The sequence below is a fragment of the Notolabrus celidotus genome, chromosome 21, assembly GCF_009762535.1.
Source record: "Notolabrus celidotus isolate fNotCel1 chromosome 21, fNotCel1.pri, whole genome shotgun sequence".
Classification (NCBI taxonomy): domain Eukaryota; kingdom Metazoa; phylum Chordata; class Actinopteri; order Labriformes; family Labridae; genus Notolabrus; species Notolabrus celidotus.
The window spans coordinates 9,167,714-9,311,892 of NC_048292.1; the positions used below are offsets into that span (position 1 = coordinate 9,167,714).

At 39.1% G+C, this 144,179-nt stretch overlaps 7 protein-coding genes across 12 annotated transcripts; 4 read left to right on the top strand and 3 right to left on the bottom strand.

Moving 5' to 3' along the window:
* Positions 1–1,928: 1,928 nt before the first annotated feature.
* On the bottom strand, positions 1,929–15,980 carry pnpla8 (patatin-like phospholipase domain containing 8). Its single transcript, XM_034673833.1, has 10 exons — positions 15,861–15,980; positions 12,015–13,154; positions 11,785–11,934; positions 11,519–11,670; positions 10,320–10,414; positions 10,047–10,218; positions 9,877–9,934; positions 8,891–9,085; positions 4,952–5,147; positions 1,929–3,101 (listed from the first exon to the last, which is right to left on the bottom strand). Exons 2-10 carry the CDS (start codon positions 12,969–12,971, stop codon positions 2,827–2,829), a joined length of 2,250 nt encoding a protein of 749 aa, XP_034529724.1. The 5' UTR covers positions 12,972–13,154; positions 15,861–15,980; the 3' UTR covers positions 1,929–2,826.
* A 5,458-nt stretch (positions 15,981–21,438) lies between these two features.
* avpr2l (arginine vasopressin receptor 2, like) lies at positions 21,439–22,903 on the top strand. Of its 2 annotated transcripts, none has more exons than XM_034673834.1 (2): positions 21,439–22,565; positions 22,729–22,903. In XM_034673834.1, the coding sequence occupies exons 1-2, from the start codon at positions 21,743–21,745 to the stop codon at positions 22,806–22,808; spliced, it is 903 nt and encodes a 300-aa protein (XP_034529725.1). In that variant the 5' UTR covers positions 21,439–21,742; the 3' UTR covers positions 22,809–22,903. The 2 variants fall into 2 exon arrangements, with proteins under 2 accessions (XP_034529725.1, XP_034529726.1); XM_034673835.1 differs by having other exon boundaries at positions 21,439–22,360.
* A 6,931-nt stretch (positions 22,904–29,834) lies between these two features.
* Positions 29,835–34,461, bottom strand: LOC117804656 (THAP domain-containing protein 5-like). The gene is made up of 3 exons (XM_034672942.1): positions 34,251–34,461; positions 32,809–32,995; positions 29,835–31,905 (listed from the first exon to the last, which is right to left on the bottom strand). Exons 1-3 carry the CDS (start codon positions 34,334–34,336, stop codon positions 31,156–31,158), a joined length of 1,023 nt encoding a protein of 340 aa, XP_034528833.1. The 5' UTR covers positions 34,337–34,461; the 3' UTR covers positions 29,835–31,155.
* A 1,380-nt stretch (positions 34,462–35,841) lies between these two features.
* LOC117805259 (dnaJ homolog subfamily B member 9-like) lies at positions 35,842–38,358 on the top strand. Its single transcript, XM_034673936.1, has 3 exons — positions 35,842–36,041; positions 36,390–36,631; positions 36,899–38,358. Exons 1-3 carry the CDS (start codon positions 35,857–35,859, stop codon positions 37,393–37,395), a joined length of 924 nt encoding a protein of 307 aa, XP_034529827.1. The 5' UTR covers positions 35,842–35,856; the 3' UTR covers positions 37,396–38,358.
* Positions 38,359–41,394: 3,036 nt separating this feature from the next.
* Positions 41,395–47,579, top strand: LOC117805065 (aldo-keto reductase family 1 member B1-like). The gene is made up of 10 exons (XM_034673644.1): positions 41,395–41,523; positions 41,950–42,117; positions 42,914–43,030; positions 43,259–43,336; positions 45,064–45,186; positions 45,266–45,372; positions 45,461–45,542; positions 45,794–45,877; positions 46,608–46,690; positions 46,835–47,579. The coding sequence occupies exons 1-10, from the start codon at positions 41,401–41,403 to the stop codon at positions 46,875–46,877; spliced, it is 1,008 nt and encodes a 335-aa protein (XP_034529535.1). The 5' UTR covers positions 41,395–41,400; the 3' UTR covers positions 46,878–47,579.
* Positions 47,580–49,296: 1,717 nt separating this feature from the next.
* On the bottom strand, positions 49,297–55,839 carry akr1b1.2 (aldo-keto reductase family 1, member B1 (aldose reductase), tandem duplicate 2). Its single transcript, XM_034673286.1, has 10 exons — positions 55,667–55,839; positions 53,543–53,710; positions 53,298–53,414; positions 53,043–53,120; positions 52,685–52,807; positions 51,415–51,521; positions 50,855–50,936; positions 50,539–50,622; positions 50,342–50,424; positions 49,297–50,214 (listed from the first exon to the last, which is right to left on the bottom strand). Exons 1-10 carry the CDS (start codon positions 55,730–55,732, stop codon positions 50,172–50,174), a joined length of 951 nt encoding a protein of 316 aa, XP_034529177.1. The 5' UTR covers positions 55,733–55,839; the 3' UTR covers positions 49,297–50,171.
* Positions 55,840–63,921: 8,082 nt separating this feature from the next.
* Positions 63,922–119,888, top strand: tfec (transcription factor EC). Of its 5 annotated transcripts, XM_034673281.1 has the most exons (9): positions 63,922–64,034; positions 73,495–73,733; positions 111,301–111,543; positions 112,204–112,305; positions 114,237–114,282; positions 115,347–115,403; positions 116,430–116,505; positions 117,462–117,609; positions 118,663–119,888. In XM_034673281.1, exons 2-9 carry the CDS (start codon positions 73,512–73,514, stop codon positions 119,152–119,154), a joined length of 1,386 nt encoding a protein of 461 aa, XP_034529172.1. In that variant the 5' UTR covers positions 63,922–64,034; positions 73,495–73,511; the 3' UTR covers positions 119,155–119,888. The 5 variants fall into 5 exon arrangements, with proteins under 5 accessions (XP_034529172.1, XP_034529174.1, XP_034529176.1 ...); XM_034673283.1 differs by lacking the exons at positions 63,922–64,034; positions 73,495–73,733 and adding an exon at positions 106,003–106,129 and having other exon boundaries at positions 114,237–114,357; XM_034673285.1 differs by lacking the exons at positions 63,922–64,034; positions 73,495–73,733 and adding an exon at positions 106,712–106,786 and having other exon boundaries at positions 114,237–114,357.
* The last annotated feature ends 24,291 nt before the right edge of the window (positions 119,889–144,179 follow it).

Genomic DNA, 144,179 nt, shown 5'->3' on the forward strand with positions numbered 1-144,179 from the left:
ATTGTTTTTGGAAAGTCACAATGCCACAACAGGAACAGATAGTTTAGGATTTGGGGATTTCCTGCCATCAGACTGAAGTGCAGCAGCCATATCCACAACACCACAGAGCTGCCTGGCAGTGATTGCCTTTTTCGGTCTTTTCATTCCACCAATTTGTTTAAGTTGTTTAAAAGTGCAGCTTTGAGGTTAAATTCCACTAAGGGTCTCCAATGTGAGACGAAAATGAAAAAGTGTCCTCACCATGTGTTTGAGCTTTGCTTTTTAACAGCTACAACAGATTGCTGGATAAAAGGACCTAAAAAAGCAGTTACCAAAAAGGCAATCACTGCCAGGCAGCTCTGTGGTGTCGATATGGCTGCTGGCTTACAGTCTGATGGTTCGGGGTTCAAATCCTGCTAAGTTACATTTTGGGGCATTTTCTCCTTTATTGATAGGACAGCTGAAGAGACAGGAAATGTGGGGAGTGAAGAGTGGGGGAAGACATGCAGCAAAAGGTCAAGGTGTTTTTTTTCTTACACTGTCAAATTTCTGTAAATTATAATTCTCAAAATAAAAATAAATTACATTTGAAACTTAATTTTTGTGCATGCAAGGGGACACTTGTGTGTGCATATGTGTTGCAAATAAAAGTCGATTTATAATACATATTTTTATTTATACATTTATTTATATTTTGGACAGTGTGTTACTGGTTATGGGTGACATTTTTTGGAGTTGTACATTTTTTTCTTTTCTTCTGGTGTGTTTTTTTAGTTCATATACCCAATAGGAAAAAAAAAAGTTTTACATGCCTGTGTCTTCTTCAGCCCTCAAACAATGTAGTGGAAGTAGATAGATAGCGCAGGGGTAGAGAGAGTAGAGACCTAACTGCCAGGCAGGTCTGTAGTGAGGTGGTTGGTACTGCAGTCTTTCAGTGATATAGTTCAGGGTTCATTTCCTGGACAGAGGAGTGTGGGTAAGGTGGACAAGATATGTTTTCATCATAATGCAGATAGAGCTGGGCTTTTGAAGTATAAATAAATGATACATAAAACAAAAATGAATAGATAAATATAAAAAGAAATAAAAAGACCTAAAGAGGCAATCACTGCCAAGCTGGCCTGTGGTGTTGTGGTTTGGACTGCTGCCTTTCAATGCAAGGATCCTTTGTTCAAATCCCAGACATGGACTGTCCATGGGAGATGGAAATACAACACTTTCCTCACACTGTAGTACGAGCTGTACTTTTGAAGTACAATATAAAAATGGTGGAATGAAAAGACAGACAAAAGAGAGCAATTGCAGGTTCGAATACCATCCTCGACCATTTGCTGCATGTCACCCCCAACTGCATGTCTCTCTTCGGCTGTCCAATCCATTAAAGGCAAAAATGAAGAAAAAAAAAACCAACCACCTGAGAGGGCAGAGAGGATAACAAATTCATTTCACAGCAAACCCTTACTGAGTAAAGCCATGTGTAGGCAACACTGACTTAAACAGAACGTGGTGTTGTGTAAATGTTAGGCTTTCAATGAAAAATAGAAGGACATCAATCTATCAAGGTAGTGAAGTGAATTTCTTGACATATGATTCTATGTCTTTCTGACATGTGTCATAGCTGTGGAGCTTTGTGGGTTTACCTCCTCGTGGAGCATTGTTCATGTTGATTGGGGGAACGACAGTGTGACTGGGAGGAATGACGCTGAGGAATTTCAGTGACTCTTCAATGGAGATCAAAACAATAAAGCAGAAAATCAACGTGTGCAGCTGGAATAAAAAAGCAATTCATCACAGGGAGACACTTTGAATTCCTTTGTGACATCTCTATTGTGGGGCTTCTTGTGGTGTGTGTTTGTGCTAGGTATCACATACATTCCTGTGGAGTAGATTCCCAACATATTCACACATTTAGAAGAAATAATAAAGATATATAAAGAGAGAGAACTTTATCAAGGTTTTAAAAACCAGGTTTTATTTTTTCAAGACACAATTTTCTCTTTCGCATTCCACTAAGCATCAAAATAGAACTACAAAGATGCTCACAGTAAAAAAAAAAAAAAAGTTTCCAGACTGAGGAATTCATCAGGCTTGATCAAGGTTAAAGGCAAAAGCTCTATAAGCTTGATAATATGGCCACAATGGAGAGCATGCTTTGTGCAAAGAGGAAAACAATAATCACATTCTGATACTTGATCAGAAGAGATTTCGGAGCGGTTACACGGTTTGTGTCGACTCGACACAAGAACATGAAATGAATGATTAGTAGTACTTATTTTGTCTCATTATTTAATTACAGCTGAAGCATTCAAATAAGTTACAATTACTTCAAATATTATGTATAGTTCTTTAAGAATCCTACTTTACAAAGTGCATGAGGTCTGTCTTCTGTACAGTGTTAAAAATAGGCAGTCATTGTGCAATATTGTATTCAAGTTACTGAAATGTAAAGGAAGTCCTTAACCAGTAGTTCCTGACTAAATTCTTATGTATTGAAACCACAATATTGTCTTTGTGCATTCCAAAACATTTTAAAATTCACACTTTAATGAACTTCTTCTTTCTCCCTTCATAGTGTCAAACCTGCTGAATTATTTTATAACATTCTGTATCCATCATTCACTCACCCTGTTCTTTATATAATATTAATGTCCTTTTTTAAAAAATAATTACATTTTCTTAAAAGTCCTCAGGTAGATGATAATGAAACCACACAAGATGCAGAAAACAGTGTCCATTTGTTCTCCTTCCAACACTTCCTCTATCAGGTCTTTGAAGTTTTTTCACTACATGTCGTCTTACCTTAAAAAAAAAAAAATCTTGTGTTCACTCGTGTTGCCAAACCAACACCTACAGCTTGGAGACAAAGGGAAGCCCCTCGTACATGTCAGCTTTGAGCTTGGCCCACTCGGCCACTCTCTGGATGGTGCTCTTCTCCTGGCACAGCACGCTGGCGGCCTTCTTCAGCTTGGCCTCGTTGCGCTCCAGGTAGCGCTCCCCCTCGTCTTTGAGGAAGTTTAGCTTATCTGTGCGGTTCTCGTTCAACGGGATGTCCTCGGTCATGTAGGGGTTGAAGCGGAAGTAGGTGTCAGGGGGCAGGAGGGCGTCTAGCATGGTGTGTACCTCTGAAAATTAGGATGTAGGGAGATTATTTTGGATATGAAAGTCAAGAGCTACACTGCAAAAAGCCAGCCTTCAAAAACAAGAAAAAATATACAAAAATTGGGGGTATATTACTTAAACTACACAAAATTATCTGCCAAAATAACAAGAAAATTTGGCTTGTGAAGACTTTCCAAATCAAGTAAAAATATCTAACCTCAATGAACCCAGAAATACCTTAAAATTTGTGTATTTTCCTTTAAAACAATTGCATTTTTCTTGATAGAAATAAAAAATATCAGACTTCTTTTCTCAATATGTTGAAAATTATTCTTAAATTAAGTATATTCTAATGCCATTTTCTTACTTATCTATTTATTTATTGGGATTTACCACCTTCTATTTGTAGAGGAGAGGACAGTGGATAGTGCAGGAAAGTGGGAGGGAGTGGGGGAATGACATGCGTGAAAGAGGCCACAGACTTGATTCGACCCCAGGCCAACTGCTTCATGAGCACGCAACTTAACCATTAGGCTAAGTCCGCGCCATCGTGGCATTACCTTGACATAATGACAGGCATTACATTTCTTGAAACCAGCAAAGTTATACTAAAAACTAATTTACCTTTCTTGATTGAAAGACAAAAGTTAAGAATATATCTCTCATTATGTAGGATCATTTTTTGCCTTATCTGAATGAAATTATTTCTGTTTGAAACCGTTTGAAATGTTAAATGTTGAAATATTAAGTGTCAGTTTACAATACTGTGCCAACTGTGCTAATATATAGTAGTACATATTTTCTATTATTTCATTGAAAATAAAACAGTGGATTACATTTGGCTTTCATTTATTTTAATTGTGTGAAGAGATAAAATTGTGTAATAATTAAGTAATAATTTCTTACTTTATGCTTGAAATAAGAAATTATTACTTTGAAAAAGCAGTTTTATACTTGTGAGTGTTGATCAGACAGCATTGTAACAGTTGATATTCTAGTTTCAAGCATGTACTACTCAATTTAGGTCATAAAATCTCAGTAACAAGCTGTAATATCTTACTGAGATCATTTAAGACCAAAACACTCAAAACAAGTGAAACATAAAAACTGCTTAGTGATTAAACTATCTTATCAGGCAAAAAAATCTTACTAGATTTCAGTTTTTGCAGTGTAGTTGTAAGCAGGTTGAGGGCATGTGTCCACTAATGATGTTTTTGGCACTCTTTAATTGTCACCTGTTTTTTTTCTGCGCTCTCAGCACTCTCAGTTGAAAATAGTTTAACTATTAGAACACCGCTGTGCTCGTCAATGTCACTTCTAGCTTGACCAATCAAAACGAAGAGTGGCAGGACTTTGTGTACCAACTTTTTCAACAACAACAATAATGGAGAAGAAACCATCTACATTAGTTTTCTTTCATTGTACATTTTCAGGTCTAGAAGTGCTACTCATGGCGGGACAAAATACATTTTCATTGTTTTTACATTTTCTTGTAATACATCCTTGAATAAAAGCAAATGTGAAGCATACAGAGCATTTTATCCATACTTAATAGTCACTAACAAGGGAAGTGGAAGAGCACACTGTTTGGGGCGCCAGCACATAAAATGGTGTTAATGGACACAGGCCCACATATTTCAAGAAAGCAACACTTCCCTGTGACAACTCATCTTAAATTGATGGTTTATTCATCTCCATTGACAGATGCACATAAAAATGTACAATCTATAGGCTGGGCTCTGGGTTTGGTATGAGAAGAGTAACACTAACCAATCAGGTATCAGTGGATGACCAGCTGGTCTTAAGATTAGTGGTTAATATTTACTGTAACTATTTGGGTCTTAAAAACATACAACCATGTCTGTTTTCTTACCTTCTGTGTCTGTGGCACTGCTGATAACGTTGGTGAGCTTTGCCTTGAGACTGGTGTAAGCTGTGCTGTTCTTGCCTGCGGTCTCGTACCGCCCGGTGCCTAAAGACAGCACGCACTGTAGAGGTGTGTTGGGCCACAGACACTTACACTCATGGATGGCCAACGCTGTGGGGTTGTTGATTAGAAGTCCTCCATCCTGGGAGAAGACATAGAGCCAATTAAAAAAAAGAAGCAACTTTCTCCAAAGAGCCCTAACCAGTAAAATCTGCTGGTTCTACACAAGCGGCAACCTCAGGTCTCAAAGTATGAAGCCTATGCGGAAGTGTTATAAACTGCAGTTCATTGAGAATCTGCTTGAGGCTGGCTGCAGAAACAGAGGAAACACCAATTTAAACCTCTAAACCTCTTTAGTAGATGCATCTCTGAGCTGCAAAGTCACCTTTAGCATTTCATTAGTCAGATATGCGAACAAACCAAGGTTACGCACAAAAGGAGGGACACTTGAAATGAAAAACATGCCTCTGTGTTTAATATATTTATCGTGACATTCTGTAGGGGTCAAATGAGGTGAAGTGAGCGAGCAGTCCAGCAGCTACACAGCTTCAGTCCGGAGGAAATGAAGCTCCCTGGCCAGAGCTGTGCTGTGCTGGCAAAAAGCCTTGTTTATTCAGGAGAAAACAAGTCGGTGAGGTTGTGATTTTAGCCACTACAGACCGCTTCAATAAGACAGTTTTAAGTTATTTGGTCTAGACGTAAGCTATTTAAAGGACCTAACGCTGAATTAATCATCATCTTTTATTCCAGTTTCCTAATCTTGCTTGAACCAGAGGCTATTCAGAAATTATGTGCTTGCTTTGTTTCTTTTTATAATGTAACTGGGTTCTTTAGGAGAGCTGCTGATTTGAATACTGCCTACAAATGACTGAAAGTGAAGCTGAATGGATGTCGGGGCAGATTTAGTGCAAATCACACTCTCTCTCAGTCTTTCCCGGAGTCCAGTTTTGGACCATATCCAGGTTTTGTAGTGCCTTCGGCTTGGTTAATAGTGCTGGAAAGCATGGCCCACACGAGGTCTGATCCTACCCAGCAGAGCAAGGGCAAAGGTCATCTCCAAGCCTCCAGTGGGTGGGAGTAGAGAATGGGTGGGGGTTTTATCAGTCCATGCTCCTGCCTTCCTGTCATTACAGGACAGACACCTCTGTCTAAAACACTCAGAGCCTAATTATAAAGCTGTTTTACCCTCAGGTGTAAACTATTCAAACATCAGAACACAGTTTACACTCTGGAGATTGCAGGTTAATTACACAGCTGCTCCTCAGCTCTGACCCTCAACCTCTCACCCTGAGGTGTCATAGAAATGAATGGCACCCAGCTTGCATCCAATCACAGCACAAAAACAAAATGCAGCCTGCTCACAGACACAAGCTTGCTTCAACAAAGAACAGCCCAGGTGGAAAATCCAAAATCCGTCCCTCCATTGAGGCTGTGAACGCATCTTGTCCCACTTTGTTTATATCTGTGTATATATATATATATGTATTCCTGATGCCCTGCAACTGTAGAATTTTCCTGAGAAATACCGCTGCTAGTGCTGAAAACTAGAGTAGGAGTGAGAGCAGTGGGTGGAAACGGTAGCTCAAACTGTTGATGAAACACTATGCAGCTTTAAGAGGAATGTAGAGGACAACACACACAACTCATTCACTCTCCATCTTTTTATCCACGCTGTCGTCCTAGAGTCTATGAGACCAACTCAGAACAGTCCTGCTGAAATAAATGAAATAAAAACATATTCAAGGTATCATATCTTGCTCCAATTGATCAAGCGTTTAGGCTAAAAGGTTTCCAAGGTGAGAGAGGTTGCAGACACAATTTATTTTCCCAAACACAGGTTTTTTTTTTTTCGCCCACTAAGAGCTAATAAGCCATTCGTTTTAGTTCTAAATGCCTCCAAGAATAAAGGCTTAGGTCACTAAATGTGCAGAGTGGGACCGGAGATTAACATTTGTTATTGTCTCAAACACTGTACAGGGACTCTTACATTAGGAAGTAGCAGAGGAGTGAAAAGAGGCAGGGACAAAGCTAATTTTGCAAAAGTAGGTTATCAAAATTGAACCGAGCCTGGAGTGTAATTGCTGCCCATAAAGACCATCTAAAGATATCTGACCTAATAATCAAACTTGATAAAAAAAAATAACACTTTGCAGGCGCTTTGAGATGTGGGCCTAAGTGATTTGGTTCTTAACATTACATTCATGCATGCTACTTACATAGATGGCAGTCTTTCATCAGAAGCCTTAACAGCCTGATTATCATTCAATAAGACCTAATCTACCATTTCTTGTCTTGTCTACCTTCTTTGACTGAAGAAAGAATCAGCAATACTTTCAGTCATTGTCAGGAGAGAAAATTAGAAAGCAAAGGAGTGAAAACACGGCCAGCATCAGTATTTTTTTCTTCATTTTTAAACCAACTGAAACGAGCCTTCAGACACGTGGAGCTCTGTTAGATTTTGCTTTCATTGGAAATCAAATCAGAAGCTTCTCATTTCTCTGCAGGAAGGAGAGCTGGGTCAAAAGAGGACAAGGCCTTTGATGTTTCGAAAAGGGAATAAGACATGGTCCAAGGTCTTTCTTTTTCTGTCTTTATCACAGTCTCATTGTCTTCATTTTCTCTCTCCGTCTGTCAGGTTCTTGACAACCAGAGGAGTGGACGAACCCGGAAAATTAACTGCAAGGCTACTTGTCTAGAATAATGCAACAAATCTTACAGGGCTGTGCAATTGATTACAGTTTCATCTATAATGTGATGTGAGCTCTTTCAATAACCTCATCTCAAAAATCCACATTCCTTCTTTTACTGACTTTTAAAGCACAACATGGACTTGCCCCTCTCTATATCTCTAAGCTTTTATCTCCCTACAAACCTGGACGCAGTCTGAGATCCTCTGACAGTGCTCTGTTAGCTGTTCCATGGACCCGACTGAAAACCAAAGGGGACAGGGTTTTTTCAGTCAGGGCTCCTAAACTCTGGAACAGCCTGCCAGAGGAGATCAGACCTGCATAGTCAGTCCCTTGTTTTATGTCAATTCTCAAGACACATTTTTACAGAAGAGCTTTTATTGTGTGATCTTGTTTGATTTTAACTCTGTTTTTAAGGGTCTGTTTTATAAGCTTGCATGCTTTTTAGTTTTTATCTCGCTCCATTTTGCTTTGCACTTCTTCTTGTTTTTATTGCCCACTGTGAATCTTTTTTTTTACCTGTATTGAAAAGTGCAATATAAATAGTATGTAAAAGTATTATTATTATTATTATCATTATTATTATTATTAATATTATTATTATTATTAATATTATTATTATAGCAGTAAATAAGAAAAAGATGGTGTAAAAAATCAAGTCTTCTCTATCAGTAAATGTGCATTTAACCTGTTGGATAAAGGTCTGTGTATAATTAACCCTGTTTTCACACTGTTTTGATGCAGTCAAAACAGTGTGAAAACAGGTGTTTATGCGCCTGCAATAAAATGCTGAGTTGTGAAAGTGCATCAAATGGCTCGATTTTACACTAAATTAAGGCTCATGAAACATGTGACTCCAGAGATTCCTTGATTTATGTTACAGAAAATGACATGTGAAAACACCTGATTCAGATGTTTCAAGCCTAACAACTAGGGAGATACAGTCATCTTTTAAATCTGGGTTTATGAAGGGCCAAATGTTGATTTTGAATTTACTTAAAATGATGATCTGAATTTTTTTCAAACAACTCCATTAGAGTAATTTTAATTTCCTTGAGTAGCTTTCACTGGTCATTTTTGTCCCTTTGACTAACTTGCCTTCCACCCGTATAACTATATTCGTGTATTTAAACTGCGCTGACCTGAACTGAACTGAACTTAGCTAAGACAGTTGAGTTCTCTCACTTCCATGTCGTACCTGGTGGAGATCTTTTCCCAGCACAAATTCCTGGAAGTATCCAGGAGCAGCAGACGAGGCTCTGATGGCCTGCCACATTTTGTGTTTGCAGTCTCCAAGGTAGTGGGATCTCACTCCTGGCATGAGTCTGTAGTTCCTAAACACATAGGCCTTCAGAGGTAAACCCCTGTTCACAATGGCGCTCACTGCTGACACCTAGTGGACACAAGAAATTTGCATTTAAGAAATGGGTAAATAGAAATGTATTGAGTAAGTAAGAACAAAAAGAAGGAAAGTTCACAAAAGAAAATGAGGAGAGGACGATAAAGGAAAGGGAAGATATAAAGTACGAGAAGAGGAAAGACAGAAAGCTAAGTGACAGAAATGTAACAAAGGATGATGAAGGTATAGGGGGGAAATTAATAGATATGAAGATTCAAGAAATATATTAGAAATAAAGACAAGAAGATAGAAAGAAAGCTGAGGGGAAAAACAGATAACAGGAGGGAGCTTGAAAAATACAGGGTACAAGGAATGAGAGAAACAAACATGTTGATAGAAACAGCAGGAAAGAAGGTAAGCAAGGAATAAAAACAGAAAGAAGGGGAATAAAAGAAATCTGAGGAAAGAAAAAGTCAAGTAAGAAATGGAGGATGGAGGATGAAAAAAGGAGACATAAAGAAAGATGAGGAAAGATGGGAGCAGGAGAAGACTGAGGTAGTTTGAAATAGAGATGCAGAGGACAGGAAGCATGAAAGGATACAAAGAGAGAGATACAAAGTAGCAGAGAACAATGGCTATGTAGTTTACAGTATTTTGAGCACTGTGTAAACAAACAGGTGTGTGGACTTCACTGCACTGTGGTTAAAGATAAGATCATATTGTGTTGTCTTGTTTATTTTCTGGAATTTGTAAAAATAAGAATTTGTATTCCTGAAGTCAAACCTATATTTACACAAATGTTGCAAGTGTTGATCCTCAAAGTGTGGAGCTGATATCTGACTTACTTTAGGACATTTTGGGTCCCTGGCACTCTCAATCATAATCCCATCGCCCATCCTTTCCCTGAAGAAAACAAACAAACAAAAAACTTTAGTTATGAAGAAATAAGGGAAGAACTAACAGTCTGTTACCAACCATGACAAAGAGATAACATAAAAGGATCCTTCTGACTTACTTGAGGATGTTTTCCCATATTTCGCTGTCATAGAAAGCATGGCTCCAGCCCATTTTAACCGTTCCAACTATGACGTTCTGTTTGAACACATCAGCGCCGAGCTTCCTGTACATCTCCTCACACTCCTCTAAAGGGATCTGAAAAATCCCCAGCATGAAAGCCAATATGGCCCCTAAAGCCGCGAGAAAAGAGTGCACAAGTTATTTGTAAGTATCAGAAGTGTAATTAAATGTACATGTGGGGGTAATCTTAATAACAGCATTGACAGCTTACCTGTGCTGACTCCACAGATGTAGTCGAAGAGTTGGTGGACTGGTTTGCCGGTCAAGTTCTGCAGTTTTTGGAGAGTCTGTAGAGCCAGAAGTCCCCTGTAACAAATTCAAATGGTTTATAAACCTAGGCTGACAAAAATGTTGCTACTACATGTGGTCCTCCTGCTACAAATACACGGATGTGCCCATGTAAAGTTGGCCTGCAATGAACAGTGTCATGCTGTAGTATCCTTTAGAGCAGGGGTTCCCAAACTTTTCAGCCCACGACCCCCAAAATACTGGTGCCAAAGACTCGCGACCCCCACTGTCCCTCAAAGTGATTTAATGTGGCTTCATTTAGCTGGTCTGCAGAAAATTAGCTGAACTATATGAGCATGTGGCTGTGTTTCATGTGCTGTTATGAATTAACCTACTGCAACTGATGCTTTTGATAATTAACTGTTCACTAACTCTAAACTTAGGAGTCATCTGGCAAAAAGAAAGGCAGAAAACTCATTATACATTCTATTTTTGAGGTTTTATTTCTAGTTTAGCTACTAGTTTTGTTGATATTTTTTACTATAATGGGTAAAATGTACTATTTTTAGATAACTTTTTTTTCTTTGTGCATTTTTTTCAGTATTTCTTTGTTCACCACAAGTTAACAAATTATATAGAAGTAATACAAAACCAACAAAGAGAAGAAAAAATAAATAAATACAAAATAATAATAATAATAATGATAATAATAATAATAATAATGATAATAATAATAATAATAATAATAATTAACAGTTCAAACAAAAAAGAAGATAAACATAAGAAAACAAGGTAAATAAACAAAAATAAATAATAATAATAAAATAATTTTAGATAACTTAAAAAAATATATATTCTGGAAGACATCTCCCGACCCCCCATTTGTGTCTGGGGGTCCCAACCCACACTTTAGGAACCCCTGCTTTAGAGTAAAAGAACCCATCAGTTCCCATTATTTGTCACTTATCAGTCACAGAGTGGAGTAAGGGTTGTAACTCTTTGGATTTTCTGTTGCTATAATAACAATCATGTAGTTGGCATGTATTTCTGCAGCTTCAGTGATGCTTATGAGAAAAACTAATAAAGGTATAATATTTATTTGGAAGTGTTGTGAGTTTTTTTCCCAAGGACCCTCACAGGTATTCCATATAGTTTTTTTTACTCCTCCTTGAATGTGTTTACCTTGTTCCACCTCCATCTATTGCCAACACCCGAATCCCTCTGCCTTTGACTGGATCGCTGTAGCCACCCAGGGCCAGCGCCTCCCTCACAGCTGCCTGAAGAGAAAGATCCCTGGCTTGGCGCAAACGCAGCAGGGAGGGCAACAGGCTCTCCTGAAAGGTCACAATAAAACACACACACAGTAATTACAGCAGAACTGTCACACTCACAATCCACCTGACATTAACTTAGCTGCAGGGTGATTAAAAAGTGGCATCCACACAAACCTTGACAGCGACACCGCGTGTCTCAGGGAACTCCAGGAGGTGGTTGCTGAGCTCCTCCACTCGACTGGTGAGAAGTTTGACATCAGTGACTCTCTGCAGGCCTTTCACCAGAGCTCTGGTTCTGCCATCTACACTCACTCTGGCTATTATCTGTGAAAGAAATGCACCATGTACAAATCTAAAATGTTTTTAAAAAAAGGTTTTCGTTAGAGCCGCACAAAGGAACTTACCTTTTCTCTTTGCATCAACAGCTGTTGCTTCACTTTCTTTTCTTCATCCTCCTCACTCTCTGTCTTCTCTTTTTCCTTCACCAAAGCGGACTCCTCCACAGCGACCGCTTGTGGTTTTTCTTTTTCAGCTGCAATGCTTTTTGAATCCCCTCTGAATTTGGGCACCAGCGGTGCAATGTAGCTGCCGACAAATGCCTGGACGCTGGGTCGGGGATAGGAAAGATAGTGGGTGAAGCCTTTTCTAGGAGAGGTAGTGGGCGCAGGGACGGGCTGAGGTGCACTTTCGGGTACAGGGGTGTCAGGAGAAAGTGTGTCTACTGGAGAACATGGCTTCTCTGAAGGAGGAGGAGATGTTGTGGGTGCTTCAGTGCGTTTAGCCTCTGCCACTGGAGACAAAATAGGAATGTGGTCCTTAGATTTTTGAGGAATTGAGCTGAGAAAGGGCTCAGACACATGCTCATCTTCTACTTTGTGTCCCTGCATTGTCTTACTGTCTCCTCCTTCCACTTGTGTGCTAGTGCCAAAGTAGTCATTGATGTGCTGAGCCAGAGTTCTGTAAGTCTCATCCATGTTGGTGGACAGAGCAGCTGGGTGAAACAGCTGCATAGTTTGTTTAGCCACAGTTGAGGAAGAGCTTGCTGCAGACAAAGTTGCTGCTGAAGCTAAACTCGACGGGGACTTCTTTGTGGAGACAAACGGTTCTTCTGTGATTTGCTCTTCCTCTGCTTTATTCCTCTCACAGTTGTTGTCTTCTTCTTCTTCCTTCATGGTGGTTTCAGGTGGTGGAGCAGCAGCTGTGTTGTTGGCGGTTAAGATCTCAGCTTTGACAAGAGCTTTCTCCGCATTTGTGCTGTCAACTGAGGCACTGCCGGGCTTGAGGCGGGAGAACTTGGAGATGAGGTCCGTGCTGCCTACTGCCTTGGTGACACTGTCAAGGGTGGTCCTGATTCGCGACATGCGTTTGCTGGCTCACTTGGAACAGCAGTGGAGAATTTGTAGTTTTTCAGGGGAATGATTGAGGCCTAAAATGATGTAGCATTCTGGTTGGATGCTTGCCATCTGCTAAAATTTCTGAGGTGGAAATTCCATTTTGAAGGGAAATGTAGAAAGTCTGATTTCTGCTGCTTGATCCAGTGCTTCCTGGGAAAAGAAGGAAAAAAAGATAGCTTAAGTATGGAAGCCCTTAGAAAACATACACCCATACAATTTTATTATAACTCAGTTTTCTAATGTTAAAAAGGAATTTCCAGTTGCATCCTCGAGATCCCAAACCATTTATCTCATTATATTATAGACGAGGTCACTGAGATAAGCCAGACCATGTCATATCAAGCAGCCATCTCCAACAGTAATGTAATTAAGATAAGCCTATGTTTGTTTTGAGCAGCTCTGGAGATATGAGTCGTGATCATCTGATGGTAAATCAAGATATTGAGAGGGCAAATAAGATTAAATCAGTATCATGGGAACAGAGATGTTATCACATGAGTGAATGTACTACACTGAAACAGAAAGGAGCCAAAAGCAGGGGTGGATAGCAACAAAGTAAATTTACTTGAGTACTGTACTTAAGTACATTTTTGGGGGGGACATATTACTTTTACTCCACTACATTCAGAAGACAATTATTGTAATATTGACTCCACTAAATTTCTATCAGTGCTCTAGTTACTCACTACTTTTGCTGTGAAGTCAGCTCATGAATTTCCTTCTCTTTTCTGAAATCTGACCCCTAAGACAGTAAACTGTGTTTGTGTAGTTCTGCTTGTCTCAGTGGTTTAGTCGTACCTGTATATTGTGTGTCTCCCTGGTTGAACGTGGAGCAAACACAGAGCAAATTTCACTCAGATCAGGCAGTTCATTTAGAGGTGGTAATGACAGCTATAATTCTCCACATGAGCACCCATGGCCATATCTTCAGCCCGTGTTAGAAGTTTTTGAAATGAAGAATGATATGTATAATTTTAAATGTTCTCCCTGTTTCCCACTCTGCCCAAACATACAAACATTCACACTCCAACCTGAGAAAGCGTGTTGAGCTATAGAACATTAGTTTCATTCCAGATGAACATTTCAAAACTAAGCTGTCTGTGCTTGGAGTAACTTAGTGTCTGTTTTTATTCCATGTTATAGTTTTTAGAGATTTCAAGTAATGGTTTCTAGATAAACATAATGTAACAGAATGTACTCCTATGTATTCTTGACTGCATTTATGTATTTTGAAAATACAATGTTTTGAGATTTTTTAAGAGGTACTTTGAATACTTAAGTATTTTCAAAAGCAAGAACTTCAGTACTTTAACTCAAGTAATAATATAACAGAGCAACTTTCACTTGTATTGGAGTAATATTTGACCTGGAGGATCTTTACTTTGACTTAATGAAGCTGTGTGCTTTGTCCATCACTGGCCCAAAGAGAGCTCCATCTGACACCCTATCGCCCCTGGTAGCCATAGAAACAGCTAACAACAACAACAACTGATGAGGACAACAGCTTTCGCTGCACAAAAACCTGCAGTTTCCAGACGCTGTCCCCCTTTTTAAAAAGACATGACGGAGGACGACAGTCAAGCTTTAAATGTGGAGATCTCAGCAGAGTCGGCTCAACTTGTGAGAACTCTGTTAGAGAAACACCGACGAGTTGAAGTCCTGGACCAGGACCAGGTGGAAGACTCCCCGCACACTGACATCAGGGACATTAACTGGACCGCATGCAAAGATTTCACAACCGATGTAGGGATAACACAAATTGGGGAGTTCATCCAAACCTGGGGGTTACTGCCCTGCTGGCTCTACAGTCTGGATTTCCTATTATCGACCGAGGAAGACCACCACACCTTATATCACTACCGAGCCCGCTTTAGCACCCCGACCCCGCAGAAGCCCATTCAGGGGACAGCTAGCGTCTACTTCGTGGTTGGCATTTCTAAAGTGAAGCCACCGACTCTGCCCGTGGAGGTGCTGTTTATCGTGGAGTCAAACAGGCTGGTTTATACACCCGGGGGGACCAGGTTCAGAGAGAAGTGGCTCCTGGACGTTATTGAGAGCAAGGCTTTGCTGCAGAGAGCTGTAGACCTTTGAACCGACAGATAAGACTTCTGTATCGTTTCAATAAAGATTGAGTCTACGTACAGCTTTACAACTAAACTCAACTTTATTTATTTATTTATATAGCACCTTTCATTCATAAAAACATGCAGCCCAAAGTGCTTCACAGAATAACAGAGACAGAAAATAACAGCAATGGTAATTTTTTTTTTATAAAAGGCAGGATTATACATAATATACTTAAAAATGAAATGAAATAAATACAATATAATTAATAAAATAAGTAAGAGTGGAAAGAAAAGTTAAAAATAAGATACAGATGAATACAATAAATAAATAGATAAATACATCATAAATAAGATAAATAAATGTTAAAGCAATGATTCAAATAATAATAAAAATAGTAAAAAAATAAATAATGTAATAGTAATAATAATAGTGTACATGACTCCACTTGTAAATATAATAAAAAGTTCAAATATTTTTCATTTAACTAGAATAACCGACCCCGGCTAAAGCTAACTGTTAGCTAACTACATATCCGTCGTGTTTTGTAGTCTTCTGTGAACCTTACAGTGACTATAACGTTACCTAATATGTGTACTAGGTTTAACCATACGTAAAGGGGGACATCTTTTAAAAAGAATAGCTCTATAAAACACAATTTGATAGCTAGCTTGCTATAGCATACCCTGATTAATACACACTGGTTAGCCTCTGATACGTTAGCTAGAGACTAGAGCAGCTTGAGCACTGTACTGTCACAGTTACAAAATAAACAGAGTGATTTATTCTTACCATACGACAGGAACCGCTGGCGAAATGTTGGCAAGACGATTGATTCACTGTGGTTTTGGTACAGTCAATGAATGGGTACTGGGCTCGTTAGATGACATAAACAGGAAGATAAACGGAAGTGACGTAGTCCGCTAGGTTGTTTAAGCTGTGAGCAGTGCAATGTTTCATTTCGACCACTAAGTGTCGACAAAGTATCTTTGCTATCAAGAGAAAAAACATTCAAAATAATTTTAAATACTGTCAGATATCCAGATATCCCCAAAACAACATGCAGTATAACAAACTTTATGTGCAATCATGTTTGGTATGTAAGCTTTTCTCAATGTCATTGTGCACTGATGTGGTTTGAGTTCACCACATCAGCTGTTCTCCCAGTTCCTCATAATGTATTTCAGCACCATGGAAAGCGACTGTTAAAGCTGCTGTTGGTAGTCACAGGCCCAATCTCAATGGCTGTTCCCGAACCCGCCTACTATACTGGCAGTACGTACTGATTTGGCCAAAATTCAGTATGTAGTAAGTAGTATGTGAACAAGAGCAAAATCTGCAGTATGCCAAAACTCCCCGGATGTCTACTGATTTGGGAAAATGTCACAGTATGCATCGGACCAGTCTGCCTCGCGTACTGTTTCCCACAATGCACAGCGCTCGTTCCGCTTTTTCTTTTTCCTTCTTTTCTGACGGGAGGAAATCCGTTTTTGGGTGCTGTGAAAGTTATTGAATTCCATATAAACCACTTCTTAACTTTTTAAATCATAAGTGGATGCTGAAGAAGCAGTTTCTCTATCGGCTTGGCCGTTGTTTACTTCCGCTTTCCGAAACCGGAAATCCAGTGACGTCTGGCCCAGCATACTGCAACACAGATCGAACAGAACAGCCATACTACATACTAAATTCAAACGCAGTATGTAGTAGGCAATACCTACTGCCTACTACATTAGTAAGTAGTATGTAGCAGGCCGTTTCGGAAACAGCCTCTGTTTCTCTATCGGCTTCGCCATTGTGTACTTCCGCTTTCCGAAACTGGAAATCCAGTGACGTCTGACCCAGCGTACTGCAACACAGATTGAACAGAACAGCCATACTACATACTAAATTCAAAAGCAGTATGAAGTAGGCAATACCTACTGCCTACTACATTAGTAAGTAGTATGTAGCAGGCCGTTTCGGAAACAGCCAATATCCTCCCTAAGCCCTGAGACCTTCTTGACTTAATTGACGTCAGCTGGAAAGTGATTGAGGGCCGGAGGCTGTAAGGGCTCAAAACCGTAGAACTGGAATGGGACAGCATTTTGAGACGTCTCACGTAACCTGCATGACGTCACCAGCTCACCTTAAAGATATTAGGATTTTTTATAGCACAATCTTTACTTTCCTCAAATTCAAGGGACGACTGACTGCCATGTGATGCAGGCTCTTACCGTACAGACTGCTTAACCACAACATTTAAAATATATTAATAGGCTACATAACTATAAATATATTAATAGGCTATATAACTATTCTATATGAAATCATACTGTATATGTGGGAAGATAAATAGGTTAATGCTGTTTTCTGTATTATACTTACATGCAGACTTGCATGCAGATGTTACGGCCCTGGGAATCCCATGTTTCATGTCACAATGCTATGAACTATGGGTAATTCCCTTATGCTAAGTCTGCAAAAATGCCCACTTATGGAAAGGGGGCATAAAGGGCTCAAAAAGTCAGTGAGAGATCCCTCACACACTTGATGATTTGACAGAGGGACAGCCCCAAGCCCTCACTGACTTAGCGGGAACGTGCCTCAAAGTCAGACAGTGCTTGAGGGTGGACATTGAGATTGGGCCTTAGAGTAAACATCTGTTCAGAGAGAGGGACTTTGAATGTCAACACTATCCCTCACAATCAGATTTCCTCTTAGCCCCCCAACACAGATCGGCGTGTGCAGTCATGATAGTGCCGGACTCATAACCAATCGGAGGACGTAGTAGGGGCCGCCCCTTAACCAACCAGGACAGAAGATTGGAGATTAACTATGATTGGTCTGTCATAATGGGGAATAATAACATTGCTTGATACAAAGGCATTGGAAAACACAGAGATTTCTAAATAGTCTCAAATGACTCCACTTACCGATGAGTACCGATGGGCATTATGACCTTTTCTCCAAACCCAGCAGGAAAAAAGTAACCTTTTCTACACCATTCCTACCAAAAGCAGCTTTAATCCGTATGTCAAAGTGAAGTGAGATTTGCGGCGACATCAGTGTAATTATACAGTGTACAGTGTTAAAATCAGTCCTTGTCCACTTTTGTCTCGAAAAGATGACAGGATTCGAATCCATCTAATTACATGTTTGGGCCTCCAGTTGCTCAGGCACAGTTGTCCTCAGCATGAAGCAATTAATGATTAAACAGAGTGAGACTTCAAACCGGGAGAAGCCAATTGTCAAGTGGTTTGTGGCATGTTATCTCATGGTGAGAAAGCCTCTTTGAAGGGAAATATATTGGAGTTAATGAAATCGATGACAGCCAAGATGAAACACAATATATTGTAGCTTGTTTGGCCTGATTTCCATGGCATTTCAATGCTGTTAGAGCCACATGTAGATTGTATAGACGTGCCTGATGGAAATGATAGTGATGCATCTTTCATGTGAAAGATCCAGGCAGGCAGTTGGCTGCCCTGGAAAAGGTTAATACATGTGGAGTCTCCTTTTGAAAAGGGTTACACAGTGAGAAATGACACAGCTGACTGTGTTCAAAAATCCCTTCTTTTGAAAAGAAAAGTGAGGGCGGCATATTCTGATACTGTATTTCTGAAAAGGTCATTGGTGCATTATCACGTAAAGGTAGTAATCACTGCTAATGGAATGTGATTAGTCTGAGAACATTCATACTCAGGTCAGCGAGAGGTGGGGAGAAAGAAAGTTTCACTGCTCTTGAGAAAACAATCCAACTAATTATAATTGTAGCATAATATTATACCCATTTATATTTTGTCACAAAGTAAATCCATTCTTGAAAGTAAAAAAAACGTTTCACCCCCATGCGACTCAATGCAAGTTCAATTACTGCACATAAGCTTTTTCTCAGCATGTCCACTTTACCTTTTGTTGGGTTTTAAAAAAGCCTGCTCCGATCAAGAAAGCATGTATTATCTCAATTTATGGGTGACTCCATGGCAGCTCTGTAGTTTATCATAACATAGTAAGTGAAAATTCGCTATATTATGCTGCACTGCAATGCATAATTAATTGAGAGAAAAGGAGTAACGCTGCCCTTTGACAAACAGTGGGCTTCTTTTGTTTTTGGTGAAGTTGGTGTCCTATAAAGGAACAGTGCACGTAATTCATCATATTGATAGTGGGTTCAAAATGAGATGCACTGACTTAAAGAAATACAAATATAAAAAACCTCTCATGTCACAGAAGAAAAAAAATAAACCATCAAGAGAGCTGTTTTGTTCAGCGAGCAGCTGCCACCTGTCACTCAAAGCAACATGCCCTTTATTTAACACAGGTTTTACAGTTCATGAACAGTAATTCAAACTTGAGTAATAACACAAATCAACCTTGTACAGTTATCAAGAATAGAGAAACGAGGTGAAGAAATCCAAATCATCCCAAACTGTCAAAATATGTGGCCTGTGTCCACTATTTTTATCTATTTTATTTTTGTGCAGGCAGGTGATATTTCCAAGACAAAACCAATGCAGTTCAGTATTAACAGCACTCAATAAGTGCAACCATGCCCTAGGCTGCTGTTTTTGTTGCTGTGCTCTCAGCCCTCTTAGTTGTACAAAAAAGTCAACCAACCAACCTACTCATAATGATTCAGTTTTGGGAGTCAAACTTTGGAATAGCCTTGGTAATGAGTTGAAATCAAGTAGTTCTCTGTGGAGTATCTTAAAAGCCAAACTAATGTAAACTAATTAATGATTATAACACACAATGGCCAAGAATGAAAGAACCGTACAGTACAGTAAATCTGCTTTTGTTATTTTCTTTGTTGTAGTGTTGAAGGGTTATATAAAGGACCTCATAGGACAGGCAAAAATAAGCTTTGGGCTCCAGCCAATTCCTTTTTTGGCCATTCATTGTATGAGTGTTATTTTGTGAATTGGACCAGTGTATATAATGGTGTTATTTTTAAACTTGTAAGATGAATATTTGCACAAATTGTAGACTTATGTTCTTCTTAAATGAATGATGATATAAGAAAAAATATGTCACTATGCCATCACAACCAATCAATATGAAAAGGGGGCAGGACTTCTGATATATACTTTGTTGACAACAATAGCAGAGGTCAGAAATCAACCACGCTTGATTTCTCAAAGATACAATTTTGCAAAAACATGCTGTTAAGAGTCACAGTCATTTCTGCTTCTAAGTGGGGCATTTATACATCTGAACTGATTGGAATTGACTCCCTCTTGGAGCCAGCCTCAAGGGGTCACTCGAGGAACTGCAGGTTTCAGAACTTCAACTCTGGTTTGTTTCCTTAAGCCTGGAAGTTGCTGTTTAGATTATGCCCATTCAAGTGTACATTTACAACCCAGCCTGTAAACTGTTTTCAAAAGAATTACCCTGAGCACATCACCCTTGACGCAAAACCAGGGTTATAATCTGCCTATAGAGTTTGAAAGATGGTGTGTTGTCCAGATCCCTTTGGTATCACAAGAAGCAACTGAGTTCATCTGCAAATATCAATTCAATTTATTTGTTCAAATCAGCTGTCAGGTTTGGATGACTGACTGTCAAACAAGAACAAGATATTAGACCATTAAGACAGTTAACCCTTGTTTGATACATTTTATGACACACACTCACTCAAGACCCCTGAGTTCAGTTACTTACCTTTTCTGCCTCTGTAATTTAAATGTCAGAGCTTTTTATGTCAGCACCCTATGATGCAATTATAGTTGAGTGCTGCTATGTTGTTGATGCACTTATCATGGCACAGTTGCCAGTCAGAAATTTATCAAGACTAATAAGAAGCTAAATTAACTATATTCAGATGAAATTGGAAACAACTGCAAAGGCAAGATGCTGCTAATTTCCACAATTCCATAGGATGGAAAGATAAAAATGTAAGCAGCACGCTTACCTGCTTACCACCAAGGGTTTATGTCATGCCAGTATAATTATTGCGGTTGTAATGTGGACTAAGAATAGATCCTAGGGGAACACCTTGGATAGAGAGCAATACCAAAGCAGATGTGTTTGTTTAACAAGTAAGCAAACAACAGTAAGAGCATATAAGTATCCAGATTTTTAATTTTTTAAATTTTTTTAATTATTTAAAAGGACCATGCATATTAATTAACACTTCTGTAAATATGCCAGAGTTCGCCAAAATACTAGTTTACATCCATAGTCCCTTGCCAGATGTTAAAAAGACTCCCTAAAAAGATCAAGATTAAACAAAGATAAAATTGAGTAAAATAAAATCAAAGTAAGAAGGTAGAGGAGAAACCAAAGCACAAACAAACAAACAAACAAACAAAAAAGAGAAGAAAGGAAGAGTAAAAATAGCACCATACGATTAAAAATGACAAAAAGCTACACAAGGACATAATGTGACAGTATGATTAAAAATCAGTGAGTACTTTTATAGTACATACTTACAACTACAAATTGTATTCTTAAACTTTGTTATTATTTTTATAAGTTCTAAATTTAAAATGGAAACCCAGTTATCACTGAGCACACTGACAGAGTCCACCGACGTCCCTCCTCAAAGACATCACAGTCACTTGCAACACGCGCGCAAAGGAGGAAAATGTAGACACATCTCTGCGCCCACACTCCAATATTCCACCTAGGATATGGATGGAAATTGAACACTGGAGTTGCTGGACATAAAGGGAACAAAGGGTATCCTTACTTAAATGGATTCCAACAGCAACAGCTCCGAAAAGGACTCACGCGGGGATGGAGAAGTGTACGGAAGCTTTGCGCTCATCAGAGCAGGGATTCTGGGTTTGGTTTTCTTGCTCGCAACGTGTGGGAATTTTTTCTTCTTGGCAACACTTTGGAAGAAGAGGAAAAGAAACACCAGGACGCAGCTATTTCTTCTACACTTGTGCTTGGCGGATCTGGTGGTGGCGTTTTTCCAAGTCCTACCGCAGTTTCTTATTGAAATTACGCACAGATTCCGCGGTACGGACTTCTTGTGCCGGTCCGTGAAGTATCTACAGGTTGTTGGGATGTTCGCCTCCACGTACATGATAGTAGCCATGACTATAGACAGGTACCACGCTGTGTGTAAGCCGATGGTTTCCTTCTTCAAGGGCTCATTTAGGAGGTACCTGTCCATAGGCGCAGCGTGGCTCATCTCCCTCGCCTTCAGTGCTCCTCAGCTTTTCATCTTCTCTCTCCGGGAGGTTGAGGAGAACCAGTACGACTGCTGGGCGACATTTATCGAACCGTGGGGGAGCCGGATTTACATCAGCTGGATCACCCTGTCCGTGTTTGCCCTGCCTGCCGTCATTCTGCTCCACTGCCAGGTGAGGATATGCACCACCATCTACTTTAACATGAAGAGGAAGGCGCTGCAGGCAGGGCGCGCGGGTACAAAGGGGGTGTCCAACGCCATGCTGAAAACTGTGAAAATGACATTTGTGATTATACTGGCATACACAGTATGCTGGAGCCCTTTTTTTGTTGTTCAACTATGGTCTGCATGGAGCCCAAAGAGTGCACCTACTCAAGGTTTGTCCAAATTCCGCAGCTCCACTTCCCTTAAGGATCAAATATGCTCCATATTTTGCCCCTGTGTTGCATGCCTAAGTGCAATATATTGGATAAATGACACTTATCAGTCAATGTATTTCAGTCTGTTTTCACATTTCTTTGTCTTGTTTTTCTCCTGCAGGTCCAGTGTTTGCCATCATCATGTTGCTGGCTAGTCTCAACAGCTGCACCAACCCCTGGATCTATGTCTACTACAGCTAAGAGCATGCGTGCACTAAAACTGATGTACATTTTTAGTTGGAAGGGATGAAACTCTTTTGATGCAATTCTTGTGAAGTCCACATCTGAACACCTATGTGGGGGGGGGGGGGGGGGGGGGGGGGGGGAATCCATCATGGATCCTGTTTAAGTTAATGTACATGATGCTTTGTTGTAGAAAACTATTTTCTGAGCACTACAGAGCTTGTAAATTTGTAAATTTGACCAAAGGGGGACTGGCTCTTCTTGTATGAAGTATTAGTGTTGGCACTGTTTTACATATAAAACTGAGTTTCTGTTGGTATCTTGATTTAGTTTAGTTTATCTGCTTCCTTTTTCAATCTTCTGTCCATATTTGAGAGTTTTAAAAGAACAGTGTGGTGCTTTTAAACAAGAAGCGTAATGCAATATTGAAATATGCCAGAATAAGTCGATTTTCCCTGAGGGATATCAGGGACACACAGGAACATTTATTTCAATTAGTGCTGGAAGAAACACAATGAAAGCATTCTTTAATATCAATCCTGTTAAAAAAACATATTTATATTTATGCTTAATTTGAATGTAGTGGAAATGTTGTTGTAACATAATCAGGACACGTGAGCTATGCCTGCTTATTTTCCTCCTCCCTCCTCCCATTGATTAGATTTTCTGTAAATGTGGAATAATAATAATGGAAAAATGCTTTTTCTTTTACTGAATCTTCTGAATAAAAGATGCTATTTAAAATCCTGACATCAGCCTCTTCTGTTTGCTTCATATGGATGTGAAGCACCTGCTCCAATTTGCCACTGCATTCACCTAACATCTTTATAGAAGTCTGAAATAGACATCTATATGTGCATTTTTATTATCCTGTTCTAATGCTGATGTAATTTCATTTATTTCCTCCAGTTACAAATAACATATAGAGGGAATTAACCCCAGAGGGCAGTTAACATGGATATTTCTTTGAGATCCATGCATGGGTTTTGAATTCTCAGCTGTGCATGGACAGACTGGTAATGACTGTAACTGTTGGCTCTCTGAATGAAGGGACTATCTCTCCACGTCAAGGCTGCTCAGATACCCACTCCACTTACTGTTAATTTGTGAGTATGCTCATTAAATACCCATACATCAGCCACTCGACGAAGTGTCTTAAAGATATATCCATGTCAACTGCCTCTTGGAGGTCAGTCTCATACATACATACATACATATACCATGCATTCAAAAGTGCTTAAATGATGTGTGCTCTGTCCTCGATCTTCAGATCAACCTTGTTAAGAGCGTTCCATACATAGCTGCTGCCTGGAGAAGAGAGGATCAAGTAAACAGGAGGGAAATCTGAGGAGTGATAAGCGTAGATAAATGAGAGCAGTCTTCGTGGAAGTGTTTTAACTAACATACACATCCTTGTATTGAATACCCCTCACTGATTGGACACTGCAGCAAATCACACTTCACTTTACCACATCACCAGAGTTTAATATCCCAGACAAGACAGACCTTAAAACAGACTCTAAGGGGTGCCTTGAAACAGATGAGAAACATGTTTGTAAAGAGTTGGTATGCGATGAGCCAGAGATAAAAAAGTGTTTGACATTTGTATTAAGAAGAAGAGATTGGTGCGCTGAATTAGCTCAGTTAGTAGAGCAGGCTGCCCATGTACAGAGGCTAAAGTCTTTGTCACATTGGTTATAGGATCGATTCCCAGACCTCACCTTATTCAGTGCATGTCATCCCCCTCTCTCTCTCCTCATATATCCCAAATGTCCTATGCAAAAAAGGCTAAAGCCTTAAAAATAATAAAATAACAAAAAACTTTTATATTAAGCCTAACTTAAATCAATATAATAGTGCATCATTACCAAGTTTCTTACATTTTTTATTTTCTAATTCACCATAATGCACACTTGGGTATTAAATACTCACACTTGAACCATGTAGTGATGTATCTCAAAGAAATATCAGTGATACCTGCCCTGTGGGGGTCAGTCCCTGTACATATGAAAAATGTGACTGGGTGGAGAGGTGGTCTCTTCATTCAGAGACCCAAAGTTACAATTGTAACCGACTAATCTCAAAAGAACAACTGGTACTGACTAGTTAGATAACAAGATAAGTCAAGATCCCCAGAAAACAAACAGAAGTGTTTCATTATCACGGAAAAATCAGAGTAGATCAAATGTGTGGAAGCTTGTCTGCTTCAAGCTTCTGTACATTTCTGCTGGATTTTGACATAATAATAAATAGACTTAAATCATTTAAGTTGCAATTTCTTTTGTTTATTGTCATGTGACATTTACCATCTATTTTATATTAACTTTACTAAAGTTACTTTATTCGTCTAATTTTCTGAAATTGATCATTTCCCTGACTGTAATTACTTTGTTATGGAGTTATTATTGCACATTCCCAAACTGAGATGATATTTTTTCTCTTGCAACAAGACCTCGCATCACATTACACCTCTGATCCACTGAGGTGATGTTTTGTTCTACAGTGAAGACACAAAACAACAGTATTACAACAACACCTTCATTCAGTATTTCAATGTTGTCAAACTCTACTACTGAAGAGTCACACAGTCATTCCTCACCACGGTAATGTGTCATCTTGTAATAGTTCGTGTCATTCAACACCCTGGAGTCATTTGAAATTGCACTTCACAAATCCTTTCAGATGTGCAATCAATCTGTAATTAATTTGAAAACTAATATAGCCTTTTGCCTGTTCTCTCTCTCTCTCTCTCTCTCTCTCTCTCTCTCTCTCTCTCTCTCTCTCTCTCTCTCTCTCTCTCTCTAAATTTTCAATTTAAGTTGCTTTATTGGCATGAGAAAAGAAATGTTGTGGCCAAAGAACATAAAATTCATACACATACATTACATATATATGCATTACATATTATATATATTACATATTTTATACGCATTAATGAACTATGGTGTCACCCATACAGCATATCTCAATGTCCTCACCCGATGCGGCGCGCTCACAAAACCTCCACCCAAAATCAAACACCATGGGATGGTGCGTCCCTCAGGCTGTGACAGGCAGACACATATTTAGCAGCCAGAGGAGCTGCTGACCCTTCCCCCAGGAGAACTGACAGTTTCTCTTCTGGGGTTAATGTTGATTAAGTTTGGTACTATTTTAGTAATATCCCTGTTGTGGGAAAGAGAACTTGCTGCAGTGGAGGAGGAAGTGCATCTCTGTCTCTATGTCCCCTGTAGAGCAGTGAGCACATAGACGCTCCTCTCTGGGCAGCCATGTCTGTCTGTGTCTCCCTGTCTCTATAGCTAGCTGGTGGTCACTCAGCCTGTATTTGGTCAGGACACGTCTATGTTTTGTATCTCTGACACTGTACAGATATTCAGATAATTTATAATCATGGTTTAGGGTCAAATAACAATTCATTCTACTTTGGGTCTTTGTTTGGTTTCTCCAGTGCTCTAAATACAGATCTTTGGAGTGCTTCATGATGAGTTTCATTTGGTTGTGTTTGGATCAGTGCTGATTGGAGTCTGGCTGATTAGCGTCCTCACCAGCTGACTAAGGGGGCAGTTTTCAGGGTTCAGCTCTTGGGTTTTTAGTGCTTTATATTGAAGTGAGTCTTTTGGGCTTACATTTCTCTCTCTCTCTCTCTCTCTCTCTCTCTCTCTCTCTCTCTCTCTCTCTCTCTCTCTCTCTCTCTCTCTCTCTCTCACACACACACACACACACACACACACACACACACACACACACACACACACACACAGAAGGAATGGAAAACCTTAAAAGGATGCCAAATTAAAAGCCATGCATATGCCCCCACAAGCAGGAAGTTCCCTATACCAACATCATAAATGTATACAGCCTTCTGGTCTAATTGGCCTTTACGTAACACAGTGACATAATGCAGCGCTCCGTCTAGAGAAACAGGTGTTTCCTTCACTTTTCTCAAGCTAGTTTTAACATTCATTATGCTGATGACACATTCCTATTCTGAACAAATCTGAGGGTTAAAAATACAACATTTTAACAAGGTAACAATCAAATCTAGATTGTGTGACTAGGCCTGCTACAGTGCAGAGACAGCCGATGGCACATTTCATTCTGTAGAGCTGTTTCAAATGGGATTATGTGTCTCATTTAGCCAAAATACTCTGATGACTAATACAGGGCCCAAGGGTGGAAAAGTGGGAGATAAATCCTGCTGCTGGTTCATGTTCATGTCGTTGTGGGGGTTTAAAACAATCAACAGAGACACAGAGGACACAGACGCTTCAAGAAATGCATTTACAGTGCACTTCAAAATAAAAGACAATTTTCCTGCGAAGCTGAATACTTTAAAGAAATGGTGGCACTTGCAATCAAGCAAAGAAATAAAAGAAGGCTCTATCTGCATGGGCATGATCGCTGCACTGATTCAAAGACACTGAAACCATTGCATGTATGGATGGTGTTGTTTGAGCTCAGTCTAAAGCATTGATTTGGTGTGCATTAACACAGATAGTGCGCTCATATCCCCGCTGTTTGCTTTGATCAGGAACCTCAGCTCGCCCTCATGCTTGATTCTCTCTCCCTAGTGCACTCTCACTCTAATATCTCTCTCACTCTTTGTGTTTGCTTTCTCCTATCTGTCTCCACAGCTGAGGGGAAGTCATGTGGCTCTGGTCTGTTTGGAGACACCTGAAGTTGATAAACAGCCCCTGTGAAGCCTTTCTTTTGCAATCTATTTTGTCCAGATTGTCATTTTACCATGTTGACATAGTCTGTTCACATTTAACAGACATTAAGCTGTCTTGGTTTATTCTATTTTTCTATCAGTATGTCTTTTTTTGTTGGGATTCCTTGTTTTTCTTGTCTGAATTGAGGTTAAATATCTTCAGTACAGATTGTGCAGCCTGTTAATGTATGATTGAAGACAAGAGAAACAGAACTGTCTGACCTTTAAAGCTCCTGTGTGGAACTTTCACTTTGTATCTTTCTTGGCAGTCGTACTGCTTTGTTGACATCTCCTTACTTGTTTTCTTGTACATCTGTAAAAAGTGTCGAACTTGAAGTCTCGTTCTGTTCGATTTATCTATTTTTTAAACTGTCAAATCTATGACTCATTGGAAATCTGTGAAAAATGTTTTTAAAAAGCTTTTTCAGCAGCAGTTAATAGCACCCACTCCCCACATGTGGATTCAGACATTAGTAATAATCATATAGGCGTAGTCATTCTTGTTGCTAACCACCGTTGCCTTTCCCTATATGCAGAAAAAGCACACTAGGTGTATGGATTCATCACCTATAGAATGCATCATATTTGTGCAATTGGTTGCAAGGAGCAGCTCAGGCTGTTCTCTGCAAAATAATAAATAGTACTAAGGTAACAGATATCCAGGGTTTGCCACATATAAACTTTAGCTGGGCATCACACCCAGGTATATTAATGGTCTTCTGACCAATGTCACATTCAGGCTGTTTCAGGGATAGAGGCGAAAGAATAAAAAGGACATTGAGATATGCTGTATGGGTAATCGTTCATTAATGCATATAAAATATGTAATATATAATCATATGTAATATATATAATATGTAATGAATATATATTTAATGAATATAATATGTAATTAGTATATGTAATGAATATAATATGTAATGAATATAATATGTAATTAATATATATGTAATGTATGTGTATGAATTATGTGCTTTGGCAATAAGATGTCTTTGTTCATGCCAATAAAGCAAAATTGAATTGAAAGAAAAAAAAAGGACACCTGGTGCGTACCATGGTGCAGCAGCACACAGAAAGTTAAGATCAATGAAGATCTGCCTCAAGCAGCAGAATAAAGGTTGTCAAGGATAAAGGTGTTTAAGTTTTAATTGCATGTCTGTAGCATTTGCTGTTTTTGTATTTCATGTATAATTTGTATGTTATGTTTGTTTTCTGTGGACCCCAGGAAGAGTAGCTGCTGCATTAGTGGCTTGAGGAACTTTGTCGCACTTGCTAAGGTTTTTCCCTCCAGTGTAAATTCTTGCTTGTGTTGTATGTCGCTTTGGACAAAAGGGTCTGCTAAATGAAATTGTAGAATTGTAGAATTGTAGCTAACAGGGATCTGAATAAAGGAATAAAGGAATACCCACAGTGTAGTGTTTATTTAAACATTGTGTAGTTCTAAGAAGGTTGTATGGGGGTCTTACTTACTTTATAGGCTCTTGTTTGCTTTATATATATATTTTTGCACTGTATACTTGCTACTGTGACACTTGAATTTCCCTGTTGTGGGACGAGTAAAGGACTTTCTTATCTTCTCCCAAGAAATGTAGAGCCTCCAACACACTCAAATTATTGTGTTCAGGTGGATATTTACGCAGCAACTGTAATGGAAACGAATTGTGTAAAAGGAAAGCAAAATAGTTTTAATAAATAATAATTAAAAAAATAAACGCTACTCCATGTGTCAAGCTCATATTCTATTATTGGTCATATGGTCATTCAAAAAAACGAATAGTGTACCACAACTATGAGGACATGTTCACATTTTCAAATGAAACAGCATCCAGAGAGGGCATTTTATATCATGTTTTTACCTATTAAAAAGGCATCCAGGAAGGCACTTCTGCTGCTGCGTTTTTTACAGACATGAAGACACCGGGTAGGGGGGTTGCCCCCCCTGCTGAGTACACAACTGTGCCTGACTAAAAATAGGCAAGTCATCTCATCCTTAAACCATTTTTTCATTTTCAGATATATAAAAGCCCAGGATAAATCAATCAGTGCTCTCTCTCTCTCTCTCACACACACTCAAACACACTGCGCTGACATGCACTCTTATTATATCCCTCCTGTACACGCTCTGAATCTTTTTTTCCTGCTCCTGTTTAATGTAAATATGTCATTGTATGATAAGTCTATTTGTGCCTGATGTAAATTGGTAACGTTACTGTGTTGGTTTTGATTGTTTAGATATTTTATGTGATTTACATTTGAGGGAAACAAGGGTCTGGCTTCTACTAGAATTTTATTTTATTTCTGATTAAAGTTACATTTTTTTGAATGAAAACACCTTTTGTTGTAAGACCTTTTTTATTAGTTGGTGACTTATTTGTAACACACAAGTCTTTATTTATTTATCTCAGACAAAGTAACAAAGTTATACTTTGTTTTTTACACTTTTTAACAGTATCAGTTAAAATGATTCTTTCTCATGCTCTGACTTTATAGGGGCACCCTTAATGTACTGTGACTGGTACTGAACAACTGTCAGGTGATAGGAGAACAACTGCCAGGAACTAAACTAACAACCCTACTTAGGACCCTTTTGTGACTACCTGGACACACCCACAACTGTTAGAGGCTTATATTTTCTAGCTCTTCCCCAGTCTGGTCAGAACTGAAGAAGCCTTTCAGAGTAGAGGTGAAACATCTTCAAGAATTTCCACCAGTCCAGTTGCCTTACAGATCAAGCATTGGATTACCATGACCTGGATGACTGAGAACCTTCACAGACATATTCTAATGAGCTGGTAGGGGGGCCTCTTAAAAACTTCTGCTCTAGGCCCCACTTTGGCCAGGGACAGCCATGTCCCTGCCTAGTTTGCTTTTTAACATATATTGAGCCATCCATATCAATTACAGTCTGTATCATAACCAGCTAAAAACTCCTCATGACCTTTAATGCAGGACATCAGATGAAAATAATCATGCCAGTTATATTCTAAAGTAATTAAATCGCTTTAGACGGGATTCATGGTTATCAATATCCATTTGAAGAAAATTAAAGCACTCATGCAACACGGTTTTCTGGTTGTAAGGCCGCCTGTGGTGTCACTAAAAAGCCAAAGTGCACTTGGAGTGACAGGCAGCAAAGCTTTTTCTTTTTAGTCATGTCATGTGTAATTAAAATGCTGCAATGCTAATCAGATGTAAATGAAGGCAGAAAGTACTTCAAATAAATGAATAAAACTGTTTGAAGGACTTGAATGAAAGGTCACATGAAATGACTACCATTAAAAGACGTTCAAACTGGAACAATCATACAGCACAGACCACACAGTACTGATCACATCTGAGGTCCAATGACGTACAAGTTGTCAACACCTAACAGAACATTTTGGATATGCATCAGAATGCGTCAGTTCTACTTCAAAATACTTCCTGTAAAGATGGCCCTACAGCGCCACCGTGTGGACAAAAACAAACATGATACTCATACTGAAGTATACGGGTCTAATGTCAGAGTAATGATGCAGTACTGATCGTTTTATGAGGCGTACATTTGAGCTCCTGTGCACAATAAAGGCAAATGTGACTTATTGACTGAACATTTAAATTACATCAACATCAAATATCTTGTTTTAAGTCAAACATTCAAAATCATTTTGAGAATCAGAGCAACACAGATGAAATATAATCCTCCAAAACTTTTTGTTTCTCTTTAAAAACAGCCCCATCTTTCTTCAGGAGGGATATCTCTGTCTCCAGAGCTCTTATTTTGCCCACAGTGCTCTCCTCCCTGTGATCCAGTTCTACAATCTTTGCGTGCAAACTCAAGATTTTACTCCAAAGCTGATCTTTGTCAGTGTCAGGTCTGCAGTACGCGTGTTCATAAACGGAGATGTGCTCTCCCTCGCTGGGCCCTCTCTCCTCTGAAAAGCATGGTTCGTCTTTGACCATTTCCACAGGGACGAAGCTAAAAGTCTGGCCGAGCGCTGCCTGGAGAGTGGCTGCGTCCACATTCTCTCCATCTGGAAGAGGGCCCAGAGTCTCACAGCACAACACAGTCACAGTCGAGTCAGCTTGCGCTTCAGAAAAGGCCTCGTTGCATGGGGACAGTGCAAGGCAGGAAACTGTGGATACTCCACCATCAGCTGAAATCTCACATGTAGCCGCCTGTACCTCAAAGATATTTGAATCATGAGCTATGCCAGTAGCTGACACCAGGAGTGGTGCCTTTATTGACTCTGCGTGTTTGGTAGGAGTGTCTTTTGTTGTGCCTGCATGGGCTTTTTTGCAAGTTCTGCTTAAAATAAGTGGCCTCTTACTGAGAGGAGACTCAAATCCAGTGAGTTTGGCGTCTAAATTCCTGTGTTGTGCTGTGGGGCTTCTTTTAATGGTGCTACATCTTTTCTCCTCCTCCTAAGAGAAAAGGAAATGCGTATTCATTAATTTGGAGTATGCAGACTCAGGAAAGGACAAGTAGAAGAATAATAGTGTTAAACACTGCAACAAATGTGAATCATAAATGAGGAAGAACTACTGGATTACAACTTGCACTGAACGTCATACTTCTGCAAATGAAATGTTACCCTTCTACTGACCGTGTTTCAATTAGAACCCTTCCTTCTGCAGAATATGTTAACATAATCCTGCCATGTGCAACAATCATACATGTACTTAATGCTGGAACTGTAAGGTACGGTGGCCCTGAGAGCTCACAGCACTGCAACTTAATGAAAACACATGCAAAAAGACAAAACACAAGCAAATTAAGAAAACATCTTCATCAATTTGACAACACATGTGCAGCATTTAAAAAACGCACTGCAAAGACCACAACACAACATATTAGAAAAACAGGATGCAATTAGACCGCAACACAACGGAAGTGTTTCCAGAGGACACTTAACAGTGATGCACATGTCTGGACACGCTTGTTGTAGAAGCAGATTTTTAGTCAAAGTGCTATTAAGGTTATCTTACTGTCAGTGGTGTTGGAAAATGAGATAAAAAAGTAAGTGTTTTTGATTTATTTTAACATCGTGATCGCATGATTCAGCCTATACTACAGTCCAGATGTGTGCATCACTTTTAAGTGTCCTCTGGAAACACTTCCGTTGTGTTGTGGTCTTTGCATTGCATTTTTCTAATGTGTTGTGGTCTTTGCAGCACGTTTTCTAAATGCTGCTCATGTGTTGTCAAACTTCTTAATTTGCTTGTGTTTTGTCTTTTTGCATGTGTTTTCTTAAGTTGCAGTGCTGTGAGCTCTCAGGGCCACTGTAGTAAAGGTTGTTGGAAAAACTTAATAAGACTGATACATACATCCTCAATGGAGGGGAATACGGTGGGGATGGCTGTGTTCTTCAGGTAGCGGATGCCCCATCGAATATCAAAACAGTCCTCCGTAAAATGCTCACTGCACAGGTACTGGTGTCGACTTGGGGTCCACTCCTCCCGTTTCATGTTGTCCACCCATTTCTGAAGTCTGGGCTTGTCTTGCAAGGGAAACCTTTTGGGAGGAAAATAGAACATACAGGGAGATGATTCAAGATTGAAACAGGAGTAGGGGAGAATGGGGTTGGTTGTCACACGGGTTGGTTGGCACACTCGTTATATCTCGCCACTCTGTCTCTCAAATTGGGGTATGGACATTTCCAGAATTAAGATCAGAGCTCACCTACAGAGTCTTCTCTGGAGTAAGACAGCTGAACTTGAGGTGAGAGGACTTTTTGTGTTTTTCATGTCAAATTGTAAATATTCAGCTCCTCAGTATTTTTCTTCTAAGCTTTTAAACAATGGGTTTATAACAAAACAAGTGTTACCCTTACAAAGTGTGAGGGGAACGCTATAGTTTAGATTTTTATTAGCTAGCTAAGTAGTTTGTTAGCCTTGATGCTAGCAAAAAATTCCAGTTGGGGTTGGTCGTCACATTCTCTTTGGGGTTGGTTGTCACATGTAACAACCAAACCCCTATGTTGGCAAAACCATGCATGGTGAAATGAGTTGGAGTGTGCAGACCTTACATTTGCCATCACTGTAACTCAGACAGTGACTGCATGTAGTCTAGTTGAGTAGGCCATTATTGTTAGGCCTATTTGTTTTGTTCTTTATGTTGTTATATAGGCTGGCCTAAAGATGTGTTTCCTGTTCATGTTCCTTGCTCATTTTATGTTAAAATGCATTAAGTTATGTAGGCCTATCACTTGTCAGTGCAATTAAACTTTCAAATTTAGTTCTGCCTTCTTGCCTTTTTAAAAAGATTTTTCCCATTAAAATATCATTGTTACAACCAACCCCATAGTGTTTGACAACCATCCCTGTGATGGGGTTGGTCTTTGATAGCTAATTGCCTCTTTGTTACAATGAGTTGGAAAATGAGAGAGGTGCACATATCAAGCCAACACCTTAAGCTTCCATTTAATGTAGGAATGACTATTGAAAGATGTTTTGATGATGAGCAATCATCAAAACAGTGTGACAACCAACCCCATTTTCCCCTACTAGGGCCACTAGGAATTTGCAATATTTTTTAAGCTTTAATTAATATTACTCTCATTCCAAGTGTACCATTACTTAGTACAGTATAAGCAGATAATCATAACATACAGTACCATACATACAACTGATACGACATTATTGACAACTTAGCATGCCTCTAGAACTAATACTATATTTGACTGAAGTTACCAAGTATAACAGACATAAAGCACTTGCAGCTCATCTATTCCGAAACAAATACAGCAGAGGGAAAATAGAAAACATACGGGTAGAAGCTTATTCTCTTGTTGTCTTGTTTCGACGCAGTCCCTCCTCTATTTCTGCAGAATTTCACAGCGCAGTACCGTGGCATAGCTGCAGTAAAACTCCATGCAATACGTTTTAGAGCGACAGGTTTGAGGTAAACATTTTTAAAACCACAGAACAGCTCGTGAACTGTCACTTCCGGGTTGTAGTCTTCATAACGGAGATGACGTTGAACATTTAAAATGACCAAGATAGTTCACCGACCAAACGACAGAAAACAGTTATGTAGAGTATCAGACGGAAGGGTTTATGCAAATATGTCCTTGACGCTTTCAATTAGTATCTGAGTCACACGTTCTGACAATAGTACGTATAAGAAGTATGTAATGTGATTTACCAGGCTGAAAATGTGTATCTCATATGATAATGACAGGTACGGAAGAGGATTAGGGCCACTGGAAAAAAAGAAAATTAAGGTCAACATTTTTTTTAATCATTATTATTATTCTGAGACAAAAGTCAGAATTCTAAGATTAAAGTCAGAATTCTGAGATCAAAGTCAAAATTCTGAGATTACAGTCAAAATTCTAAATTTAATCTCAGAATTCTGACTTTTTAAAAATCATAATAATAATAATAATAATAAAAATTTGGCCTTCATTTTTTTTTTCTGAGAAAAAAAGCAGAATTCTGAGATTAGTCTATTCTGACTTTACTATTAAGATTCCAGCAGAGCCAAGAGTTACTCTCTTGGGTGATGCATGTGGAAAAAACATCATCATCATCATCATCATCATCATCATCATCATCATCATCATCATCACTATACTGTTCATGTGAATATGGGTGGGTCCACAGGAAAATATTGAGTTTTGAGTTATTGGAAATTAACAGAACACTGCTGAAGCTAACTCAATGATTCTAAAGGGATCAAATTTCATTTATTTTCAAATATATACAAGCAATCATTTTGTGTTTTATTTTATTTACAAGAGAATATTTTTATTTTAAAATTGTATCTCATTTTGCATAAATAAATACCTGTGAGGGTAATTGCATTTAAAGTACAGTTGTGGTGGTCATTATTAAAGTTACATACATTCTTTGAAGTTACATATAACATAGTTGTATTTTTCTACAACGAGCTCAGGCCCTGTCCCATCGTATTAACCACTCTATCTTTAAATCTAACTACATGGGACCTGGGTTACATATACTTTCACTCTCTGCATCTAAGTGTCTTGTTTAGTTTTTTGTTCTTTTATTTACTGTTTTTTGACTATCTGTATTATCTCAACTGACTCCCAGAAATGTAATTCATGCTGTTATAATTCATTCTTATGTAAGTACTTAATTATTAACTCTCCCAAAATGTCTTATTAACTGCAATGAATCAGGCACTCTTGTTAAAGGAACTAAGGACCGGACCTCGGGGGCTGTCTTTTTGTATCTACGTACTGTATTGTTCTAAATTAACTTTTTTTTCGCCCTCTGTTAAAAGCAAAACCCAATAAAAAGATTATTACAAAAAAAGATAGTGACAGAAGTACGAAGCAGGAAGTAAATACAGATTAAATCTTGCCCCGCTTGCATTGTCTGCGGGCTCTCCCCTTTCTCCACGTGCGCATGGTTTCAACCAATCACAGCAAAGTGAGTCACTGTGCTAAGAGACGGACCAATAGCGCTGCGAGTCGTGGTGTTACAGCTCAGGAATGCAGCTCGTCAACAACTGCTAGCTTTCGTTTCGCATCAGCTGGAGCTGTTGGCGGCTTACAGGAGTATCCTCAGGCTGTTTGTCAACCCGTCTCCAGGTAATGCCTCTTTTTTAATGCGCATTAAGCGGTATATATGTCTTTAGTGCTGTATCTTTAACCTAGAACAAACAACAAGAGTGTCTTTTACTAGCTGTTTGACGAAGGAGCTGATGTAAGTTTCTCTCAATACTACAAAACAAGTGACATTTTTCAGAAGTGCAACGCCTCTCCATGGAAACACCCTAACACAGTTACGTGTTAGGTCTTTTAACCTGTATTTTAACAGTTATCTCTAAAGAGAATATCACATTCTACCATTTTTAACCCCGTTTCTAAAGTCTTCTTGAGTTTCAGAGGTGTGTGAAACGTCGTTAACCGAGCTGTCAAACTGTTCTCTCTTCACAGCCTCAGAGGTGTCAAAACCAGCAGAATGGCCACAGCGCAGTCGGTTTTACTGCTCGCAGTAAACATTCTGCTGATCTCTGAGTTCATCCTGGCTAAGAGGGACTACTACGACATACTGGGGGTACCCAAAGATGCCACAGATCGCCAGATCAAGAAGGCCTTCCATAAGCTGGCCCTGAAGTACCATCCTGACAGAAACAAGGGCCCAGACGCAGAGGAAAACTTTAGGGAAATAGCAGAAGGTAAGTGAGTCATCAGGTCGTTTCATTAAGTTAGGTAATGCTCTTCAAGCCATCTACCTACATTACAAGTAGTCTCTTCAGTATTGCTGTGGTGTTTACATTTTATCAAGGTCATCTCCAGCTGACACAAATTCAAATATCTCTTTTATTTTGCAATGATTAGATAATAAACACATCACTACATTGCTTAAGACTGCACTTGAAATGATCCCTAACGTCATTTAGTAATCAACACAATCAGTGATGTAATGTATCTTTCTCCACCAGCTTACGAGACGTTATCAGATGATAAGAGGAGGCGAGAGTACGACCAGTTTGGCCATGGCCCGTCACCAGGGGAGGGCCACAATGGAGCAGGGGGAGGAGGTGGTGGAACCTACAACTTCAACCAGCACTACCAGTCCTTCAACTTCGACGATATATTCAAAGACTTTGACCATTTTGGTCACCAACACCAACAGCAACAGCAACACCAACACCACTTTCACTCCCAAAACCAAGGCCACCAAAAGAGACACTTTGACAGCCACTTCCAGGCCCACAGGGAGGCTATGAACAGGCAGAAGAGGCAGTTTCAGGAAGGGGGCTTTGGAGGAGGACTCTTTGATGACATGTTTGAGGACTTGGAGAAGATGTTCTCCTTCAACACGCACAATACGAGGACTGAGAGCAGCTTTCAGAGCTCGGGAGCAGGGAGGCAGCACTGCAGGACAGTGACCCAGCGCAGGGGGAACATGGTGACCACCTTCACTGACTGCTCCTGAGACAAGCGGACACATAAACAACGCTCTTGGGACACTTCTGGGTTTTACTTGTGGTTTTGGAATTGAATGCTAATGTATCACGTGGTGGAATAGAGAATGGTTTTGTGTGGCTTTTGTGCTATTCTATGTAATATCCTCCAGGAACAAATGTCCAAGTGGGCCTTTTTGACGGCTGCTTCCAAGCAATAACTCACACATCATTGCTCTTAGCACGATATATAAAATACCTCTCTGTTTCTTAGCTCTTCAGATTTATTTTGTTTACTTATATTCCTTTTTTTTCGATGGTACAATCTTTAAGACTCAGGTATGGCCTAAGGTTGTGAAACAAGGCAATAGAATTTATTAAAACACCACATTTATATTTTAAACCATCAATTCTGCACCCTGTCAGGCCATACTCAGATTGTGCTCTCTACAGGATAAACCATTCGCTAATGTACAACAAGGCTTTGCTAAGCTTAGTGTAGTCTGGACTTGCATTTTTTCCCTCTCGAGTATTTATAAATAAGCTTTAAGTCTGGCAAAAATTGTGAAATTATTGCAAGTCAGCAATCATCAACTGTTACCTCATTGTAGTTCCCTCCTAAAGAATCAAATCTACCTTTACACAGTCAGGATTGGAAATTAATGTTGGTCCCATGATAAATGCTGGCAGAAGTTGTCTTCTCTTTCAGTTGTTTTGATGGTTGAAAAAGCAAAAAAAAGGGTGATCTGCCAGTGAAGCTGAATGGTCTGAAACACAGTTTCCTGAACTGATCTGAACGTGCAATATTCATCACCTTCGCTCTTCATGTTGCCTATCCTTCATAGACAGTGCTGAGTTCACCTCATTGTCTAATGTCTGCACTTTGTGTGTGTGAGTGTGTTTTTATGTTTGTGTGTGTGTGCGCAAGGCCATAGTGGCCTGACTGTTGATTGATTCCATAATGTTTGGAAAATGAAATAAAAAGTACAAGCACACATTTCTCTGTTTATCTTTTCTGAAGAGGGACAGTGCGAGTATTTAATCTCAGTCATCTGCACTTGTACACTTTACCTAACAGCTACTGAGAACATCTTGAGCTTGCAACTTTTTAACCCTCCTGTTATTTTGCAGGTCAAATTGACCCATTTTAAAGTTCAAAAATAAAATAAAGATAGTTAAAAGTATTATTTCGCATTTCTAATGTCACAGTGGATGAAAGGCCAGTGGTATTAAGAGGTTCCTTCCATGTTAGGTATTACATGCCTTCCAAACCAGCTCAATACAGCATAAAAATCTGGGCAGCTTGTGACAGAAGAGGTGTCTCTTGTTAATTTATCAACATCACTACATAAAAAAAAACCCCATCAAAATCTAAAATAAACAAAAATCTATGTCATGTACAACTATTGTATTTATATTTAGGGTATTTCAATGTACATTAAAAAAAAAGTTGCACCAAATATTGATTTAAATGGTTAGAAATTTAGTTAATAATGAGATTTAGAAAATGTTTACTGGGATTATTTTGGGTACTGGACACTTTTGGATCATTAAATACACCCTTGGTCAACTTGATCCAGGAACATTATTGCTGTCCCTAAGACACGAACATAACAGGAGGGTTAAACAAAGATTTTGCATCAATAAAGGGGAATGAAACAGAACCTTCTACCAAATTAAGATAAATGAAATACAAGACCACTGACTTGAAGACAGCTTATTTGAAGCCTTAAATGGTCTGAAAAGACTTTGTCACAGATGTTAAAACTCAACTGAAGAATAACTTCTGATTCTGCACTTTTTAGGGTTAATTCACACTGTATATTTCTGAAAGGTATTTGACTCCCTGCCCCCAGGACACAAGTGTTCCCGATTCCCAACTACACAGCCAAATGTCATTCTCCACAGCAGAAAGCTGTTGTTCCAATTAAACCCCTGGAGAGGGCGCCCTTTCACAAGCTAGAGGTGGGGTTGAGGCCATACAGCAGTCTGTAACAGAAGTTGATGAGTGGAAAGAGGCATTCAAAATATTTAAAATGAACAGGAACTCTTATATCCACAATTCCTAATTAATTACAAATAACTTCTACAAATGATAACAAATAATCACTTTGCATCCAAAAAGCTTTAGTCAAAAGATTGTATCCCAAACCAGTCAAATAATAACAATACAGATAGATAGATAGATAGATAGATAGATAGATAGATAGATAGATAGATAGATAGATAGATAGATAGATAGATAGATAGATAGATAGATAGATAGATAGATAGATAGGAACTTTGTTAATCCTTTGGGAAGGTTCCCTCAGGAAATTCAGATTCCATCAGCAAGTAACACCAAAGGACAGAAAAAACAGCACACAGTTACAAAAGATAAAAAAATCACAGGTTATATACACTCAGTACAGTACACAGTAGCAGCAATATACTAGTCTAAAAAAGAATACCGGTGCAGGTTTATAATAAAATAGCAGCAGCAATAATAAATAGATAGATAATTAACTATAAATAATGAGTAGAGCAAGCTTGTTGAATTGTGTTGTGGTCAGTTCAGTTAAGGCCTATTTCTCCCTCCCATCCTCTGTCCTCCCTCCAAGTGAGGAGTTATACAGTTTAATTGCACAAGGGACAAAGGAGTCCTTGAGTCTATTTGTGCTGCAAACAGAAAAAGAAGGAGGCCAATCAACACTTCATCATGGTGGAAAGCTGGGCTTATGATTAACTGTTGCTGTTTGATAAGTGTTTGGTAGAAATGTCCACTTATCATGAAGCTGGGGCCCACTAGAGGCCTGCCAATGAGTGGCAGCAAACACAAACGGGTAATATGAACCATAGTGATAGTGTTCATGATCATATCCTAAAAAGTGGTGATACATTCAGTGCTCTTCTTGAAAAAAACATCCAGTCCTAAAGGCTTTGTCATTCTATATGAAACAAAAATTTGCTGTAATGACACCTCACTCATATTATGCGAATTGGCGAATTACTATAGCGATATAAAGACCACATGAGGACAATGTTCTGTTAACCATTTCCAATCAGCTGAAATATGTAGATTCATTCAAGTGTTTTTTTCACCTGAGCCAAAACCACAATTCTACTTCACTTATAACTAATGGGTGCATACTTAGGACTCCCCTTCTGCATACATTATATCAAGTGAAGTTTATTTAGTGCTGAGGCAGCCCTAGAACTTGGAGTGCACTCTTGCACACATGTTTCTTTGCATGCCAAACACCATGATTATCAGAAGTGTGCTAATAGTTTATGCATTCTTAAAAGGCTTTCGACGGCACAATCATCTTTGAATGCTAAAACCACATGTTCTGTCTGGCTATGTTACATGAGAGTTCTGCATCAAGTTTATCAGGATCAAATGATAGTTAGCACCATTTGTGAAGCCCTCAATCTCTTTCTTACAACTTCTGGACCGGACTATGAGATAGGAAGCGTTCTGATTTCTGTCTCTAAACAGTGGTAATATAGGCCTATAGAAAAGGGAGCTAAAAGTTCATTATTCAACCACTTGCTACATTGGGGGTCCCATAATGTTAGCTACCGCTCCCAGAAACAAATTTGTCAGATATCTGATATCACTTAAAAGCTATAAGATTACAATACAACCATATATTTTGCCACTTTGAACACCATTAACAACATTGACAAAGGGAATTCCCAGCTGCAAAAAAGAAAACAAAAAGGCAACAACACATTCTTTTTAGTAAATCTTGCTTCAAACTCTTCAGGATGCTGCTTTATACAAAAAAAGCAGCCCATGTTCAAATTCTTTGAGATCTTTTCACCAATTTAAGCTATCAAACCAAACACAGGCTTTCAGTCACACAGTTTTTGCTGAGTCATGCTGCCTGTGTTAGCAGTCTGTCAGCATGTATTTTATGGAGGGCAGGCATGACTAATCAAACCCAGGCACATTTCAATTCTGTCTCTGCCAAAAACCCCACCTCCCTGACTGATTTAAATAAGAGGCCACCCCCTCTTCCGACTTGTTGTACAAGCCTGTAAGCTCAAAACACATGCTCCAACAACTCCTTGCAGAGAAACAGCAGCTGAACCTTTGCATAGGAGCCAACATGATCCCTTCAGTTACACTCAATAATGGAGAGAATATGCCTATTATGGGTCTGGGAACATGGAGGGTAAGGCTGAATATTTAATCCTCATAAAGTTTAGAGAATAAACCAATGTCTTAACTTAATGATTTTAGTGCCTTATAAATCAGGATCTCTTTTATCTGTACTGTCTATATTTTCCTCATCGAAGAAAGCATATTTGCAAACTGGATCAAAAAAGTGGAGACATCTAATGTGTGAGAAGAGCAATTGGTATTCAAGAGTGATTTTTGCAAAATCTCTCAGAGGACAGCAGTTTAACTCTTAAAAATCTGTTTTCCTAAAATGTTCAGTTTTTGCCATAGTTTGCATAGAAGTTACACTTGCAATGATAACATGCACTTTACGTTAATTTCGTAAAATTCAATAATAGAAAAAAAATGACAATGGTTGTCACTGTTAAGCGCTTCTTCTCTGTGTTGATTATTATCTGTGTCCTACATCCCTCTGTAGGCTGAGCCAGGAAAAGTCACTGAGGCTGTTAAGGAGGCAATTAAGGAAGGATACAGGCACATTGATGGTGCTTATATCTACCGAAATGAAGAAGAAGTTGGGGCTGGAATTCTTGCCATGATTGACCAAGGAGTTGTAAAGAGGGAGGATCTATTCATTGTCAGTAAGGTATGGTATACAGTGAAAATGTAAGATCTTCACAGGGTCTTCAGCTACAGATGATCCTACACCATCTTTTTCTTCCTATATTACCAACGTTGAATCAAAGACCGGGACTTGTGTGCAAACATCAACCATAAAAACTCAAATTCCAACATTAGCAGGAGCACCCGAATACTAATTCTGTTACCATTACCAATACCATCACCTTTACCAATCTAAATCCCATTCCCATCCCCATTCCAATACCAATCAGGATCTGTATCTGCTGGTTTAGAGGGGTTATGTTGCAATGACTTACATACTTATCAACATCGGACAAAATTTATGTAGGGAGGCCAATATTGATACTGATACGGATACTGTTTTCAGCCTCTAATACAGGTATCAGTATCAGAACACTCAAAACAACACTTATGTTTTATAAAGACACACATCTGACAAATTCAACCCAGTGTAATTCTGAGGAATTTTTCGATTTCCTTTGTCAGCTGTTCAGCAGATGACAAAGTTAATGCACTACCATGTCTGGAAGTAAAGGCTAATTCATGCTCATAAACGTATCTTTGGTTATGATCTTCCCTGATCTATTGTGGCTTTTTGTAACTAATCACATGCACATTTCAGTTTACAAGTACATACACTATTTGTTGCTTGGGGAGCTGATGCATCACATGACATGCTAAAACTACAACTTCATCACCACATAATTAGAAAGCCCCACATCTGACCAATATATAGAGTATACATTCAATGTACTGTCAGATACATTGTGTGCATTAATATCCCTGTTTGTTTCTCATAGCTGTGGTGCACCTTCCATGTTCCCTCTCTGGTGAAGGGAGCCTGTCAGAAGACGCTCAGTGACCTAAAACTGGACTACTTGGACCTATTCCTTATGCACTCCCCAATAGGAATGAAGGTGTGGACACTAATGTTTCTTTCCTGGACACAGAAGACTACATCCTGCATGTTACTTATTACCTGACAGCATCAGGGATTCTGGTCAGGCACAACCTTTAGCATACTGCAACTGGCTGAGCAAACCTGGCACTAAAGAACTATGCAACAGTAACAAGCTATGACCTTTCAACCTTTAATAATTTGACACGCACAAAAAGCTAACTATTCTTTTTTATCTTTGACCTAGCCTGGGGAGGAGCTATACCCCATCGATGAGAACAAGAAGGTCATTTCTGATGGAAGTAACTTCTTGGATACGTGGGAGGTAATTTAAGAGACTTAGTGCACTTTGATGTTCTTCTGATAAAAACTTCAATGCAAAAATGTCTCCCATACCACCAAGGAGGCAGTGTTGAATATCAAGAGTATGACATTAAACTCACCTCTCTAAAGTCACAATTTATTAGAAACCCCAGAAATATCAACTTGTTTCTACTCATGCTAAACAGTAGCACTGACAGCATAAATAAATATTGTAGCTGGCTAAGGAAACTACAGTTTTAAAGAAGGAAAAATGAACTTGTATCGAATGCTAGCCGGAAACTAGCAACATGTCTTCCATTGTTTAATGCACTGTTGTCACACATTTGATGACTTTTTTAATGAATTGCAGTGAAGAAATTAAGAAATTAAGATAACAGGTTTCCATAACAGTCTTTGGTGGACAGCTACGCTGGCTGGGGCTCACATTAGCTTAGCTTATCTTATTTGTAGCTGTGTACCTTGTTGTTAGGTGAAGTTTCTGTTGATGTGCTGAGCTAGGTCATACACATAGACTGTATAAAATATAGACGTAGGATCAATGACGTCACCCATCTGTTTCTGAAGAGTTGTTTGAGGCCAATCATCGACAGCAGCCATATTGCTTCTGTCGAGCCAGTGTGACGTAAAGAGGCGGGCTTTGAGCCTCCAAGCAAACAGCTACAGTTTTCCCGCTGTCAGTCAAGTCAGCTGTGCCTCTCATTGGAAGACTCATAATCTCAATATCTTTGAAATTGCCAGGTTTGAAAAAATGTCATCCTCCGTACAGTGTGTGCTGATTGAGAAATGAGCTATCTAGACTACACTCGTCTTTTGTACCAGGCTGTCAACCTGTTTACTTCTGCTGTAAAGATCGTTGCATTCTATAATTAGGGGTACATTTCAGACCAACCAAAAAGTGAAAAAATCAGTATGCTTTTTGGCTTAATATTCTATTTGTTTCCATAGTATACCCCTAGATTGTGCTTAATCCATTAATTGGCAAGCTTCAAATCCAAAATAAACACCAGGTTCATTATTTTGTCAACTGTGTGTTTGTCAAAAGTTGTGTCGTAGAAGACATGAATGAGACATGAATGATTTGCATTTTTTGCAAAATAAATCATGGAACCTGTTAACTTTTTGTATTAAATGAAAGAGAAATATTATCCAATATAAAACTGGTCATTTTTTAAAATAATGACAAATAATATTTGGTAAAATTGACAAATACACCCCATGGACTTGAAATGTACCCCTAATTATAGAATCACTCGTGTATGTGACTTCCGGTACTTCCGGAGCCAGCCTCAAGCGGATCCTGGATGAACTGCAGTTTTTAGCACTTCCACATTGGACTCATATTTTTAGACCGGAGGTTGCCGCTTGGCTGGGGCTCACATTAGCTTAGCTTATTTGTAGCTGCGTACCTTGTTGTTAGGTGAAGTTTCTGTTGATGTGCTGAGCTAGGTCATACAAGGATAATATCTAGATTAACAACGACATCAACAATAACATCATGTTAATAAAGGGTTGGTAGTTTTGTTAGAAACAGCATGTGTTTTAATCAAACTAAGTACCAAGAGTAAGGTATCAGATAAGGTTAGATTGGCTAATACTAATATTAGGTATCAAAGTTGGTAAAAAAAAAAAAGACAAGGAAATAAGAGCAGACAAACTCTATGTCTATCAAGCCAAATAAGGACACCTAGATATGACAAGGAGGATCACAAACAACTATGTGTCTCACAGGCTATGGAAAAGCTGGTGGATGATGGGTTGGTCAAGTCCATCGGCATCTCAAACTTTAACAAAGACCAGATTGAAGCCATACTCAACAAGCCAGGCCTCAAGTACAAGCCTGCCACCAACCAGGTACAAAACAAGATCCTCCTCACACAATCCTAATGAAGAAAGAGGAAAATAAAAGCTAAAGCATTTAGGTTTTCCTCAGGTGGAGTGCCATCCGTACCTGACCCAGGAGAAGCTCATCAACTACTGCCACTCAAAGGGCATCTCAGTGACTGCCTACAGCCCCCTTGGCTCCCCAGACAGACCCTGGTAAGAGGCTGTGTCATCTATCAAACATGACACTCTGAAATGTGCAGCAGCCCATGTCAATCCGTCTTTATGTTGTTATGTACAAAAGGGCCTCCTCTGATGACCCTTCACTGCTGGAGGAACCTCAGATCAAGGCAATCGCTAACAAATACAACAAGACCCCAGCACAGGTAAGAAAGACAAAGTTCATGACCTTATTTTTATATCTTTGAAAAATAAGGTCATTAAACCGCTAGGGGGATCTTGATTGTAGAAAGAAAAGCATTGTTAGCAATTAACTGAAGCATAGTTATTCATTCTTGTGATAATGGCTTTAAATTGACCTCTGCCTCAGGTACCTTGAAGGGGTACTTGAAGATAACACACCAGATAATAATAATATATGAATAATGTCTTGCACTTTTGGATGTTTTTCCACCAGGTACTCCTCAGGTTCCACATTCAGAGGAATGTGATCGTCATCGCCAAGTCAGTAACGCCCCATCGAATCAAGGAAAATATACAGGTATCCTCTTAGAACTGAAAAGGCTGATTGTTTTGTAATTGTAAAAGAACAGCAATTGAAGTTAAAGCTGCTGTGAGGAACTTTTGATTTATATCAATTTTGGCACCTCATTGTGGACAAAGTGATACCTCTTATCTCTTGTTCTGTACATGCAATAGTAGTGTTTTCAACAAAAACCTCACCCTGTTGTCTTTTAACAGCCAGATGTATCACTTAATATGATTATTTGCCATGAAAACAGCCAAAATAGGATGTTTCTAAAGTCAAATGTCAATCATGTGGCCTGACACCTACCCCCACTGAGTGGTATAAGGCATTAACAATGACAACAGAGAAGGTATCAGTGTTGTTGTTTATGGTTTTGTTTGCTTTTGAAGGTCATAAAGAGGCATCAGTGTTAGTTTCAATCTGTTTCTCAGCTTGTGAAAAACTCTTCATAGTGCCTTTAAGGCCACACATTTTAGGAGATATATCCAGTTCATACAAATGTTTACATGCTGCCATCTCAAGACGTGATATTTACTTCCCAGTCCCGCCTTGTGTGCAATGTGTAACACACCGAGGCAAAGTCACATTTGCCTCCTGTAGCTCATAAGATTAATGTGCTTCATTGTTCTAAAACAACATCTGTTATTTTGTGAGAATTGGAGTCACTGAGTGCTGTTAAGAGTCCTGAACGCAGCTTGTTTGTTTTCCCCAAAGCTTTGAGTCACTGTCATTTGTCTTTCAGTTGTTTGATTTTGAGATGAGTGAAGACGACATGAAGACCATACTGAGCTTGAACAAGAACTGGAGAGGCTTCATATTTGAGATGTGAGTGGACATTGAGACAACAGTGAAGACAAACTAAAGGCCTTGGAATATCAAACTGAACTTTAGTAGGCTAAATTCAGCATTACTAGCTGTTATTACCAGCAACACTGAAGTAATGTATTTGTCCTCTTCTTTTTTTAACAGGGCAGCTGATCACAAAGACTACCCCCTGAATACAGAATACTAACACATCAGATAACGTGGTGCAACGATAATGTCCTAACTAAGCTTGTACTGTATCATGTCTGTGTAAAGTTTATCATGTTAAATCATTGTAAAGTACACTTAATAAAGTTGTATGAGGAGTTTATTCAGTGGGTGAAATACCCACACTGTAACTAGCTTGTCTATTTTCATTAAATGTCATTACCATAGACAGTATAAAAGATTGACAACGTGACGTAAGTACAAAAGTGAAGCAAAGTTATTTGACGCTAATGTGGGGTGTAACACCATGACTTACAGCTGTGTAGACAAATGAGGTGTGTGCATCTGGTGAGCAGAGTGGAGGACAAATGGTGAGACAAGCCTAATGAATACTAACACAAGAGTCATTGCCCTCCTTTATTGTGCTTCAAACAGATGCATTGATCTGTTCCACTATAGACTGAGCCAACCTGAAGGATCCTTGCTGCTTTATCAGCAGGTTGAGTTCACACTACAAATAAGCTAGCTCAAACTTCAGCTCCCAGAGATTAAAATGAGTTGGTCCTTGTTCTTCATTTGAAATTTAGAACTCAGTCCACTGTCCAAAAAACGTCCAAAGTTCACATTATTATTTTTTTTAGCTACACCTAGCTTCACTCATGAATTAGAGCCTCATATACTTTGATTCCTCGCTCTCAATCACTGACATTTCCAAAACTAAATAAAACATTGTATGCTACTACAGAATCACAGGCAAGTATTAAGTTTAAAGCCAAGAAAACACCATGCAACTATATGTGTTAGAGTTCAAAGTATGGTTGACATGGAGTAAATAATGAGTGACTTTATTTCCTTACAGTTTGATTTGTGTTTGTGACCATTTTGTATTTGCGGTTGGTCCGTCTCCCTCACCTAATAGCAGCTCTGAAAACGTAGGAACGTGTTATTACTTGGTTGATTATCTTGCCAAAGGCTCTGACTGTAACACCCAGAACACTGGGAAATTAAAGAAACACATTAAGGGAAGATGTGTGTGTGTGTGTTAACAATCCCCTAAGAAAAAGAAGGCAAAGGGTAAGCAAAACCTTGATCAAACCACCGAAATAGTAATTGATCCCCATTCTTATATGAAGCTACATCTCTGTAAAACCATACACTTTTGTTCAGTATGTGTAAATATATACGTTGCTGAATGCATGCTGGGTGCCATCAAGCAGACTTCAGATGTCCAAGATGTCAGCACCTGTTGTGAGTGGTATATTTGGGCACCAGTTTTGTACAGATGGAGTAGGTGGAGATACACTGTTCATGATTACATACAGTACATTATCTATACTGTCCAATCCCAGAATTTAGGCTGTAGTTCTGAATGTTTTTAACCCTCTTGTTATGTTGTGGGTCAAATGGGCCCTTTTTAATTTCAAAAATATTTTAAAAAATGTTAAAAGAACTTTTTCAGCATTAAACTTCTTCTGCTTGGCTTAATTAGCGTAATCAACATGTAAAATAGAAATGGTTCATTTCACATATTTGCAACCCCCCTGCATCTTTATATTACGTCTATACTGTTCATGGGTCAATTTGAACCGGCAGTCAAAGAGGAGGCTAAAAGGGGTCAGACGTTTCAAGTACTAATGGTTTCTTTGCAACTCTGTCCATTTTAGGCAATACAAATCTGGGCAGCATGTGACAGAAGAGGTGTCTCGTGTTAATTTATCAACATCACTTCATAAAAATAATAATAAAATTCAAAATTTAAATAAAATTAACAAAAATCTGTCATGTTAAACTATTGTATTTATATTTAGGCCTCTCCAATGTACATTTAAAAACATGAATTTTCATAAAAACTAGTGAGTTATCCTCATTGAACCATGATCTGAGATTTTAAGAACACCAATGCACTAAATATTGATTTAAATGTTTAGTAATGGAGTTCATAATGGGATTGAAAAAATGTTTATTGGGTTTCTTTGGGTTCTGACACTTTTGGATAATTAAATATGCCCCGGGTTGAGTTGACCCAGGAACATTATTGCTGTTCCTGAGAAACGAACATAACAGGAGGGTTAATGACGTACATTGAATTGCCTCTGTATTTACCAATATATATAATAACCTTATGATTTGAAAACATTTCCTCAGCGCAACTAAGCTCTCCTCTTAACCAAGGGTTATAACATTTATCTAACCATACCTCTATCAAAGTCTAACTATAGGTTTATTTTACACTTAACTTTAATTTCCCTTACTACAATCACATAAACATAGCATCACACATCTCATTATATTCCATTTTCCTTTTTTCATGCATGTACAAAGAGTACATGAGCATCATTGAGGCAGCTTTGAAGGTTCCAGATATTCATTCACTGTCTTTTTTTAATATTTTCTGCCCTCTAGTGGTCAAACCTTTGTTTGCATGAGTGGTTTCTTCAGCGCACATATCTCTGTGTAGGACACTTTGACACAGTTGTTTTTATTTTCTTCCACAGGATTTTATTTCAATGGTTGAAAAAACAGCTCAAACAGGAAGTGAAAGCAGTGATTTTGTAACAGGGTGACACATGATTATAAAGGGCCACATGTGACTTGTAAGCAACAGTGGGGAGTCCTTCAGTTTTTTCAAGACAAGTCGAGGTATTGTGTTTCGTAACAGTGACAAAGAGGTTTTTGTTCTGCAGTCAAATGTATACACCAAATGCTTTTATATATGATGTGTTCTGTATGTATCAGATAAGTGCAGATGAAAATATGTTTTGATCAAGGAGCTGTTTTTATCTTTTAGTTCATGGAAAATAATTGACTGTAAGAAGTCTTCGATGTTATGTGATACTACAAATATTTCAAGCAACAAGTCCTACATAGAAAATACTTTTTAGTGCACAATGACAACTCCAAACGCTCTTTCCTTTCAAACATATTGAATCCACGATGCATATATAATGTAAATGGTACATTTTTTAGGTAGTTCAGTAACCAAAAAGTCCACAAATACAAAAGTAAGTCAGTGCAATTTTCCTTGCGCTGAGTAAGAAACAACTAAGACAGAACAAATTAGGAATTAGCGTCAAGGGAAGATACTGATACTCAGTAATGGCCTCAATTTGGATTATTCAGGCATCTCAAACATGTGTATGAACAACTTTTTGGATTGTGAGGCGACACCAGCAAGAGTCAGCTTAATTTTCTCTTATCAATGAAATCAAAATCTGCTCCAAGGCCACACTGCGAACTGCCAGCTGCTCAAAAGAAGAGCAAAGCGAGCAGTCTAAAAGGAGAGAAGCAAACCCCAGCACCAAATGTAAACCTGTGGAAAATCAGCGTTTTCACTTCAGAACTCAGCGTTGAATGGATAGTCCTTGTGCTTTGTGCTCCTACAGTGACAGAAGAGAAGAGAAGACATGCAAGACATGACACATAGAAGTTACAAATAAATCAACAAATCTTTAAAAAGTGTCAAACTCATCAGAAAATAAGTGCCAAACGGCAAAAAAAACCTACAATTGCATGGGGCACACTCTCCAGTTCTTGTTGAATCCTAATATAGTCTTAATTTCCTCCTCAGTTAGTTCAAAGTCAAACACCTGCAGAGATTAAAAAGAGAAATGTTTTCATGCACGAGCAAAACACTGAGTGAGTGAGTGAAGCAGTTGTGAGCTAATCCTAGAAAGCATCTGAACAATTTCTCTGCCAATTACCTGGAAGTTCTCCTGAATGCGGTGAGGTGTGATGGATTTGGGGATCACGATCACGTTCCTTTGGATGTGGAAGCGGATCAGGACCTGGCAAGAGAAGAGAATAACATGTGAGTGTGATCAGAGGTCATGATTCCAGGTGTGATAACAGTCAGTGGTATGCCAGTGGTATTTAAACCATCCACGTTTTATCTCCTGTGGTTGCCTACTATACTACAAATGAGAAAAAGACATGCTTTCTTCTCAAGGGAAAAGAAACAAGACTTTTTTTGTGTGTGCATTACATTCTTCTTTTTTTCTTCACAAGTGCAAGCTTTACCTGAGCAGATGTCTTTTTGTGCTTGTCAGCGATGGCTTTAATGTTTGGATCCTCCAGAAGTGAGGGGTCTTCAGGTTTAGCCCTGCAAATCAAAAGCATCATCCATAATGATTTCTATTGAACATTTATGTTGATTCAGCATTATTTTGCTGTCAAACAGAGATAAAATAGATACTAGAAACACTCCAAAAAAGGGTATGACTGAACTCATTTGATCATAATCAAACCATAAAGAGGAAGTCTGAACATTAGCAACCGCGATGATCTTTTTTACAAAGCCCACTAATGAATTCTGTAATGACTATCATCAAAAAATCAACTCCAAACAACACAAAACAAGGTGATAACTCAATGTCATGATCATGATACATTATACCACATATGGTCAGGAAAAGAGGAACAGAAGTCACAAGTAAAAGCTAACCACAAGGATATAACATGTATAATCACGTTGAGGAACACTGAATCAGCGTTTGACCAAATATGACCCACTTTGTAGCAGCATTGTGAAACAGGTCCTTTTAAAAAGCCTTCTCACGTGTCATGTGAAAACAACTAACCAGGGTCTGTCCGGAGAGCCCAGCGGGCTGTATGCTGTCACCAAGACACCCTGAGAGCGGCAGTAATCTATCAGCTTCTCCTGGGTCAGGTACGGGTGGCACTCAATCTGATGGGACAAACACACAACACTCTTAAGATACTAACCAGCTTTTGAAATTTGTATCAGAATCAAAACAATCAGACAGTTTACTGATTTGATAACTGATTTTTTAGTATTCGACGTGTCTCAAGTAACAGTGTTAAATATTTGCTTGCAGTAGTGTCTTAATGTGAGATTGTACGGTTTTCTGTCATGATTCTTTGGGTTTTGGGGTGTTGAGAGGAGCAAGGCTATAAATAGTAATGTTGGGATGTGATTTGCAAAGACAAATAAGCAGGAAAATATACAGAGCGCAGAACTGATGGGTGTGGCACATATCAAATTATTAACTGCACAAACATACAACCAAAAAGTTATGTTGAAGTCGCACAATATCAGGAAATAATGACTGAAAAGTGGATAACTGGCAGCCATCTTTGTAAGCTGAAATATACCAAGACATGGCGCACATCAGAAATCATACTTTAACTCACATCTGTGTCATAATCACAGTGTGAACACAAACAACCAGAGTGGCTCACTGCTCTCCTTTCAAAACTGACTGGTTGAGTTCGAGCAGGACACTTTAAGACTCTTGGGCCAACTCTTAAAGCCGGAACATCCAGAATTTGAGATTAATGCTGAGTCATAACCCTTGCTTTCACATGATTTAAACCAACGCTTATATAGCGGACTACATTTACTTGATAGTATCTAAAAGGGAGGATTTCTTTTGATTGTAAAAGTCAGAGTCCTTTGTTCTGTGTTTGGTGTGAGTGGTGACAAAGGACAGAGGAAGGATAATGGTGCTGTAATTAAATATACGCAGAGACCAAACTAAATAAGACATTGCTGGGGAACTATTGTTCTGAAAAACAGAAAAAAAAAGGTCACCTCCTATTATTGGTCTGGCCTGAGGGGAAACTTGTGTGGCTCATTTAGAATTAACAAGACATTTATTTCTCAGACTGATAGGAAGAGACAGGTAATGCCATTATGGCTTCTTGCCCTTTAGGAGCAGTGAGTGGATCTGTTTCCTCGCTGCTCAGTATCCTCTAATTCAGACATACTCTATCGAAAAAGCTGCTTATGTAAGTCTAAAAAATGTGACCTATTTGTTCTACATATGTGTAAGTAAACATTTACAGGGAGGCTTTCTTACTAAAGGTAAATAAGGAGTGTTAGTGTACCTGGTTGTTGGCAGGTTTGTATTTGAGGCCGGGCTTGTTGAGAATGGATTCCAGCTGTGCCTTGTTGAAGTTGGAGACACCGATAGCTTTGACCAAACCTGCATCCACCAGCTCCTCCATCCCCTGAGAAACATCAGCACAAAAACACTTAGTGAACTCCACCTCATTAAACTCAAGCTTTAGAGCCTTTCTATGAACACCAATAGAAAGCTCTGTCATGCGGTGAATCCTCCACACTTTTTTTGTTCTGTCAACATGCCTTCACCAGGTCACAACAATAAAAAAATAGTTAATTAATTAAAAAGTTTTGCTGGTTTCAGTCATATGTCTAATACTCAGGTGGGTCTGTTTGACTGACCTCCCATGTCTCCAGGAAGGAGGTCTCATCGTTGATCGTTTCTCCAGCGTCATCCAATGGAAAAAGCTCATCACCAGACTGTAATGTTATAAGACATGCCATCAAGTTTTGTCCACATACTGGAAATCAATACTATGGCAGCTAACAAAAATCATACACAGACACGACATATTCTATGAATCCACTGACAGATTGCACTGTAATCATATCAACATGGGATTTTGCACTGTTTGAAAAATCAACGGTGTGGAATACCTTGAAACCCATAGGCCAGTGCACCAGATAGAGGTCCAGGTAGTCCAGTTTAAGATCACTGAGAGTCTTTTCACAAGCTTGCCTTACCAGGGACTTCTCATGGAAAGTGCACCACAACTAAAAAGTAAAGGACAGAGAATTTAGAAGCTTGGAATCATGAATAGAAATCTAGTATTACAAACTGTTTACTTACAATAAATCAAGTTAAAAAAAAACATATATGTGCCTTTTTATCCTCAACTCACCTTGCTGACAATGAAAAGATCCTCTCTCTTGACCACGCTTTCCTTGATCATGGCCTGGACACCCTCTCCCACCTCTGTTTCGTTCTGGTAGACAAAGGCTCCATCAATGTGCCTGTAACCCGCTGAGATGGCTGCTTTCACCGCATCTGCGACTGCACCTTTGGTAGACTAACACAGTAATGGTAAGTTATTATAGTGTATGTATATAAAGGAGAACTGTTAGCATTTTAACAAAATTGTGCAATAGTGACACAAATGAATGCTTTTCTAGTTTCTTTAAGCATGCATGCATTTATATGTTGCTGCTAATAAAAACTGCTTGTTTTATGTGAGCAAAATCAAATGGGATGGAGTGCTGTTTGGGATTCAAAGAAATGCTTCCATTATCTGGTATCACCACTGCTGCAGATATCAATGTCCCTGTTGGGCCACCCCAGTCAACACAAGTCTGGAAACTACAGATGTGACGTTTACGAACGAGTCGGTCTTTTGAACGGCTCTGTTAGGTGAACGATGAGAACCGATCTGCAGTTGCGAGCCATTCATTTGAGAGCCGTTTTTATATGCAGATTTCCCATGCTGCCTTCACCTGCGTGCTACATGAGTCTTTTGTTCACACTTGTTGTTCACACTTTGTTATTGTTTACATCGTTTTGATGTGGATTCGAGTCAAGGAGCTGAGCTCCTGTTTGTGAAGTAGTTCAGGTGTAGAAACATCAGGTGGGGTAGTACAATTTTGCATTCACATTTTTATAATGTCCTAATTTTTATTCTAGTTGTATTTATATATTTTTTATATACATATATATTTATTCTTATTTATTATTTTTATATTATTTTCTGTATTGTTAAAATGTTCTTGTGTGGATGATTTTACAGTGAAGTTGTTTTGCATGGAAGTTATCTGTAGCCTGTGTAGTTTTCATAGTGCCACAAAGTTTTTCAGGTGAGGGAAAATTCAAAATAGTGATCTCACTGTGGAAGCATGGGGATATGGCACCATCTTATGGAATGTTTACAATGCCAAATGAAATTATAATCAATATTTCAGAATAACTCCCATCAATAGAGTATATACATTGGTGGGATGCGTAAGTTTGAATTAGTCTGATGCAAATCGTACTTATAACTGCTACCAGTGATTTATTCCTTGATAAAAATTAGTTACCCCTGGTTGACTTCTAAAAAATAAATAAATATAACAATGAGCCAAAGAGCCAGTCTTTTGAACGTCTCTTTGAAAAGGAACGGCTCCTCAAGATCCGGTTCCCTTCAAAAAGCCATAAATCCCATCTCTACTGGAGACGCCCCTGTTCTGAGGTACCAACTACACCAGTCTAATCAAAGATAACTTCATTGCTAATCATGTAACACTGATTAACTTAATTCAGAACACCTGTGAGGATTTATTAAACTTCCAATATGCGCTCGTGCATTGCCCATTGTCCAATCAAATTTCTTGGACGGAACAACATGTCACGAGATCATGTGGATGTAAAATCATGCACTCAGTACAGGCACAAAATAACACTGCTAACTCTTGTTCATAACCTTATTTCAGCCAATATATGATTATAAATGTGTTACTTAAACTGTATGCACACTTCTGAAAAGATAAATGAAAACGTATCAGGTTAGGTTTCACGGCTGTTGCCTGATACCTTTATTGTACAGTTCATGGTTGGGACCTATGACGACAGCTTACCATTTTGTGGCTGAATTCACGTTTAAACTTAAAGAGGGTGATCTCACCTTACAGTGATAGCTAAACCATACTGTTATGAGCTCACGTTAACTCCAGGCTAATAATAATAATCATAATAATTCATAGGATTTAAATAGCGCTTTTCTTAATACTCTAAGTCGCATACTCTAATGCACATTTGCAGAAGTCACGTGTCTAAAAACCTACTCTTCAAGCACACAAGCCGAAGTCAGTCTGCTTAAATGTTACATTTTGCAATTAGAGGCAACTTTGTATTCCCATATTTTGAAGCATACATAGGAAAGTTTGTTTCAATGTTGCAATTATGTAACAGTCTCTCTGTTGGCACGCTCAGCTAGCTCTCGATTACCTAACAAGTTAACCATTAACGACAACATAGTGAATCGAAATAGACTCACCTTCCATGTCCCCAGTCCCAAAATTGGACATTGTGCACCGGTGTTAAGCTTCACTGTAGTCGCCATTTCTCCAAAGAACGAGTAGTTGTAAGAAGTGGTTGAGGAGCTGAGACAACAAATGCAGAGCACAGTGCAGGCAAGACTCTGGGATCGGCGATCGATTAGTTATGCCTTATAATTCAACTGGGTGACCTGAAGCCACACTGCCCTGTCACTCTGGTTTCATTTGTCTGCAGCTAATCTAAACCATAGACTGTATAAACTCTTAATATGTTCATCTGAAAGGTTTTCATTTATTTAAAATATTTTTTGTTTGTAACTTTTTAAATGTATCAACAAGACAAAACAGATACAATCAAACAGGGGCTCAGACATGTGAAATAAAATAGAATAAAATAGATAATATTAAAAATAAAATGAATAAAATAAACAGATAAATAAATTAATAGAAAACATGTGGGGACAATTGTAGTTGAAAAATAATTTTAAATGACAAAATAAATGAAGAGAAGTAATAAAATGAATAGAAATACATATATATATATATATATATATATATACATACAAACACACATATGCACACACATGCATACATATGCATACACATACACATACACATACATACACACATAAATAATGTAGAGAGAGCAGAGAAAAATAAAAAATAAAAAACATAAAAAGACCATACAAAGCTGCCAATTAAATTGTGTACTCTGGTGTGCTATGCGACAAGTCTGCAGGATATATAAAGAAATACTCCACTTCCATCACACTCATCCAAGAAGGCAAGGAATGGCCTCCAGAGAGCTGAGAATGTCTTCACAGAGTTAGATTGCTGGAACCTGAGTCTCTCTATTTGTATGACTGACATCATGTTAGAGATCCATCATCTGCATGGTTTAATACTGTCACAGACAAAAGCAGAAACAGAGAAGGGACAATTTCTCTAATTGTCAATCTTGGTGAAATCCAAGTCAGATAATTTACTGACTACACTGTAAAAAAAACAACAACTCCGTTATGTGTTCAAATCCTGCATTAAAAATAATTTATTTTAACTGAAATTTGAGTTTAAACCAAACAAGAGGAACCATTTGGCAAAACTGACCTGCCTTTCATATTTTGGACGGATTTCTGTTCTGTTGTTGAGCCACTAGAGGGCACCATTACTTTTCTCACCAAGCATGGGATCTCTCTGCAAATCACTCATCTGAGGCTCCAAAGTAAAATAATCCCATAATTTCCTACATTAGCCAATATGTGCAGTAATTAAAGTGACTAAAGTGATTGATTAGTTCTTTTTATTTAACTTTAGGCACACATCCAATCTTGTTTTAACTTAATCCATAGAAAATATGGACTTAGAATAAGCCTAGGGTATATTTATGTCCAGCATGTGTTATTTAATGTAGAGAATAATGTTCTTTTTAATTAGCCTCCATTATTTTTACTTCTACAACTACATGGCATTATGATTATGCCGTAAAAGAGACATGCACTACTGTGAATGCACACACACACACACACACACACACACACACACACACACACACACACACACACACACACACACACACACACACACACACACACACACACACACACACACACACACACACTCACACACCTACTTTAAACCCTAAGAGAAAGCTGAAAGGGGGAACAAATACAAGGTGTCTTTTTCTTTGTAAGAATCAGATAAAACCTCACAGACCTTTAACTGAGCCATTCAACACTCTGAGCAGCAGATAAGAGACAGAGAGAAGAGCGAAATAAAAAAAAACACACACACAAAGGGAAAAGTTATGGGAGCCGGCAGCCACTGTGTACCTCACAATGGCTCTCGCTAAAGTTTGTGTCTCTTCTGATCTTCTCCCAGCTGGACGCCTGCTTTTCAGGCCCTGTCTCCTCTGATCTAACTTCAGACACTGAAGGGGCCTTTTGCCAGCCTGAAAACTGTCAAAGTAGCCCAGGAATCAAACACCGTCGCATGCTGTCATGATCAAAGAACCACAGGTAAACCAGACGAAGACACAGGTACATACAATTGTCATCTAAAAGAGGGGGGAAAGTTTTCATTTCAGAGGCTCTTATTTGGTGTCTGCAGCCAGATGGATACCTTGTCCCTGCTCGGAGTGCATCGATTAGAATAAAGGAAAAAGAGAAAAGACCGGGCATTTGAAGATAAAACAGAGGCCTGGAGTAAAACCAAAGCCCCCTAAAGGAAACTTTTGGACTAAGAGTGGAAATTGAAGCGAGAATTTAGAGTTTATGTCAAAGAGTTTGAAGAGAAAAGTAAGACTGTTCTACTCACTTGTGGGACAAATAGAGAAAGGAAGCTATGTATATGAATGACGTACACAGATTACAACAAGCTGCTGCGTTTTTCAGGTCTGGACTGTACTCTTTGAAAAGTAGTTGCAGGCATAAACCTTCTTTTAACAGGAAGAAACCTCCGGCAGAACCAGACTCATGTTGGACAGCCATCTGCCATAACTGGATGGGATGAGAAAATGGGATTAAGGGTGAGGCTAAAAGAGACCCCTCACATTGCTTGTGCGTTTGGGACTCCTACACGTCTGTTATTCCCCGTCTGCAGTGAACACATAGAGGAGGAAGTTGTTCTGCCTGGGGATACGCATGTTTTGTTGACTAAACAATTAAAAATCCAAGCTAGTTGGCCCAAGAATTACGTGATGGTTAAACAAAGGATTCATATTTTGAATGAATAGGTCCTAGTAGATAGTTTAAGAGGTGCAACAGAGGCAAGGCAGCACATTTGGGGCCAGCTGGACGGAATGGTGCTGCTGTGAATGACCATGCCAACAATACAGGATGGTGCAGCTTTGTTGCGGCACTGTTGTGAAACGTCTATATAAAAAGGGGCTAAAAGCAAGGAAACTTCCTTTCAATAGGCAGACGCATGAAGAAGACCCAGATTCATTGGTATATAGCCATCTCATTGGAACTCAATGGTTCAGCTCCCCAGTACATCTCTGACTTGCTCACAGTGTATAACCCGACCAGGATCCTTAGGTCAGCAGGTGGAAGTCTTTTAAATGTACCCAGAGTCAAATCAAGGTCCGGTGAAGGGGCCTTTAGTTACTGTGGTCCACCTTTTGGAACAAACTGCCTGCTGACCTCAGGTCCATAACAACTGTCTCCACTTTTAAAAGAAGACTCAAAACATATTTATTTTCTAATGCGTATGGATGATATAATGACTGATGTGACTGGATGCATGTGCAGCAACACTTGCTGTTTGTTTGATTGCTGTGTCTGATGTATGTTGGGTGTATCTATTGTTTTTCTGTTTTTATTTATTCTATTTGGAAAAATGTTTTTATTCCTTTAATTCTCCATGTAAAGCACATTGAACTTACGTGTAATGAAATATGCTATATAAATAGAATTGCTATTGCTATTGCTATCTGCCATGACAGAAATGACAGAGAGAGAGAGAGAGAGAGAGAGAGAGAGAGAGAGAGAGAGAGAGAGAGAGAGAGAGAGAGAAAGATGGACGTACATTGAGACATACAAATAGCAGTAAAATAAACCACAGATAACGGAGACCTAGAATAGCAATGCCAATAAATAATAGTAGAAATATGTAAAACCAGTGCAGCTGGTTTGTCCTTTCTTTCATAGCCACCACATCAGATCAGACACTTCACCTGTAACACCTGACCCATCCTGGGGAGATCAAACACCTCATTTCATTTCACGGCCTACCCCTCCATCCCCCCACCACCACCTCTCGTCTCTCTCTCTCCCACTGGACTTGGCTTTGCTTTGCCGCCTTCTTCTTCTCTGTTTCTGCCAGAGCGCCCTGGGTCATAATCTCCACCCATAAATCTAATGTCGAGTGTCAGCTCCTGCCGAGTTCACTCACACACTCGCATTCCGCACATTCCGCCTATCGGACAACAACAAGATCAGGGAGAGAAATCCCGACGTCATGAGTCAATCACGGTCATTTGTCAAGTGCATTACATGTCAATGGATACACTGGAGATTACTGTGGCTGATTTAAGGCCTGCAGACGGCATGGAAAATTACTCTTTGAAATTAACAATAATCCCATTAACATATGGATTAGGTAGACAGTCTGATCTGATATGAAACTTGATTGTCAAAAATAGCAAATATGACTAGATATTAGATGGTTCCCACTCTAATATTTGAATATTTGCCAGTTTCTCTCTCCTTTGTGATAATATCTGCAATTTGAATATGTTACCTTGGGCTCTAGGAATTGCATTTTCACTTAACTGTAGCAAATAATAGACTTAAAAGTTTAGGATTACAAGAGAATGAGCATCTTAATTGATTCTAATCATTGCAAAAAAAAAAAGAAGAGATTCAAAAATATAGAAAATACGGTCAAAAAGATAAAAATAGAAGTGCCGCTTTTCATATTCGTTTACCATTATCACCCTTGTGCATGTTTAAAATTGCAGTAATGATCATGAGACAGACGTACACAAATTTGAGTCATCAATTTCATGGCATTTTCTGCATGTGTGAAAATGTATCTTATATTTCTAAAGCGTTAAATCAGCTAACATAATATAACAATTACTGCTTAAGTTCTGTGGTGTCATTGTGTGAGGGGAAAGTTGCAAATGCTCAACACAAGCATGCTCTCATGTAAAATGCATTAAACCTCAGACAACACAGGACTTCAGTGGCATTGGTGTCGCTGTGTGGACGGTCACACAGCATTAAAATCGTGTTAAGGCCTGGGTTATGTGAGCAAGAGAAGCTGCTGCCTCTACCAGAATAGTTCAGGCAATTTATCCACTTAATGTGAGGGAATGTATGAAAGAAGCTCTGTACTAACTGCAGGCTGCTCAGCGTAGTGAGAGTTTTTTCTGTTATCTTGGCTAACCTTAATGGTTTTAATACTTTGGATGATATTCCTGTTCAAAGATACTGTATGTTTTTTCATCAAAGAAATGTTATAACTAGTCTTTTTTTAAAGCTGCTGAAAACAAGCTTTTATTCTTTCAAATCTTATTTTGAATTTAGATGCCTGGTCTAATTTTCTCTGTTGTGTTGAACCTTTTTATGAAACAGAAAGATAGTGCCCCTATAAAAAACACAAATAACTTAAGATACACATACAGTACCTCTCGTTGGTTATTTTAGTTGTCACAATGGCTAAAAATAACAAAAAAAGTCCACAAATTTAGAGATGTTTATAGTCATGTTCCATTTTCACCAAAAGGGTTACAACTTAACTTCTCCCAGATGCCTCTAACATGTTGAAAACTTGTGGTGCAATTTTAGTTAAGCCTGTTGTTTGGCTTTATGCGTCACAATGTCTATCAGTCCAACATTTTGTTCTACACTGTAAATTTGTACAGGCATTCAGGTTCCCCAGATGATGAACCTGAAGAACTTTATTAACTCCTGAAAATGAATCCAGCCTCACCATGAGGGTAACATTGTTCTGTTGGGGTTAAACATCTTGGCAGATAATCAGCATTTGATGTGTAGCACAGTTATGCTCCCCTTAGGATGAACAGTATTAGCTTAAGGATTCACTTTTCATCTGTCCTGATGTTTATGAGTTATAATTGTGAGCCAAAAACACAGTCTTTATTCTAGTGATTTGTTTCTCACCATACATGAATAAAATTAGTTGCTCACTTTGTTCTCATATTAGGGTTTACTTGCTTAATTCACCAGTCAAATCCATAGACTGTATAAATAATGGACATAGTATTCGTGACGTCACCCATCTGTTCCACGAGCGCTGTTTTGAACCCAGTCGATGGCGGCAGCCATATTTGAAATGCGGAACTCAACCAGGCATGGTGTGACGTAAAGGGGCGGAGTTTGAGCCTCTCAGCCAACAGCTATGTGTTCCCGACCGGGAGTCAAGTCAGTCATGTCCTTATTTGGGCAAAAACTCGTAATCTTAATATCTTCTAAACCGTCGCGTTAGAAAAAAATTCACCCTCCGTACAGTGTGTGCCGATAGAGAGATTAGCTACATAGAGCCAAGCTGTTTTTTGAACCAGGCTGTAAACATGTTTATTAATGCAGCAAAGATTGTCTTTCTTGAATTGGTTTCTATGTGGTTTCTGGTGTTTCTGCAGCCAGCCTCAAGTGGATTCTCGATGAACTGCAGTTTATAACACTTCCGCATGGGCTTCATAGTTTGAGACCGGAGGTTGCCGCTTGGTCAAATCGCATGTATGTGAGTACCAAGAAGCAGATTATGCTAATTGGAGCAGTGCTAACCTGCTAATTTTGACAGCCCTAATTAAATCAGTTACTTTTAAGATCAGCCAGTGATGATTGAACACAGTGTGATACAGTGTAATTCAAGTTACATCATTGTTAGCAAGTAGACAGCAGCAATAGGCTTAATGTAGCCTGACAGTGTTTTTAGCATTGTTATAAACTATAATTTTGTTTCTACCAAATTTCAGGATTACTGCTCTAAACAGATCAGGGACGGTGATTTAAATAAATGCTTCACTCAACTTTAAAATATGTTAAAATAATGGTGGGTGCCTAAAGCAGGCTGTTGGCTTGGTCAAGGGGACAAGTGTTTTTGTATGTAAAATGAAAAATGAATAATAAAGTATTTAAAAAAGGCATCAAAATAACCTCTGTGAGAAAACCATAGAAAAGTTTTTCTTTTGATCCTGCTCCTCTCTTAGACTGGCCACACTCAGCAGACAACTTTTAGATCTTAAATGGTTTTAAGACTGTAGACCAAACACACATTTCAGCCTAGATTTTTAACTTTACAATCCTCTGAACACACACGCCAGACAATTCCATAAGACCGCTATGTCACGCTTGACCTTTGTGGCAATAATTACACAGTGTGAATTCCACAGACCTCACTCAGGGCACAAATGTATTTCTGTTAGCAGCCATGTTTTTTGGCTGTAAAAATACTCAATGTGTGGTTGGTGATGTTTCCATGTCTTCTTCTATCATTGGTTATTGTAGGTATTCTGTAGCGATCAGAAATTTCAAACATGTTAGATATTTATGATTGGCCCAAGCTCAGGGGGCTCCGACGGGGTCAGGAGCAGTAAAATAGTCAAACTGATGTAACACACGAGAGGATTATTCAGACCAAAAAATCAGTTCTGACAAGCCTTGTTGTGATTCTCATCCCAAATTATGTGTACAGGGTTAATTTGGGGGTCAGAATTTTAAACACTTACAATAACAAATGATGTCATAGTTATAATTTGCTTGAATCAGCTATCTATATCTTTTTGAACCGGTATGTATCGAAACACAAACTGTACTATGTGCTTTCACACTGACTCACATACATGTTGTGACCAGTCGCACACACAGCCTTGGCTTCAGTATAGGTGTCTCCTCTCTGGCCCCTCAGACACGCTTTGGTTTTTGCTTGATTAACCACTTAGTTCAGTCTCTCAGACACAAGATTGCAGGGAAAAAGCAAGTAATGAAGTGCTTTTGAATTTGCATTCCTGAGAGCTTTCATAGACGCCTTGATTTCAGCCTGCCGTCGCTGTTTGTTCTTTGTCGAGAGATGTCTGCTATTTTAACGGTAACACGTAACAAGTGTCCATCCAACCTCCTCCATATTGCTCCCTCATCAACCTAACTGCCATGAATAAACACAATCAACATGCATCTGAAGGGGAATTTGGAGGCTTTTTATTCTCTGATGGGTTGTTCATCGTTGTCATTATGCAGATTACAGTGTGACCGTGAATGCAGTATCGGAGCTCTTTTCCCGCCTTTTTCGTAAAGCTGACCAAAAACACTTGTGTGTTTTGTTCTTTTGAGTCGAGAAGCACTGATCAGTTATGGACAAACTGTCTCAAGAATCTGAAATTAGCAGCATTCAGTCTACACTTGAAAGTCAAGCCTTTATTTTTAGTTCCGACCTTGACAACAATACCAGAGTGTGCGTGCTGTGTTATCAGCTGAAGAGTCTGTTGTAATTTACCTGGTAAGTACCACGATTTGGCTGAGAATTTCCAGTTAAACCTCAGAGCAAAGTTATTTATACCACACAGCATTCTAAAGCTTTCGTTTTTGTGACATTTCTGGGGGTTTAAACCATATATGATTAATTTATCTGCATCTGTGGTGATGTAACATAATGACTCTGCAACATTGGCGATTATTTCTGGGACAGTTTACGTAAAAGCTTCCCTTTGCACCCCACTCCTGGGTATCCAAAAAAGAGGAAACACAACTTGGTTTAAATCTGGGGCAAATTCACTCGCCCATGCTTCCAGGAATGATTGAACACCAATAAGCAAGACAATTTGGATGTTTTCAAGTTTTAAGAAGTAATCAGACGTACATTTTTACACCAACAGGACCTGTCTTCAGATCTCTCCAGCTGCAGGTAAATGAGAATTTAGAGCTGGCATTCTTTGGCATATTCAATGAAATGCTAAAAATACTGCCTTGAAATGTAAGGTGTGTGCTATTACTGAAAGCTGATATTGCTTGTGTTTAAAAATAAGAGGAAAGAAGCTCTTATTACCTTTATTTCTTTACATGCAACATCCTGTTTAACAGGAAGTTCAAGAGCAACAGGTTGGAAAGGTATTGGAAATAAAGAACTTATTTCTGCTTTTTAATGCTAAGATTTCTTTCTTTAATGCTTAGATTAATATTCTATAAACTTCCTGACACTAAATATGTCTAAATCTGAATATTCAAATAATTTAATTTAAAGTAGAGCAGAAAAAGTTTGCTGATTTATCAATAACTCTACTGAAAGCCAATTAACACTGGTAAACAGTTTTGTCTGTCTAGTTAAAGATGTTGCATTTTATTCTGGATTTTAGTTCTTTTTAATTTGTGCATTTGTTATTTTTAGTTGACCTTCATTAAAATCCATGCGAAATTGAGTGGTGATGGACAAAAGGAGAAAATAAGTGGAACGAAAAAAGGAGTGCGATAACATTTCTTTTAGTAATGAGCATTTTTTGTTTGACATTTTATAGACTGAACAATTAATGGATCAAATTTAAATAAACTGTTCATAGAAGTCCTAACTTGAAGAATAACCTCTGATGTGAGGATAAAAGCAGTTTCAAGAGGATTTCTTCTCTTGGCATTTTTTCTTTTGCTAATTAAATTTTTAATTTTACCTTTATGAAGTGGCAAAAAAAAAAAAAGGTTTACTTTAGACTGAGATAAAAGTGAATGTTAATCATCACAACTTGTCCCTGGTTATATTTTTGCTTGGATAACAACATAGAATAGATCAGTTAATGTAAAAAATTCTAAGACATTAAAAACATTTGGTTTTTTTTTAATTTAGGACATTTTTCAAATAATTATTGTCATCAATTGCATGTCATTTTGAAAAAAAATGTTAATATGCATTATCATCAAATGTGCTAAGATAAAAATAGACAATAGTATTTTACTTGATAACATTTTCTTTGATACATTATGACCATGCTGCCCTAGTTTCTCATGTTGTATCATTTTCTGAGTGCAGCTTTGAGAGATCACAGTGACACAGCGTGAAAATCCTCCTGAAGTTCCTCATGGTAGACTTCCTCATTCTGAGTCACCTGATATTATTTACAATATACAGAGAAAAAAAAACCCAGCAGACTTCTCAAATCTTGCATCATGGAAATGTTGCTTTCAGAGCTGTGCGTGTGCAGACTCAGGGCCAGGGAGGGGGGAACTGTGAGGACATAATGAGCTATATCAGAGGGCGGATGTGTTTAAAGGCCTCATGGGACAATGAGTCACAATCAACATGACTCAGTAGTTTATTTATTTTATTTCTGAAACAAAATGTTCATCACAAATGATACAATTTACAGATAAAGGATGATCGTGACATAAAGAGCTTCAAAGGGTTATCAAAACTTCAAACACAGTTGAATGCTTTGTGCATTTTATCAAAGATGAGCCCAGGTGACAGAATTCAGTGTGTAGATGTGTAGTGTGCAATCACAGAGAAGTGTGCACACATCTGTTGTTCACTTAGAGGATGGAGAGCAAACTCAGGGCAGTGTGCAACAAAATGAAAGTGTGCAGAGACACCCTGACATTATGTCCTCTGCACAGGGTACTCCGAGAGTTTTGCAAGAGGAGAGGTCACTCCTCTGAGTCATCACTTACCATAAATTTAAAAAGGAAACATGCACATTATGACACACACGCCTGCGCAAATCTTTAAGGACTTTTTGGAACCTTTTTCTTCATAGTTTGCGTGGGCTGAAGTTGCAGTTTCAAAGAGGAAATTCGAGAATTAACATTGTCTTATTGGATAAGTTGGATGGACACATCAGCACCATCTTGTGGTGAATCTAGAAATTGCAACTTTGATTTAATTCACTATGTAAAAGTGGATTTATTAAGTCCTTCTTCAATCTGTTTTCAGCCTTTCCTTTAAAACAAGTTATCATATAATGTGGTATTATTTGTATGACTATTTTAGTTTTAATTAGAGTCTGCACTTTGTAATAAGAGATGTCTGTAATCACACTTTGGGCCAGGGTCAGTGATGTGCTAGAAGAATGTAAACATTGTCTGCTCTGAGGCCTGACTTCAAAGTGAGCCTGTGGTAACCTCCTCTCAGCGGTGGCGTGCACCCTTGACCGATGAAAAGTGAAAGTGAATGTTCATCCACGGTCTGCAGCCTCTTCCTGGAAGCCCTCTTTGAAGTCACAAAATGGATCTGATTGACTTGTGAAGTAGACACTTCTGTAAGATAGAACCGAATGGTATTTGACAACGCACATGCACCTGCTGCCTGTGTTGCTTCAACAGTTTAAGAGGTATTACATTGTATGGAAGCATATTAAAGCTGCCCTCTGCTTGGCCTCTCTGGGTTTCTCAAAATGTAACAGGATTGACGGACTTACTTCACACTTAAAGTGAAATATTTTTCATGAGACTTTTAGCAGATAATCATCCAGATTTGGATCTGAAAGTTCAAGATTATGACTAAATATCTATATAATATTTATGTTGACGTTTCCTCATTCAGCTCTACTTCTTCTCAGGGCTTTGCAATTGACACCATAAAAAATAAATGAGGCAGAAGTCACCAGCTCTGCTGCCATTACCTGGATTGAAGGACAGGATCTAATATTAAAATATCCTCCTTGTTTAACCAATTGATTTAGCATGCTAATGGAAACTAACATTTTTGCCACAGTGTCATCAGGCAGAGGTGAAACGTGCCAGAGACCTCTCCGTACATTGGTTTGATATGATGTGTGTGATCAGCTTGTCCCTGGTGTTGCTTTTGCTATAGATAATTTGGACCAATCAGAATCAGTTACTCAGCATGGTCAGGTTATAATGGACTTAAAAGTCAGATAAAATGTTATTTGGGATTGATAAAGTTTAACCCTTCTATTATGTTGCGGGTCAAATTTACCCTTTTTAAAGTCTATTTTAGGTAATATATGCCTTCCAAACCAGCTAAATGCAGCTTACAAATCTGGGCAGCATGTGACAGAAGAGTTGTTCATTTATCAACATCACTTCATAAAAAATAAAATAAAATCAAAATGTAAAATATAAATAAACAAAAATCAATGTCATGTAAAACTATTGTATTTATATTTAGGGCTTTCCAATATACATTTAAAACAGTTTTAACATTAATTTAAATGAGAAACGAGTGAGTTATCCTCATTGATCCATGAACTGTGAGAATTAAAGAACACAAATGGACCAAATATTGATTTAAATGGTTAGTAATGGAGTTAAAAATTAGATTAAAAAAAATATATATATATTGGGAATTTTTGGGGGTTCTGACACTTTTGGATAATTGAATATGCCCCGGGTCAAATTGACCCAGGAACATTATTGCTGTCCCAGAGAAACGAACATAACAGGAGGGTTAATAATGTGATAAAAAATATGGACTTTTTTTTTAGAGATAGAAGGTTGAATGTATGCATCATTTTCATCCTGAAGAAGCATACTGCAAATATTCTAAAAAAATCCATATGCCATTTGATTGTGGTGAGATAACTTTGCAGAAGCTCTTGTGGTTTTGACAGTGACTCAGGACTTACTGTAAGCAGAAGTCATGTTTAACCAATTGATTCAACTGTAGTTTGCAGTAATAGCGGACTTTAAGACACTCAAGCTGTCATGTAATAATAAAGTATGAACTACTTTTTTCAATAAGAAGCCAAGTCAACACAAACTCGGTTTATCTGATTGGCGATCAGCAGAGGAAGAGTGGAACCACACAAGTTTAAAACCCAGCCCTAGGAGGTGACCTTAGCTCTTGACACACACTAAATACACTCTGTAATAAAAAAAAAACGTTGTGTGAGGGGGTGTGTGTTAAGCGGACTTTGATAGAAGCTGGATCTCCTGTGTGTCTGAGCTCTTCATCATTATCTCGGCTCGCTGACTCATGTCTTGAGCACAGGGAACAAAACTCTTGCAGCGGCCTTGTTTCTGGCGCAATGGGACGCCAGGAGGGACAATAAGGGAGAATTAGCAGTGAAAAAAGCAAATAAATAGGTGCTTCAATACATGACAGCACAGCAACAAAGCTCACTGTTGATGAGAGGGAGAGCGAGAGAGTTAGAGAGAGAGAGGGGAGAGAGAGAGAGGCCTTGATGAAAATAAATAGTGGAGCTCAAAGGGAGGCGAGGGGCTGAGCGGATTGGAGGTGATGATGAGTGGAGAGCTGTACAAAGTCGTACATCTATGGGAAAGGTTTTAATGAGGCGGATATCAGTGTGTGTGTGTGTGTGTGTGTGTGTGTGTGTGTGTGTGTGTGTGTGTGTGTGTGTGTGTGTGTTCTCTCATCTGTGACACAGACAGTCAGAAAATCCTCAGCAATGATACTCCAAGCTTCCTGTCTCCATGTGGGTGGGTGAGGATTTGTGTATTTGTGCTATGGTCTGACAGACAGACGGGTAGTAGAGATTTGCTCCGTTTTAAAATTCCTTAATAGTGTTATTGGACACAGGCTATTTACAAATAATAGTTATTGATAATTACAAAAAAAATGTGTGCTGTCCAACATTTCTGCAAACATACATATAATGTAGGTATTCAAGCAATAAACTAGATACATTTTTAAGATCATAATTACAAGTATGACTTTAGAACTGGGAGCTTTTGTGACCTTTTCAGACTGTCCATGTGGAGAGCAAAAGCATGCAGAACACAATGGCAGCCAGGCTTCCAGCTGTTTTAATCTAGCAACAAGTTATTTATTTCCATAAACGGATATCTGCATGCAGTTGCAACAAACCATCATATCTGCTTGATGCTATGATGCAAATACAGATCAGCCTTAAGATTTCCAAGTACTCTGGAATGAAATAGAAATGATCAATCAACCTTCAACAACTTAAAAGTAGTTTTCTTTCCCTTTTAAAGACAGACCTGACAAAGCTTGTTCTTCTATTTTTACAAATCAGCATTATGATGCTTTTTCAGCAAACTAAGGTCAAGCTAGTTGTAAGTAGATAACAAGAAAATCAGTTTCTTTTTCAGGGTTTATACTGCAGAAGCAAGCTAGAATAAGGCCTCTGTGCACCTCAAAACAGAAACTAATGAACAGGCACAACCATGGGGGATATGGTGAGCCAAGAAATGGTGGTTTTTATTTTGCTGACACATCTGCAGGGGGGGGAATTTTGCTTTGCTGATTGGACTACTGTACTAAACAATGCAGAAAAGGAAGAAATGGGAAGTTGTTTATGGCTAATGTCTGGCTACACTAGACAAGCTTGAGGAGCTGACGATCATTCCCACAGGCATACATCTGATATTGGCAATGTTCCAGCTGTGCAATGTGCAGTGCTCTGGAAAATTGGGACGTAGCAGTTGTTAGCTAGTTCTCTTGAAGCTACTGATTTGGCATTAGCCTTGTCAATGCTACCTAGACTGGACATCTGCTGATAAACAACTTGATTTTCAAAGTATTACTCAACATTTCAGGAGTCATGCGCAAACTATAATGTTACTTAGTATGTGAAGTAAGCTAACTCCCATCACAGCTACGGTTAGTCCAGCAAGATCATCCATTTAAATTTATGGAACGAGTTGAAGGTGGTGCTCATTTATTCTGTTTGAGGCATTTTCAGGCTCAAACATGCTACTGAAACAACTTCATCCTTCAAATGTCTAGTTATCAGATATTTGAATTGACTAAATCATAAAAAATGATCAACTGATTTATAATTAATGTGCTGCACCCAATCGACAGAAATATAGCAAACTAAGGTGTAAAACACCTTAGTTTGTTTTCATACTGTTTCATCATGTTAGCCATCTAGTCTTGCATTGGATGACAAATACACAGGTAAGGTCACAGCAGTGTCTCTTGTTGATCCCTGACAGCTCCAAGGCTTCACAGCAGCAGGAGGCCTACAGTCCTACTGTCAGTCCTCAGTTGGATTTAAAAGAAATCAAACAAGCTCAAATAAATACCAATATAATTAGCACTTGTCAAACGACCAAGAAATTGTAAGGTCCTGGGATCAAAAGTTCATGACATCTCATTCACATTGTTAGCATTACATGGCAATTCAGCAGACAATCAATGATGACTAACTGAGGAGAGCTAATTAAGGTGGAGGGAAGGACACCTGAGACTGTCAGGATTCACACTGATGCAGAGTGACTTATTACCTCCCAAGTCCAGGATGAAGTCACATGACATTCCTACACAAACCTGAGTTTGTCCTACGTTTGAGTGTGAGAATGCTCTCCTGGCCTGTAGGCATGTGTTCCAGTAATGGGTAACAATTCATGGAAATTGGTAGAATTTGAGGGGCACAGATAGCCTTACGAAAAAGGTCAAAAATAGCCATAAACATATTAAAAAATCTAGTATATTGCACACAAGCTGATTCCATGGTAATCATAGAGGCTGTGATTTAAATATGATTTCCACAAATTGAAGAATATGAAAGAGATTCTGCAATTTGAGTTTCAAACTACACCTAATTTTCAAACTCACATGTAGCCATAGAGGATTTTTATTGGCTGAAAGACAACTGTAAAAATGCATTCCTCGTTTAAAACACCTTCACACACATACTGTGAGTGAGATAAAGAGAACATGTTCAGGTTAGATATGTATTTAAACCTTTGTATGCTTGAATGTTATGTTTCGGATAAAAACGTTTTTGTGCTCACTATGTTGAACAAGGAAAAATATTTTTATTCTACTCTGAAATGATGTCAAATGAGTGACTGACAATATAAAATGTTGTTTTCATGTTTTTTCATACAGCGGTTCTGATCTTGCTCCTATTAAACTCCCTTTTATCAAGATGCTCTATGTGGGAATTAAATAAGAGAGCTTTATTTGAATTTGGGAAACATGCATTTAAGCTAAAACTGTTCTCAACAATTAGAAAACCACAATTCCATCCACTGTAATAGGATAATAATATCAGAATACAATACAATGTAACAAAATGTAATAAATAATAAAATAAAAGCATTTTTATTTGCAGGATCATTTTACTCTGAGTCACTGGGCCTAAAGGGCCTAAAACACTTGTTCAGCAATGACGCATGAGCAATGGGTGACAAAAGTCCAGTTGAGTGGCCTTCCCATCCCCATAAAATACTCTCCCTGTGTTAAGAAGGTAAATTACTGTTCTATTAAGATGCCTTGCTCATGGGCTAACAGAGAGAAGCCCACTAACCCCAGACAAAGACTCAGGCTAAAGCCACACAAATATACCAGTTGTTCCAAATGCCTGCTCTTAAAGGAATGCAGCTAGGTAGACAAAACCCTCTCTCTACGTTTACAAGAACCTGTTTTCTCATGCCCACTCCTCGTCACCATCCTCGTCACATTTTTTTTTTTCCACAGTGCCTACAAGTGCCTGGCATATCTGCGGTGAAACTATTCTGCAATGTTGGCGACAGAATAAAGGCAATTAAACACAGTTAGCACCATGCTCGGACAGCCAGGCAGCTAGATGTCTCGCCAATTAACTCTCTGTATAAGGAAAGAGAAGAAGAGGAGAGGCAGAAACAAGACTCTAAGATTAGAATCACACACTTTCCACTCTCTCACCTTCCCTTTCTTTGTGTTCAATCAGTTCTGCATTGTAGCAAATGTACTAGTCTCCTATTTTACATGTATTATCTATTAGTACTCCAGTGGCAGTGACAGCTAATTTAGACTCAGATACAGTAATTTAGATATAAAGAACTTACTTGCAGTCATGCTTGCACCATCGGGTCCCTCTGGGATCTGCAGCTATTGTCAGTTTCTCCCTGCAGTATATACTTCTGGGCTAGTTTCTCCACTGGGTTCCAGCAGTGGGCCCTTAGTTTTTCTTTCTAAAGCCCTAAAAAGAAAATAACAAATGTGATGTTTTTTCATTTGAATGGTGGCACAAGAAATGCTGATCGTAAATCTTTTTCATGTTATTGTACTGGATATTTTCAATTGCTTTCTTTATCCATTCAATAACAAAAAATAAGGAAATTATTGTGGGAAATTGTTCTATTTGCCTTTAATTTCCAGTTAACTTGTGATATTGTCAAGAATTAAACAAGGCAGATGGTTGATAGCAGTGTTTTCCAATCAATTTGGCTTTCACATGCATCAACTGATTTTGGTTAGGCCTCAGCCACAGCCTCCAAGACGCTTTGATCATTGCTTGTTGTTAGAGAGGTCACTGCAATAATCAAGTTTGTCCAACCATTCACTCCAGTATTCTCCAATAGTACAATTTTTGATTAAACATACTGATTAGTGCTTTGGAAATAGCCATGCATCTGTTCATTTAAACTTTTTAAGTATTCCCCTATGGTTGTGTACTTGTATGTGTGTAATGTGTGTTTGCAAACTTATACAAATGAACCATTTGGCCTTTCTCTCTGTCACAGTATCTTTATTTTATCCCCCACTTCAAGCCTTTACTGCCAAGGGTGAGGAGAGTGAACTTTGTGCTGGCATCGCCTTTTTCCATACCAAACTAATACAGCTCACTGGTTTCAGTGCTCAGTGTCTTGAGAACAAAAAAGGTTATTGATGTCAGCTAGTTTTTGGCGCTATGCTCAGAGCACTCTCTGTTGAAAAAAAGTCAAATTTCGGGAAAACTGCGCTCCTTAATGTCACTTTTCCATTACCAACCAATCAAAATCAAGGAAGGGTGGTACTCCTGATCTCATCATTGTCAACAACGACGACACTTAACATGGGCCTTCTTCATCTGACAAATCAAGCCCAGCAGAGATCTATTATATCTGGGCTGAAAAACATAGAGAATCGTCTATACAGTGGATAACATTTGGGACAATGAAATGTCAAAGGGTAAATTCTGTTACCAAAGACCAAGTTCTCAATCTGAACATATCGATACTGAGGCAACAATACATTAAGTTTGGAAAAAGAGTGAACAAAGTCCATAGATGTAATTTCTTTGTGCCTCTTTGGAGGCACAACATTTCAGTTAAAGACAGAAGGATACTCTAATAGATGGCTACAGTGTGGATATGACAAATATAGCACTGTCACTAATATGAGTTAAAGGTTGAAATTTGATAATGTTTTTTCAGTGTTGTTGTGAGTAATAAACTCTACAGCAACCAGGCTAACAACAGAAACCATCTTGAGCTTACAACTTTATTAATTACTGGTAAAACACAGTTTGAACTAATTAGTATAATACATGCAAATTAGCATAAGTACACACAGACAACCACATTCAATAGTTCATCTCCATGCTGCAATTTCATTTCCCTGTCCTTATCAAGACAATCAGTGACAAATTCAAGAATAAATTTAATAAGGATAATGTGAAAATGTAATTACATAACTGGTTAATATTCTGCCTAATTGTCATTTCCTAACTTTTGCTTTGATCCAGTTACGGACTGTCCTGAAATGTTCCATTCCTTCTCCAACCAAGACAACCAGTGGTCAATTACTCAGAGAAATGACGGGCAGAGTTTTTATGATTCTGTCCCACATCCACACAGCTGGCCTCAGATTTGCTCCCCACGACCCAGTGGCACCATCCATCATTCCCGCCCCCGGTGTCCCTACGTAAGAGCCTACCCCAGAGCACAGGTCCCTGTTTGGTACCAATCCCAAAACACATGGAAGGTAAGTGGCCACAAAATAAGTTTGAAGTAACATTGTATGAATCAGTTGTATTTCTTTAAGAACAAGCCTGAGTTCTAGAATGGAACTCTCTAAATGTTTTTCTGTCAAGAAAAGTAAACCGAAGGCCGTCTCAATTAAAAAAAAGACGATCTTTGCAGCATTAATAAACATGTTTACAGCCTGGTTCAAAAAACGGCTTGGCTCTACGTAGCTAATTTCTCTATCGGCACACACTGTACAGGGGGGTAATTTTTTCTAACTCGACGGTTCAGAAGATATTAAGATTACGAGTTGTTGCCCAAATAAGGACATGACTGACTTGACTCCCGGGCGGGAACACAAAGCTGTTGGCTAGGAGGCTCAAACTCCGCCCCTTTATGTCACACTCTACCTGGTTGAGTTCTGCATTTCCCATATGGCTGCTGCCGTCAATTTGCTTCAAAACAGCGGTCAGGAACAGATGGGTGACGTCACGGATACTACATCCATATTTTATAGTCTGTAGGCTACACTCAGTGCTGCTGTTTGCTAAGTGTTAACACATGCTAGCATTCTAAAATAACATTGCTTTTTGGTGTGATGATCCGGGAAGGTAAATACTTATATAATGTGGGAAACTTGAAAATTCATGGACTACTTATCTGATAACTGCTAAGACAAGACCAGACCAACATATTTAAAATGACTAACTTGCATCCATGCCACGCTAGCTAGGTAGCTAGCATGGCTAGAAATCAAAGTAGGCTTTTTATAATTGGCTATTGTATGCCAAGAAATAAATGGGTATATTTTTGTAATCTGTTGGACAGAGTTTCAGCAAAAATACTAATGTTTTATACGCCAGTTTTCAGTTGTATTTTGTTCGCATGTCTATGTAAGATAAATTCCAGACCAATAGCCAAAAAAGCATTGCAACGGTAAACAATTAGCAACTACTATTTAAGATCAGTACTATCCTTCCTTTTTATGTATAGTGGTGTTTAAATAGCTGCTTTAAATCTACTTTTGCTTTGTATTTTAGTGAACACTGTTCTATTGTGCCTCTAAATATATCCACATAATCTATTCTATTTACACAGTATCCAGACAAAGAGCTGATGACAATGCAACAGCTACCACCTCCAGTTTAATAGATCCACTATCAATGTGAGTGGTTCTTATACAAACACCTCCTCTAATGAGCCATATATTACCACAGGCAGATAATTACTGAGCTGTCAGGTTAGGAAAATGTTGTCACATGTCTAATTACAGAGCTCTATCAAATGCATCAGCTGTCATAAATAAGAAACAAGAGCAGGTCGTAAACACAGCGGGTCTCCTCAGGTGAACCTCCTCCTGCCCGTTAACATCATCAGTGCTACATTGTCGTCTATTCAGCACAGTTAAGAAGCCTTTTAAAAAAGGGTCAGCTTAAATGGGCTGTAAAATGAAAAATACTGTATAAAATGATGTACTTTGGAAGCTTTCCATTTTCCTTTTTGTCTCCTTAAATGCTGCTCTCAGTTTCTCATGCTATCTGGCTTGACTGGGACCATATTGCTGCTGTTCAACACGTAAGGAACCATTTGAATGAACTCTGTGTTTTAAGGGTCATGTCTTTGGAATTCTGTCTCAGGGGATTGTAGCACCATTGTCCAGCTCACGAAAAACCCCACACAATGTGCTGACAGATCACTGAGCCATAACTAGCGGCTACAATTACAGTATGCCAGTCAATGTATGCAGTATGTGCATGCATAGGCCCTTGCTAATACTGTATCTGCATTTTTTTTTTGATTGCATGAAGATTGCAGCTCTCATTTGGGGTTAAAATAAATCAAACCCCTGCTTTGCTTTGATGCAAATTTTGAATTTTAGATGTTTGGGATGCGTAGGGGCTGTTTTGAAAGGAGCCAAATGACTCCCAGATCGGCAGTGGTTGTCTCTTTAGGGAGGAAGGGAGATATGAATCAGACTATTAGAGCAAGAGGAACAGAAAACATCCCCACATTGGATGGATGACTGATACACTTCAAAGCATTGTTGCAGCATGCTTCTCAGTCCTGCAGGAGGCCTTTCATGTGCTAAAGTTGCTCCAGTGTGTTTGTGTGCATACGTAAATGCATGTGGGTGTTTGTGGATCCATTACTGCCTCAAGGAACAAGCTGCCCCCTTCACTACTTAAATAATAGAGTATGGAGGATGCAGGTGAGGATGAAGAGGAGGAAGACTCCATCCTTTTATGCTACTAAGAGAAAAAAAAAAGTCTGTGTAGATTGACGCAAGTTTACTTGCTAGGTTTAATCTGGATAAAACCTCCTTTAACATGTATTTGTATGCAAAAAGACAAACAACCTGTGAGATTTACAGCTGCTAAACACTTTGGACTCAGAGCTGATAATCTTGCATTGCAAATATTATATGCCTATGTTATGTATGAAGCTTCACGACCCTCTGTTTATTTTATACTGACATATATGGAGTTCATGTGATGACAATTGTAAGCTGTGTCTTGAGTTTGAGATACCGTTAATCATATTGAGGTTTTGAATTAAGCTTCGCAAAATGAATGATCCCTATACGGTATCTAAAAAAAATGTTGTGCAGAGGTTTGTTGACATATAACCATTATTCAAAGGCACTGTGAGGAGTTTTTAATTGATTTTAAAAAAGCCTGACTCTCATACTGATGCTTCTTCATGGCCTACATCGTAAAATGAGATTATCAGTGACAAGATTGTTTCTTTTTTTATGCTGAGTTTTAGTGCATGTATTCAGGGTGGCCTTTAAGACTATTTGAAAAGTACTTTTTTCATGTAAGCTTAATTTTTCTAAACACTTCCATTTGCTTGACACTATCTTTGGTCAAGAATATGCAGCATGGTGGGGTTTGTCTGGGCGATAAGATAAGAGAAGATAAGATATTGCTTTATTGATCCCCCGGGGGGAAAATTCAGTTGTTACAGCAACTTAGACAAGAAGAAGTATCAATAAGTAAAATAAAATAAAATAAAATAAAATAAAATAAAATAAAATAAAATAAAATAAAAATAGATAAATAAAGATAAAATACATTTTAGATATATACAATGTTACGAATGGAATTTAGATTAAAAAGTAGTAATCACAGGCAGTATTAAAATGATTCAGTAGTGACAGGTTGACATGCTGTGATAATGGTTGGTAATGACAGATTAAGCAATAAACAAAAACAAATATGGGTATGTAATATGACCGTGAGTTGTAGTAACCAATAATAATATAATATAACATAATATAATATAGCAAGATAAATATATAATATAATATATTATGCATTATAATGCCAGCAGCAGTCAAGAAAGTCAGTTCTATAATTCCAATGTGAGTAGCACCTGTGCATCATGTAACCTCTTGCTTACTAATGAGCAGTGTAGCTCACTAACTTTTCAATGACATTAGCATGGACAAAAGTATTTCAGCAAGAACTGCATGCCAAATGTATTTAGAGCACATATCATTATGGGAGCTCTTTCTTTGTGGTCGTCAAAACTCCTGTGTTTAAATATAATATGCTGCAGTCAGCTTTTTTGGGGAGATTGAGATCAAATTGTTCTCACACATTCTGTAGGCTCTTTATGCTAAAAAACTGCTAAGTTTACAAAATCCTAAATTTACAGTACCAGTTCTCAAAAAGTGCTGTGTATAACCAGCTCTGTGTTCTACATACAACCATGGTGTGTTCTGAAACTGCTGTCACATACAACATTGTGAGTAACACTACAACTCAACGTCTGTTTGACTAATATCCATGGCAGAGCCACTGAGTCACGGTGGAAACAGACACAACTTTGGTGTGTTGCTGGGTGGTAAATGAATCCATGCACAATTTTCCATGAGTTCGACTGGCCAGCATGTAAACACTGTGACAATTAAAGAGACAGCGGTTTGTTTTAAAAGACAACATTTTGTAAGTGGAACCTCCCCCATTCTAACAAGACCACGCAGAACCATTAAATATAAAGACCCATTCCATCGTAGCTTTCAAAAAAGAGTCATCAAGTGACTGATCCACAAAGCATTATACGCTGTCACAAATGTACTGATGAGAAGGGCAAAACAGAGAAGAATGAACTTAGGAAGGATGACGGGAAGAAAAATAAGAGGAGAAACTTTCAGTGGAAATGATAAAGAAAATGCTAGAGAAAAAGGAAAAAGCAGACGCTCAGCCAAGGCTGGTGTGAAGGAAGAGAGGATAGGAAATCAGAGGTATGCGTGAGACAAGGAGAGAACACATAAAAAAGGAAGAGGGTGTCAGGGCAGCAGGGACACCAAAGCAAGCCAAAGCACTGGAGACCAGCGGTGATTGGTCTGGACCACCCATCTGGACTGGCCGAGTGCCTGGGCCGGCTGGCAACGGTTTGCCTGCTGGACTTGATGCATGGATGAATGAACAGAGGGATAACGACGGACAGAAGTCTCGTCTAATGATTTGAATAGATGGAGCAATGTGCTGTAAACATTAAATATGTCAATGCAAAACACACATGCTATCACCAGTAAGTGCACGCAATTAAGGCTTATTCCATATATGGTATCACTTCTGCAGGATACAGCTGGATTTAATGCCTTGTCCTAACATAACCAACTCGTTTGTCACCACTTTTCAACTCAGTGACCCAAAAATGCAGGGTGGTCATTGTAGAGTTCCTTGTTCTGTATTTAATGTCATAACTTCTAAATAATCAAAGTGGTTTCTACTGACTTATGTAAGGGATAAAAAAGAGTGTATAAGTTTTAGGTTCTAATGAAATTAAAATGTTCACTACTCCAGTGAAAGGAAACAATCTTATTTACAACTTGGCAGCCCAAGATATTTGTAGTCCGCCCGGCTCACAGAGGGCTTCAGCTCAGCTATTACCCAAAGAGATAACAGTATGCTGCTAACTATCATGGGGACACTTTCATATTATCTAATACAGTTGACCAAAATAAAATAGCAACAGACAGATTTTGGGGCTGTCTTTTTTTCACAGAGGAACTGCTCTAAACATGGTTTTAAGACCTTTTTACAAGCCCAGCTTGAAGTCAAAATTACACAGCGGAATTGAAATGTGATTAGCTAATCAAATGAAGCCTCTGGCTAAAAATTGTACTTTCTACGTGACCTGAGATAATTATCCCTTAAAGGACGACATTCTCACTGTGTAACTTTAGTTCACCCCTGTTCAGGCAGAACTATATATAGGTAACATACCAAAGTGAGGAGGCTGATACAGGACTTTTTATTAGCTGTTAGCTTAAACACACGTGAGGGAAACATTGGACCTCATGCACCAATATCTTCTTAAGATTTTTCTTCAAATTGTTCTTGAGCAAAGGTCTAAGAGAGGTCTAAGGCAGATTTGTGAAGCTTTTCTTAAACTACAGATTTGTTCTCATCTGTGTTGTTTAATTGATCAAGGCCATGTCCTCGTAAGTTTGAAACTTGTTCTCAATTTGTGAATTCAATCAGAAACCAGTTTTGCCTCCGACTACAAGTGAAAAAAAGTGTTGTAGTAATATTATACGCATATCGGTCTACACACATGGCCAATAAAGTTGATTCTGATATTTTTAGAAGTTCTTACTTCAGTCCTTCGTTTATACCCATTTAACATTTTGCCCTTTGGACCAAACATTACATGATTGAGATGAAGCAGATAAAAGTTGGATCATCTATGTATATTTTTTTCTTTGACATTTTTGATATAATATAAAGGTGTTCAATTACAGAAAACACAATATCCAATACCTTTACATATCAGCACTTAAATGTGCGTAAGATTGCTCATGACTGTTCTTAGAATTCTTTCTTAGCTAAGAACAAATCCAAGATAATAAAACATTGGTGAATGTCAGAATCTTCTTAAAAAACAAATCTGTGGATCTGTAGGTTTTAAGAACAAATTCTTCTTAAGAGCGGTCGGTGAAATGAGGCCCATTGTTTCCTTTTTTAAAATCTCTAAATGTGGCAATGATTTTTCACATCCACGTTTCTGTTCGCATAGACTCAAGACTGTATAGAAAAAGGGGTCATAACCACAGTTACATTTCCTAGCGTCTATGATGACATTTTTTTGCACATTGGTCATCGCTATAATGGACTGTGACAGTTCTTCCAAACACTGTCAACCATTACCATCCAGAAAATAATCCTTGAATTTGGTGACTCTGCTGTGGCTCTGCTTTCACTGTGAAAGAGTGTGCTGTCAGCTGACCAAAGTTTCAGACCTGCCAAGTTCATCTGAGTGGTCTGAAGCAGTTGATCAACGATGATTGGTCCTTGTGCTCCCTTCTACATTGCATAGCAAATGACTTGCGATCAAGCTTAAGTTAGGCCTAACTTCAAAATCAATCAAAAATCAGCACATTGCATATCTAGTTAAGCGTGCAGTTCTTTACATCATCTATTGGGCTGTGAAAATGACACTTATTCATAAAATGTGATGTTGAAGAAGACTTTAAACTACCAATTTAGACCATACATTTGTGATAACTGCGGTAACAAACTTACTGAGAATCAGGTTTAATTGGTTCAACCAGACTTCTTTTTGCAACCAGTGCAGGCACCCCCTGCTGGTCCTCATGGAGAATGCAGGGTTAAGTCACTTTATCACACAGCCAATGGCTCCAGTTGAGGTTAAAAGCTAATATTCCAAGAATCAGATTATTATTTTTTTTTTACTAAATTTGAAATATTTGCAAAATAGTCAAGTGATACTATTACACTCTAAAGGCCTGATTAACATAAGTGGTTTCTATGTCATTATCCAGTGTAAGTACAGAGCAAGGCTTAATGCATATAAATGCATACTTAAAGGTCTTATTGCAGATCAGCAGTTATTGTTATATTTTTCCTTCCATCAACAAAATAACATTCAGACAGATTAACAAACATCTTTAAGATCACCTGCAATAAAACTGTATCATATTTTGGGGAGTGTACTGGGTTAAATTTGGTCTTTTGTTGATACATTTTCCACAGAGGTCTTTCCCCTGACCCGTTCTGATGTGGCAGGGTTATCTAAGACACTAATAGGATTAGACAGAGTGGCCCTCTAAATGTTTCATGTTCGATTCCTTAGTGTTTTACCCAACAACACACAGATCCACACACATCACCAACCCTCCAGCTCACCCTTGACCTCTTCCTGCTTGATTGTCCAGACAAAAGCTGAGATCAAGCCATCGGACTGTCCTGATAACTGACACGAAGAACAAAAACACATGCCACTTCTGAATAAAAAATATCATAATCCCTCAGGGTGGGGTGGTGGGGGGTTTCAAGGCCACCAAGACTGCTATTCACAGCATTTAGAGACACAGAGAGACCTCCGGGAAAGACATTGTGAGGTGTTGGTATGAGACCTGGTATGACACCCCTGGGAAGAATGGTGATTAGTAACCAAGAGGATTGACTACACTCAAGAGTTGTTGTTACCATCTGGTAATACACGTGGAAATTTACACATGGCATTGACTTTTGCTTTTTAAATTCTACTGATGATAGTGTGCAAGTATGTTGCATTTCATCCACTGTAGTTTGGGTTGTTTATAACTAAGATTTTAAAATGAAATTGGGTGGTTTTTTGTATATTTTTAGAGCACACGGTTGGTCTGTGTGACACAATTTAAGAACCCCAAATTAAATATTTTCCCATGTTGCAGAATTGCCAAGACACACTCAGAATATAGAACTTATGTTTCAGGTTATCTGACCAGAAAGTATGCTCGGAGAAGCATCTTCAAAAAAATTATACTCCTTGGGGTAACCAAGTTCAGCTTTACTGCTGGACAGCTCGCTGTAGCCATAGTTTTAGCATCCTGTACTGAGCCAAAGTCCCACTGACATGCATGACATGGCTGCCTTTTTAAGTGTTGGTGTCTCTATGAACACAGCCAAAGTCTATATCTTTATCCACATCTTCACCATGTTGATTGGTATAGATAAAGTAAGCAAGGGCAAATGGTTATCTGAACTAATTAGCTGATAGGAAATCTAGCTCTCCCAACTAATCTGTGCATTCAGTGCTCACAGTGTTTTCACTGTGTCTAAGGCCTCAGACTGGCCCCTAATTGATCCTAACAAGTTCAGATTACGAACCTCATTTCATCTTTCTCATTAAATCTTTTACAGATAGTAGTTATAAGCGGTTGTTACATGTGTAGATCTTGATCCGCGTTTTAATTGTCACTTCTATGTTCTTGTTTACTTGTGATTGTCTTTGTTGATTGGGCTTTGTAAAACGTTTAGGAAAAACAGATTTTGATGGTTGCAAATTGTTTGAACCCTATGTTGAAAACAGTTTAAAGACAATGTATCAAATATTGATATTATGATTTTTTTATGTTGAATTTGATGATAGCAACACCTTTAAAAAATATGGCATATGAACAAAAGAAACACTGAAAAAGTTGTGTAATGGTAAATAAAAAAAATTAAAAAAAAAGCTTTTGGGAAAATTTCCAGACTATAAGGTTAATTTGTTACAGGTTAGTAACATGACTGGCTATAAAAGGGCATTCCAGGGGCTGTGTCTTTCAGAAATAAAAATGGGAAACCAATACTACATGGCCTTTAATCTGGGCTCTCACCTGGTACTGCATTAAAAACAGACATGACTCTGCCGTGGTAATCACTGCATGGGGTCAAGATCAATTCCAAAAAAACATTGTCTGTGAACACAGTTCGACCCTGCAATCACAAATGCAGGTTAAAATTACACAATGCACAAAAATAAAAAACATAGATAAACATGATTCAGAAACGCCGGCAACTTCTCTGGGCCCGAGCCCGTTTAAGAAAGACTGGAGGCAAAGTGAAAACTGTCCTGTGGTCTCACAGATCAAAATATGACATTCTTTCTGGATATCAAGGACACCTCATCTTATGCTCTCAGAGGAGAGAGACCACCCGGCTTGTTGCAAGCACACAGTTCAAAAGCCAGCATCTGGTAAGGCAACATTAATGTTGAACTAAATATATAGGTTTATAATGTCCCAGCTTGTTTGGAATTTGGTTGTATTTTAGTTTTAGTTAAGACTCATAAGTTACTGAAGTGGTATCTTTGATTAACAAATATTTTGAGTTTTTGACATTTCCACTCTTCACTTCTACGTCAGTTGGCATTAACAGCATTAGTTTTTCTTTCATACAAAGATGGAAGCCTGAAGAGCTCTTTCAAAAAGTTTCTCACATAGACGGATGTGATAAGTGATGAATCAATAATGTTTGATTATCTGGACAAGATCAGGCAGTAAAGTCATGAGTGACGTGGTAAAATGCAATTGTTCTACATTCATGAAGAGATGATACATGTAATTATCTTAACAGCATGGGCCTCATAAAGCTCTATACACTCTACTCCCCCATTTCTTCTACATTTGCATCTCCAAGATTACATCACCAGACTGGGCTTGTGTCCTGTGGCAGTGTACTTTATCACATACCTTGATAAACTGACAGTTTAATGGCAGTTTGTTAAAGCTAGGTTGCAAGATTTGGAATGTGCAGGTATGGCTGCAGCGTGTTGCTGAAACACAATCGTCAGGTTTAGGCACTACCCTATGGTTATAGTACCAGGTTGCTGGCAGGATAAGTATTTTTGATTTTCATGAAACCTAATCAAACAGTTGTGTTTTGAAATGGGTTTAGGTACCTATCTTAGGGCCAAGAAGTGGATCCAAATTGGAATCTTTGATTGAAACTCGTCATAGGCATAGATCTAATCCCCACCACTGTAGTACACTATACATTCTACAAAAACTTTTCTCACTAATCTTTGTCAATAACATGCATCTTGGCTGATCTAGCTATGGTATTTTCACCCCTCTTGATTCACTGATGCTCTCATCCACTGCTAAGCCATACTTTCTTTGGTGCTGATGCCATCATGGCTCAAGCCCATGCACCCCAGTACAGCCATTCAGCCAACCATTCAACCCTGGGCGTCACCAGGGCCCCTGCATACTCCGTAGCCCTGATAAGATTAATGCAATGGATGGAGCAGGTGTCTGCCAAAATTCCATTCCTATTTAAACCTCCAGGCCCATACCAGCAAACCTAATCCTATTACACCTAATTGAGTGAAGTCGACAGTCTTTTTCAGTTAAACTAAGTTCACGCACTAATAGGATTCAAAAGGGAGCAAAAAAAAGTACAATGTCTAGAGAGTAGTAGTGTTAGTGTGTGTGGCTGGGGAAGTGGACGGTGTGTATCAGGGACTTTGTGTTGGGACTGGTAGGGGCTTCCTGCTGGGTTTGGGGAACTGTGCTTAAGGAAGAGGGAGGGAGTGGGCTGGAGGTCTCCCCAGAGGCTAGATAAGCTCATCGGGGGGAACAAGAACAAGATAATTTGTATTCACGAACCCCTAGAGTGTTTGTGTGCACGTGTGTGTGTGTATATGTGTGTGTGTGTGTGTGTGTGTGTGTGTGTGTGTGTGTGTGTGTGTTTGAAGTCCATGTGTACTAAACTGTGTGATGTTTGAAGGAATCCATCGTCACATTTAAATGAGTGGACATGAATGCAGAACAGTCTCAGATCTTCACTGTCAAGTTTCAGTAAACAGTAACAGAAGAATGTTATGCAAACTGGCAGGGAAAATGAAAGACTGATGTTGTTCAAAAGAGTTCATGAAATTAATCTTAATCTTGAGATTTAGTATTTTCACAGTGAGCCGAATTATTATTATTTTTTTAAAGTTATATTTTTGGGGCTTTTTGCCTTTATTCGAGGCAATAAGAGGGGCCGGTGGAAAAGGGCCATAAGAGACTCACCCCCCTACCCCACCCATAAGCTCTCTCTTCAAACAGGGAAACTTCATGCTGTGAGGGACATGTGTGAAAAAGAAGCTTTAGAAAATTGCAGCGGCATAGCTCCCGAAAGTTTTCAGAAAATTTCAGGGTTCCACGTGTGAAAGAAGTGCATGCTAGCCAAGTGTATGGCAGATGGTTGTCCACTAGAAGTCTACTTCTACTCAAGATTTCTGCCGGTTAAAGGAAAGTTTTCCTTAGCCACTGTTGCCAAGTATTTGCTCATTGTTGGATTTATATTGGGTCTGTGTAAATACGGCATAATTTGTTGTGTCATGTAGCCATAAAAATAACAATTGACTTTAGGATCTGAATGTCAACAGATTGTCTTTGTAGTGTCAGAATACATATATATTTTAATACACTCCATTAACTAAAGAAAGCATGCTTTTACAAAGAAATCTTAACCGTTGGACTTTATATTAACAGGAACAAGCACAAACTATACTTGTGAAAAGTTCTGTAGCAAGTTTGTGTATTTTCAGCCTCACCAACACGCACACAAAATCTAAGTCATAGGATGAAGAGCTTCCTGGTGAGAAAGGGACTAAAAGATGTGATCTACAGTGATTCGTCCTCAAGCTAAAAACAAATGAGAAACACAAGGCTTGTGATTCAAAACACAAAAAGCTGGTCACCTCATTGAATCCTTGTTTCTGGCTTGTGGCAACGACACGATCTTAGCAGGACCCTTTGTTAACATCTCACCCCCCTTTGTTCCCTGCTGAAAGACAAGATCAGCAGTCATGATAGGCAAAGCTTCACAAACTCCCACACGCACACACACACACACAAAAACCAAATTACCAAAGTCAGATGGGGACACAGTGTTTAGCCAGTGGCGTCAGGGACTCAGACGTGGCCTGAGGACCTAACCTTTCAAGGCTGCCCATGGCCAGAGGTACGACAAGGGACTCCCTTTGAAGAAGACCCGTCCAAAAGGACTTGAGAGACGAAAGGTTAGCTCAGGCTTTCAGTGATCTTACACGGCCTTCAGGGGCAAACAGGCAACAAAGGCGCTGAAGGAATAGCTAACTTCTTCCTCAGAGTAATAAAACACATGTAATATGGGTCCTTAAAGTAACCGTGTTAACAGATTAATAATGGTTTTATGACATGATACTCATAGCAGCGTTACTTTTGACTCCTGGTTTTAGTTTGTTTTAGCCTCAGGCTTTTGGGAAAAAGTAGATCAGGAACATTTAGGCCATTATACAGAAATAAATTTCAGGCTAATTTTAACTGCTGAATACTACATTTGGGTGTATGTTTTGAAGTGTATGTAAATGTCTTCTGTAGCTAAAGCTTTTGACATATTTGATGTCACTAACTGTAACTTAAGGCCTAAAATTAAACAGTATTTTTCAGTTTATCTCACTGATTAATTAAAATTTCACCTTAACAGAGTTGATTCAAGCCAAAAAAACGCATTCATTATTTTGTATCATATTTTTTTGCAGTCAAATGAACAGTGGTGCAGTGCTCCTCAGAGTGCTAAACGATAGGCTGCACTGCATTTCAACAAGCTGCTTTTTTTCCAGATTCAATGAAATGAAAAGCTTTAAGTCCAGCCTGATAGTAATCATAATTCAATTATCAACAATCATAGAAATCACAGAGACTGTATGCCCAAGACAGATAAAGGACTGAGAAATACGGCCAATTGTCTTCAATTCCTGGAAACCACTCAGAGTCATCTCTCCAGACATTTAATGTAAAGAATCACTAAACAATAGCACAGCTGTCTGCTTCATATGTATTACAAATCTTTAAATTACATACATAAAAAATCACCTTAAAGTAACTCTCCTTAGTATTAAAAGGTTACATTTAAGTCCTACATTGAATAATTGAAAATAAACTGAAAATACAATCAAATCATTTACATTGTCCTTAAAGGACCCATGTGTAGGATTTACTGCATTAAGCACTGAGTTTGAAAAACCTTAAATGGCCCTCAAACAGCTAGTGTGTGGTTTGTCCATGAGGGGCTACTGTAGAAAATGTCGGTGTGCTCTAGATAAAGTTCCTTTTAATGTGTAACTTATGATTCTCACTTTAAGAGGGCTCAACTATAGACTGTATAAATAATGGACGTAGTATCCGTGACGTCACCCATCTGTTCCTGAGCGCTGTTTTGAAGCAAATCGACGGCGGCAGCCATATTGGAAATGCGGAACTCAACCAGGCATAGTGTGACGTAAAGGGGCGGAATTTGAGCCTCCTAGCCAACAGCTATGTGTTCCCGTCCGGGAGTCAAGTCAGTCATGTCCTTATTTGGGCAAAAATTCGTAATCTTAATATCTTCTGAACCTTCGCATTAGAAAAAAATTCACCCTCCATACAGTGTGTGCTGATAGAGAGATTAGTTACGTAGAGCCAAGCCATTTTTGAACCAGGCTGTAAACATGTTTATTAATGCTGCAAAGATCGTCGTTTTTGAATGGGTGTCTATGTGGTTTCCGGTGTTTCTGCAGCCAGCCTCAAGCGGATTCTCAATGAACTGCAGTTTATAACACTTCCACATGGGCTTCATAGTTTGAGACCGGAGGTTGCCGATTGGGCTCAACTTAATCTCACTGGATTTGAATTCCATGTTTTACAGATTGCTCTCAACTTAAAAATAAATGTACAAAGTAGCCAGCTCAACATCTGTACAGCACAAGGCCTTCATAGGGTTAGCCAAAATTAATACTAAACAACATGTTCTAAGTTGCTTCAAATGTTATTACATCAGTCTGAGGCAAAAAACTAAAACTTTTTAATAAAAAATAAAATATATATATATAAATCAAATCAATGCATTTTATTTGCATTTTTTACAGTGTTGTATACTACTGCATCTACTTTAGGAAACCTTTCCAGACAGTCTAGATTTTTGGATAAAACCATCCCCATTCACGGTTCAGATGAAGGGAACTATAAACTGCCTGACAGATAAATTAACCATTATAGCCTGTCTATTCTGCTAATTGGGTTAAAAGTTGGGTTGCCTTCATAGACATATCCTAATCTGATTACACATCCCCTTTTCTTCTGATAACCCAAGCAAAATCGGCATTGCCTTTGTTTCCTGTTATTTTAAGTCATCCCGTGTAAATGTCAAATTGTTTTTCCACTGAGGCAGATTGTACAGCGCGTTCTTTCCATAGAAATTAAAGGAGATAAAAATCAGAAACAAGAAGAATAGGTACAGTATATCCCTAAATTAAAAGGCCAAATGTTCTATACCCTTCATGCACTCCTATATAAAACAAAAGAGCAATATATCAATAAAATCTTTGAGTGATACAATTAACAATAGTACTTCTTCTTCACCCTAAACTGAGAAATGCGTTTCCAATGGCCGGTTAAAAGTGGCTCAGACTGTGAAAAATCCAGAGGCACAAACTCTTTCAGCAGTTATGGGAACTTTGGAAACAAGACTTCATTCAGTTTCAAGAGTAATGTTTAGAGGGAGGGGTTTAGCCCATTTTTAAAGGCAACTCAACACTGGATCTGAGTCAGATCAGGAGGTTAAAAATACAATTTTTATGCCTAATTCTTATGCACTAAATATAAAGTGACAGCCAGCTTCCGTAAGCCAGGCTGTGACCTGAAAATATGGAGAACCGCTTGCCTTACTTGTGCCTTACTGTTTCTAAGCTAACCAGTTTTAGGTTGCAGTTTTATATTTAGTGTCTATACATAAAAGTTGTATTTATCTTATCATCTAATTTTCAAACATTACTGTGTCTACTAACACGCAGATCTTTTCATAAGTTTGAAACGATACCTGATGAAAAGTCAGCTGAAGCACATCTCTGATCTCTTGCACTAGCTCTAGGTCAAAAGAAAGGGTGCAAAGTTCACACTGCACCACATTTAAACTATAGTTTGTAACTTAAGTTGTTTCATTGTTTGGTTGCACCATGCAGACAAAAGACTTGTCTTAACTAGTAGAGCATAACTTCCAAACTCAACCAAAGTATTCTTGTAGAAATGATGTTTTCACTCCTTTGGCCAATCAGTGAAAAGCACTTTTCTCAATGAGGTGTTTGTTTATGAGCTGACTTTCATGCCTGATTGTCTCCAAACAGGTTAATGACTGAAAACAACTGCCATTAATTCATGTTTATTGACTAACAGCAACGTACAGGTGTTGAAATATGAAAAAGCACTATAATAAGGGGTAAAATAATAATGATAATGAGTGCTGAAACAACAACATATGTTAATTTAGCAGCAGTCTTTAATTGTGCAAAAAGATAAAATGAGCTTTGCTCCGATGATGTTGCCGACACAAACCCCACCTATAGCAGGTGTTTTACGAAGGACTTCACGCCTACCCAGAGCTCGGTGTAGAAAGTTGTAACTTATGCTTGAGCTGGAACTAGCTCAGCTGCTGCAACCCCTAAGACGTTAGGAGCAGGGGCGTTTCCAGAACTTTTTGACTGGGGTGGCCCAACTGAGGCTTTCACATAGGCAGGGGTGGCCAGTGCATTTACAAATAAATAACATTTACCCATTCTGTCTTCACAACCTACTCTCATTAAAGTATTAAACAGTTTTTATATTCCTTTTGATTTAAAAAAAAAAATGACAGAGTGGCATAAATCTTCTAAGCTTAACTCTTTAAGGTCTTACAAAAGAGCTTTTTTCAAAGTCACATTTGAGGGCACTAATAAAGAAATCTACCATCAACCTTTTAACTCATCCCAAATTATAGACTGTACTGGTTAGGAGAGTGTAAACTCAGCCCATAGTTAGAAATTAGGTTCAAGCTAGGCAACGTTTGAACTCATGCATAGCTAGTGCAACCCAGTCCTACTGTTCATACACACATGTAAGGGTTTAAGTCCTCAGCAGTCTGATACTATCCTTTATTAGTAAATTATTTCAAACAGCAGTATTTCATATTAGCTTAATCGGGAAAACGTGAGTGAGTTGTGAGACTATAAAAATTATCAAAGAATAGGACTGTTGAGTGAAATGGGGATTCATATCCCAAAGAAGTGATCTGAGGTCTGTAATAATCCACTCAGATGTAATTTAACCTGATTAGGCCCTAACTGTCCTTAGTCCACCCGAGAAGCAAAGACCCAGCCAAAATACTATTTGTTTATGTGAGTGCGTTAAGAGATTCCACTGATGGAGACCAAACTATGAAATGTCAGGAGGGAGGGGAAAAAAGAGAGACAGCTTAGTACACTGATAGAACAGAGAGAGGGAGGGGGAAAAAAAATCAAAGAATTGGAATAATTGGCATAATTCAAGGTGGCTGGGCACAGTCAGGGGGAGTGTCAGCGTTGGGCGAATCTTTTGCCATCCTCAAAGAGAGACTGTCTGCACAATTAGCCACACGAACTCTGACCCCGCTCAGAATAATTAATGAATAACAGAGGGGATAAAGACAAAAGGCGCAGAGCGGTCTGGTTGAGTGGCGAGCGAGGGTAATACATCAAAGAATGCCGTTAATTGGCCCTGTGGCTTTCATTCTTTGCCCTATTTCTTTCAATTCATTGACTCAAAATAATGGGTTCAGGTTCATTATCAACAGGTCGTAAGCCCTGGGAGTGCCAAAATTCAACAGGAGAGTCAGGGGTGTGTGTGTGTGCGTGTGTGTGAGTGAGTGTGTGGGTATGCTTGCTGGTGCATGTGTACAAAAATGTGTGTGCAATGGCTTAGCTTATGCCTGGCCCCCCCAAAGTCCTGACGACATCAGTTCCACAAAGGGGAAACTAGGAATTGTGTAGTTAAGTTCAGAAAGAGAGCAACAGGTCGCAAGATTTTTTGAAGTGCTGCAAGAGCATTTTTTGTTCTGGGTGTTTGTGAATGCTACAAGTGCCATCACGATGCTGGAATATAACTGGTACGGACAGGTAAGAGAAACCACCACACCGTCTTTCATTGGGATGATGCTCGTAGAAGTAGATTATGCTAATCTCTGCTGATGCTGTAAGTGTCTACCCGGGCCTTCAGAGCTCAAGTCATTTGCAGTATACTGAAGTTTGGGTGTATAATGTGGACAACATTAAGATGATGGAAATAAATTGAATCCAGATCAAATTATATTCAATTATATCAGATATCAAACTTGACTTCCATTATGTTAAATCTAATTTTTCAGTCTGCATCCCTGAGATAAAGAGTGCCGTTGTTTCAGACAGCTGTTAAAAGCACTATGACGACTTTGTTACATGTGACAATAAAGTGAAAGATGCACCCACGCAAAATGTAGGGCTTCAGAGTGTGGACTGAAAGGGCATTACACTGAATCAGATTTACAGTGATGTTATGATAATTCAATCCTCAAATCTCTTCTGGAGCTATAACAGTAAAGCAAACAGGATCAAATCAAAGGATTGTAATACAAATCTGACATGAGTGCAACTCGATTAAAGTATAGTGAAGGCAATAAGACAGATGACGTAAGAAGCAGAGACACAAAAACAGTAGTTATCACGATACTACTCTTATGGAACCAATACTAAAAAATTGAACAAAAAAAATGTACTGATATTGTACTAATTGGTTGTAACATTTATGGACTGAAATTGCGCAAATGTTTTACTAAAAATATGTCAATTTGTTTTAGCTTCATTTGAATGTAAGTGTTTATATTAGGTAGTGTTTTGTTGTATACGAAGGACAGTGAGAGTATGATGATTTTAAGCAGTGAAATGTCATTATGGTTCTATGGCATAAAAATGCTAAATTGTTGTAAATTCAGATCCAACTGGGCAACAAGGTATTATTTGAATATTTTGGCTTGTCCATGCCGTTCTTTCAAACTTGGTATCTCAAGAAAATACATCTAGAATTTCTTCAAATTTGTTACAAGCATCTACTCAGGTTCAAGAATGAGTTGATTTGGTTTTGGTGGTCAAAGGTCAGAGGTCAAAGTAACTGTGACCACGCCCAAAGGATGAACCTATCACTCCTTATTTTTTTTTTGTTCTTTTTTTTTGTCCCCAAAAACCTCGAGAACACAACACCTTTTGAAAGTTCAATTAAATATATTCAAATTTGGCATGAAGGCTCACTTGGACTCAAGCGTGAACTGATTCTATCTTGGTGTTCAAAGGTCAGAGGTCAACCTTACTAAAATATGTTTTCTACCATGAAATCGAAAATTGCTATGCTTCATATAGGACACATTCTCACACTTATTCCCAGTCAAATAAAATGCTCATTCTTTGTTTTCCTGCCTGCTTGTTTGTCCCTAATATTCTCATGAATACAATATCTCAGGAATTTCTTGATTTAATATATTTAAATTTGACATAAAAGTTCACTTGGATTGAAGCATGATCTGATTGGATTTTGGTGGTCAAAGGTTTAAGTTGCTGTGTAGTCACATCAATCCTATTGTTTAGAAAACTGACTATCAGTCCTCCGTGGATGTCAACTCCGAGCACAAACAACAAGCTTTTGGACAAAACAAAACAGACTAAACTATTAGGAACAACATTAAATATGTCTGCCAATATTGACACAGACAATACATAATGTTTATAATAGCATGGGGAAGTGTTCAGGAGCAGATTAATGTATTTAAAGCGCATTATAAAGTCATTGTGAACCCTCCGATCCTCCTTCCTGGTGTCATCTACCCAAGTTGTATTTCCATCTACCTTAGATTCTTCTCTTCCAACATTAGAGTGTCTGTTTAGTTCTGTGAATGTCTCCTGATCTGTCTGAAAGTAAATGTGCAGTTTTGGAGCGAAAACCTCAGGTCATGTGAAATTACTCCCACTCACGTACAGAATCAAACACACCATGAAAGAGCGAGGGGGGGAGCAGGAGAGGTTTGGTGGCTAACTCAATCACCGTAACTTTGTCTGCTCCCCACACGTGATTTTGTGAGAAATACCTCACTGCTTGTTACACGCTGAAATCTGTCTGCCATCTTCACAGCACAGTCTTTTCACTCTCCCGGTCCTTTAATTGCCACACGAAAGGTTTCTCATACCTGGGTGAGCCATGTCAAGCAATTAATACCCTTAAACAGGCCTTTTAAGTGAGTCTTTTGGTCTCTGGGGCTCCCCATTGTGATGAAACGACTGGTGTCGTCTCACGTTAGCCTCACACAGGTGCCTTCTCTGCCGGCACATCAGATCATTTCCATAACACGGATTGAGAGAGAGACTGATAAAGATAAATAGATCGAGGAATAAGGATTGAGATACTGAAAGAGGCAGAGAGAGAAAAAGTCAGGGGATGAATAAAGATGATTTGCTTTGGTGGAGCTTGCTTTAGGTCTTGTCTGGATGCACTTCTGACCTCTGGATGGCTCAGAGAGCTAAAAGCACACAAATGAAGGGTGTTAATGCAGACTGTGATAACTCCTCTCACAATCTGCAACAGCTCAAATGCATTTAGAATCAAAGGCTCTTCACGTTTAAAGCTCCTGTGAGGAATTTTTAGCTGGTTATGAAACAGACCCAAGGTAATACTGGTGCCTCTATTTGACCTACAAAGGAAATGATACCATTAGCTAGAAGACTGGTTATTTCCTGACAGCACTTTTTAATATCTGTAAACTCTGTCACCAGGCAGGTGTCAGACGAGGCGTTCAAAGACACCCTGTTAAAGCAACCTGATATACTTACATTTTTAACAGCCAAAAGTCACAAATATTGGTGACTGGATTATAAAAGACAGCAGAACATTTTTGGTCCAAATACAAAACTTAGATGTGTAGAAGATCAATTGGGCTCAAAACCAGTAGGAGCTGAAATTTCTTCACAGACCTTTAAACACAGAAATGCTGTTTAGGCAAACCTATGCACATTTTAGATTTATTTCAAACCTTTCAGACAGCTTACATGTCACTTCTTCTACTAATTCATTTTGAATAATATACCTCTTCTTCTGCAGAGTTGACCAGCTGTACTTTTAAATCTCCTACTGGGTGTCTTGTTCATGGATGCTCCAAGATCTGAGATTTCAGTGCATTTAATTGAATTAAGAACATCTAACAGACATTAAACTTCAGTTTTTATTTTGTATTTTAAAAAGCTACATGGATTTTTTAACACAGTTTCTGCATAGTTGTGTTGATCTGTAACATGCTTAAATGAACCGAAACCAGCGGCTGTGTAGAAGGTAGGAAATCGATCTAAAATCTTATGATATGCTTGAGAAAACGGTCCACTGTATAAAGCTTGTATGTAATAGGCTGAAACATGCGCAGCCATGAGCAAGCGCCTTTAATCCCTTCCACATTTGCATGCAGTTTGAATTGTGCCACTCAAACAGTGTGATGAAAGTGATCAGACATGATTATTAATAATGGAATCATGACAAAGTTTCACAGTCATTTGGAGTGCATTGATGAGATCTGTCATTGTGAAAACTTCACAGGCAGCAGGGAAAAAAAATAGCAAAGCTACATTCGTTGTAGTTCATGCATTCATTCTCAACACATAAGTGGAATCAATGCAACGCATGCTTGGACATGGGCACTGGTGGGAGCAGAGGAGAGGGAGCAGTATACAGAGATCTTCAGTTGGGTTTAGTCAAATACATCGACTCTTGATGAGCCTCACAGGAGCTTTACGTTAGAATAAGGGGGAGATGCAGTTAGACTTGGAAAAACACAAGTTACTCCTTGAAGCAGAATTATTTGAATTTTAAAACGACATGTACGGGTTACTTCTTTAAAAGATAAATATAATTGGCATGTGACTGAAGCAGAAGCTTACACTGGTACTTGGATATTAGGCTTTATCATGCCTGAGATCTGAAGTCCTGATTGCAGAATTACACCAAAGCTGCAGGTTTAGTGGACTGACGTTGTTAAAATCACATTTGTAAAGCTTGGGAAGTGCCAGATTGGAGTTGTTTGGTGTTGGTGTTTAGTTCTGAGCCATATTTAGTCAGAAGTTGCTGGCATGAGCATCAGAGAGAGCATGTGGTTGGAGGACTTGGCAGGACTGATAGTAACTCTGGACCACTTTTTGAACTGGCAGTGACTAAATGATGGAGAAATATAAATTGAACTCAGGCTCAGCTTATTAGTCAATTTATCCAAGACTGGCAATTTGAGTGATAAGAGAGGGCAAATGGTGGAGTAGCATGATCCAATAAAAGAACCGGAAAACAAATTTTGAGAAATTCATATTGATTAAACCAAACAAGAAAGCAGATTTATGTGCTTGATATTGCACTGATTTGGGCCCTGTGGAGGTGCGCTTGTACTTTGTAGGTGGAGATTAGTCACTATGTGTAAAGAGAGCTTTGATTTTCTTCTATTTATAGTAAAAGTTTGGAGAAATGCTTGACAATAACTTCTCTTCACAGTTCAAGCAACTACTTGAGATCTTTGTTGTGTGTTGTATGACCTGGATGCAGGTCGGTTACAAAAAAAAGGAGGGGAACTGCGTGTTATAAAACCTGAGATCTTCTGGCGTTCACCTCTCATCCTCTTCGCTTTTATTCTTCTCTTCATGCTTTGCTGCCTCTCTTCGTCTCACAAACCTACTCGTTCAAACGGTCGGGGCACAAAGATAACCGAACAAACGGCTCTTTGTCCGCAGAACAAACCATACATTATTATTTCTGGCAAGGTCAGACTTGATTTAATTTTCTGCTTAGTTCTCATTAAACAGCTATTGCATTATTTAATTTCCCACAATCAAGTTAAAGGGGGGCAGGGGCTGATAGAGCTCCACCAAAAAGCTTTTGAACAGTGGCTTGCAAACACAGGCTTTGCAAATGCACTTTTTGTTGGTTACAGGGAGTAACATCCTCCTTTTTCATGCCGTGTTAAGCTTCAAAGATCAGCAGCTGCACTGAAATATTTCAGATTATGAACTCCACTGTGTTATGTTGCCAGAAGGCTGTATTTAGTTGAATCTTGATAAATGTTGAGCGTTTGTTGTCCTTCAAGTTTGCAAAAAAGTACTACAGAAAATATCTACGCAAATTGATCGTTTTTGAGTCCCTTTTGTACTTTGATGATTCCTACAGAACTACAATAAATAAAAACAAAGAAACACACACAGCATTAAACATTCAAATTACTAATCAACTGTGTGAAATACTTGATTCTGATTGGTCAACTATGGCAATAGCTAACTCAAAGTACTTCTGTAAATGCTAAGAGTTTTAGGCCTGTAGCTTAGCGGGGTACTAGGCTACCTTAGTTAGCATTGTTGACTACAGAAAAGCTCAGAAAGGCTGAAAAAGCTCAATAATAATTTTGACTAATTAATCATATTTGAAAATTGCTCTCACTACCACTATTGGACATTTCTTCAGAAATTCCTACAGACTGAGTTGTGGTCAAATAGCGAACACTTAAGGTCGGCCGAGACTCAGTGTTGGTCATCTCTCACTCAGAAGGTTGATTCAGATTCAGATTCAGATTCAGACAACTTATTGATCCCAAGAAGGGCAATTCATTTATAGCTTACCATACAACAACCATACCACATTTAACATCTACAACACATCCATCATATATGCATGCGACAAGTAACAAGTCAAGCACCGGGTCTGTATATGGGACTAGAGGGTCTGTGGAGGACAGCATAAGTTAATGTAATAAATAAATAACAGTAAAATACGACAATGAATAAAGACAATATAATCTCTTGTCATACCAATGTTATTTAAAATGACTAGAAAGACTGCCATCTGAGTTTAAAAGCCTGATAGCAGACGGGATAAAAGACTTTGAATACCGATTAGTTCTCCTCACTGGTGCATAAAAATGGCGCGCTGAAGGCATCAGCACAAACTCGGTACAAAGGACATGTAAGGGCTGGTAAGGGTTGGCGGATCAATCCCAATGCTGAAGTGTCCTTGGGCAAACACTTAGCCCTAAAACTGGCTCCAGTAGCTGTGCCAGCAGTGTCTGAATGGTATTGATTAATACTGATGGGTGCTTCATATAGCAGCCTTTGTCATCAGTAGGGATGGGAAATAATAAGATTTTATTGGTACCAATGCCATATTGATTCTGCTTATTGATCTTCATTGATTCCCTTATCAATTCCTGTGTATTTTCCATCTTGCAGGCTTTGTGATTATATTGAGCAATAGAATGACAAAGAGTCAAAAGCCAATGCTTTCGCAAGGACTCTTTTCCTGTTTCAACCGTAACTACTGTTGCGATTGACAACCACTGATGAATCTGGCCGATAGTCACCAGATAACAGGGTCCCTATGTTAACCACTCATGATAGTTAATGCCGTGCTGCGTCGACAAATGTTTCAGCATGTTGCTCGTGTTTCCACCATTGGTAGATATCACACAGCCACGGACATTGCACGTTGCGCTGTTAGCGTCTTTAAGCATAAAATGAATCCAAACTTTGGACCACTTCTGTCTCCTATCCACCATGATTACTTCCTGGACTCCTTGGTTGATGTTCATGCTGTCTGCCTCTTGTGATGCGTGACGTCATTTTGAGAAAGCGCTAAATAAAATACAGTCCATTTAAGTTATTCTAAAATGTAATAAGAATATCATCAAAATCTGCTGAGGGCAATTTTTCTCAAATGGCATCCGCTGAACAACTGCACTGAAGACAGGCAAAACAAACTGACACGGTACAAGCATCCCATATTAGCATTTTCTTATTAAGGTTTTTAGACTATTATATCCATGCTGTCTGCTCAAGTTTGGACAACTCCCCCCAGTTTAATTTATCTACTGAGTCAGGAAGAAGTTTTAGTTTCAGTTCAAATGCTACTTACACTCCAGCATGAGACTCATACAAGTTTAAGATGGAAACCTAAAACCTACAACATCCCCGCTGAGGACAGCAAACAAAGATCACTTTATCCATGGCCTAAATCACAGGTCAAAGTGAATTAGATTTTCTGCTAAGTTCTCATTAACTCTTGCATTATTTCATTTCACCCAATCACATTAAAGTAGAGGGAGTGATCAATATACTGTAAGCCGTCTCGTATATTGAGTAATGTTCTTTGCTGCAGACTAGACAGTCTCCTCAGGTCATATTGTCTTCCATTTTTATCATTTCTTGTTGAATATGCATCAAAAAGGTTGCAAAGGAAACTGTCTTGGAAACACTTTTAACATGCACAGGTTTACTTATTTATAAATACTCACAAATTTGACGACATATACCGTCATAATAAAGCTAGCAACATGACATATAGTCATTTTGATGAATTTCAGGTCAGAACAAACAGGGTTTTTGTTTTGCTTTTTAAAATATGAGTTTATTGAAGTAAAATTTGAGTGCATTTTATTTTGATGGTTTTAAGAAAAAGGCATAATTGCTCTGACTAATACCAACATGAAGCTCAAACACTGTAGCGACATTTCACACACTAAAATGAATTATTCTTAGTGTTTGTTACATGGATGACAAACACTATAGTGACTCAATACTCTGCGACTTCATTCCATGTTTTTTTAAGTGTGTAGGGTTTGATGGCGCCACCAAGAATAGTCATTTGACCTCTGACCTACGTGTCGTCTGATTTTTTTCTGTTTTCTTCTTTTAAGATCATTGTTAGGGTTTTTTTTTTGCCTTTATTAGATTGGACAGCTTGAGAGAGACAGGAAATGTGGGTAGAGAGTGGGGGAATGACTTGCATCAAATCATGTTGAGACTTGGACATGATCCTGGGACCATAGCCTTTTGTACATGGAGCGCCTGCTCTACCAACTGAGCCAAACTGGCGCCCCACTTTTTTATGTGTTTTAAAAGCTCCTGTGAGGGGCTTTCATTTTGTTTTTATTTTGGCGCCCCCTGTGCTTCCTGTGAACAGTCAAATGTATCCCTCTTTGAAGAAAATCTAAAATGAAATCTATTTCTGCAGCATTAATCACTTTGTCCAACATCAACCACGCAGCAGCATTATTAATATTTATATAAGAACAGTCAATCTTGGGACTGATGATCTCATTTGCTTTTCTGTGTCGTAAAGAGGCATCACTATCAATTTCAGTCTGTTTCATTATCTGCTATAAACTCATCATGGGATCTTTGAGTACTTTGTAGTAGTTCTTGTGTTACATGCAACACAAAGTGTCCAGAGATCAGTTTTCTATTTTTTGATGCTGTTCGATACCTTTTTTTTAGTGTTGTCTATGACTTTTAATGTGAGTTATCTGAAATAAAGATTCTAAAAACAAAGGAAGCTCGGATCACATACAGATCATTTTTTTGGTTAATGTAGACATTGAAGGTATTGCAGATGTACATTAGAAAACACAACATGTGGAAATAGATCAAGTGAACCAGTTAAACCTTCACAGCCTTTGTCTGGACTACACAGTGAGTGTATATTCTACAGGGCTCTGTAGTATGAAAGCATCAGATAGTTGGGGTACAATAACTCAAAGTCCATAAGCCTCTTTTTGCAGTGTAACATGGAGTTCTCTTTCTACACCCGAAGCATTTTGTCTTTATGCTGCCGCCCAGGCTTGAAAGGCCTTTACTTTGTAGAGCTGGGACTGTCTCGCAATCAATCATGTGCATAATTTTAATAAGACTTCATCTTCGTAGTTACAGCTGGAGCCCACCGGGGCTCCTTTTCACTGTCTGCCAAAGTGAGAGATTAAAGTTGTCTACAGTACAGCTCTCTGACATCATTCAGAAAGGCAACGCTAAGCACCGGTCTATCCTGTTCAAGCTCACTGGACAGTGAGGGTCAAGGCTGATGTGCCCCTTTCAGGACTAGAACTACTACACAGCAGTTTACCCACAATCCTCTGCCCGGTATTGCTTATAGCAGCTCTGTGGTATAGGCTTGGACTTTCCTTTAAATGGTTAAGTTTACTTCCTTCTCTCCTTTCCTTATTTACTTGTATCTGGCACTTAATAGCATCTAGTGCTGCTACAAATATACCCTCAGACTGCCTCTCATACCCATAGACTGTAAATAAAATGGACAGTGTTGCTCTGCCTTTTCCCATTGAACTGTTTTGAAGCCAAAGAACCCCATCAGAAAAAAGAGGCCTTGAACACAAAACAGTCTAACTACATATCACCACAGCATACGGATGTGTGAAACATTCGTACGACGTGTATTTATTTTTTAAAGTTTGACTGCAGCCCCATTCAAATGAATGGGGGAGACAGAGTTTTTGACCTATACTGCAGCCAGCCACCATGGGAGCAGTTTTTGTGGAAGCCTCACTTCCAGCCGAGCGAGCTGCACCCCTGCTCAGACACCATTTGTTCTACTGCAAAAAGCCAATGCACTTACAGTGCGGATGTTAGCTGTTGCTAGCTAGCAATGAACACAGACTCTGACTGATCTCAGACTCACCAGAAACTCTTTATTTTATAAAGATAATCCTTTAAGATTGATAAAAAGCACTTTTTTAAAGCTTGGTTTGAACAAATTTGCAGAAAGCATAAGGCAATATCAGGTAAGTTTTAATTAACTTGTATCCCCAACTCCAATATTCCTAATGACTTTTATGCCATCATGCCAAGTGTTGAGTTCATGTGATTTATCTAAAAACATGATTAAAGATGATCTTTTTATAACCCAGGACTTTCGGGGCTTCTCAGAATTTTTTTAATTATTCCTAAAAACTAAACCAGAGCCCTAAGGTGCTGTCCATACTTTAGCATGATGTCTTGAAGCAAGCTAATATGTTACCATTTGATCTAATTAGCTATTGAAAGGCTACTTAAAGATGGGGTTTAGTAAATGTTATCTATTGATTTTAACTCAGTTTGATGTTAGATAGATAGATAGATAGATAGATAGATAGATAGATAGATAGATAGATAGATAGATAGATAGATAGATAGATAGATAGATAGATAGATAGATAGATAGATAGATAGGAATTTTATTAATCCTTTGGGAAGGTTCCCTCAGGAAATTCAGATTCCAGCAGCAGGTAACACCAAAGGACCAGAAAACAGCAGGCAGATACACAAAATAAAAATCACAGGTTATATACACACAATGACTGCATGCAAACTTTTAGTTGATTTAATGAAGCCTTGTAAAAAATAGACACATTTTTTGAAGCATGGTAAAACATGATGATAGCTAGCTCTAATTTTTCATCTGTTATCTGCCTCTTAAAAAATCCTGGTGACTTTTGTGCTGTTATGGTCCTATCAGAATATAATGTTGTGTTGAAAACACAAAAGTAAACTAGCTGTCTAGTACATACCACAATACATGTTAAGACAACAGTATTTCACTGAGTCATCTTGAACAAAAAAATGCCAGCTCATTTAAAATGTAAGTCTGAATTTGTGCTCAATCATGATGTCACAGATGATGCTAACAGGATTTGATTCAATCTAAACCATCTTTGGTGGTGTACTGTACAAGTAGTTCCATTAGCCAATTTGACAACAGGACATTTAGCAGTAAGAAGCTAAAGCTAACATTTAATTAGTGTTTACGTACTGTATATAGGTTTGAGTTCAAAGTAGTTTGTGTGCATCGCATGTGTGTAGACGGTCTACGTTCTCTCAGGTGTTCCAGTGAACAGGCTCCTCTTCGCTGCTCACACAAAATAATGGGCTCTAACTGATTTAGGAGCAAAAATTGTTTTATTCTATTTCAACTAATTTCATCTCCTGTGCACTGACGGTGAGGACAGGCTGTACTGCATCCTACTCCCTCTCCCTCTCTCTCCCACTGTCTCCCTCTGCTTTTTTAGGTCTGTCAGTTGACTGAAACTGCCGTAATTTAATGTTTGTTAGTCAAATTTGGAGAAAATTTCAAGTCCACAATCAGATTAAAATACTTAAGACAGTGCACTTAGCATGGTAAAAAAGCATGAAGCACTAAAAAGGACCTGACATACGTGTTTTTAGACCCTTTTCTTAAGTACCCCTTAATGGATCCTCCAACATGTAACACTAACAATGTAATATTAAATTATTATTGTTTACTACAACTCACGGTCATTACCAACCAAAATCACACCATGTCAACCTGTCACTACTGAATCATTTTTAATACTCCCTGTAATTACTGCTATTTAATCTAAATTCCATTTGTAACATTGTATGTGTATGTGTATGTGTATGTGTATATGTCTAAATTCTATTTTATCTTTATTTATCTATTCTTACTTTTACTTATTTTATTTTATTTTACTTATTGAAACTTCTTCTTGATTGTACTTATGTCTGGGTTGCTGTAATAACTGAATTTCCCCCTCGGGGGATCAATAAAGTAATATCTTATCTTATCTTAAAATGATCTTATCTGATAAAATAATAACAACACATGTGATAATATTGTCACCTATACATTCAAAACCTTTGTAAAAACATAAAATTCCATCTTTAATTTTTTTAAATGTCTTGTGGTGTAAAACTTAGGTTATTTTGAATTACTGTAATTAAAATATCAAACACAGGAAAATATTCCTCATTAAGTAAAATGAGTGGTTTAGTGGTTGAACATGTACAAGGAACTCTCCATATCACAATCACTTTAGGGGCTGAGCTCCTTCCAAAAGTCTGATCCTAAAACCGTTGCTTGATCTTTTGTTTTCAAGCAGCAAAAACACACTCTTGTATGCATGTCGCCTTTACAGCACTGCTAGTTGAGAACAGTAATGCATACAAATCCCAGCAAAGCAACTACTTTAACAAAGTGGTTTCAAAATACAAGTTAATTACTTTTGTTTACAATCAAAGCTCCATTGGGCAGCTGAATCCAGTTCCTTCTTATTCTAAGTATAAATTTTAATTATTTTTTGTTCCGCTGTCGAGGCAGACCATTTTCATAAATTCAATATTTCATCAAGGTAACACACTCGCACATATTTTCCCGTGTAATCCAGTTAAAATGGCTGTAATATTTAATTCATATGAGAATCATTAAAAGTGCAGTGGTGCTGTGTCCATTATGCATTCCTTTTCTAGCAGGATAAAACAGTCCTCAGATGTGGGAGCCGCACTTTGAAGTGTTGTCTCAGAAGCGGGCCAACTCTTACAGGAAGTCCCTGATGTTTAAAACATGCCGTGCAGAGGGGACTAACAAAGGTGAACACTTGTGGCTTTGCCTCGAGATGAGCCAAAAATGGCCAGCCAGGAATTTGGCTAGACCTGCTAGACTTGCGTGCACAAGATGGACATGAAATAAACTAAAGGCAGACAAATATACACGTGGGTGATGTTGCTGCTGCAAGAACACAAAACACAACAGTGGTGTGCATGCATCAACAGATACATGGAATCTAGCACTCCAAGAAAGAGACAACTCAGATAAAGACCAGTGAAAAAATGTGTCATGTTGACCCTGAATTAGCTGCAAAATGATTTAGACACAACAGCATAAGTAATGCTAATGCATCCTCACCCAGCTGACTGAGTCTGTACAAGCCATTAATCAGTCTGTTTATAATGAGAGCTCCTTTTGCACAAAGAACTGTATCAAGTCTGGTATTCTCTCTTTAATGAAATCATCCAGCATAAACACATGTGGGACTAATTTGCAATTTAACAGCCTAGAGGAGATATTAGCTTGTTGTGCATTACAGTGTTGGAATTATTCTTTAAAAAATAAACCAGTACTGACTTGTTTTAACTGAATCATTGTGATACGATTTGGCTTATTGAATTCAAAGACCTGATGAGTTCATTACAGTCCATCCAATAATTCTTTATGAAATTAATGTGTGCAGTAATCAGCATAGATTTTAGCCATCAGGATACAACTGTGATCATCTTCTTTTCTTCAGATATCAAATCCCAGAGTTTGGATTTCACTGTGCGCTCAAAATCAGGGAGTAAGTTAGAGAACATGGGCTAAATAAATCACATCAAGGAGGATAATGTGAGAAACGATAAAATCAGTGTTCTGTGATACAAGCTGCTAACATTTCTGAAGGTTCACATTGTGCATGTTGTTTTTAGACATTTATTTTACAGGGACAGATTAAAATCAGTAATAATATAAGAGGCCGGGCATTGGTGGCCTAGCGGTCTAAGCGCCCCACATACAGAGGCTACAGACCTCATTACAGAGGTCGCCGGCTCGATTCCCGGCCGGTCAACCATTTCCTGCATGTCTTCCCCCGCTCCCTACTCCCCACATTTCCTGTCTCTCTTCAGCTGTCAAGAAAAATAATACAAGAGGTAAACATCGCCAAGTGAGCCAAACTGCTGAAATTTGTGCTATTTATAGCACTTGCTCTGACAAAAAAACATCCAACTAGCTTAATTTGTTTTGCTAACCTTGGTAGGACTTCAAAGTTGGATCCACTTTTCCTGTATTTAATTGTTTTTTGGCAGATGCTTAAACTCGTTTTCTCTTTTTTGTAAAGTTTGGGACTACAGGGAGGATTTGCTTTTACCCCTTAGTTTTGCTGTGTACATAATTTCTCTGAGAGAAAGATCTGTGAAAAAAAAAACTGAATAGACACAGTGTTCAGTGTTACAATTTTTAGCTGTGTAGCTAACATTTCTACAGTAAGCACTGTTTCATCCTTATCTATTTATCCAGTTATTCAGCAGAGACAGAGCAAAAATGATGAACACTGGCATGAAAGCAGATGATGTAAACATGGCAAAAACAGCAAAAATGCTCTGGAGCCTCTTGTTATGTAGCATAAAAGAAGTTAAAGAGTCTTTGTTTTAATAAAAAAAACACCTCAGCTACCTTATCTGTTTTTCTAACACTGGAAGGACTTCAGATGTAGATCCAGGTTTTCCTTTATTTAATCTGTTTTGCCATCTAATTCAGGCTGTTGTTTTTATTTTTGGAAAAGTTAAGACTGCATGAAGGGTTAGCTATGACCTGCTTAAGTTTATCTGTGTCCAGAATTCCTCTAAGAGAAGTACTAACCAGTGACAAATCAGGGAATCAGCTTAGTGTTACAATTGTTAGCTATGAGCTCTTACACGGCGCACTTTCAAGGCTAGATATTATATTCCACCTCTGATCCTCCCTCAAAGGTAGTGACAGAGGCAGACTGGAGGGAAGACAGTGGCTAAGTTTAGTGTCAAAGACAGCGGGGCAATACAGCGCTGTTTGTGTGCGTGTCCAAGTATATGTACATGTGGCGATCACAGTGTGTGCACGAACATTTCCACAATGCATACCAATAAGATACCGTTGTGGGGTGTAATGTTTAAGTGCAAGGTAGTAGTGATGCAGAACTCTGTTGCAGGATTGCAATGTGTACAAGGCTACTGATAAGGGTAACCTTGTACACCCTGGTTTGACCAGGACCGTCCTGAGTCCTAACAAATATCTATAAAACACTAATAAGTCCTGGTTTTGAAGAATCCCAGTCCTGGTTTTGAAATACCAAAACAATGCACCATTTTTGCAACACTGATTTGTCTATATGCACCAACCAGTGTCATTGCCAAGGCTGTTGCTGTTTTAATCAATAGAAAAATCATCCCTAATGCACTGCGAGTCAAAGTTCAACATTGATTTGTCTGTGCATGTTTCAGTGAATATTGGTTGTTGCTTAGCTAGCCCAACTTCTCATTCTGAAAGGACCTGCTGCGTCAGGTAGGCTAGTGGTCATGCTGAAAAGGAAGTCAGTGTTTTCCAAAGAGCTCAAAAGTGTGTTAGGGTTTCTTTTGAAAAGTACCAGGCAAACACATTGTCAATTTTCAATGGCCCACAGTGGAAATGCTGTCAAACAAAGGTGTATTAAAACAAGCAAACACAAACGGTGGGTACAGGCTGGAAGTGAGGTTTGTACAAGTTGTATTAATTTGTCGATTTATATCGTTGGTAACCCTGGTTGGATTGTAATATTGGATCCACTTCTCTGCATTTCATTGTTGATTAGGTATCCGGTAAAGCTGTGTTCTGTTTTGCACTTTAAAACACTTTAAAACATTTGCCTTAGAGGATAGGATTAAATTAATGTGTTAGCCTTAACATAAAAGCCTTTCTTTGTTTTGCTAACCCTGGTAAATCTTCTTTTCCTGAATTTAAAGGGTTTTTGGAATCTGCTGTTAATTTATCAAGCATGGGCAGAATTGGTTTGACATGCTTTAGTTTTGCTGTGTCCTGCAGTCATTCTGGGAAGGCCTGTGTTGGTCTACAGCTGTCTGACAGTGAGTGGGACACTATGACACCTTTTTAGAGTGTAATCTGTGTGTTTCAGTATTAATGCACACATACATAGATTATATTTTTCAGTCAGTGGCAGTATTTAATAGTTAAAAAGCCTTCTAAGGGAAGTGGGTGTCATGAAGATAACCTGGGGGAATGTGCTGAGCTTGACTGGATGTTCTGCAGGAAGGAAAAGTGTGGTGATCCACAAGCAGGAACTCAGTCTGTCAACTTATTAGACCCCAACACACACACACACCAACCCCCCTAACTGCCATCTGTATTTCTGCCTCTGTCAGGCCTTTCCCTGACCAAAAAACACACCGAGTACGAACACACTCACTCAGGAAACGGCTCCCAAATAAGCTGATGTGTCATGCCTTCCTTTCTGATATTTCTGCAAAATCTCAGGAAAGAGGCTGCGGTACCTCTTCTTCTTCTTCCTCTTCTGTCTCTGTGAGCTGTAAGCCGTGACAGTTCTTGTTCCTCTGTGTGAATTTGCTGCTCCTGCGGTGGGAGACGCTGCCACTCCAGGAGCCATGAGTCGCTGTTGTGTGGTCAAAGTGATCACCTTGACAGAGATCCAGCTTCTACAGGTAGGGTGGAGAAAAACGACTGCAGGCTGGGAAACCGGAACCGAATTAGATGTAGAAAGGCACACTTTTTGTGCAACCATATGCGCATTTGTCGGAGTTTGCATGATAAAGAAATTTCTGTGTTTCATAAAAGGCATGCACTTACAAGCAGAATAACTGAATAGCCACAGTGTGATGCAGATTTTGTGATCAGCTTGCTATCCGCCTCTTATCTTTCCTCACATTTCACAATCTGGGGTGTGTGGTTACAGCTATTTACTGGTTAGCAGGCTCAGCAAAAACATCAGTAAGCATGTCTGAGAAGGCTTTTTGTTCCACTTCATCTTATCTGTGTAAATCCAAGATGGAAAGCAGATATTTATCCTGCATTCCCTATAACTGTGTCAATATGTTGTAGAAAACAGCATTTTTGCAGAAATGAATCCAAACCTCCCACCAGGTTTTGTCCGATATTTGTACAGTGAGTAGATGTCAGCATCACCCAGTGTTTCATAAGTTGCAGGATTTGTCTGAAGTGAAAGGAGAACTTGGGTAAGACTGAAACCAAGTTAGGCAAGAACCATTCATTTAAAAGAGACACCTGTGAGTTTGTCTGTTGTGATGGATTTGCGAGAGCAGAATCAGTGGGACTGATGAAATACAGCTTTTAAACCAGAGGTAAATACAAACACTTTTTAACATATCGAAAAGACTGAGGCATAATTTGAAAGACTACACCAAAGTGTTGTGTTTGTGAGAAGGTGTCATTTAAAACTTGAATTCAACGGGAGAATGTAAGTTTTATTGCAGTAGATGGATGTTTCTGTGAACATGCTGTTTAGTGCACATGCATGCCCCAAATCAGAGGCATGCCGGTGGTCCACACAACTGCCAGCGAAACATACGTGATGTGACTGGAGCAAAGTGGAGTAAATGGTGTATTTGATTCATCTATTGCATTCATGTGTGATTAAGATCAACATAAGCAATCAGATTTTGTTACTAAAAGAGTTAGAGAGGTTTAATGAGAAAGAAAAAGAGAGGGAGGGAGTCGTCTGATTCAGAGTTTTTTTCTTTGGTGGTTTAAATGTCTCCAATGAAGATAATTCAGTTAGGAAAACGGAGTTGACCTCTTGAGGACAGTCAGTTCTGTCTTTGAAATGGTCACAGGAAGTACAAATGCAAAACGGATGGATATTATTTGGTTATTCCAACATTTTGAAACACAATAGAGCTAACAGTGCTGTAATAGACGGACAGGATATCAACTTTGCATCAAAAGTGGGAAAGCTGTTAGAAGCAGTCTAGACATGCAACATTCAAGTTCATGACTGATATGATTTATTTGGTATCAGTCAGTTTGGAATTTTAGTCAACAGAATCTATGTTGCATGTCTGGAATAACTCTGCAAATGTGTGTACATGGAAAGTGAACCTGTGACCTCTCCTCCACAAATAACCACAAACACTACCTCAATTGTTTCAGCAGGTGCTTGCAGCCATATCGAACAGGAATTAAGCTCAGGTGTCTGAAATAGAATTGTCACCACAATCCCAAACTTGAGCGTTGACTTGTAAGATTCTTATCTCGTTCCTTTTCAATTTCTATGGCTGGCATTGATAATTTCAGCATGTCCACTTCACACATGCACAGGCGCACCATTGTTGAGGTTTGCCTCAGTGACTGAAGCACCATTACCTCTCAAATCTAATCAGATTCTCTTAAGTGGATAACAAGCGTGTCTCCGGCATTTACAGTAGTGAGAAAGGCGAAGTGAAACCAGGACAAACCACTGTCACACAAAGCAGATGTGATGTGTCGCAGTCCTGGCATCCCTCCTGCTAGCCGTAGCGGAAAAAATGTTGATTGGCTAACAACTGGCATCTTGTTTGGCCTAGAGCAGTCAGAGAAGAGCTCTCAGTCACTACTGACAAGCTGAGTATTGTGATGAGTCTGGTCTTGAACTAGGTGGTAAGTAAGAGCAGTCTAGTCTAGCTGACAAAGATAATTGAATGCTGAGTTTTAGTATAGTGTCCTGTTCCATAGCTAAAATACCCTCTTGTTCAGAACTGCTTCACTATAAGGTATTGTGATGTAAATTAGCTTCGAGCTAGCTGGTTAAATGCATCAAATAGCATCATTTATGATTAAAATTGCAAGATTTCTTTACAAATTAGATGAATTGAATGCATTAAATATGATAATCAATTTATAAAATGTAGCATTGTAGGTAGAAGTCTCAATAGGCGAATCATTACCATGCGACTGAATCACTGCCAGCTTTTTTATACGGTGAGACTTTAAATCTTTTGAGAGAAGAAATGTCTTAAATCTTAATTTTAACACTTAAAGTTTTGAATCACAGGAAATGTAACATGTTGTTTGTCCTCTCAGCCGTTTTTTTTGCTACAGTCTAATTCAAATCTGCAGCTAATGGTGGCTAATGTTTGCACATTTTAACCCTCCTGTTATGTTGCGGGTCAATTTGACTTATTTTAACATTCAACAATCTAAAGAAAAATGTTAAAAGTATTTTTTCAGTGTGAAACTTCTTCTACTTGGCTTAATAATCCCAATCAAAATATAGTACAATTTATCAACATCACCTCATAAAAAAAAATAGAGAAAATAAAATACAAAATAAAATTAACAAAAATCTATGTCGTGTAAAACTATTATAATTATATTTAGGGCTTTCCAGAGTACATTAAAACAAGTTTTAACATTAATTTTCATTAAAACTAGTGAATTATCCTCATTGAACCATGATCTGTGAGAATTAAAAAACACCATTGCACTAAATATTGAATTAAATGGTTAGTAATGGAGTTAATAATGATATTTAAAAAAATGTTTATTGGGATCTTTTTGGGTTCGGACACTTTTGAATCATTAAATATGCCCAGGGTTTAAATTGACTCAGGAACATTATTGCTGTCGATAAGAAACAAACATAACAGGGGGGCTAACAAACTATAGATAAACATACTCTACAAGAGAGCAAGTTAGCTGAACTAGCAAAAGTTGTTTTGATTGTTATGGTGACAATATCTTGAAGCTAAATGCCACTGTTTGGTGTGTAGCATCATTATTAATATATTATTGTGATAAACTACCATTGGCCAACTTTTAATAATAATAATATAATAATACATTTTATTAATAAAAGTGATTTAAAAGTTTATCTAAGACACTTTACAAGTACATTATATCATACAATAGAAAAGCAAAGGAAAACATTGCAAAAAGGCAAAAGAAAGCAAAGCAAAGCAACAAAATAAAATAAAATAAAATAAAATAAAATAAAATAAAATAAAATAAAATAAAACAAAACATCCAAAAGTCAATCAATTATAGGTTAAAAGCCTTTGTAAATAGGTGGATTTTGAGTCCGGATTTGAATTTGGTGAGTGAGGGAGAGAATCTAAGGTGTTGGGGGAGAGAGTTCCAGAGGGTGGGGGCAGCGACAGAGAAGGCCCTGTCCCCCCAGGTTTGGTGCTTGGGTTTGGTTACTTTTCATAGTAATGTTGTGAAAGGTGGTACTTTGGAGCAGAGAAGTACAATAAGTATTTTTACATAATGTCACTTCAATTTTTCTGGTATCAGTTTCATAACACATTGTCTTGTAATCTACCAGAGTACTAAACAAGCATGGTTCCTAATCTCTGACTTTCCTCTACTTTAATGGAAAAGTCTTGTAAAAAACTATGGAGCACGCTACTTTGACCTGTGAATGAAATACTTTTAAGAGGAAGTCTCGGCAAAAGAACAAGACAAGAGTTCATCAGCATGGAACAAGACTAACGTTATAGTACCACTGCAAACAATGCATGTATTACCATCAAGTACAACCAAAATTCTATGTAGGTCATAAATTAATAAGGCAAGTTTTAACAGTGAACTGCTTTGTGACTTCAATTCCTCCACACTAGTGAGTAAATCTGACGTTTTAGGTGAGAGGTTATTTCCGGAAATAGCCTTCAGCCAAAAGTAAAAAAGTTGAAAATAGTTTTATTGCAGTTGTCGTTACAAAAACTGATTATTCTGTAATGTCTACATTGAAACCAGTACATGAATGAAAAGGCTTGGTTAAAAATGGCATTAGAGGAGTTATTTAAAACCCCCTTTAGGGAACAAGGGTCAATTGTGCTGCGACAACCCCTGGAGCACGCAGCAGAGGACCTCAGTAGCTGACCACCGATTGGTCAGTTAGAGAGAAAAGGGCGGTCCGAATGAATTAGTGATAGACGCTAAAGGCAGATATCCTGCAGTGATCAAACCCTGGGTGATCTGACAGTCCAGTGTTTGAAGTGATTATCATGCTAGGCAACATAAAGGCTAACCCCCAGCTTTGGGCCTAATTAGTTCACTTAGGGCCCTTTATAAGACATTGATAAGGGACAAGGAAGAACAGACACTCACTGAGTCAGCACAGCAACAGGATAGCAGCAGCAGCAGGAGAAGCAGACTTGGATCTCTTAAGTTGACCTGCTGCTACAACAAACAAACCCATCGAAGAGTATCTGCTTCTCTGAGAATGCCACACTTAACTGACTGCAGTTACTATACGATGCGGGACGCAACCAGAGCTTCAAATGTAAGAAAACTCAAACTTGGGATAACTGTTATTTACTTGGTGAAAATGTTAAAATTTTATTTTAGAATGTTTTTTATGTTTTTGCTTATACTTTTGTTAACAATCCTACTTGCAAGCTTTATACAAATTTGTTCTGTTTTGGACTAAAATGTTGTGTTTCTAATCTAAGCATAAAGTCAGGATTTGGTGAAAAGCTGTGCGATTGATGAAATTTCCAGTCAGGAAATTTTCGAGAATTGCCATATCATGATAATACTTTACTTCAGACGCCTTAAGAATGAGTCCTGATTCTCATAAATAGGTTTGGTTGACACGTAAAACATTACTCACTTGTATTCACATCTGTTCTACAAGAAGCTGGAAGTCTTTAAATTTGCTCTGCGTACATGACTAATGGGAAAATTCTGACTCGCAACTATTTCTGTGCTGAACTACAACCTTTTTTTTCCCACTCAACTAACAGCTGCCAAACTCTTCGTCTTAGTCAGCGCTGTATCAGAGGTGTTGGAATCAATGTGCAACCTCAAACCTTAAGAATTCTTTTCTTTTCACTCCGCTTATTCAATTTGTTGTATGACTTGTTTTTTGCTGCAGGTACACAGCCACCTGGAGAACTCCAAGTTCCACCTGCACCAAAGCCAGAACCAGCAGGTGAAGCAGTACCTGACGCTGGCGTCGGCGGCTGGGCAGGGCCACAACGTTACACATCCACACACACCGGGCCAGGCGCTGGCCAACGTGCCCATAATGAGGAATGGACACATGCCCTCCGTTAGTGACAGCAGCAACCCCAACAGCCCTGTTACTCTGCTGACTATGGCCAACCATGACAGTGAGGTGAGTGAAAAATATGTATGCTGACTTGTAATGATGATTGGAGGAAAGTGTATTTGCAGTAAATAATTCTAACCTCTGAATTGAGGTCACAATTTTTGTAGATTTCTCTTGAGATTTTTCTTTTATAACAAAGCTCTACAGTTTTATAAAATAATTCCCTTCTTCTGTGTTAATTTGTTATATGATTTGTGAGAATTTCCCCCACAAACTTCTGTCGTTCAAAGAGAGGGAAATCATGGATGATACTTTGTTTGACCAAAACTCACTAAAAGTATTACTAACCTGTAAAACACCCATCTGAACGGGGCTGGAGCTCTGACTAATCATCCAAACAAAGTAATGCCATTATTGATCTCCCTCTCTCTCTCTGATCTGCTCATCAATAACTTCAGACATGCTGTCTCTGATGAGAGAACCTCTTTCAAAGGAGGAAACAAGTTTGATAACAGATGCATATTTACCCCCCGCCAACACTGCTAACTAACTCATGAAGGGCACGGCGTGGGGAACTCGTCTGTTATTTGATTAGTGTCCGGACAGTCCTTCCCCTTTTTCTTGTGTCTATTTTGGTTTGAATGGTGCAAAAGATAAGACAGTGTTACGATTCTGGTACAAAGATCATGCGTCTGTCCGTACACTGAAATCACTGTTTTCTTTTAGTTTCCAATGGATGAAGTTATTGATGACCTAATTAGTCTTGAATCCGGTTTCAATGATGGAGGCTTGGATTGCATGGAGCCTAACATCATAATGCAAAACAATGTAAGTATGAATCACATTAACTACAGCCACTTAAAACACTTGATCAATAGTTTGAAGGTCTTTTGTATTGATCCTTTTTTTAACATCTTTGTTTGGTTTTGTCAACTCAACTAATGACTTCTTTCTTCTTAAGAATGGGGACTTCAAAATGGGGTTCCTCTGACCAAACATTTAGGTGCAGGCTCTACTTGCTTGTAAAGAAGGTTGGGGTCAGCTTAAGTCTAGAGATCAGTCAAAGTTCATCGGGGCTTAGCAACATTTCTCACATTGCTCAAGACGATGAACAATGCAGATTAATTAGGAAAAGAGAGGTTTTTGTGGAGAGAGGTGTATGTTTTATGTCAATGCTGCAAAAGAAGACGCTGAAAAGTCTTAATAAGGAGAACAACAAGAAACAGCACAACAGACAACACTATGAGTAAGATTCATAGCCACGAAGGAATTCAAAAACTCTGCGCAGAAAAATCGGAGACAAGAGGTCCATTTGGCAAGAGAACACTGCAACACCTGAACCAAAAACAGAGGCAGTTTGTAAGGATGGGAATAATGGGAATTATTCCTGCCTTACTCCTGAAACGCAGAGAAAGACAGCTCAGCAGACAAAGAATAATACACACAGAAAAAGTGACGACAGATTCTGTGACAGAGGAGGGAGCAGGGGGAGAGGAGGAGGAGGACAGGGGAAAGCACAGTTTGGTTCCAAATGAGGAAATAAGCGCGACAGAGGAGTTTTGTGATTTTGTTGAGAGTTACTGAGCCATTGGGTCGGGCTAATGCATACAACTCCCCTTGGGCTTGTTCAGAAATGATACCATGCTTAAATGGATCAATTCATCCTAATTAGTCATACAGTGCGATGCATCACGTCGTTTCGCCGTGTCAACACATCCAGGAACACAGCGGAGAGGGATTGAAGTGATTAGAAAAAGGAGAAGTGGGGGGAATGTTGCAATCTTTCATTTTGATAAGCACATTTGTCCCCTCCTCCTTCTCCTTTCCCTTCTCCTCATTTCCAATCTTGGTGAGATAATGAGGAAAAAAATGCACATGCAAACCAAACTGCATGCAGATATCTGAAATATCTGCAGTTTCTTCTGTTTTGTTTCTTCTTCTTTCACATCTCTGGACTTGACATGCAGCCTTATCACGTTCACCCGTCTCATAGTAAGATTTGACACACATGTCGGGGATAAAATGAGCTGTGCGCATCTCTGTAGCATTTTTCCCATAAATACACAAATGCGAATTAGACACACATGTGTGTCTGCACGCTTTATCTGGACATCTCCCCACTCCATGAAAAGACGTCTTATCACAGATCCGTTGCAGGCTTTCCCAGACGTGAAGCGCCTTAAAGGAAAACAGTTTTGCCTCTGTTCCAGCGGTTGACCCAGCTAGCCTTTTCATGTAGTGGGATGCTATTTTCAACACAGAGGACATCTCTGTGTGAGGGGTGCTTTCAAGTGGAGAGGTTTTGAAAATGGTGGGTTTAGGCGACTGAGGCCGCTCGGAGGGCTGTTAGCCTGGGTTGAAGGTCAGGGTTAAATGGGGTTAGGCTGGAGGATGGCCTTCGATTGACCTGGTTTTTCAGCAAGTTAGGATTCTCGTGAAGATGTGTTACTGCAACACAAATCTTGGGTTTGCCATGTCCTGCTGAGAGTGACATGTTGAAACTGCTACTCCCTGCTGTGGAGCCCAAAGCCAGAGGCCCTGGGGCTGACAAAATCCTCTGCAGGCCTCTGATCACTTCACTTGCCTCTTGTCTTTCTTGTCAACACAAAACAAAGCCACACAGCAGCCAAAAACAACTATTAGTGTTGCTAAGTAAGGCATGTAAACTTTTTTTTAAGGGAAATGTAAATATCTCTACATGCTTCCCCTGTGATTGATCCTTTCTCTTTCTCTCTCCTCCCCCTCTCTTTCCCTCCTAGGTGTCCCTCAGTGGCAGCATGCTGGACGTCTATGGGGGTGAACAAGGTATGAACGCCCCTAATGGCGGAATGAATCCCACATCTAACCCCACAAAGCTCACTGTAAAAAGGGAATACACAGGTATGACCTCATACCATAGCATTGATTTGAACACTAACCAGATAATGAATAACTACATGCTCACACAGACACATAAGGCCTTTAGCCTTTTTCTTTCAGGCTAACTTCTTCTTAATTCATGAGCGCTAAGACAAACAGAGTCCACATAGGTTATCTAAAAAAGGCAACATGTTGTGCTTCTACTTCAGCCAAAATCGAATCCAACTATGTGTGTCAGGCAAACAAAAGGCAAATGTGTACACTGATTTATGTTGGGAACACTGTTCTCCTTGTCTTTGGCTCTGATAACAGGCCATAGAAACGTGTAGACTTCTCTGTAACACTGCAAAAAATGTCAAAACAGAGGGCCCTTTAAGACATTTCTTATTAATGTCATGCATCAAGCGGAGCAGCCTAATTGATTTAGGAAATAGAAAGTATGCCTGAAGAACCCTTCACTCTCAACAGGCCAAATAAGTAAATTGCCATCTGTTTAGTTTGAGTGTGGGTGGAGAGGACAATGGGCTGCTACACAGACTTTAAATGGTCCTGATTGAATCAACAGAGACAAATTGGGAAATCCAATCTCAGGTCCCCAATTATGTAATTTGGAAGAATGTGAATACAAATATGGATGCAGTGGCATTTCTGTCCCTCTCCAGGAGAGATTAGGGAATTTGCTAAAGTGTCTTAATTAGAGGGTAAGTAGTTTAAACACGCTTTTTTTTTGTCCACACAATGAGCTTCAGACTTGCTGGAGGGGATAAACTGAGTTCTTCTAGTGTGTGTGTGTGTGTGTGTGTGTGTGCGTGTGTGTAGAGGTCACAAAAAAACGTCACATTGAGGCCTGACCCGAGCCTTGAACTTCCTCCAAACAACTGATCGTGTGTTTGTCCTGACTGGACCTTTTGTGGTGTTTTGGGTCCATTGTGTTTTGGTGTCTAAATTTGTGTGCGTTCCTAACCAATTCGTTCCCCTCTGTGTTTTTTTGTTGTTGTTGTTGTTGACAGAACTCGACACGAGAGTGATGGCCAAGGAGAGGCAGAAAAAAGACAACCATAATTTGAGTAAGGGTCTTCTGCTGCTTTTGAACTCTCTCATGAAAATGTGTTACAGTTACACTACAGAAACGTCATACTACGTGTTATTGCCTGAATTCGAGCTAAAATGTCTTAATGCACTTAATGTTAGCCAGATAAGTCTAGATCAATGGTTCTCAAAGTGGGGTCCTGGGACCCCTGGGGGTCCATGTACCATAGCGTGGGGGTCCGTGAAATAATTGGAATGCATTTCTGATAAATTATAAAATTGTGCTGTGTCATTAAAAACAGCATATATACCATTGTTAGGATACCATTTAGTGGCTCGAAGGGATATGTGAGTCTTGCTACTGTTAATTTTCTGAAAGCTTTTAAGATCAATTACTTGAAAAGTATAAATGCTGTCATGTTGAGTCCACAAGGAATAGAATGACCCTCTGTTTTAAAGTATACAAGTGGTATTTACTTGATTCAAATTAAAGTGTTATCTGTTTATCACTATAGAAAAGGTCTGAAGTATTTACATTGATACGTTTTACAATACAAATAGTTCCAAGGGCAACTAAGAGTGCAAATGGTACTAAGCATGTGCTTAATCTATGTTACAATTATGAGGGGGTCCTTGGAAAATGTTCTCACCTGTAAGGGGTCCCTGGCTTCAAAAAGTTTGAGAACCCCTGGTCTAGATAATATTCTTGTTTCAACATAACAGATCAAAATTAAGAACATAATTGACTGAAAAATGGCTGTTAAAGCAACTAGTAAAATTTTCCTGATAAGCTTCTTGAAACATGATCCTGCTGGATTGGCAGCCATTTTTCTCAGAACAATTAATGAAGTCTTTATTTTTGGCTTTTTAATATCTTGAAATAAGATTTATATCTGGACTTGTCCGGTCAGTCTGGCTTATATGAAGTGTAATGAGATATTTTGACCAGAAATTCAACAAACACACACGGTGATATTCGAGTTTCTTGCATTGTAACATTTAGCAAAGCAGCTGACAATGAGCCACCCATTGATTGTGTTTTTTTTTTTATTTGCTCTCCTCAGTTGAAAGAAGACGAAGATACAACATCAACTACAGGATAAAGGAGTTGGGGACGCTCATACCTAAGTCGAATGACCCGTAAGTTGCAAAATGTAATGCATTTATTGAAACAATTCGGCTTTCTTGCTTCACTTTATGTCACTAAATGATTTCAAGACCTTGTCTGGCAGGGAAGAGTATTAAATTCAAAGCACAAAGACACTCCTAACATTGTTCATTGAATTCAAATGAGAACTCAAGCACATTTCAGTCATTTTTCAAGGGTGCACTTGAACCTCTATTGTAGTCTTTCGCTCTTAAAGCTGTACATCCTCTCACTGGGTCCCCGACAGTTCAGCTCAAAGCGCGGATGATGAGGGAAAAAGGGGGTCAAATGCAAAAGCAAGGCTGCACCATTTGAATCAAAGTTTGAAGCACAATTGGAACATAGAGACAGAGTGTGGGGCTGAATTGAAAATCCAGCGGCCATCTTTCGCAGTTGAACTTTGCTTCAAATTTAAATGGAAGGTTGGGGTTGTCGGCGTGCCATTAACACAGGATGAAAGAGATTATTAACGCTGATCAGACCAACGTCTCACTCCTGTGAAAATAGGACGATTTTACCACGGCTCCCCTTTCCCTTCTTTCAAAAAAAAAAAAAAGCAATAATATCTGCAAAAGAATGACTTGCACTCTAGCACCTTGAGTCCAAAGCTCCATTTCCACCCTCCGTCTTCCTACTTAGCTCATTTTCCCTCACCTATTTTTACTCGAGGATTAATTTTACCGAACAAGGGAGGTACGAGAATGGACTTTCCACATAGCTACTTAACTATTCTATTAAAATTCCCATTCAGTGTCCCCATGTAATGTCCAAGGATGAATAATTGCCCCATGTAAATCACCATTTCTTATTCAGATCATAAAAGAGGGAGGGGGAAAGGCCCCTGTGTTAAAACTTTTCCCCTCTTTTTTTCCTTTATTGGGAGGATATTCTGCCGACATCAGGGGGTTCTGTGCAAAAGGTTATCTTTAACATTTCTTCTTTTATGCAGAGACATGCGCTGGAACAAAGGCACCATCCTGAAGGCCTCGGTGGAGTACATAAGGTGGCTGCAGAAGGAGCAGCAGCACGCTCGGGAGCTGGAGAGCCGACAGAAGAAGCTGGAGCAGGCGAACAGGAGGCTGCTGTTGAGGATCCAGGTAATAAAATATCACAGTCTGAATGTGATTTTTGTTTGTGTTAAAGGGATGAAAACAAAAGTGCATACGCTCAAATGGAGTAAGACTTGGCTGGGATATACCTTAAACTTTTATTTAAAGGATTAATTTAAAAAAGCTTCTCAAGCTAGTTTCATGAAACCGAAGATGAGGTTTTTAAAGACAGGGGTCTCACTCTGCTATTTTCTACTTCCAAATTTACAACCCAACAACATAAACTAATTTCCATCTCCAAAGCTTTACAACCACCAAAACCAAAGGTAACCCCCCCCCCCCCCCCCCCCCCCCCCCCCCCAGCACACACACCCTAATTACCTGATGAATGCAGACAATGACCTCTGCTCCTACTGGAAGAAAAGCCTATCAGAAACAAGTGATAAGTACTAATGGGAGAAATACTTTGAACACATTGAAGCACACAAACATCACAGTTTATCAAGAAGATGACCAAACCATCCAGGAAATGCTGACTAACACTGCTGATAAAAGGACAGCTCAGAAGATGTCAGACAGGGCTTTGTGGTGACAATGGTGGGAGATAAGGTGTTGACTGGCTACTCTAAAGAATCTGTGTGGGAGAGGAGTTTGTGATGACACCAAGACTCCCAAACTCCTTTTTAACATTACCTCAGTATGTGGAGGAGCAAGGTGTGGTTGTGATTTTCCCAAAGGAAGCACATTGTGTTCTTTTTAAAAAGGTGTGGTCCAACTAAAGTACAGACTTCTTTGGGGGTGTCATGAAGTATTTGTGCGGGTGGGTGGGTGGGTGGGTGGATGGGTGACTGTCTTTAGATTTTATCTTGTCCAGATGTTCTTAATCTGAGATGGCCCAACTGGGGACGGCACAGACTTAATTAAGGTGTTATGAAGTATTTTTGCACACACATCCATCAGTTTACCAATGCTGTCTCCTCTGATCACATACGAGTACTGAAGTGTCATACTGTTGATTCATTCTTGTATCATTAATTATTCCAATTTCAGAGAAACATGTCATTTTTAACTCTTGGTTTCTTCTTCTTGTTTTTTTTCCAGGAGCTTGAGATCCAGGCTCGAGCACATGGCCTACCAAACATGGCCACAGCCCTGGGGACAGTTGAACTCTCCTCCCACCTCCTCAAACAACAACAGCAGCAACAACAGCAGCAGCAGCAACAGTCGTCCCCCCAACCTCAGCAACCCCAGCAGCCCCAGCAGCCACCCCTCTACCAGGAGGACCCCAACAACGACTACCTCCAGAGGATAGCTGGGGTAACCGGTGTCCCATCCATCCCCAGTGCTGCCGGGCCACAGGATCACATCCAAGGCGCGGACGGCTGCACCACTTTCTCCGACCCACTGTCCCACTTCACAGACTTCTTCAGCGCCACGCTCAAGGAGGAGCACCGGCTGGATGAGATCCTGATGGACGACCCACTCTCGCCATTTGGCACCGATCCGCTTCTCTCGGCTGGCTCGCCTGGAGGTGCGTCCAAAGACAGCAGCCGCAGAAGCAGTTTCAGCTCAGCTGAGGGTGACGACCCATAAGACTTCGCTCTCTTGAACAAACACAGAGTCTTACAAAGACTGACTCTTGCGAACATGACCACTTCAAGTGTTGCAACTACTTTTGAATGACAGCTAAAACACCTGACCGTACTCTTAAAGGTGTCACTTGTAAATAAAATGTGTATTTTTTTTTGCAGTCTCCAAAGCTGAGCAGGACCGGGAGCAGCTTATGGACTTCCTGTTACCTGACATAACTTAATTATACACAAACCACACCTATCTCTGCCTCCCGGACAGAGCGGAAACAGACTCATAAGAAAAAGGGAGACACTTATCAGCCTTTACATACATCATTTAAATGACACAGTCTACTGTTTAAACACTGTGGTAGCCACACACTGTAAAATATGCAAAATAATCACTATAAAAACAGATAAGATGCTCTTTTTTAAAACAAAAGTACCACTATTGCAAGGACAAAGCTTTTGATATTTGAATTCAGGATTGTTATCATGTGATGTGCCTTATTCAAACTCAAAGTTTTGTTTAAAAAGAAAGATGAAAACCTGTAACTGCTGACTCACCACAATGCCTAACATGTCTTTGGTCTTGTCCGTGTCTTTTTATGTGTTTTTGTTAAATAAGCGTTTATGTATTTATATATGTTCTAATCCATGTATTCATAAAAAAGATATATATTATTATCTAACATGTTACCTTTTTTATTCTTAGCAGGGGTGGGGAAAATATAATAAACCCCTCTTTTTGATAAACCTGACTTTGGCTCCTTGTTGTCATCTCACAGAAGACATTTACTTAAGTTAAGAGTTCTTCAAGATGGACAAGACTCTGCCGCTTCGTGTCAGGGTCTTGTGTCACCCTGTCAAGTTTCTATTCTGCATAACCACAAGTTGACGATACATGATCCTTTACATGAAGTTTAGTTTTAGACAGAGAACCTGTACAAGCAGGGCTTTGCTAGGTGAAGATCAAAACAGCTATGAACAGGATTTTATGAATATGTTGCCTTGCGAATGCTTCGCTGCTCTTTGAGGACAACAGAGTCAAACCATACGCATATTTAAGTAATTCAAACATTTACTACAATTTCTACAATTTCATTTAGCAGATGCTTTTGTCCAAAGTGACATACAACACAAGCAAGAATTTAGACTGGAGGGAAAAACCTTAGTAAGTGCGACAAAGTGCTTCAAGTTGATTAGCCACAGGTTCTGCCATCTAGTGCCAGAAGAAGTGACAGGTTTTTTTTTTTTTTTTAAGATAATGTAGCCACAGCTAATCACAACAAATGAAATTACTCAAGTCAACAGTATCGTTCAACATTCAACAGCATTCAATATTCAGTGCTAAATATTCAATAAGAGCTGGGCTTTAGACCTTCTGATTCATTCTACCCCTGAGGACAAAGAGGAGAAGGGTCAGGCTAAGTGCCTAAGTGTTCCCTGAACAGTTGAGTCTTCAGACATCTAGGACACGAGAGCACACATCATGACTCCAGAGCTGTGACAGGTAATATTAAACCTGTATATCTGGACGCTTTTTATAAGCTAAATAACAGTAATGAATTACAGTTTAAGGTAACAGTTAATAACTTTAAAAAGTTGTCTTTAACACAGGAAAGAAGAGTTCAGGAGAAGATCTGTATTCCAGTCATTTGCTTCAACAACAAATACATTTGGCGTGAGCAGCATCCATTCACAGGGGGTGATTGTGTCCATTAGAAATGTAGTCTTCATTCCAGATAAACACTACCTGCTCTGGCTTTATTTTGATCCAGAAAATGGAGATTAAGTTGTATGTGTGCTGCATAAACTGGCATGTAATCACTTGACCAGAGCATTGCGTAATTAGCACAGGCATGTGGAGGCTGGTGGTGCTAGCTCTTCTAATGTTAGCCACTCTAAGTGAACCAGTTTTACACTATTTTACTGCAGACTCTGTGATTCTGTGTAAGCCATGTCAAATACACTTGTCGAGTTCATTTTCAAAAACAGATCCGTTTTCTATACATTTTCAAAAACATATTCCTTTTTGATATGGATTCCTAATAAAGTTGATATCTCTGGTTAGTAAAGACATTTTGACTTAGTCAAAGCCACACAACTTCAGTTGATTGATCATATCAAAAGCTAGTATTGGAAAAAATATGTTTTTTGAAACGTTTTTTAATTTTTCAAAAGTGAGTTAACTGTTTTTGCAAATTAACTCTTCACTTGCTCACTCTTGGCTTTTTTTTGTGTTTTCTTACCTCTAGACTAGTCGGGTGTTTTGGAAATCCCCTACTTACAGTCTTGTCTGCTCTAGTAGGTCACAAAGAGCCATCAGTTTTAGTTTCAGTCCACCTCATAACCAGCCAAAAACTCCTCATTGGACCTTTAAGAATTTGTTTCAAATGGAAAATCTTTGACAAAATACCATTATGTGGTGAAAGAAAACCAGCAACATCTGTCAGAACTCCACACGTAAGATCTTGCCAGGAAACAATAGTTGCAAAAAAAACTGAACAAAGCCCCCAAAAAGTTTCAATCTTAGAAGGTGAAGGGCTGGCTTGCAAGGTAGCTGATTGGCAATGAGAGGCAAAAAGAAACAGAGAGAGGAGGGAAATTGGATAATAAAGACAAGTAGAGGAGGGGTAATAATTCTGATGAGCCTACTGTGAGCTGATGAGCCCTTGAGGGATGAATAATGACGATGGGATGAAGAGTTGCTGTGAGAGCTGTTAGCTGAGAGCCCGGAAAGTTTCCTATGAAGTAAGCAGCACAAAGAGATATGTCCTTTTATTTTGTAGGGATATGATCAAGAAGTGTTTATCATTTATAAAGTTTATTGAAGTAAGTTTGTCTCAAAATTCAAAAACTCTAACTTCAGTTGGACCAGAGATCTGGCCTGTTTTGCGTGGTTTTATCGTCCAAAAATCATTAATTTACATCCAATCCTCAAGTCATGCATTAATAAAGCACAAACAGAACAGTGGAAAAAAAAACACGCCAATACTTCCCACATGGATTTCTCATCAAAGCCTCCCTCAATTAATGTTTCAGAATGTTATTAGCGGGTGTTTCTCTGTAATGAAATCGAAACATTCCTCGCTCTTTAGCTGCAAACAAGACGGAACCGATCAATCATTACAAACTCGGAGTACAGTAACTCTAGCTACAAAGTGCTGTGTGATGTTTATGGGTAATTGGCCAAAGCAGTAGGTAAATATAGATTTTCATTATGCCATGAAAACATGAAGAGTATCTGAGGAAGAGTCAGCATGAGTGAAATTTCAAAAGGCTCAATTTACATTTTCATTTTCAATGATTTTTCTTCCTCTTTCTCGCCTTTGCAAACTTAATAAAAACACACAAATCCAATTAGTGTAGCACAGGATCTGATGAGAGTGAAAGTCAGGTGTGAAAAAACACAAACAAATGCACTTTGCCTTAATGAAAGTATTGACAGAGAGTAAAAAAAAAAGAGGATACATTTCTCATTCACGTTCAGCTAACTTTTTTCAGGTTATATCTCCAGGGACAAAGCATTCTCCCCTGAGAAAGAGATTTCCCTCATTTTCTTTCATATCAAAGGCAATCATGGACAAAGTTCAAGGCCAGCTATGCACAAGCCTTCAAAAGGAAAATGTGGTCGGATGAGGCAAGGGTGACATCAGAACAAGCGACTTTTTATTTGGAATATCACAGCTCATCAAGCTTACAGTTTGGAAACTCGCAGGAAGCGATGTGAGAGAAACAGCACAGGTATCCGATCCCCCAATTATGTTAGAGGCATTACGAAAAAGAGCGTACGTTTGAACGTGTAAAACACATTTAGGAAAGTTTGTAATCCCACTAACCTCCAAATCTCTGTCCCGCTTTTGCTCCCTCTTGCTCTTTTTAACAAATCTCCTTTACAAGAAACACATTTGGAGCTTGTTACATTTTCTGCCAAAGACTGAACACCTTGTAAAATGATCTTTTCCTTTCCTTTTTTGTCTGACTACTCCTGCATGCACAGCAACTGCTCTCCCTTTAAGGATTACCTCATTTTAAGGGTGACAGGGCTGCTGCTGCTGTGTCTCATTTCTAACAGCAGGTGGCAGCAATGAGCCGTGTTTGTCATCATATTGTGCAGAGTGTTAATCAAAAGAAACCCGAGGCAGGAGTGAGGAGCAACAGAGAACATTTGTGGTGAGTTGTTTAAAAAATTGCAATAAATTAAAGGTAATACAGTTGGTAAACAGTACTTTCACGTATGGAACAGTGCTTTGGCAGTATATGCTCGAGTCCATGGTACTAGCTATACTCCCCAGTATAAAGTGACAAATCTAAAGAAGGCAAGTGATGTTGTGAACCTCACAGCGGAGTCGTTCTGTCACCAAAACAACGTTGTCAGACCTCCTGCCACCCACCAACACTGACACCGGCACTGAGCGGAGAGAAGCTGTCACCTGTGCACATGCCACAGCTGCCAGCGTGCGACAACGCGCTCACCTGTCGAGCCTGCCATTGGCAACTCTTAATCACCTTCTGCTGAGGTGACTCACTTTGGAGCACGGGAAGCACACACATGCATGCATGCACACACAAGGTCTGCACACAAACAAGCCTAATCAAAAGTGCAAGCACAAACACACATATGCATGCGACATACACAGAATGCACTCCTGCACAGGTGTGTGTCTCACTGTGAAAATGCGAGGAAGCTAACAGGGGAAAAAAATATCCACCTAAAAGCCCTCATCAGGATCTGGACTGTGACAAGACTTGTGCACAAATTAGGTGAAATTTGAGTGGGAATAACAATCTGACAGGCGGCAGTGAGGCTCCAAACATCAAGTGTCATATCTATTTTCAGCCGTGACTCAGAGCTGGGTGACAAACAATAGCATGCTGCTTCTCAATCAGTCAGCCTCGTCTGCTGGAAATGTGGCAAACTAGGGCCCAGGATACGTATCTTCCATCAGGAAAAATGAGGAGTGATCTAAGGTTAAGGTCAGAGTTAGAGGTGGAAGTGACCAAAATGTGAGCTTTATGTGAAATTACAAGGAGCTCAAAGCAATCAGGGTTGCCTCTAAAGTGCTCCACAGTAATTCATCCCATGATTCTTCAGGGCATCAGCCTCCATGCTGCTTTTATTTCAGGACCACACCCTGCCCAGTGCTCGTCAAACTCCCACGTCACTGCACCAGCAAGGCCCCACATGCATTAACGACGGAACACAAGAGAGATGAAAAAAAAAAAGTTGAAAAAAGTGGCCGGGTCTTCTTGAGATGCTATAAAATTAATGCGATTTCCAGAGTTTTTATGAATCGAGCCAGATGCCAAATACATAACTTCAAACAAATTGACTTCCAATTATTGGTGCGGCACACCACTTCCAGATGTGCAACAGATGGGGGCCGGGGCGACCAAAGGTGTCTCAACCCAGCGCTTTGTGTTATTCCGCAGTAAAATAAAAAACACACAAAAAAAACACAGCAGCACAGTTGTGTGTGTGTTTTAAATCACCGTGGGCTGTGGGCTGGAGGTGAAGGGAAGGACAGGAGGAAGAAAAAAATGAAAGCACATCATTAGGAAAATGTAAATCCAGTGGAGCTCCGTATGTAGCATTAATACAGCCTGATATTATGTAAAGGCAGATGAGATGCTGGAGCTGTATCAAGGAGGTGGAGGGATTCAGAAATGTAAATGTTAATGTGATCTCGGCTGGATCTTCCAGTGCTGGGATTAAATGGTAAAAAGGAACAATTATGGGGGCCTCGCTTTTTTGGTGCGTGTGTTAATAGCTTACAATATCCTTGCATGCATAAAGAACATTAGATCTGATTAGAAGATACATAGCTTTATAAACTAGAAGGTTTTACAGTGCTCAGAAGAAGCACTGTTCAATTGTTAATGAAGTCTCTTCCAGGAAACTTTAAATAATTTGATTAGTCGCTACATAAAAGTAAAACAAATGTGATTCAGAGTGAGAAAAGTAGCTGAGCACGGACTTCTTTTTACTGTGCAGGAAACTAATAGAATATCCAACAGAGGTACGGTGTCCTGGGAGGGTCATGGCTCTGTCTGATCCCATTATTACCAGAGAGTTTGGCCCTAAGGGAGCCAAAATAGCTGTGTGTATTTCCCTGAGCTCATACTGAAGAAGTCTACAGGGGCCCTATCTACTAAACTAGCAGTCCAACCCCCCCCTCCCACCACCACCTCTGATCCTGGGGGCCAAAGAGCTTCTCCTCACCGCCTCTCTGTTTTCACGATTCTTAGGCTGTCTATTCAAATACAGCGGAGAGCACGGGGACCCTTTTTGCCCGGCCATCGTACCTCTGTGCCGCCTTTAATTCCCTCGCTCTGTCAGACTTGTATGCTAATCCAACTACCGACACGCGCACACATTCGAACACACACTTTATAACCTCCTGTAATCAGGGTGACCTTGGCCTGAATGGAAGCTGCTGGAGAGAGGTCCCTGATTGATTTGGGATTCAAAAAAGTGAAACCATGGCCACCGTGACCGCCTGAAAACTCCACTGACACCCTTTCAAAATAAAATAAAAAGTCAGACAAAATGCTGAGCAACATTTTAAAACAGTTTTTTTTTAAAATAAGTTTGACTCCTCTCTCGCTTCCAGCAGAATGACATTGTTAGGTGCAAAGGCAGCTGGGAAAATGTCAGATTTAGGCATTTATACACAGGTTGGGGGTGAGCATCAATATGATCATCATTAGTAGGAGAAGATAATTGGTGGGCCCCTGCGTTTGGGTGTTCTGATGGGCATCTGGTCTGCATTATTCATCCATCTTCCCTCTCTCTCTCTCTCTCTCCTGCTCCCTCTCTCGACCCAGGCCAGGCGCTGGGCCTTTAGGAGCTGGACTCATCTATTATAGATGGGTAATTGTTTATTAAATGCAGGCCTGACCCTATTATGCCTATTACCCGCGTGCTGCACACCAGTGTGCCGGTGTTTTTCCATATTCCAGAAGATCTGACAATCCCCTGTCGGGGACGTGAGGCCACTTTGGCATGAGTGAGCGTCAGGACGGAGCAAAGGAAGAAAAGAAAAAAAGCTTAGGTAGGAAAAGAGGAGGAAGCCAACAGGGAGGAGAGGAGGGAAGAGGACAGGAGAGGAAGATGATGAAAAATAAAATAAATGCCCGTGTGGCTGCCACTGGCCAAAGGAGTATCTCCCTCCTTCTCCTCCAAGGCGTGAAGGATGGAGGGGAAAAAAGACAAAGGGTGAGCTAAAGAGATGCTTTGCCTCTCATTACACTGACTCCTAATCTACCTCTGCCCTATCCTGGGCAATCCCCGCTCCAGGCGTTTGCAGGGCTAAAGCTTCAAACCGGGCAGTTGCGTCCAAAGCGGATTCATTACCTTAGATAGGACTGCCAATGAGCCTGCTGAAAAAAGAAAGAGAGTCACACAGCAGCCAGAGCACGGCCAAACTGACACTAGAGGTCAGTGTTGTAACAGAGTTCAGACGCCCCTCTCTCTTTTGACACCAGACAAACAGCGTGAGCTTAAAGCAGACACAGACATTACAAAAGATAGAAGACAGTGGCCACATCATTCAGGTAATGGAAATGAATTGAAATGAAATGATTAAGTTCAGTTAATTACTCGGTGGCTTAGGCAAATCAGCTTAACTTATATCAAAATCATTATTTCTGACAGAACGGCCAATTCACTGCAGAGATAGCTCACCAACATGTACTTAAATATGTGTATGTAAAGTAGGATCGGACTAATGGCTTAGATCTAATACATGTGCTGACAAAAATAAATGTGCTATATTAGAAATGATACAGGGTCAGTTTAAAGCTACATCAGGTTGGGGAAATGTGTCTTCTGCTAAATACCAACTTCCAGTGTTCAAACAGTTCAATTTGTTCACTCCCCTTCCATCAAATAAGTCTAAATACTCACTGAGGTGTCCCTACAACATAACCCTGAGAAAAGAGGGGGGAAAAAGAGCCCGGTTTGGATGTACTGCTGTGCTCTGCTGTGATGTAGTGATCTGCATGATGGCATGTCACTGCTTATTGGCTGGGTTGAGAGTGATTAACATGGGGTGTTAATTAGTGGGTCGTCAGGAGTGGGTGTCTGGCTAACGACATGGCTCCGAAACACACACACACACACACACACACACACACACACACACACACACACACACACACACACACACACACACACACACACATACAAAGTGCGAGGAGCCCAGGCCTTCTTTTACAATCTAAATGAATTTTTAACAATTAGTGCTGAGGAAAACAATTTAAATTACATCTCCCTGTGTCTTTAAAGTTTAATCAAAGGAAAATAAAACACAAAGATGATATAATAATTTCCAGAAATGCAGAAAAAGAAGCAGATATGTTGAAGAAAAATCAAAGAAAAATGATAACCTTTAATTAATAGAGAAAGAAGCGTAGATTTGACAGCAATTGTCTATTTAGAATTTACAGGAAATTATGCCAAATTGTGTCTTTTGAGGAACTTTATCATATCATAACTGCTCCAATTAAGATGAAGGTATTGCAGTTTAGAAGAAAATAGTGTAAAACATAATTCTGAGCCTTCATGAACTGTTTTTTATTGATATATTCAACAGCAATGAAGCATGTTGTGAAATTATAAGACATATAAATGGGGTTTTGTATTGAGTGGAACACAAAAAACAATCTCAGACGTTTTAGAGAAAATAATAATGTTGTTTTTTTAATGAAAATTAGAAAGCATCAAGAGCAAATCATGGTCACATTATTTACAACCAATTCTAATCTAATAGCACTCGTACAGAAATGGAGGAAAACCAGCAGGAATTCCAGTAGCAGATTTGCCGTAATGCTGTTGAGTTGATTAGAAGAGTGAGGCCAGAGTGACTGAGAGAGTGAGTGAGTGAGTAAGAGGAGAGGAGGGAGTGTGAGCAGGAGAGAGTCAAGCCGCCCCTCTTTCCCCCAAAGCTTATTTATTCCTCCAGCATCCAGCCCACTGATTAGGCAGCTACACACTCTCCTAATGCCTCCACACAATGAGCGAGCTGCCGCCGTTTCAATGGGCTTATCTGTTGTGCTCTGCGTTCGGTAAATAATGCTGCAGCTGTCATCCTTGTTGCTAAGAAAATGCTACGTTAGGATTAGCCATGTTCAATGAATGAAGTCTTGCCACCGAACAGGAGGGGGAAAACAGTTTACAGGACCCTCTGCCCTGAGTGGAACAAATAGAGTGTAATTAAGGAGGGATGAGAGCATGCATGCACAAACACTTCGTCTCACGTTTCCTCCTGCCAATGCAAATGCTTCTTTGTTGCTTTTCGTGTCTTTTAATACCCAGAGAGAGCAGAAATACGTTTTTTTTTCCACATTATGGAATTTGTCATGTTCAGTCGGAGCTGTCATAGCAAGAAACAGTGTGCGCTAATGTGTGTAATCTGCTTTGCAACACATCAATTATGATGGATATTGCTCCGCCGCCATGCTTCCAGGGTTTTTTATACAAAGCCTAGAGGGGAATCAGTCTTTTCTTGTTAGGCAACCTGTTTAGTAAATAATGATCCACTTTGAGCCTCACTGATGCCGTATAATGTGATGTGTGTGCTTGCATGTATATACAGTATATTGTATGAATGTGTGCGGTGGTGCTTTGGTGTGCAAGGATCAAGCCTGCTAGATCAAAAAACACTTTAACGCGCAGGTTGGAATTCAATCATGCCGGCTCTGTGTGAAAACCCCACGTCACAGAGAAACCAAAACCACGTCTGGATGTGCTACGAAACCATATGTAAAAACTATAAATATTATCTGTGACTGGGTGAAGTGTTTCCAGAGCTGTCTGAGCTAACAAAGAGACAGAAGGAATAATATTTAGATCTTACACAGTGTCGAACAATATTGAATTTTCTCTTTTTCCAAATCAGCTTTTGCTAATCTGTGTTATTTCTTGCCGGGATGCTCCTCTCCTCCTCCTGTCATCTCCTCTCTTACCTTCAATATTTGACTGCTATTCTACCTTTACCTCCTACCATCCTTTATTAACCCCTTCTCTTTCTCCTCTCCTTCCTGGCTCTCTGCTCTCTTACTTCTCCATCCAGATATAACCATGAACTTCCTCTGCTTGCATTTGGAATTATATCTGTCCACCTTGCTGTCTGCAGGACAGGGCAGCAGGAAAACACAAAGAGAGTGGCACAGATTTAATCTTGTACTTTTTCTCTGAAACCACTGGGTGCTCTCCATTTCTTTCTCTTCTCTGTCTTCAATTCTTTGTTGGCTGACAAGGGTTACTCCTCCTCAAACAATCCTTAACTTTGTCTTGAACCATTCTCTTGGTTTGCTCTCTGCTACAGAGAAAATGATACTAAACTCCAAAAACAGAGAAGGAACTGCACTCCCTTTTTGTCAAAACACACACTCCTTTGACTTCTCTTGTAAGGGACTTCTCTTTTCAAACTCTAGGCCCACAATGCTAGCCTTAGCTTTAGCACCAGGCCCTGTGGGATCAGCTCCAGATCACTGTGAAGACCCCTTAACTTCAGTCTTCAGTCAGCAGGTACACAAAGAGGAGGGCTCGCCACTCCTGGACGAAAACATCCTTTAGTCAGCATAAAACCTGTGGCTGCTCAGGGACCTGACAGACACAGCTCTGTGTATGTGTTGTTTTCTTCCCAAAGTGTGTGTACTTCAACTGCTGAGATTTTGGTGGCTTAATCTGAGATTGGGACCGACACCACTGGATATTCTATTTACTCCATGTGAGATGCTCCCCGATGTCCCATAAAGCCCCCTCGCCTCTGAACTAAGCTGGTCAGGGTTAAAGCTCCCCAGTGACAGGGAGACTGAGTACCTGCCCAGAGAGGTTGTGTGTGTGGTGTGCTGTGTGTGTGTGTCTGTCTCTATGTAATGGCTTTATTTATGAAGTGGCATCAGCAGTAACAGGCAGGCGATAAAGGAGGAGATGGAGCAGCGTGCCATGCCATGGCCTGCAGCCATGTTATCCTGGTGGCTTTTTAAACATTGATACTATTTGACGTAGCGTGTTCGCCATGCGAGAGAGGAGCAGAAGGTAAATAACTCTGCTGTAGGGGAGGGAGAAATTACTGTAGGCGATAATTCACTTTCTGAAGGAATTTGTTTACACCTAATTCCTGTGATTTAAAATATTTGTTTTCAGTGGATGTAGATATTTACAGGATGTTTATTAGTTTGTTTTAGGCATGTAAGTTTTTCTTATTTCAGTCCTCACTTGCCCTTACTATTTTCACATTTTTTACTCTCTTTTCTCTGGTTTTCCTCTTTTTTTTTCACTTGTGTTTTATTTTTGCTAACACCATGTTAGATTATTTCTGAAGTCTCTCACACACCCTCTAAAATCATGCTTTGGATGTTTTGAATTGTCTGCACAACAGGCTACACTTAATTCTCCCCTTGCACTTGAACGCTGCATACACATAGCTCCTCCCACATTAGTATTGATGGGTCAAATTTAGGGACACACTGTGAGGATTTTTTGAGCCACTACCGATTACCAACAGTAACCTGCTCCTGACGGCCAGTTCTGATAAGGTTACCAATGTTTTTTACATGTCTGTATTCTAAAATGTGCAGCACTACTTTTTCCAACTGTTTAATGTTAAAGTCTCCTATCAGCCACTGGGCCATCAAACTAAGCATACTCGTTGAACCAGCGTCAGAGGTACCTAGCACCAACTCCAAATAGGCCATTAGCTGCTGAAAGCCTTGGTCTCCTACTTCAGAAAAATCCGGGTCTCCATGTAGCCTTCTGTAAATTCATTCATTGCTTTATCTTTCGGCTCTCTGGAAAACTTTCTGCAAACTTACTCAAATTGGCACTGGACATTTTTTTTCGGGTGCTATGGCTACTACTGCTTTATATGTCTTCAATACATCTTCAAAACAGTCAATAATTACTTTTCAGGCTACTTAAAAGATAAGTTTTGTTAAAACTTGAGCATGTACTTACTTCACATTTTACAAGGTGCAATCATGTTACCCTCCAAAAAAAGTTATAAACATCAAACAGCCATTTTTACTCTCTTCCCAGTTTGTTGCAGCTGCGTTTGTTCTTTTTTTATGTATGTAATGGCAGATCACATACCCCCACCTTCAGTGTCAGAATGAGTGGGTGTTGTTAACCCTCCTGTTATGTTGCGGGTCAAATTGACCCATTTTCAAGTTAAAAAATTTAACAAAAAAATTTAAAAGTATTATTTCGCATTTCTAATGTCACAGTGGATGAAAGGCTAGTGGTGGTAATCAGAGTTTTCCTCCATCTCAGGTAATATATGTCTGAGAGATGTCTCTTGGTAATTTATCAACATCCCTACATGAAAAAAAAAATTCAAAATGTAAAATGTAGAGACAAAAATCTGTCATGTAAATCCATTGTATTTATATTTAGGACTTTTCAATGTACATTTAAAAAAGTTTTAACATGAATTTTCATGAAAAATGAGTGAGTTAACCTCATTGAGTCATGACCTGTGAGAATTAAAGAACACCATTGCACTAAATATTGATTTAAATGGTTAGTAATGGACTTAATAATGAGATTTAAAAATATATATATTTGGACTTTTTTGGGTTCGGACACTTTTGGATCATTAAATTTGCCCGGGTCAAGTTGACCCAGGAATATTATTGCTGTCCCTAAGAAACGAACATAACAGGAGGGTTAATAAATAAATAAATAAATAAATAAAATAATAATAATAATAATAATAATAATAATAATAATAATAATAATAGGAAAACAACCAAACTCAAAAATGCACATGTAACGAGAGATGAACCAGCAACAACCACAAACATCATATACTGCATGTTGCATAGACATCACAGTTATACATAGAATTGTTTCTGGTCCGAGCTGCTTCTGTATTTTTTGCTGTAGTGCTGTGTTCATCACTGTTTTAAACTATTTGTATTTGGGAGGAGGGGCCATTGTACCTTAGATTGCTGCTCAGTTGACAAAAAGTGCTAGATTTTAAGATCGATGGAAAACAAAGAAGCCTAGAAGGAAGATTCAATAAAGGAAACTTTGATTTTCAACAGTGTTGGATGACAGACAGTGCAGATAAGCTGATAAACTGTTGCATTTCTACATGTTTACCATGTGGTTTGATGTTATGTTAGCTTTTTATTCTCAAGTAAACTAACAGGAGAGAGGAAGACAGTGAAGGAGCCTTCAGATCTAGAAAGAGTTTTGTACAGAAGTGTGACATCACAGCTTAACAAACGTCTATTTGATTGAATTTAATTTAGACTTCCTCTTTCTCAACTTCATTCACAAAACTATATTTGAACTTCATTTTTGACATTTCAACTTTGTTCTTGATTTTCCAACTTTTTTTCACAAAGTGCATAATGAAAATAAATCTTCCTCCTCTCATTATTTTTGGTCCCTAATACCCCTCAGTCCTTCTCCTTGTTCTGTCATCACTTTTTCTTTCTATTACAACAAGATAAAGAAGAAAGAAAAGTATCTGAAATACAGAAAACAAAAGAAAGGTTGTTGATAACTTCAGCTGAGTCCAGTTTGAAGTCATACAACCTGTTTACATGCTCTCAACCTGTTTGTCTTTTTTTCTTTAGAATGTGAAAAAACTCTGTTTTTGTGGGTGGGTGTGCTTTACTTCCAAGTGTAACAGGGAGTGATGGATGATTGTTGTTTTCTTTAAAAAGGAAGAACTGACTTTGAGCTAATAAGCCCTTTTCTACAATCACAATATGGCATGAAAAGGCAGCATATTTAATTTCAACAATGACTTATTACTGCAATATTAATAATGAATACGAGCTCAGTTAATGAAGGCAACATGTTGTTGAAAGAATAAGAGTACTGTGTTTTGACATCTATGATTGTCACTGTAATTATGTTTAACAGAAAATAAAGTGAGAGATGTTCAACTTTTTTGAAAAATATCCAAAGTTGTCCCTTATTCAACTCAAAAATTGTCAATTTTTATTAAGTCGTGATGTTCTACTTAATCCCAGGAAAACCCCAAACTCACATTTCTTGTGACTGGCTTCCAACAAAACCCCACCTGCACCTGGGTCACACAAGCTCAAACTTAAGCACACACACACACACAGACAGAGGTGTGCCTCCAAAAACAGAAAATGAGGACATTTCCTCAGTTTTCCCTGAAGGCAATGAGTGGCCTGCTGGCCAATGAGACGAGCCGGTTTCCTGGAGATGCAGAAACCTGTTGGAACACACAGAACTCATTCAAACTCTTCTCCCTCTTCCTCTCTTTCCAAACTCTCTCCCCCTCCTCCTCTTTCTCTTTTCTGTACTTAAAGTTTGTGTGGGTGTCTGAGAGCATTAACCTCTCTGCTTCCACGCACCTGTGCAGCGAGCAAACCCATCATTAAAATTAACATACGACTGGTCATTAAAACGAGAACATTCGCCGCTGTTTTTCTTTCCCCGTCCTGCTGTTGCGAGCGATACTCAAAAGTTCTCCAGGGTGCCATTCCTCAGTTGTTTACCTGAACAACTGATGTGATTTACAGTTCCTTTCAGGGCCAGTGACATTGAATTGATGGCGTCTGACTGAGGCCAACAGTGCGTGACAGTAAAAAAACAGCGATGCATTCACATGCACAATGAGATCACAGATTAATGTAAACCAAATGCCTTCACAAGCTGAACTAAATGTCTCCCTGGAAAAGTAGATGTTTAAACTGTCATCACAGCCATCTTTTGAGTTTATCAGAAAGGACAGACCGAGAGTATAGAGACACGGAGGTGAAGGCACCTTCAATCTGCTCATGACTCTTTAAAACTAAATATAGCATCTGTCTTTTGTAGCCCCCGTTTGATCCCATATTTCAGTCTGACCCTGATCTGAAGACAACTTACTGTTTCTCTTCTTGTCTCGTTTTTAACTGATTGATTTTTGCTAAATTTACAGCTCAGAGCGCGGGGCCGTCAGATGTGCTGTCTCAGTACACTGCTCATTTGTTAGCAGAGATGTTTTACTCGCTGTCATGCAGAGGTCCCATCTTGTTTTGCCAGGTGGACTGAAAGAGGGTGTAGGAGGGTGGGGGCTTCCCGCCTGCTCTGGCTGACTGTTTTGATCCAGAGCAGCTGCTGGGACGCGATACCCGTTTAGTCTGGGAAATCAGCTTGTGCAAACAAACACCTCGCTGTTTCTGTAGCTCAGTGCATCTGCCAACCATTATAAGCGAATATCTGCCTCGTATCAGCCTCTTAAATAAGCCAGATTCTGTCTCCAGGCCTACAAATAAACAAAACAGACCCAGAGGCATCATTATTCATTATTAAAGATGATAAGGTTGTTTACAAAGTACACCTGCGATGCCCACAAAGTGACTCAGTTTACATATCGCGAAAGGAGAAGCAAAGTGCCTCTCAAAGGTGTAGGGGGTGAGTTTATTTTCGTTGAGAGTTTGTTTCACACAAAGATAAAAAAGAAGAAAGGCAAATAAACTATAAACTATAAAAGTATGTGGGAGTGGGTGCTCAAAATTAGTAAAGGTTTTTTATGTAATCCTAACACACAACCGGCATGAGCAATACACTGTATGTGCAAATTAATATATCTGCTTTTGTTGGGTGCTTCTTTTTTGACATGTTAATTAATATTTGTATTAATGTTACTGTGCAGGCAGCTAAATATATGCAGGATCTCAATCTAAGACTCAATTCCTGCAACAAAGTGTACTAAATTCTACTGTATCATTTGTATTGTGTCATATTGTTTGCATTAACCCTCCTGTTATGTTGCAGGGTCAAATTGACCCATTTCAAAGTTCAAAAATCTTTAAAGAATTCAAAACTTCTTCTGCTTGGCTTAATTAGTATAATCAACATATAAAATTAAAATGGTTCATTTCACATATTTCACATATTTGCTGGAGCTGGTATAGAGTAGAGACAAGCTGGCAGCCATAAGAACAGTGAGGGACAAGTGGGTAGAGCAACTTCCACTACTCTATAACCCAGGCCCTAATGTCACAGTGGATGAAAGGCTAGAGGCATTCAGAGGTTCCTTCCATTTTAGGCAATATATGCCTTCCAAGCCAGCTAAATACAGCATCAAAATCTGGGCAGCATGTGACAGAAGAGGTGTCTCCTGTTAATTTATCAACATCACTTCATAAAAATTTTTTTTTTTTAAATTTAAAATAAAATTTTAAAAAAAGCATGTCATGTGAAACTATTGTATTTATATTTAGGGCTTTCCAGTGTACATTAAAAAAAGTTTTAACATTAATTTTCATAAAAAAGGAATGAGTTATCCTCTTTGAACCACGATCTGTGAAGATTAAAGAACACCAATGGACCAAATCTGGATTTAAATGGTTAGTAATGGAGTTAATAATGAGATTAAAAAATATTTACTGGGATTTTTTGGGTTCTGTCACTTTCGGAATTGAATATGCCCCGGGTCAAGTTGACCCAGGAACATTATTGCTGTTCCTAAGAATCGAACATAACAGGAGGGTTTTAAATGAAATCATCTGGTATGGTTTTTAGCCATATTTATTGTTCCGTGTTGTGATACAGTTATACTATTGTACCGTACTATATCATATTGAATTGTATCATATCATCTTGTCTTTTGTCATATTGTATTGTATGACACTTCATGGTATCATGAAGTATCCTATCATTTCATACTGTATTGTGCCGTATCGTGTTGTGTCGTACGGTGTGGTACAGCATGGTATGGTATAGTTTAGTATGGGGTGGTATTGTGCCATGTTGTGTCGTGTATCTTATTTTATTGTATTGTAATATATTGTGCTGTGCCACATCATATGGTATAGTTATAGTATTGTATGGTATCGTGTCCTGTAATCAATCATATTGTATTGTATCCTATCATGTGGTATGGCATCATTCATGTTGAATTGAACAGTGTCATACTGTATGGTATTGTATTATATGGTTTTGTATAACATGATATCCCATCATATCTTTGTGGAATCGTATGTTATGATATCATGTTGTATGGTACAGCATTATGTCTTTCCTATGCAAGGTTGAACAAAGAAAAAACAATAAAAGACAACAACAACAACAACCAAACAACCACCAGACTACTTAAAAAATGGAAAATGAGCAGAGATATGGTCATATCAAGTTTGACCACCACCACCACCACCACCAACAACAACAACAACAACAACAACAACAACAACAACAACAACAACAACAACAACAACAACAACAACAACAACAATAACTACTCAGTCGTCATTACTTTCCAAAGAAAAATGTTAATGACTGCAAACACTTTTCTAGTCTTTCTTTCAGAGGCAAAGATACAGAGGGTTACATTTAATTAAGACTCTTATACCTCAAGATAATTCCCTTTGATTTGATGTAGAAGTAAAGATTAGGAAGGAAGGATTTTAGCCTGTCTATTTAATGTAATCATTTCAATGTGATTTTAAACTAAGTATATTTTACACAAAAAGGTAAATCTGTGTTATTACAGTATTTTACTGAGAAGAGAAATTACCAGATTTGAAACACTGTTTCTCAGGCTGTCACTCTTCATTAAGATAAGAAGGAAAGATAAAGTGTTATGGTTACAAGTGCTGCAATTGACAAGAAAGTTACATGCCTGTAAGAAATGTGATTACCTTAAATTCATTATTCAACTTGTCATCGAATATTAAAAGTCAGAGTTAGTCTAAGAAGGCACAACCTATGAGATCTCCTACCTATGGAAAACTCCTGTAGTCTCTCTGACACATACATCATACAAACATGCACTCGTCGGGTGTATGTTGTCAGTCATCACGACGCAAAACTGCCAGGCTGATGGAAAAAAAAAGTGCTGTCGAGCAACTCTGGAGTGTCACAGCGGTTGAAGTTAGGCCTATTGAGCGCTTCTCCCTTGAGTGCAAACTTGTTACAAAGTAAGGAAGCACTTTTGTGTTGATGGAGGGAAAGTGGAAGACATGTTAGTTTGGTGGTTACAAGGGCTTGACGCTTAAAGACGCCTCACCGCTCTGAGATGGGGGGAGAAGAAAGAAAGAATAAGGGCAGATTTGAAGGATTTGAGGATGAGGGAACGTGGGGAAAAAGGCGAAGAGTGTGTGTGTGCAAATTAATGTGGATGTGTTGGAAAGGGTGAAACGGAGGGTGTGTAGCTTTGGCTTGTTTTCCTTGGCGCACCTGCCCGGAGAAGCCGCCACGAACAGGAAGGTCTAAAAGTTAATTACATCAGCTGTCCCCGCCAAAATAAATGTCAGCCTCTGATGGACGCTGCAACACCTCCTCGCCTCTCAGCAGGCACTTCACCTGCTTTAAGTTAGACATTTGAGCTCCATCAACTAAAGTCTTTGAAAAATATCTCAGCATTGTGGATAAGAACATTTTTGGCAATCACTTTCTTGTAGAAAACTCAAGTGGTACAAATTTTGACTTTGCAAATGTCTACATTTCTAAATCTCCTCCTCTCCACTAATTTGCTGTATCTGTTTCTCCAAAAGTCTCTCCGCCGTGTTCTTTCTCCTCTAGCTATGTCCATTAAACAAGCCCTGAACTAAATCACTGCCCCAGGTCTTTTTTGCTTCTTAATCATTCTTAATTTTACAGAGCACCTAAGGGCGCCCTTCCCTGCCCAGTACTTCTCCCAATCCATCCCTTCTGGCCTTCCCTCAAACACTGTCCAGCATCAGCTACTCATACCTCCTAAAGGACTGCCCGCACAGCATGCCATTTAACCTCTGAGCAATGTGGACTTTAAAAACACGTTATCTGGCCATGCACTCTGATGATCCCTGCAACATTAGCATACATTAACTCAGCACCTCTGGTCAGCTTTTCAAGGAGAAGTCACCTCACTGAGAGAGTCCTTTGACACTTGAAATGAACCAAGGAACTCCACTCGGAGGTCATGGGAGATAAAAACATGAAACCCCTTATACAAAACATTCACTTTTTTGTGAATATTAAACAGAACATATAATAATTAATGTTCTACCTTCACATACTGAACAGCTGACCATATACTTTAGCTCCTTTTACTGGCATTAACGGTATCAGGCATTCAGACCAAAACAGCACTCTAGTTTAAAGACGGTAGCTGTTTACTGGTAACGGTATAAATGAGACAGTTCTAAAATAGTTTTATTGCATTTGAGATGTGAAAATACAAAGTGGTGTTAGCGCAGCAGCAGATGCCAGTGGCTCAGCAGCATATCACCAGTCGCTAGTCCAGTGTCAGTCCCCTAGGTGATATGCTTCTACTATTTTTTTGTCCTCATTTCATCCAGTATGCAGAAGTGATTTAAATCAAGGAATGTTCTCTTGTATGTATTTAATGTTTATAAAAAAAATATGGCTGTTTGTTACCTCCATTATGGATTTAGGTAAATTAGACTTAGCTGCTGCCAAATGGCATATGGCGAGCCCGGTTCACGGCATGTCATAGGCCGCTTTTTCTTCTCAGTGCTGCTTCAAAAAACGGACAAAAATATCCCGCCTTGAATTGGCAATACAGATTCTGCATTCTTGTAATGTTATTTCAGAACATTTGATGCCAATGCACTACATACATACACTACATGAGAAAAAGTACACCTTTAACAGTATGGTTACATTTGAATCTCCGTATTCAAACACTCACCATTTTCCTCTGACAGCACACTTAGAGTGTGGATGTTCAAATTCCTGCAAATTGTTGTGTGTCTTTAGGTTGTAAGTTGTGGGAATGTGGGAAATCTTTTGATTGAGCAAATTTAGAAAAGACTATGGCTATTTTTTAAACGACCTGCTACATACTACCCACTAATTTAGTAGGCAGTAGGTACTGCCTACTACATACTGCGTTAAGATCAAAACACTGTGCACCATCATCTTTCCACACCCTGTATTGTCCAAACAAAATCATGGAAGCAGAGCTGGATTGATTTGTAACAAAGGTGGGTTTTTTTGTTTAGTTTTTTTCTACTTTTAACTTTAGAATTATACTACAAATTGATCAATCTATGACTTCAAACTGGACTTCCCAAGCTGTATCCTCTTGTTTCAACACAGCCCTGGCTTTGTACTTGTGTTTTATTTTGTTTGAACACCTATTCCAGCAAGCAAACAAAACTGCAGTGGGAATAATGTTCAAATTAAACTTTGGTTTGCACAAACCATCTTTTTTCAGAATTGAATTTTGGTCATTTCAATTCTTCTAGGTCTTCCTCTTTTCTCTCTTCAACCTAACTTTGACTTCAGTTATCAACTTAAAAAACAAACTTAGGTTTAGCTTTCATTCCCAGCTCATTAGCAAACAAGAAAACCAATGGCAAACCAATCAATATCACTCTTGCTACAATTCGTCACATGAGCTACTGTGCTGATCGGAAGTGCTAAAACAAGCTAGAAAATTAGTAATCACACCCAAGACCATTTTGAATACTCAAGAGGAAGGATTCTTTCTGTGGTGGACTATACAGTATTGTCTGTGCATCTTTCTTTGCAACATGGTGACAAAAGCGTAGGTGGGCAGACGGAGGGAGACAGCACATCTCGCATCATCTGCAAAGTGTCACTTCCAGCATCCTCTCCTCTCCTGTCTTCTTCTCTCCTGTCCTCTCCTCTCTTGTCTCCTCTCCTCCTTCCAGTCGTGGCGGGAGTCGGTGCGTGGGAGTTGCTCAGGAGACATCATCATGAGCCACTTCACTCGAGTGCTGCCTTCAATCAGCCCTCGAATTAATATTAATCACCCCCCTCCCTCCTTCCCCCGTCCCCTTCGCACAACAAGCCTGTCCATACGCACGCTGATAAATACAGATATATGGAGAAGCTGATGAGAACACATTTACAGATGTATAGATGTTGATAGTCACTTCTCCTCTTTCTTACCTTCTACCTTTTTCTGTCCCGCTGGTTTCATGGTTCAAACTGCCGTTCAGGTCTTAATTGTCCCTAATCACAGCTGAAGGTCATGGCTTCTCAGTGATACATCACCTTTCTTTTACCCTGTACCCTTTATGTCTGCTTTATTCTACAGCAACCATCACTTTCCTTCTTCAAAGAAAGCAGAGAAACCTCCTATGTGAATTACAATGAAGTTAAAGTATAATAATGACATTTTCTGTTTGATTTCTTTTCAACTAAAACATATGGTTAGTTTGGAAGTGTCCAGTCTGGTATTATCAGCATGCAGTCTCCAAGCAGGGAAGAAAAAGAATAGTTTGAAGGTAATGATGTGCTCTACTAAAGATACAATTTCTGATGCTCTGTTCACAATGGGTTACAATGTTGTAACTAGGGATGTACATTTCAAGTATTTTTCTAGATAGATCTTTGGAAATGTTAACCATCAAATATCGATTAAATAATCATAAAAAAAAAACTAGACGTTTTCCATGTCAAAAACAATGCCAAATGCCCCTGAATCAAATTTTCCTTCATGGAACAATGTATATTACTGATGGTATTAAATAGCTACGGATCATACTGAGGTGTTCAAGACGCTGAATATCAACGTGTGGAGCAGGCCCATAATCTCTGCGGACACACAGTCATAAAAGTGAAGGCTCAGACTTCAACGAGGGAACTGAACAGAAACATATTTCAGACTCACAGTGTCCAGTTTTCTGCCTACTCGTCCTTATTGAGAAAAATAAGCATATGAACGTGATCAGGTGTCAGCCGGGAGCGCAACCGGGTCATAATCAGTCCGGCGGCGGCGAAAAAAAGCTCACGTGGAGACCTGTCACTCAGCCACAACCCCCAGCTGAGCGTCTCCGCTGTGTACAACACCTTCAGTCAGCTGATTCACATCCAAACATGCTTTAAAATTCAAACACCTCCCTGACAGCTGAACAACATATGAGACCACATGATGTTTGTTCCACGTGATATAAAATCGAAACACAAACATGTGTTTGAGTAAGTTCTTAACAATCAATTAATCGGTACTGGATTAATTGTGAACATCCCACACTTCTATGCGAGGAGTAGAGCATAGGAGAATTTGGCGGGCCATCCAGGTATCACCGACATGTAGCAAACTGTATTTTTTGTATATTTTGTATGTTCTGTTTGTTGTATGTGGACCCCAGAAAGAGTAGCTGCTGCATTAGAGACAGCCAATGGGGATCAAGTTAAAGGAATAAAGGGACAGTGGCTGTGCATCCTGAACTACAGAACTTCACCAGCTGCCGCTATGTTTTTACACTTCTATCCAACTACAGACATATGAGAGGTAATGACATTGAAGAAGAGGAGACAAAGGCAGATAACGCAGTGTTCTGCTGTTCAATAAAGAGCTTTGGGATTTGTTTTTTGTCACACCCGTTCAGATTGTTATGAGTACTGTTTTCAGACTATCATTGGGTACTTTCCTTTCCTTTTCCAGTTGTTAAGTGTGATGTTGCCTGTGACATGTAATCTATTCGGCTCGTTCATTTGTTGGGTAACACTTGCTCTCTCCTGCTCTGTGCGTAGCTACTTGTGAATAAAAGGCAAAACACATGCTAAGCATGTAGAAGGCAACATGTGGGGCGCTAGTGGCCTAGTGGTCTAAGCGTCCCACACACAGAGCTATAGTCCTCTTCGCAGAGGTTGTTGTTTCGACTCCCGGCCGTGACAATTTGCTGCATGTCTTCCCCAACTCTCTACTACCCATGTTTCTGTCGCTTTTTCAGCTGTCCTGTCCACAAAGGCAAAAATGCCCCAAAAAATATAACTTTTGAAAGGCAACATGTCATCTGCTTATCTGTTTTGTCTGTTATCCGACACTGATGAGAATTAATGTAGCACAAGACGCTAGTCTAGGCTAGTACTCTATAGGCTAATATTGATCTTTCACAAACAAGTTCAACAAAAGTCAGCGAATGTTACGTCTTACTCTTGTGCAATCAATCTTAAAACCGTGCACGTTTTTGTTAACTGAGCAGGTGGCGAAGTTATATCAGCCCCTCCTTTGTATAATGACAGTATCTACATGCATCAACACAGGGAGCAAAAGTGGACACAGACATCGTGTAATCTGTGATTTTTTACAGCATATCTTATTGCGTCTACTTGTAACATTATGTTTAAATGTCTAGCCTACATTAGCATGATCAACTTCAGCCTTCTCTTCTTTCCTTTTTCATCACATGAATATAAATTAAAAAAATACTCATGAAGGTTGTTTTGAGACTCTGGTCTGCTAAAAACAGAGAAGATAACCATACCACAGCATATTGAAAATACGGTATGTGTTAGCTGCGGCGGACCTGGAAACAGATCTTTATGGAGGTGCGATGTCACCATTTAAGAACTGTAAAGAAGAAGGGAGGAGTGAGAGATGGGAGAGAATACGAGACCCAAAATCAGGAGTGATCATCCAGTGGAATGTTTGTGCGTGCATGTGTGTGTGAATGTGTCTATGAGTGAAGATGGGTGAAGGTCAGGGAGACATTGAGGCAATCACACTAATGAAAACAAACGAGGGATACAGTCAGAGGGAGAGGAGGAAAGAGAGTAGGAAAGAGAGGAAGAGAAACAGAGAGAGAGAGAGAGAGAGAGAGAGAGAGAGAGACACAAAATATTGAAAAACTGTGAGTGTGTTTGTGTGTGTGTGTGTGTGTGTGTGGGAGAGATAGTCTGCCTTGCCTCAGACTAATCAAACACAACTGGCTGGTGAGAATGTGCAGATACATGAGCGAACTCTCACCGTCTGCCATGTACTCTTACTTTATTTACTTGCCCTCCTAACCTTTAGTGAGGCTCCACGACGCACACACATACTGTACCGTCCACACACTCACATACAAACACACACACACATGTACATGGCGGTAGCAATATGTGAAGGTTATTCCTGCAGTGAGATGACAGTGTTTATTCAGGGCTAGCAGGCAGACTCTTTGACATTCAGCTTGTGGAAAATGATTAATGCTACAATATACATAGGCGCGAGAAAAAAGGGACAAAGAAGAAGAAATAAAGTCTAGCTTTGTTTCTTAACAGGGCGCAGAGGCTTTCGTAGCACCATATACATCCAGCTGTCTTTAACTCACTGTGTTACGCATCTGCAAGAAAGAGTTGAATTACAGTGATTATTAATCTGATATCTGATGTTTTGTCAGATTTTACTTCAAACCCCCCTAATTCTGTCTAACATGTTTTAACATAAAGAAAGGCAGAGAAAGAGAAATAAAGCAGAGAAGTATGATTGAAGAAGTGAAAGGGCGAGCAGGGTGGGAAGGGAAGAAAGGTGCTCATGAGATGTAAGTGAATAAAACCGCCATTACCAGGCTGAATGTAAAGGAAGTGGGTTTTTAATTAACGTCACTGCTAATTAACAAGTGCTCAGATCAAAAGGAGAGCGATACAGAGGCATGTGGAGATGAACGGTATGAGCACCTTCATGTAAATTACCTCACATACACAGACACAATCAAGCTGTAATCACACTCTTCACATTAATCCAACCTATCTGACCAATCAGTAAGCATGTGGACCTTAAAGCTTTCCACCAATGACATGAAGTGGACATCATTGAGATGTTGGGAGTGACCAATCAGTAGAGGACAAACCTCTCATAATCTTCATGAAAAGTAGTGCAGTGAAAATATTCAGAGTATGCAAACAAAGATGATTACGATGACATTTCTGTACAGAGGTGGTTCGATTTAATGTATTTCATTACAGGAACTTTCAACAGATCATTTCAGCGTTAAATGGTTGATCCTGAATTTTAATAACCTTTGATTAACCACCTGCTGTGTTGCCTGCAGGATGCTAACATTACGTACAGCTTTTACAGCCTGCTAGCACTACAGCAAGGTAGACTAATGTGAGTATGAATATGAAAGAACGCCCCGGGGACAGAGAGCGAGGTGGGAGCAAAGCTAACAGAGCTCCGGCGTGAAGGTACTCCACTAACCAACCCACTCCAGAGGAATGTCCAGTGGAATAGATGAAAAGGGATTAATCCAGAGAATGTTTTTCATATCCTCCAAAGACAAAATCCACCTCCAACATTACATCCCAGCTCAAGCTCGATGGGTAGACCAAGTTTCAGATGAAGTTAAGACAACATGTTTTTATCAATGGTGCTT

Coding starts and splice junctions, on each gene's coding strand:
- pnpla8 (XM_034673833.1), bottom strand. CDS start 12,971: ATGTCGCGAATCAGGACCACCCTTGACAGTGTCACCAAGGCAGTAGGC. Junction 11,935..12,014: donor TGTTGATGCAAAGAGAAAAG/GTAAGTTCCTTT, acceptor TTTCTTTCACAG/ATAATAGCCAGAGTGAGTGT. Junction 9,935..10,046: donor ATATGGGAAAACATCCTCAA/GTAAGTCAGAAG, acceptor TGTTTTCTTCAG/GGAAAGGATGGGCGATGGGA.
- tfec (XM_034673281.1), top strand. CDS start 73,512: ATGTTCCATTCCTTCTCCAACCAAGACAACCAGTGGTCAATTACTCAG. Junction 73,734..111,300: donor AATCCCAAAACACATGGAAG/GTAAGTGGCCAC, acceptor TTTTTGCTGCAG/GTACACAGCCACCTGGAGAA. Junction 111,544..112,203: donor TGGCCAACCATGACAGTGAG/GTGAGTGAAAAA, acceptor GTTTTCTTTTAG/TTTCCAATGGATGAAGTTAT.
- akr1b1.2 (XM_034673286.1), bottom strand. CDS start 55,732: ATGGCGACTACAGTGAAGCTTAACACCGGTGCACAATGTCCAATTTTG. Junction 53,711..55,666: donor TGGGACTGGGGACATGGAAG/GTGAGTCTATTT, acceptor TTACTGTGTTAG/TCTACCAAAGGTGCAGTCGC. Junction 53,415..53,542: donor ATCTTTTCATTGTCAGCAAG/GTGAGTTGAGGA, acceptor TTTACTTTTTAG/TTGTGGTGCACTTTCCATGA.
- LOC117805259 (XM_034673936.1), top strand. CDS start 35,857: ATGGTTTCAACCAATCACAGCAAAGTGAGTCACTGTGCTAAGAGACGG. Junction 36,042..36,389: donor GTTTGTCAACCCGTCTCCAG/GTAATGCCTCTT, acceptor CTCTCTTCACAG/CCTCAGAGGTGTCAAAACCA. Junction 36,632..36,898: donor CTTTAGGGAAATAGCAGAAG/GTAAGTGAGTCA, acceptor TTTCTCCACCAG/CTTACGAGACGTTATCAGAT.
- avpr2l (XM_034673834.1), top strand. CDS start 21,743: ATGGATTCCAACAGCAACAGCTCCGAAAAGGACTCACGCGGGGATGGA. Junction 22,566..22,728: donor AAAGAGTGCACCTACTCAAG/GTTTGTCCAAAT, acceptor TTTCTCCTGCAG/GTCCAGTGTTTGCCATCATC.
- LOC117805065 (XM_034673644.1), top strand. CDS start 41,401: ATGCTCCAACAACTCCTTGCAGAGAAACAGCAGCTGAACCTTTGCATA. Junction 43,031..43,258: donor ACTCCCCAATAGGAATGAAG/GTGTGGACACTA, acceptor TCTTTGACCTAG/CCTGGGGAGGAGCTATACCC. Junction 45,543..45,793: donor ACAACAAGACCCCAGCACAG/GTAAGAAAGACA, acceptor TTTTTCCACCAG/GTACTCCTCAGGTTCCACAT.
- LOC117804656 (XM_034672942.1), bottom strand. CDS start 34,336: ATGCCACGGTACTGCGCTGTGAAATTCTGCAGAAATAGAGGAGGGACT. Junction 32,996..34,250: donor AAGAGAATAAGCTTCTACCC/GTATGTTTTCTA, acceptor TCCTCCCAAAAG/GTTTCCCTTGCAAGACAAGC. Junction 31,906..32,808: donor TATTCCCCTCCATTGAGGAT/GTATGTATCAGT, acceptor CTTTTCTCTTAG/GAGGAGGAGAAAAGATGTAG.